A 132,614-nucleotide genomic window follows, 5' to 3' on the forward strand; every position below is an offset into this window, starting at 1 on the left:
ACAGAATTTTCCTAAATTACCAACTCTTTCATGGAAGAATCACCCACATTTGAGGGCTATAATTTAAAATGTGGACTGGCTTCTAAGCCTACCATTGAATAAAGATACTAAGGAATTTCACATAAGTTAAAGAAAATAAGTAGGGTGAAAAGTTAAAGTCTCATCGTTTAAAGTTTTAGAACATGAACTATTTAATGAATGCATTGTCTACTTGATGGAACTATGCTATTGTTTGTCTTTTAATGATTAATATTTGTAGGAATATCCCAAAACAGATAAGTGATATATCAAGTACAACATATCACATGGTGTTTGATAAAAGTTGATGTTGAAAGATTAAAAAATTGAACCAAAATATGTGTGTTATCAAAAAAGTGCGATCAAAAAGTCATTTAGAAAAGTGTAAAATTTAATTCTTAATTTGGAGCTATAATACTAGCAAATCTTAATAAAAAATTAGAGTATTTTTCCCTCTCAACCACACAAGAATAGGTAGAAAATTATACATTCAAGAGAATAGCCTTATTTTTTTTAATACATCCTTTTTTTATTTGTCGCATGATTTTAAATATTTTAACAAGGAGTAAACTTTTTGGGAGATACCACTCCATAAGTTAAATGCACTTTTTTCCCACCTAGTCCCCCTTTAGCTCCATATTAAAGCAGTTTCCACCTGCACACCATGTCTGTACACACATATATGCACATGCACACGTGTGTGCATAGACACACACACACACACACACACACACACACATAGAGAGAGATATACAGTTACACACACATATATATATTCGTGTGTATATCTCTCTCTATGCGCGCGCGCGCGCGTGTGTGTGTGTATCTCTCTATGTGTGTGTACACACACACACACACACACACAGAGGTATGCCTGTATATATCTCTCTCTATGAGTGCACACGTGCATGCATGCGTGTGTGTGTGCACATGCACCTTCATACATGCATGTGTGTGTGTATGTCTATGTGTGTGCATGTGTGTGCGTGTGTGTGTTTGTGTTGATGTTTGTGTGCATGCATGCATGTGTGTGTGTGTGTGTACGTGTGTGTACATGTGTGTGTGTGTGCAAAAATGTAGGTGTGCTAGTGGAAGGTGCTTCAATAGGGAGCTGGAGGGGGATTGGACGGGAAGCAAGTGCATTTAACTTATGGAGTTTTAGTCACTCTAGTATCTTGCCAAAAATTTTACACCTTTTTAAAGTATTCAAAATTGTGCAGCTTGGATAAAAAAAGGATGCACTTAAAAAATATTATCATGCCATACATTTTTACATTTAGATCCAACTCCAAAATACTCTTCAAATTCTACATCTGCATGTTGAGAAAATCTGGTATCCTAGGTGAATGCAAGCCTCAATCATAGCTTCAATTGTACAACCTTTGGGAGATTGTTTCTCCAAGACTCCCCCTTTCTTGGTCCATATTTTAGACATAAAGCTATAAGGTTTTTTTGGAAATAAATAAATATATATAACTATTGTTCCCAAAAAATATTATGATGCCATTCTTTTCTTCCCACTCTTGTGTGGTTGAGAGGGAAAAGTATTCTACTTTTGGATTAAGATTTGCTAGTAATTATAGCTCCAAAATTAAGATTTAAAATTTGCACACTTTAAATGACATTTTGATTATAGTTAATGATAACGTTCACATATTTTAGTTCAAGTTTTTTAATCTTTTATCTTTCAACATCAAACACCATGTGATATATTGTACTTAATACCAATTATCCCTATATATCTCTTTGTGTGTGTGTGACACACACACACATGCGCACGCAGGCGCACACACACACATATATATAATTACATATGTATATATCTGTGTGTGTTGCATCCACACACACACACATAGATATATATGTACACATGTACACCTATAATTACATACATATGTACATATCTAATTACACACATGTGCACACACACACACACACACACACACACAAAGAGAGATCATTGTCTGCATAAATAGAGAGGAGAAAAGCTCCTTGTGTACATATGCTACTTCCAAATATGAAAAGATAGAGAAGATCAAGATGTAAGGATGTCTAAACACATTTATGGAAGGGCCAAAAAAAGCTCAAAGACATGGTGTAGCAGTAGGTTGTATTGTTTTAATTGACATGATGTATAGGTGAAATTTGTATCTATCCTGAACCTCAAAAGGCTTTAATTAAGTCGATGAGAAAGAAAACGTAAATTACTTAGAAGATTCTTTCCAGAAGTCCCTTACGAAGCATGCCTAGTAGCTCTTCCTACATTTGGAGTGGTAACTAGCTAATTGGGAAAAGAATTCCCTTTCTCCATCATACTCATTATTACAAGTATATAAGTAAAGGCCCTTAGAACATAAGATATCTTAATGTGAGAGTGATGCTTCCACCACTTGGAAAGATATGGCAACACACTAGTAGCATTGCTTTTTGGGGAAATAGATATTTATAATATTAACACTTCGAAATCATTACAAAACATAATAGTTCAGAGGGGCCATGGGCCAGGAGGCTATTCTAGATCTTTTACATTGCAATTCAGCAGTTTACATAACATATTCCAAACAAAGGAAGACTGGCTCCAAGATACATGGTACCCGAACTACATGCAGGCTATCATCATTGCTTCAATGGTACATTCTTTAGGGGGCAACTTCTTCGATATATTTGCCTAGCCACACCTTCACCACTAGTCTGGTCCCCAGAGAGTTTTCTATGAAGGCCACAAAGGTCTAGATGGGGTGTTTTTCCTTGAGATAACATATTCTTGTCTTTGCCCCATATTTGGGGAGCCTTGTCTTCACATCATACCCTGAGTATCTTTGCATAGCACTGGAAGTTAGGAGACCTAGTATGTACAAGGAACTGCTCATCAGCAGGTCAAGTGATCCCAATTTGTAGAGAGTAAATACCCTGAAAGATGTTAGCATTACTTAAATTATTAACATAATATATAGACCATCACAAATAAATGCATTCATACACCAACTCAGTCACATCTAGACTAGTGTTCCTCCCTTTCTGAAACACAATCCTATTCCTAGATACCCAAATTTCCCACAAGCAACCAAATAATAGCATATTAGTGACATCTTCAGAATCTACCCCCCTTCCAAGAGCCCAATCCCCCCATAGCCCCCTGAACTCCTATAGATTTAGCTACCCATTTCCCAATTCTAGCCCGAATCCCCCTAATAGCAAGGCATTCCCAGAAAGCATGCTTTCTATGAAATATGCATAAAAATCTAACTTTGCCTCATGGGATGGGGCTCTAATTTTAAGGGCACATGTTTTGGGAGAGAGGGTGGTGGCTTGAAAGGGTAGGAAGGGTGCATTTCTAGTCACCATCATATCCTTATAAGCCAGATTGCAAGTGTCTTTTTTTAAGAGCAGAGCAATTAAGAGTATATGTAATAGGGCTCGAAAAAATGGCATTCTATTGTATTTGTATCGGCCAGAATTAAGAAAAACTGGTTGAGATTAGCCCTTATTTTAAGGAATGGTTTTTCATATATTTAGTTATAAAACCGGCATATTATAGAGATTTTGAAAGAGAAACCAGATAGATTTAAGATTTGTCCTTATTTTGATTGGTTGAAAAATATGTTTTTTTTTTCGAGAACTGTATTATTATGTATACATTATAAGGATGAGTTGCTGAATAATCCTTCGATTTTTTGGGTTTACCTCTGGGCTTTGATCTTGGGTTTATACTTTTGTACAGTTTCCTTTTTTTTTGCAATATATCGATTTCGTTTCAAAAATAATAATCCTTTGATTGCTTTTAAAAGGAGCAAAGTGGGGAAGTGAGGAGGATGGTGTGGCCACACCACCAAGCTATGGGAAGAGGGTTGTTTACTGTGGGTGAGGATTTTTGCAAGTTAAGAGGCAATGCTCACATAACCTGGTTACTGTGGGTGAGGATTTTTGCAAGTTAAGAGGCAATGCTCACATTTGAGGGCTATAATTTAAAATGTGGACTGGCTTCTAAGCCTACCATTGAATAAAGATACTAAGGAATTTCACATAAGTTAAAGAAAATAAGTAGGGTGAAAAGTTAAAGTCTCATCGTTTAAAGTTTTAGAACATGAACTATTTAATGAATGCATTGTCTACTTGATGGAACTATGCTATTGTTTGTCTTTTAATGATTAATATTTGTAGGAATATCCCAAAACAGATAAGTGATATATCAAGTACAACATATCACATGGTGTTTGATAAAAGTTGATGTTGAAAGATTAAAAAATTGAACCAAAATATGTGTGTTATCAAGAAAGTGCGATCAAAAAGTCATTTAGAAAAGTGTAAAATTTAATTCTTAATTTGGAGCTATAATACTAGCAAATCTTAATAAAAAATTAGAGTATTTTTCCCTCTCAACCACACAAGAATAGGTAGAAAATTATACATTCAAGAGAATAGCCTCATTTTTTTTAATACATCCTTTTTTTATTTGTCGCATGATTTTAAATATTTTAACAAGGAGTAAACTTTTTGGGAGATACCACTCCATAAGTTAAATGCACTTTTTTCCCACCTAGTCCCCCTTTAGCTCCATATTAAAGCAGTTTCCACCTGCACACCAACATGTCTGTACACACATATATGCACATGCACACGTGTGTGCATAGACACACACACACACACACATATAGAGAGAGATATATAGTTACACACACACATATATATTCATGTGTATATCTCTCTCTATGCACGTGCGTGTGTGTGTGTGTGTGTATCTCTCTATGTGTGTGTGTACACACACACACACACAGTGAGGTATGCCTGCACACATGCATGCGTGTGTGTGTGTGTGCACATGCACCTTCATACATGCATGTGTGTGTGTGTATGTCTATGTGTGTGCATGTGTGTGCGTGTGTGTGTTTGTGTTGATGTTTGTGTGCATGCATGTGTGTGTGTGTATGTGTGTATGTGTGTGTACATGTGTGTGTGTGTGCAAAAATGTAGGTGTGCTAGTGGAAGGTGCTTCAATAGGGAGCTGGAGGGGGATTGGACGGGAAGCAAGTGCATTTAACTTATGGAGTTTTAGTCACTCTAGTATCTTGCCAAAAATTTTACACCTTTTTAAAGTATTCAAAATTGTGCAGCTTGGATAAAAAAAGGATGCACTTAAAAAATATTATCATGCCATACATCTTTACATTTAGATCCAACTCCAAAATACTCTTCAAATTCTACATCTGCATGTTGAGAAAATCTGGTATCCTAGGTGAATGCAAGCCTCAATCATAGCTTCAGTTGTACAACCTTTGGGAGATTGTTTCTCCAAGACTCCCCCTTTCTTGGTCCATATTTTATACATAAAGCTATAAAGTTTTTTTGGAAATAAATAAATATATATAACTATTGTTCCCAAAAAATATTATGATGCCATTCTTTTCTTCCCACTCTTGTGTGGTTGAGAGGGAAAAGTATTCTACTTTTAGATTAAGATTTGCTAGTAATTATAGCTCCAAAATTAAGATTTAAAATTTGCACACTTTAAATGACATTTTGATTATAGTTAATGATAACATTCACATATTTTAGTTCAAGTTTTTTAATCTTTTATCTTTCAACATCAAACACCATGTGATATATTGTACTTAATACCAATTATCCCTATATATCTCTTTGTGTGTGTGTGACACACACACACATGCGCACGCACGCGCACACACACACATATATATAATTACATACATATGTATATATCTGTGTGTGTTGCATCCACACACACACACATAGATATATATATACACATGTACACCTATAATTACATACATATGTACATATCTAATTACACACATGTGCACACACACACACACACACACACACACACACACACACACACACACACACAAAGAGAGATCATTGTCTGCATAAATAGAGAGGAGCAAAGCTCCTTGTGTACATATGCTACTTCCAAATATGAAAAGATAGAGAAGATCAAGATGTAAGGATGTCTAAACACATTTATGGAAGGGCCAAAAAAAGCTCAAAGACATGGTGTAGCAGTAGGTTGTTTTGTTTTAATTGACATGATGTATAGGTGAAATTTGTATCTATCCTGAACCTCAAAAGGCTTTAATTAAGTCGATGAGAAAGAAAACGCAAAGTACTTAGAAGGCTCTTTCCAGAAGTCCCTTACGAAGCATGCCTAGTAGCTCTTCCTACATTTGGAGTGGTAACTAGCTAATTGGGAAAAGAATTCCCTTTCTCCATCATACTCATTATTACAAGTATATAAGTAAAGGCCCTTAGAACATAAGATATCTTAATGTGAGAGTGATGCTTCCACCACTTGGAAAGATATGGCAACACACTAGTAGCATTGCTTTTTGGGGAAATAGATATTTATAATATTAACACTGCGAAATCATTACAAAACATAATAGTTCAGAGGGGCCATGGGCCAGGAGGCTATTCTAGATCTTTTACATTGCAATTCAACAGTTTACATAACATATTCCAAACAAAGGAAGACTGCCTCCAAGATACATGGTACCCGAACTACATGCAGGCTATCATCATTGCTTCAATGGTACATTCTTTAGGGGGCAACTTCTTCGATATATTTGCCTAGCCACACCTTCACCACTAGTCTGGTCCCTAGAGAGTTTTCTATGAAGGCCACAAAGGTCTAGATGGGGTGTTTTTCCTTGAGATAACATATTCTTGTCTTTGCCCCATATTTGGGGAGCCTTGTCTTCACATCATACCCTGAGTATCTTTGCATAGCACTGGAAGTTAGGAGACCTAGTATGTACAAGGAACTGCTCATCAGCAGGTCAAGTGATCCCAATTTGTAGAGAGTAAATACCCTGAAAGATGTTAGCATTACTTAAATTATTAACATAATATATAGACCATCACAAATAAATGCATTCATACACCAACTCAGTCACATCTAGACTAGTGTTCCTCCCTTTCTGAAACACAATCCTATTCCTAGATACCCAAATTTCCCACAAGCAACCAAATAATAGCATATTAGTGACATCTTCAGAATCTACCCCCCTTCCAAGAGCCCAATCCCCCCATAGCCCCCTGAACTCCTATAGATTTAGCTACCCATTTCCCAATTCTAGCCCGAATCCCCCTAATAGCAAGGCATTCCCAGAAAGCATGCTTTCTATGAAATATGCATAAAAATCTAACTTTGCCTCATGGGATGGGGCTCTAATTTTAAGGGCACGTGTTTTGGGAGAGAGGGTGGTGGCTTGAAAGGGTAGGAAGGGTGCATTTCTAGTCACCATCATATCCTTATAAGCCAGATTGCAAGTGTCTTTTTTTAAGAGCAGAGCAATTAAGAGTATATGTAATAGGGCTCGAAAAAATGGCATTCTATTGTATTTGTATCGGCCAGAATTAAGAAAAACTGGTTGAGATTAGCCCTTATTTTAAGGAATGGTTTTTCATATATTTAGTTATAAAACCGGCATATTATAGAGATTTTGAAAGAGAAACCAGATAGATTTAAGATTTGTCCTTATTTTGATTGGTTGAAAAATATGTTTTTTTTTTCGAGCACTGTATTATTATGTATACATTATAAGGATGAGTTGCTGAATAATCCTTCGATTTTTTGGGTTTACCTCTGGGCTTTGATCTTGGGTTTATACTTTTGTACAGTTTCCTTTTTTTTTGCAATATATCGATTTCGTTTCAAAAATAATAATCCTTTGATTGCTTTTAAAAGGAGCAAAGTGGGGAAGTGAGGAGGATGGTGTGGCCACACCACCAAGCTATGGGAAGAGGGTTGTTTACTGTGGGTGAGGATTTTCGCAAGTTAAGAGGCAATGCTCACATAACCTGGTTTACAGTGTGATTTTAGCGACTGAAATTTAAAAATCCCGGTTGGAATTCGGCATTGTTCGGGAGATGAAATTTACATGTTTTAGTTATAAATCCCGGAAATAGTATGGTGTTTAGAGATTGCCTTGAAAAGAACATATATTTTTTTGGAGAAGTTATTTAAATTTTGACCAGGTATATGGCATTTAGAGATTGCCTTGAAAAGAACATATTTTTTTTAGAGATTGCCTTGAAAAGAACTTTTTTCTTTTGGAGAAGTTATTTAAATTTTTTAGCCAAAAGAGCGGTGGTTCCGGTGTGTGTGTGTGTGTGGGTGGGTTCGTGGGTCCGCAAATAATGATAATAGATTAGAATATAAAAACTATATCCACTATAAAAATAAAAAATTTGACCAGGTATATGGCCCCCCGGTCCCTCAAGGGGATTGTGAGAAAATAAATTTGCCACGTACACGTGTCGGTGGGGGTCGTTGTCATTGACAGGAACATATCGCACTGTGCACAAAGAGCTCGACACGCTCTTCGAAGGGGATCCTGTGTGCATGCGACTAGGTAGTAGCTGCTTCTTCTTCTTCTTCTTCTTCTTCTTCCGATGCAATCGCAACAGCCTTCCTCGTCCTCTTCTATGTGTGCCCCGGCACACACACCCACCCACATCTCGCCCCCCGCCCTCTGTGAAAACCCATCTCCTTCCCCCCCAAAAACCCTCGCAAGAACCCTCAGCCATTGCCTCTCCAGAAGGGCTTCCTGGGGCTCATCCAAGCCCGCCTCCTCAGTCTTTCCCAACACCACTTTCCAAAACCCTCCTCTTCCTTCCTGCAATCCCTCTGCAGAAGCCCACACCATCAACGAAACCATGGCTGCTCCCATCCACCACAAAACCCCCCCTATTAAAGCCGAAGAGGAGCTCTATTCTGCAGCAGATGAACCCTCCTCCACACCCTTCGCTTTTTTTTCTCATGATGGTGCACGAAAACCGACTGGTTTTGAACAGTTTCCGGATGCCAGAGTGGTTTCTATCGGTGGGCTGAGTAACCCTAACATGTGTTTTAAACGTAACTCAATCGCTAACCCCAGCACAGGTTCCTCAGCTTTGTCGGGCCAGTCCGCTGTGGGAGCTGGAAGCGCAAAAGTGGGCAAAAGGAAGCCCAGGGCAAACAACAAACCCCCCATCAAAGTCTTCTCAGCAGACACTGCAAACTTCATGGCTATGGTGCACAAGCTCACTGGCATACCATCAAACACATATCAGCTTTTTGGCTCTCCTCCGACTTCTCTATTAAAGCCCAAGGTACTTTACACTTTCTCAATCTTGAGCAAGTAAAGTTAATTTAGAAAACAGCAGAGATTAGTAACTAATTAGCTTGTAGCTACTCTTTGTTTGTAGGACAGTTTGTTAGAAAACCTCAGCAATTAATGGCTAAACTATCATTTGCACGCCCTCGTTCTATACTATAGCAAACCCTTCACAGATTAGCAAGTAAGTTTATGGGTTATTGATGTGGTCATGTGCATTGAATGTTCTCCTTGCACTCATGTATAGGGCTTGCATACTCTGGACACTTCGGCCTTCTTTATCGGGGACAAGGCTGCTGCAAATCTTTCTATGCCCACATTTTCTCATTTCAGACCATCATTGGGCCAACAGCTACAGTTGGATTCTTCTCATAACTTCAACTTAGCTCCAAAAATGGGTCTGAGTATGGCAGCCGGTCGATCGAGCACAAGCAGCTTCCCACCTTTGGCGCCTAATTCTGATCTCAAGTCTTTGCTTCCACAGCTTTCTAGAAACATGGGCAGTTTTGGCCACTCGTGTGCAGCGGCCTCCTTACCAAGTCTGTGGGACCGTTTAGAGGAGGATAAGATAAAGCAGAAGTCTTCTACAGGCCAATTTAATGTTAATGGGATATCACATGAAGATGTTAGTGGCTGTGGCAATGGAAACACATCCCATCGAAACTTGATAGGGGACCTGGGCCAATCCACAAGCAGAGAAGTTCCAAGCTGGGAGAACTTGCTAATGGGAAATGACGTGTTGCCGTTTGTGGACTCGTCTCCGTCACCATCTAGCAGTGGCACCGTAGCCAGCCATGCTTCCAAGGCTGAGCTTGCTCGAATTGAGAGGGTTGAATAGATTTAACAAGCAGCAAGGGTTATAAGTTTTACAAGCTTCGAGTTTTTAGCATGAGCCATTGCTCCTTCCAATGCAAGATATCATGCACAGGTGTATATATATGTAGCTTATAGGATAGTCAAGTTATAAGCAAGTAGGCTAAAATGGTCACAGTTTACAGTTAGGGTAATTAATTGGAAACCTCATGTATACAGGGGATAATGATGCACCTTTGGCCACAGCTAAAGTGGAGGATTGAGACGCATTGACTTCCTTGACACTTTGATTACCCCTCACTCTTGTACATACACATATGGGGTATGGAACCATCAGTTTTTTTCAGGTAAAGCAGGCAACTGGCCACTCTTTATGCAGACAGAAATGCTACATGTTTTGTTCAACACACCACAAAGGCATCATTAAGGAATTTATCAATTTATTTTATCATTGACTTTGCAAGAGCTGATCTAGAGCTTTCTAGTAATCTATTTCACCTTACCATGTTTTTTCTAATTTTAATGTGAGAGGGGGTACTGAAATTAGATGCCTTGGGTAGATTTCGAACCCAGGTCCGCACTTTAGGAGGCCCAAGCGCCACAGCACCGGCTAGGGTGAAAGTTTCTATGCTCCCCTGAGAATCCTCTCTCAGAGTGGGGATGCTAAGAATATTGTACGTTTGTGACATGTATCCACACACACTTTTTTTTGGAAATATTATCCACACACACACACACACACACAAACACAAACACAAACACACACAACAGACTGTTGGAGCTGGATTGATGCATTGTGCATACAATCACTTATAGGTTTTATTCATGCTAAGGAATTTCATTGCTATGGCCATGAGGTGCCTAGATGGCAAGGTAATGTTGTGCCACTTGCGTAGTAACTTCCAAGCTTTCTAGTTTTGATGCATCCATTTGTTTAAGCTTTTGAATGTGATTCAAACAAGTTTCAAGCCCATCTATAAAACAAATCTCATACAAGGCAAGTGCATTTGAATTAAGAGTGCATACCGTTTGCTCTTGTAATGTTGATGTTGGTACATAACCAGTCAACAAGGGGAGTGTAACACTAATAGGAGATTGGAGAAAGCAGCATCATAGGCTATTAAAGGGATCAATCAGAGTTCAGTTTGTGAAAGTTTGATCTTGTAACCATTATCACCAGTCTAGTAAGGGAAAAAAGCCATTTTTTTAACTTTTGGATGCAAAAAGTCTATTACTATTCATACCATGCAACCATCAAGTAAAAGAAAGCTTACACCCAAATCAATATTTGTCTAAGAGAACATATGTTATCACAAGAATCAAATGGTTGGCCAAGGTCTTAGAGCCTATAAGAAGCATCTTATATAAAGAGAAACTAGGGTATATAGCAAAGGGCCTTCAAAAAACGACAACCAAAGAGCACATGGAGAAGTAAGTTGTTATTCTTAATATAAGGAGTTGGGAATACCATTCCTTCAAAACCTACAATATCCAAATTGAATTTATGCATAGGAAGATGCATAAAAGATTGAATTTTAATTCAAAAGTGCCATTTTCATTTAAAATGAAATTATGCATAGGAAGATGCATAAAAGATTGATTTTTAATTCGAAAGTGTTAGTCTCTTTAAATGGAATTTATGCATAAATAAAAATGTAGAGAAATCTTATATCAAATATAAGAATTCTCTTGTATTCTATAAAAAGATATGAAATGTAATAAGACGTTATAAGAGGTGTATGAGATGTGATAATATGTGATAAGATGCGTATAGAAAGTGATAAGATGTGATAAGAGGTGTATGAGATGTGATAAGATGTGTATGAGATGTGATAGGATATGATAAGATGTATATGGAACAATTGGGCCATTAACCATGTCTTCTATCCATTGCTTATTGCATTGCTACCTAATTTCTTCATTTCATATGAGTTTTCATTATCATGTAAGGGGGTAGATTAGTGTAGTGATTAGGGGTTATCATTAGTGAATCTTGGGAGAAATTAGTGGCTTATTTGGAGAAGTTGGCTAAAGTTTGACGATAAGAAGTGTTCTCTAGCTGTGGCAATACAAAAAACAACTTAAACTGATCAAAATTGTCAAATCCTTGAGGTAAGTTTCATGTTTTATGCCTAAATAAATATATAAATAGGAAATATTAAGCAATTTAGTTATAACTAAGTTAAACCCTTAATATCAAAGGTGCAATAGAGTATAATGAAATATTTGATGCGTTATATCTTGATTATAATGAGTCTAATGACTAATTTACATTTTTACTAATTCTAGTTGCTTGCTAGTTAATAAAGGAAGTATAATTTTTATTAATGATAGTTAAGAACTCATTCAAAATAGAGACAAAAAAGTGTTTAAAAAAGCTTAACCCTAATTTTTAATATTTATTGGAGCATGTTTACTATTTAAAGACGAAATTTGAGAATTTACACTATTTTAAGGAATAATTAAAGAAAGTGGGTTAATGATGGAATTTTAAGTAACATAATTTATAAATGATGAATCTAATGTGGTTTTAGCTATGAAAAAATTAATTAATTATTAATGAGTTTAACTAAATAAAATTAATGATTTATATGGTTTTTAATGGGCTATAATTTCTTTAAATAATGGTTTTTAATGTGCTATAATTTCTTTAAATAATTATTAACAATTACCAAAATTTAAAAGATGATTTTCAAGATATAATACGAGGTCTATGAAAATCTTGAGAATTAATTTATGATTAATACTTTATGAATTTTCTTAACTTTTATGCTAAATTTAAAAAAAATTAATATCTCAAGATAATTAATGAGTTAGGGGATGAATTGAACTAAGACTCATGTTTATTTTTGATGAATTTTTCTATGTAAAAGGAAATTAAGTCTATTTTATACTTGCTTTGTACATAGAGTTAGGGAAAGAATTTAAGGGTATTTTTTGAAGGTCAACTGCTTATTTCTGTGAGTTCTTTGAGTTTTCAAAGCTTGAGTGTAAATACTAATACTCTTTCATGCTCTTCTTAATATTCCACTAAAAACTTGTCGCATTGACACTATCATTCGAGCACTAAGGATAACCCCCATGCCACTCAAATATAATACCACAACCTACTCATATGTAATGGATAATCTTCCTTTTACTAAATCGTGTATATGAAATTTAATTAATTTATAATGCTCATATTTTATACACACCTTTTTTTTGTGAGTAACACCTAGTTTCCTCTTAAAATCTCTTTATTTAGAAGAGATTAGCTATCTAAGGACTACAAATGAGTTACAACCTAACACTTGGTTGGCTAGATACCTTGTAAGAGTACAATTTAGAAGCATATTAGTAAAGGATCAATTTTTGTGCATTTGTCTCTCAGGAGTTCTAGCAATGTTACTAAAAGGATATTAGCATGAGTAATAACCTTGAGTGGGTAGATGAGCTTCCCAAGAACCTAAAGAGACTAGTAGTCATAGAGAAATTAATTGATGATACTTATAGCATCTATTTGACCAAGAAAGAGAAACCAGACACAAAATCCAAGAGTCTTCAATCAAAGAGTTGGTTTCTACTCAAGAAGGAATTAGTACTAAGATGGAAAAGGAGTACAAGTGGGTTATATGGGTGAACGTTCACATTGAGGATCTTGTAAAGAGCCGTCTAGAAATTCAATTAGCCACATATTGGGGATTGGTAGATAGAATCGAGTTGAAGACCATCCATTTCTCCAGTTGCTTAGGATATTGGTGGAGAGGTTCTAGACCCACAAACTGAAATTCCTTACTGGATAAGACTAGAAGACTTTAGAAAATACTATGCCCTATCTAGTGGAATGAAGATACATTTTTGTCCTGAGACAAAAAAGAATTAGAAGATTTAGAGACCATGTGGGATGAGAGAAGCTTAGATTTTTGAAAAGGGAAGTGTGTGTGTGCACCTTTAGGTTGGGTATAAGTTGTGATCATATGGATACTAAAAGTGAACTTAGGAGTGTAATAGGAAGACTAGCAAACTTTAGAGCCTTTATAAAGAATTCCCCCAGCGTAGTACCATAGTGAAGCCTCCACGGCCAAGAAGTGATTAGTTACTTAGATGATGAGCTAGAGTGGATTTGAGAAGGGAATTAGCTTGAGTTAGATGGATGAGTGGTGAGAGTAGTAGGGAAGTAAGGAGAAGAGAGAGTGACAAAGATGGAGAGATAAGAGGCCTAGCAAGTGTATAGCAGAGCGGTTTAAAAAATTGTTACAAAGGACGTATTATAAGGAGTACTCCCTCGAGCATAAGTGAGAACCATCCACATTATTGGGATCAAATAGTTTCAAGTCCAAATCATAATGACGTCCGGCTCTCAACCCGCTGTACACCCAATCAAAGAGGAAGTAGAAAGTAGTGCGAAAAAAAGTGAGGAAGGGAAAGGTAGTGATCCAAATCAAACATTTAGTGGTTTCAAAAACTCCAAAGACTTGGGCCTTCAAAGGATATTTTATATACCTAAAGGGAAAGCCTAAAATTTCTTCAAAGAGGAAGACTTTGGCTTAAGTGCACTTTTCCTTGAAACAATGGCCATCCCAACACCTAGAGCTATATTTTGGTTATAATTGACTTAACCCAATTTGGGGGAGGGATCAAGATCCCAATGCTCACAAACAATGATTTGAGATCACATGCGTGGCTAATGAAATCATAGATGATGATCAAAAAATATATATCTTTCCAGATACTCTAAAGGATGAGGTTGCTTCTAGTTGTTATGGGAATATAGATACCATGTTAAAAGCAACTTACAATGATCACAAGCTTTTCTCACTAAATTTAGAAGGCAAGGTTTCTAAGACCGCTTACAACAATAATTAGATTACTTGTCTCGAGGCATAAATGAGAGCATTGATCATTACATCGAATGAATGGAAATGCTTATGAGCAAGATGGGAGCTTATGATCCAAATAAAGAGATGTAAAAACTTAGATTTATTGATGGCATTCAAAATGTAGAGGCTCAAACATATGTAAGCCTTAAATGCCCCGCACAACGTTAGAAGATGCAAAACAAGAAGTGAGATATTGGGAGCAAGTCCAATTGAGTTAGGATACTAAGAATTGCTTTCAAGATCCTAGACCTCCAAAACCTTTGCAAATAAAGCTACCAGAGCCACTGCAAGCTTATGGGATGTTCCAAATACCTGGAATGGGTGTATAAGGATAAGGCATGATGGGTCCTAACCCATCTGGTTATGTTTCATATAATCGTTATGTGTAGGCACCAGCTTACATGGTTCAAAAGGGTACTCCTCAAGAACTCTTGAGTGAGGCTAAGGTTACTTAAATAGTGGTAAACTCATTTGGGGATATTTAAAGAAGAAATTCTTAGTGCAATACACCCATAAGACAAAGGTGTATATGCTATAGTGCCATAAAGTGCGACAACCACACAAAACCCTCATAGGTCAAACATTTGGTGTGTTGGCACTAGCTTATATGGTTCAAATGGGTACTTCTCAAGTACCATTGAGTCAAGCTAAAGTCACTTAAATAGTGGTAAAATCATTTGGGAAACTTTAAAGAAGAAATTCTAAATGCAATACACCCATAAGATAAAGGTGTATATGCTATAGCACCATAAAGTGCGACGACCACACAACATCCTCCTAGGTCAAACATTTGGTGTGGGAAGTTCCATGGCTATGTCCATTTAGCAACATAGTGTCCAACTACATCTAGAATTTTTCTAGACCAACCATGAACTCTATTTTATTATTGTTTGAGAAACAATCACACAAAGGGCCAATGCTTTATTGAGCACAATCATCAGCACAACAAGCTCAAGGGCTACAAACTAACTATAACTTCATGGATAGATTAAATGTAACTCATGAGATAGGACCATCACCACAACCGTTTATGAAACGAGGTTTACCTATACAAGTTTGACCTCTGACATTGAGAATGAACTATCCTAGGAATAGCAAAAATACGGAGAGGATTTCCTTTTAGAAGAAACTTTGGGAGTCTTGGAAATAGTGAAATGGGGGGGGTTAATCATTTTAGGCCACAAGGCCTTGTTATATGTCATTGCTAGGAAGAAGGACATATCACTACTTATCTACCCTAATGAAATGAAGCATCAGACATTTACTCCTCTATGTGGGAATTGCAGTGGGGAGGGTCATTATTATGAACAAGATTGTCCATCAAAGGATAAATCTTCCATTAATTATAAGGGTAAATAAGTGATAAGTGAAGGGCCTAGTTCTTCAACCAATCTTTTAGAAATAGTAAGTGAGAATCCCAAGCAAACTATTAAATCAAAATTTACACCACGTACAAAATAAACTTTGCAAGAGAGCCGATGATTAACATAATAATTCTATCACAAATGAACCAAGAAGGAGTAGAGAGGGACTCATCTCAGCTAGCCTCAATAAAGTGACACTTGAGCCAAAGAAAATAAGTGTGGGGGAAAATGTAGGCCATGACGTTGAACTAGTAGAATTTGAAACCCAAGGACAATCTTTGGATCATCCTATCTTACTTGTCCCCTTGCAAAACCCACAAATTTAGGTGGGAGTGGCACTATTTTTCCCAAACGACTAGTTCAAGAAGAAAACAAGGAAGACGGAGAAGGAAGTTGGTAGATCCATAGAGAATAGAATGATTCATGGATTGAGCTAGAGAATATTTTTTTGTCCATAAACTTAAGACAACCACTAGTTTTCTCTTATCTGTGTAGGAGACAACTCTACCAAAAATTGGTAAGAAGAAGAGCATGTATAAAGTGAGAGTAGCAGTTGATAGATTAAACCATAAGCCAAGGGAAGAAAAATATGTGCATATAGTGGATCTTTTCTTAGACCCAAGAGCCCCTGTGTGATAGATGTGAACATAGGTAATATGTCGATTCCTGGAGCGCAATTAGATGGTGGAGGAGCTACTATCAATCTAATGATAGAGCAAACTATGGAAGAGTTAGGATTAAAGGATTTAGAGTCTACTAACTTAGTTTTATAGTTGGCTGATCAATGCAGAGTCAAACCCTTAGGGGTGTTGAGAGCTATAAATACCACTATTACAGGACTCAAATTTAGAACTAGCTTCTTAGTGGTACGTCCCAATTCTCATGTCACTTCACATCCTATTTTATTAGGGAAACCATTGCTTTTATAGGGCCGCTGGTGTGAACGAAAGTTAGTAGAAGAGTTCGATCACAATTGGTCCTTGGGATGATTGAGTTAAAATAAGAGCAATGTCTAAGGAGTGGCTTAAGGAGATTATCAGGGGGGATACCACGGATTATGGTGGGAATGTCCCTAAAGAAGAGGTAACGAGTGTAAGTGAGGATGGGATCCATATTCATGGTTGATTAGGGCTCTATGACGTCGTGTATCTCCTTTGGAAGATAAAATGGAAGTTAATATAGTTCATTGGTAAAATTATGCAAAACAAAAGAGATTAGGTGAATATAAATTTCATTACTTGTTATGGAATGATTCGAATAGTGATATCACTAATTGGTTATCCACATCAAAACAATGGACTACTAATTATCTTATGATCAAAAGTGTAGGGGTAAATAGTGAGAATGAAGTGGAAGATTTAGAAATTGTATAAGGGGAGTTAGTTAAAGGGTGTAAGAGAGAAGAAAAGGAAGTATTAGTGTGTACAAGAGATGTTAGCAGTCTGGTTGTGGGGAGGATTGTGAAACTAATATATGTCGTGAGATGAGTGCATAGTGAAGATACACTATAGTAAAAACCGTATAATAGGTTACATATGAGTAGAATCAAAGAGTAGATGTCGTAGAAGAAATAGGGGATGCTACTTAATGAAATGGAAACTAGGAAAATTGAGAGTTATAAACGAGTTGAAGGAGTTGTGTGATGAGCTAGCACAGGAGAAGTTAACAGCCAAATATGCATTAAGAGAAGCAAGAGTAGTAATCTCGTGCCTAGAAATAGATAAAGTGCAAGCTTTGCGAGAGGTACGTGAGATATCAAATACTTACATAAGGAGGACATTGTGTTATTAGACGCGCCATGTTAGAACAGAAAAATATGATTATAGAAGAGCGAAAATTGCTTATAAGCCAACTTAGAGATAAGGAACATGCAGTTACTCGATAGTTTGAGAGAGAAAAACAAGAGGCTATATGGGCAATTAAGAAAGTAATAGCCCTAAATGAGGGCAAGGAAAAAGTTAGGGGCGCAAAATTTAGCCCAAAGGCTAATTTTCAAGGGTCCTCCAAAAGTCTTGGGCTATTTTAGACCTTAAAAAATGGTGACTTTTTTAATATATTAGCCCAAGATAGCAGTTTTTGGTAAATTTTTGAGGAAAATTTGCCAAATTTACACTAAAAGTGAGCATATTTCTTGAAAATTTTCAATCATTCGCCAAAGTTTCCTACAAACTCTACCTTCTATCAAAGATTCACTAACCCATCTCTACTTTCACCATAGGATATGCTCCTTATTTTTTACCCTAAATGAGGGATACGTTTAATCTCATTAAAGAAAGAAGTGGAATTCTACGTATTAGATGAGGATGAGCATAGAAGAAAAGACTAAGAAATAGCACTTATTTGTTTAATGGTTGAATTAGCAGAGATGTAGAAGGAAGAAGTTAATGAGTTTTGTGCTATAGTCCCATTCGCACTAGTAACTATGGTAGTGCTAGAGGATAAGAGAACAATTAAGGAAAATCTGCATGGTCTTCTAGATGAAGTACTGATGCATATCTCTCAGGAGGTTTCTAAAGTATCTACTAAGAAACTTCACTCTTATTATGTAGGTGATTCTAGTACTAAACTGAAAAAATTTGAAGTATCAGTAGGGAAGTCTTTGGTGATTGGGTCTTCATTAGTGGGATCTCATTTGGAGAATCTCCAAAGTGTCTTAGTTCAACACATAGCTATTTTTTTCATGAACATATAAGGACTTACAGAGGATTTAGCCAGAGTTATGCCAACACTATATCGACCTAGAGCCAGATGCACGTCTTATCTGTCAACGATAACATGAGATGAACCTGATTTATGCGGATCTTATTAAGGTGACCCAAGGAAAAGGACACCGAATGGCAAAAGCTAGAGTGTTTGCTTTTGGCAAATGATGCGATAATTGTTCAAGACCATTTTTATACCCACATGAACTCAATGATACAAATGGTGCATCAATAAGGTGGAAGGCATACGAGTATGTCATTGTCAAGGAGACCTAGAGCAATGTCACCAAAGAAGAGAATAAAACTTCTATACAAGGAGATAGCCCTTTTCATTATCATCCAAGCAAGACCCAATGACACATGCTCTTCGGAAAGGCTAATGTAAGCTCTTGACTTGAATATATTTGATGCTGGGTTAGGGAGCATTTTGGTATGACAATGGAGTGAGGATATGAGATGGACAAGCTAGCAAACCCATAGTAGAAAGTTGCACTTACAACCCGAAGGCAAGGCCCAATGACACATGCTTCGGAAAGGCTAATGTAAGCTCTTCTTAAATATATTTGACAATGGTCTGGGAGCTGGCTGCAATTTTCAATCTATTCCAAGCTATTGGGATTACCCAATATTGCTCAATGTTGATTAGGAAGTTACACTCCGAAAAACATACAATTTTAGAGCCATTGGATATGCTTATTTGTTGCTTTGGATATTGATTTGAAGTTCACTTATATTAGGGCATTCTATTTTTATCTATAGGTAGGGCAAAACCCTCATTCATTGGTGGTTTACATGAAACTAGAGCCCAAGAGGCTTAGATTTCATTGCTTCAAGCCAAGGATTAGCTTAGCAATTGTGATTAGGAGTAGAATCTAGTCCAAAAACATGAGCATTGAGCTCCATTAGGTATTAGAGCGGGATTATCAAATTTTTGTTCGCGCATTTGATAATTTGTTTGAATTAGTACATTAGAGGCATGTTAACATCTAAAAATAATTACAATATATTTAATCACTTGTATTATAAACCTTAATTAGTATTAAGATCATTAATCATAGACCATCAATTTTAAAAAATCATAAAAACCACTAAAGCTAGGCCTAGAGTAGGGGATGCCAGTACAACAACCCATAGTCCTACATAAAAAGATGCGAGTCTAGAGATATAAGCCTACAAACATAAACGTGTCAGTGTCTAGTTTTGAGACCCAGCACTTGCATGGTTTTAGACCACCTCTACGGAGGGGACACGACTAATGCAAATGTGCCTGATATGCGATAAGCTAATGCTAATGTGTCCGATATGCGATATGCGATAAGCTAATGCTAATGCACCACCAATTTTCTTAGGCTAAGGGAGTCAGTCATACTAGCACAGAGGTTAGTTCCTGCATCTAACATGGTTCCTGATGTGGCCCTTGATCCTATTTCCAGATAGGAGTTACGTCCAAATAGGAATGAATTAGAATACATATTCCAGTTAGAAGACATATCCAGAAAGGAAAGTACTTAACACACACTAGGAATCAAATAGACTTACACAATATAGAAAATAGAGAATTGCACAGACAAATCACTATATCACTAGAGTGAAGGCTTAGCCCAAAGTACAATGTCGTAGCTTTCCCAATTGTCCCTTGCTACTCTCTTGTCTATCTCGTATCTCTCTTGGTGGATAGTTCCCCTTTCCTGTTTTACATCTGCTTGGGTACTACACCCATTAGCAAGATTAGTTACAAGGTTGTTATAAGAAAGAAGATTTGTGCCCAAGAGTTTGTTGCCCAATGAATATACTGGCGGTGACAAGGCTTGGCGGGGTGATGGCTGGATGGCCACCAACACTTGGCGATCACGGTGGACACTGCGCCAACAGCAAAGCCCACAATGACTTATTTTTGTTGCTTTCCATAACCACTTCATTCTTAAAAAATAAAAAAACCAAAATTTTTACATCCGAAATTTTCTAAGGCCTATTCTAGCCCCCTTCATCCGGTTCTCCCTCTATGGCAAGGCCTCCTAAAATAATTTATGGGCTTTCCCTGGGCATATCTGGGCTCGTAAACTCTCTTCCTACTACTCACTCAGGCATGCCCAACTCCAATCCTCTCATCAGCCCGGTTGGAACTATGCGTCAATGGGCTTGGCATATGGGTACTTTTTCCTAGCCCTTTTCGTTGCATCAATGGCCATGCCCACTACAAAAGCATGTGGCTTTGTCTGCTCTAGGATGATGGCATCATTATTGAACATAGTCTGTTCAAGCTCTCTTGGTCTTTTCCTTTCCCCTTGACTCCACTTCCACTCGTATGGTGGTCTTCCTGTTGGTTCTGATCGAGAGTGTGCCCTTTCTTCTTCTGTGCCAGGTAACTCCGTTGGAGAGGGACATTGTCACTCCTACTCTGTGCATGAGTTGTTGCCTCCTCACGTGGATCCTCGCGTCATAATACCTCTCGCCACTTCCTTGCATTGCTCAAGATCTGGATGAGGGGATCTTTCTTGGTGCTGACCCTTCTACCTGGGAGCTGCTTTGCCCTTGTTTCTCTATCTGCGACATGTCCAACTGGTTCATAAATTCTGTAATGTCATCTGAGTTGGACTGTCTCATAGCTCCTGCCTGCTTAGTAGCATGAATTAGGCTTTGCATGTGGTTGAGGGATGTCTCTCTCCAAACAGTTGTGCTCTTTTGTGCCCTCTCTTCTTGGAGTCTTTGTTGCAGAGCTTCCTTTTCCCTTTTCTCCTTTTTAGCCCACCCTTGGAAATATTCAATCGTCTTTTCTTTACTCTGTATTTCGGCAGCATGAGATTTCCTCATGGTCTCCACTAGATCCTACCTTTTCTTGAGTTCGGCCCTGGATGCCCTCGACTCCTCTGCATGTGTTTTCCTTGTCGCATCCAGTTGGTCATGTCTGTTCTTTAGATTGGCATAAGCTGTCATCAGAACGACATTCAACTCATTGACCATCATTCTTCCTCCTTTCCCTCGTGTTCCTGGCAGGGGTTGTGGATTCTAACTCCTTTTTGAGGGCTTTTATTGTCAACCCATCCTTCCTTTGTTGCTCCTTATATTCCTCCACGAGGTTGTCTAGATCTTCAATTTGAGCCCTAAGAGCCACCTCATTGCCTACCCTTTCTTCCAACTTCTTCGTGGCCGCCCAACTTCTTCGTGGCCGCCCAAGCATGTTCTCACAGCACATCATCAGGATTATATCCATTGATAATCCTTTGTAAGCTCCTTTCCCTTCCCCTTAGGCTGCTCCTGCACCTTCTTCCTATCACCTTTCAGTAGGGTGAATCTTTTCTTCCATGTTTCTAGTTCGATTCTCAGCTAAGCTTGCAACTCCTTTTCTTTGCTGGTGTCTACCCTATTGTGTCCTACCTCCTTATCCCCTTGTATGTGTTTAACGGGTCCTAAAGCTCTTTTAGGATCGGTTCCTATCAGCTTCCCTATGTCCAGATTTTCGGATCCTCCATCCGGATTCTTATCTTACTCCTGGAAGTATGGCTTGTGGGTGGGTGAGATTTATCATCTCCACCACAAAACGCATACGCTTTTGCCTATCCTCATCTAGAGTTCCTGTTATTTTAAATTCTTTGGCCTTACCTTACAAAGGGCCAAACTCCTTGATCAAGTCTTCTTTGTCAGGGCTGGTTTGACCTCTCCTTCCCCTTCAGCCTCAGTAGTTTGAAGACCTCAGCCACATAGAGGGGGTTGAACACCCTCTTCTCACCCAACAGAAGCGTGATTGTGTTGGACTTTTGCAGCAATTGCTCTAGCTGCTCCGCAGCTTTGTAATTTTGTTGTAGTTCCTCTCAAGGTAGCTCAACAAAATCCTTCAACCCCATCCTCTCTAGCCATTCGGAATGCTTATCCACTTCCTTGTATACATTGGAGGATAAAGGCTTGAATTCTAGCACCATGGTTCTTGTTTTGGGTATGCAAGGGTTGAGCATGAGAAGGCAAGGAAAAGAGTAGAGTTCAAACATGCACAGAGAGTTTTTGAAAGGAGATTTGGAAACTAAGCTTTCGATGGAGAAAAATTCGGCCATTGTCTACACCTTCCCCAAGGGTGGCCATAATTGTTTCATATTTTCATGATTACCCCAGATCCTCCTTGCTAAGTGCCATGCACATTATTTACAAGGCTATTAATGGTCGAGAATAGGTGATGGTGATGTGACAAGTTCCTCTTCACGTCCATGCACCCCTTTTTGTGGTGGCAACCTCGACTTTCCTTGTGACCTCTCCAGAAAAATGCCCACCGCTTATACCTTGGCCAGCATAGCCTATTGCTCGTGCTTGGGGACACATTGCCTTAGAATCTGGTCAATGCCCATCTTGTAGAGCTGCCCAACCACCACCATGAATGACTTGCTCCAGAGAGTCAACTTCTTTCTTTGATCTCTAGACATGTACTCCGGAAAGGACAAGTCACACACAAATTGCAGCATTTTATCATTCCAGCTAGATTTCTCTCCTTCACTGAGGAAAAGTTGCGCATTTGGGAAATCGTCTTCCACCCCCTCTCATTCTTCTCTGTTTCCAGTCTTGGACAAGAAGTTTGCCACTGCATGCTTGTTCTCGGGGGTGTGCCTTTTGTTGAACTCAAATTCCTTTAAACAAGAGCATCCATCTGATTAAATTTCCTGCTAGGTTTGGTTTGTTTATTAGGTACATGAGAGCTTTGTGATCTACATGAAATTCAAATGTCTTACCTAGCAAGTAACCTTGGCTTCACAATGTGACTGCAACCTTGGTTGGATCCATAACATGCCCTTTTGCAGACACTATGTGCCCCAAGAGGATCCACTGGTTACAATGTAGGCACACTTAGCTATTCAGGCTGAGTCTGGCCTTCCCGCACTTTTCCAGGCACATTGTGAGGTGTTTTATGTGTTCTTCTTTCTTCCCAAACACACTAAAGTCATCCACAAAGACCCTCATGAAGGTGGTCAGATATTCATAGAACATCCTTTGAAATGTAGTAGGAGCATTTTTCAGCCCAAATGTCATCACATTGGAGGCAAATTCCCCCATTCTATCACAAAAGCTATCTTTCCTTTATCTTCCTTTGCCATTCACACCTAGTTGTACCCACTAAACTCGTCTAGAAAAGAGTATGTTTCATGCCCAGCTACTACAGTATCTATCAAGGAATCAATGAATGGCCATGGGAACGGATTTGATATAGTGGAAGCATTCAGCCTCCTGCGATAGATAATACAGACTCTCAGCTTCCTGTTCTTTTTCAAAACAATGAGTATTGGTGATAGCCATTCCGCCCTATCCACAGGATAAATGAACCCTACCTTTAGAAATTTGTCAATCTCCTTGGGTTCATTCTATATCTGCTTTGCCTGATTGGGGTTTCATCTTCTTTCGGGTTAATTTTATGTTAATTTTATGCTGGTTAAAACTTGGATCAATCCCCTTCATGTCAATATAGTTCCAGGTAAATACATCCTTGTAGGAATTAGGAGTCTCCCTCTGAATTCCTGATTCAACTTGGTACTAATTCTAATTGTCATTGGGTTGTTGATCGTCTCCTAGGTTTATGTCTTTGAGCTTATCTTCTTGAACTCTGATGTTCCTTTTCTTGTGCTCGGCATCCTCCTGCTTTAGAGCCACAATGGTTTTTTCTTGTTTCACCTTCAAGTCTTCCACATTATCTTGAGTGTCCTCTTCCTCTTTATGAGAGCTTTCCTCTTTCAATATCACTTCAGGGATGAGCCACCAGAACCTTTGGGTCATACCTTTGCACAATCCTCTCTATGTCCACTTTAAACAATGATAGCAGATTTAGATTCTCCTTCAAGATCTGCTATCTTCAACCCCTTCTAGATAGTTTAGGTCCTCTGCCTGCATTGGTTAGCTTGCTGGGTTTAGCTTGTCTTTTCCTACACAATTGAAATGCAGACTTTCTTTTTGCCTCTCCTGATTGTGATCTTGCTCATCTCCCAGCTGTGCTTTAGCCTCCCACTCCTAAGCCACAATCTTCCTAGGAGCATGAGATATGCACCTGCTATTTTAACCATCTTGAGAACAATGAACATAGCAGTGAAGGCACATCCTACTACTTCTATTTGCTCTCCTCTGATTATCCCGACACTGTTCTCTGGTCAGCCATGTAAATCTAGAATGGAGCGGGATGCATATCAATAATCCCTAGCTTTTTAGCCAAGCTATCTGATATTATATTTACCCTTGACCCTCCATCTAGAATGACCCTTGTCATCATTGTTTCACCTCTGATCTTGATGGTTACTTCTGGAACAGACGTATCAGAGTCCTAGACTATCTCCACATTTCTATAGGAGGGTGTTCCAATTCCTACAGTGGCATCTATAGTACCAGATTCTCATTTGGCACCATAGCTTGAAGCAGCTTTTATCTATAATTGGGAACTAGATTCAGCATTTGATCTAACATGATGTTCACTTTTATCTTGCTGAGATCCTGCCACAAGTCATATTCCTGGCTACTTTTCTTCTCATCAGAGCTAGCATGCCTTGACTTCTGTACATCCTTCTTTCTTTCTCTTTTGTTTCTCTTTCCTATTCCTGACTTCTTCTTGTCAGCATTCATGTCTGGATTCTTTCCAGATTTCCTTCCTTTTCTTCTCTCAGAATACTTTTGCTACTTTGGGCTATAATTGGCCCTAGTTGGTGATTTAGCATCGGCTTCTTTCCTGTGCCAATCTCTTCTCTCTTCTTGATCAAGTTTTTCTTGTCCCGATTTCCCTCAAGATACTCTCCTAGGGGTGGGCTTTCCTGCATCATCCTCACCATTCCCTGTGTGTTTTGGCACTGTGATATGTTCTTGGACCTTTTGTTGCCCTGCCCACTTTTCTAGTTTCTTTTTCAGTTCTTTACTCGATACTTCTTTCCTGTCTGTGTCTTGTGTGGCAAGTCCTTGAGATCTTGTCACAGCCATAACTTTTGATGGCTACTCTTGTCCTTTCCCTACCTCATGGTCCACTTTTACCATATTGACAGCTACATCATTTCCTGCTGTGGGTTTGCTTCTCTTTGTGGTCTTGCTTCTTGCAGTTCTTGCTAGAATATGGGGCAATCATTTTGTCTGTTCCTTATACCATTGCACAGTAGAAGAAAGCTCCCCTTGGGCCAAATCTTCCACCTCCTCCAAAGCTCCCCTTGGGCTAAATCTTCCACCTCCTCCAAATATTCCACCTCCTCTTCCATAAGGTCTATTGATTTGAGGTCATGTGGCGACTTGTTTGATAGTTGGGGCTTATTGTTGCTAGCTTTCCACCACCCTTGGGTTCCTGTTCTAAATATTATAGTGACACATCTCTGCAGAGTGATTGTCCCTCCCACAAATAGTGCAGTGTCTCTTAACTGGCACTCTCCTCTTTCGTGCACCCTTGATTGTTGCACCTCATGCACCAGACATCTGGCCTGAGTTTGGATCCTGCGTGTCCTCCAATAATCTTGGCTAGGGCAGCCCTTAGATCTTCCTAATCCTTCTCTATTGCCTACTTCTTGCATTTCTTTTTCTGGGACTTCCACTATTTGGCATCCGACTCCTGACTGGATTCTAAGTCTGAGGTATCTTCTTTGGAATCTGATCATGAGGTTTCTTCCTCTTTCTTCTTCTTCTTCTTCTTGGAGTCTTTGTTAGAAAAACTACAAAGGATGACGCAAAAAAAAAGAGGCTAATAGAAGACTATGCAACTGAATTCTGAGTAATGTAGCTGAATTCCAAGCAATATAGAAGACTATGCAGCTAAAGTCTGAGCGATCTTGATGCGCCTAGAATAGCCCAACCGTCCTCATCTAGCCACATTGAGCCTGTGGTTTGTGAGAGGATTGAGAGAGAAGTCCTCTTCTTCGAGGTCCACTACTTGGGCCATGTTTACTATGATGTGTTTGCCCCCAAGTTTTGCTTTCCGCTCTTGTCTTCGTGTTGTGCACATTCTTTCATTTTCTCATGCTGATATTTTTACTTTTTTTTTAGGTGAATGGCTTTTAATGTATTACGAGTGAGTGGGCCATAGTAGCGTTTTAGTTTTCTACCATTGAAATAACCTGCCCCATCTTGACTGTCGAGGGTTTCTATGCGCACTGCGCCTTGTGGGGTTATTTCAGTGTTGACTAGAAAAGGTCCCAATCCTCTGTATTTGAGTTTCTTTTTGTGATTCTTTGTGCTGTAGAGGAGGACCATATCTCCCTCACCCATTTCTTTATCTTTAAGTTAGTTGTCAAACCACGAAGTATTAGAGCTCACCCGAATCTTTCATTTCAAACTTTTTAAACTTCTTCTTAAGAAGCATCTTCACCTATGATGACTCAATTGTCATAGGTGAGCGTACTGATGATGACATTCATGATGTGAAGAGGCTTCTTATGAAGCATCTTCATATGAATATGTCATCACATCACGGTCACCTATATGAACAATCAAGTCATCAACATATATCAGCACATCCCCTTATGAGTCTTTCTCACATAAAGTGAGAATTTATCATTGGATATCTAAAATCCAATAGTGATAAGCTACTTCCCTATTTTGTGTGGCCATGCTCTAGGTGCTTTCTCTTTAATCCATACAAGGCTTCTGTATAACCTAAAATGAAATCTAGGTGTGCATGATCCTTATATCCTAGTGGCTGACCATGTAAACTTCTTCCTATAAATCACTATGTAAACTTCCTCCTATAAATCACTATGTAAAAATGCATTCTTTACATCCATCCGATGTAAAAGTCATCCTTTAGCTTTAACCATAGAGCCATGACTACGCTTACCATCCTAGCAACTAGGTTAAATGTCTCTTCATAGTCAATGCCATATATTTGTGCATATCCCTTGGCAACCAATCTTACCTTATACTTGCGAATAGAATCATTTGAATTAGGATTCACTTTGTAGAGCCACTTATACCTGATTGCCTTCTTTACCTTAGGCAGATCTCATGTCTCATTAGCATCTAATGCATCTGTCTCTTCATCCATGGCATCTTCCCAATGCTTATACCCAAGTGCCTCCTTAAAACATGTTAGCTCTATCTCTTATATACCTTTGACCATATATGCATAATGATAATGGGTTGTATGTATACCCATTATATCTCAATCTATCCACTAGATATCTGACTCTAGTAGACTTGTGTACACATGGATCACTATGAGGTGTTCTCAACTCTAGTTTGGCTCTATTCTAAGCTACTATCTCCATCAATAAAGGAGTTACCTCCTAAAACATCAAGTATTATAAAAGGTCGATTCACCTTTTCTTTTCCCTTGCATGATACATGAGAACTTGCTGAATTTTCAGCACCTATAGTACCACCACATGACAAATAGTCTATCTGAATCTACCTAACCAAGGTCTAATAATAGAACTATAATTTCTAGAGGACTCTATGCTTCAACATTTAAGGCACCCATCTGATTCTTTGCTTCAACCTTTATAAAATCCTTCGCAAGCGTATCATCTTCTCAAACACAATATCCATGCTCACTCACATCTCACGCATAGTGGAGTTATAGTAGATCCATAACCTTTTTTCTTAAAGAAACAACCAATTAATATACATTTTTCTAGCTTGGGATCCAACTTGCTTCTCACGTCATATGGTACATGTACATAAGCAATGCACCCAAACACTTTCAAGTGTGCCAAATTTGATTTTTAACTTATAAACTTTTGTTCAAGTCTCATGCCATGAATTGCTAAAAAGAGTGTCACATTCATGATATAAACTATAGTTTCTACTTCTTTAGTCCAAAGATAATGAGGCATCTCTTTAAATCATTTATCAATGCATTGTTGACTTCTACAATATGCATGTTTTTCCTTTTTGCAACTCCATTTTATTATGAGGTGTGCCTACATATAAACTCCCACTCTTGCAAATAGTCATTGAATTCATTGGAGATATATTCTTCCCCACCATCTAACCTAAGGCATTTTATGTGTATGCCTTTGTCTTTCTCTACCATAGCTTTGAAGCTCTAAAAGTGAGTAAACACTTCAATTTTGTCTTTCATGAAATACACCCCCACTTTCCTAGTTTGGTCATTAATGATGAAAGATATACAATGATGGCATCCTTTGATTGATGCCATCTTTTTTAGTCCCTAAATATTAAAATGCACCACATCCAAAGGTCTTTGACTTACATGCTTATTATGCGTAACTGTATGCTTATTATGCGTAACTGTATGCTTAGCCTTCTTACCCAATTGGCACACTTCATCATATACTATGTGTATTCCATTCACTTTGAACTTTGAAAAACCTGGAACAATACTTTGCGCTACTTTAGGTATGCATATTCTTCGGTCCACCAATATTAACATGTTCAATATGTTTTTATGCCAAATATCAATGTCTACAATCACACATGTACCATGTGCAAATATTGTAGCCTTCACTTCAAGCATGCTTATATCCAATGTAAATATTCTATCAACTATGTTTCCCTTTGCAAACTAAGTGGCATTGGATATTGAAATCTCTCACATCCATGATGGAGTTAAATCTCACTTGGAGACCCTGCTTAGTCACATCCAGGACCAACAAAAACCACGTTCTTTGTTACGTTTGGCACATGAAGCATATTAGTAAGGTACTTCATTTTTTCATCCTTCTCAACACATTTGACCAATAGAAACCAGGTTCTTTGTTATGTTTGGCATATGAAATATATTAGTAAGGTACTTCATTTTTCCATCTTGCATAGATAGAGAAACTCTACCATCATGTGCAATAGGGTGAGTTGTATCATCGCATGCTTCTACATAACCTGGTTTTCCAAATCCCTCAATTATCTAAACTAGTCACCATGCTTGGTCATGTGGTTATATGCACAAGAACGAACATAAAAAATATCACGAGAATTTGATGCATTTGTAAAAAAAAATGAGAGGGAGTTCTAACCACCATCTTCTTCATACTCAACGTTGTGAATGGAACAACAATGGGAATCTCTCTCTCTTTCTTTGTCTCTATTGCATTTTACGTGTACAATTAATCGTGCAATGTATCTCAACACGTTAAAGGCTTGGGCTCCTTTTAACACTCGGCAATGATCCTGTAGCATCGATTCCCAACTTGATGATGATGGTGCTTGAAAATTTATTAATTTGGTGCTTGCTTTTAAGGGGGGGATCTCATCCGACATTTAATTTGGCGTACTGCTTTCTTCATTAACGCCCTCCGATGAAGCCACCTTTGATGCTATCTTCCGCGTTGATGCAGTCCGTCAAGCTGCGTGTCGTCGTCGCAGTTAGTCCTCGTGACGGTCTCTTGGTTGAACGGATCTGCCCATCTGCAGTGGTGTGATGGTCTCTTGGTTGAACGGATCTGCAGCGGTAGTGACGGACGACGTCTGAGGCTTCGTGATTTGCAAAACGACCAAGAATATACTCCTCAGGTGTCTCGTAATCCCCGATCTCAACTTGTCGAGCACGAGCAAGAGCACGAGCACGAACACGAATGTCTGAAATGGTCTGGAGCTGCCGCTATGCTCTCTTTTCAAGGTGAACTGGTTCAGAGTGGCAATAGATCAGCGCCATAGCGCATCTTTGACATAGATCAGCGCCATAGCGCATCTTTGACGGGCTTACAATTAGCCATCCTATACTTGGACAACATGTCTAAAACATACTATCTCTGTGAACATCATCCTCTGGCTAGCTCATTTGAACCGAATTTCCTGATGTTGATTATGTCCGGAATTTTATTCTTCCATAAGTGGTGATGAGGGGCATCACTCAAAGGATTGCCCACATTGTTCTTATTGTGATGTTTTTGGGCACAAATCCAAGCACTACCTGAATCACCAATGTTCTCAATGTGAGAGGTGTGCCCCCATTGGAAGGGGGGTTTATCCATTCTTTTATTGTGAGGGATGCAAGGAGGGGGGTCATGTTGACAAGTCTTGTCCTCTTGCCTTTGAGGAAGGGTTGCATTGTTTGCATGATGTTCTTGATGTCTTCACCTATGATTAGGCTAAGACATCGATGGGTAGACATGAGGAGAGGCTTTCCAAAGCATGTGCATGGAATGAAGCAAATGGGCAACATTGTAAGGAGCATAAGAAGTGCAAGTTTTTCAAAGGGAAGCATGCGAATCATGTTTGCATCATGGGGCATTTTGATTCATTGAAGAAACAACTTGGCGTGCTTTATATTCACACCTAGAAGATAGGAAGAAGATGAAACCGAGTTCAGGAGAACTCGAGTGTAGAAGAGAGTGACCATGATAGCCATAATGATGGTATGGATTTGGTAGGGATTAAGGGTGCATGGAAGGACCAAGATTGCTGGAAGAGCCAGGAGTCCTTGGGTGTCTCTAACCTTGCATCAGATGGATCCCAAGGTTTGGTGCAGATAGTCTAGATAATGGTGTGACGATGATATGCATGGCCATTTATTGTTCACATGTTGGGGAGTGATGGTGCTATATTATCTCTTGATGGGGATAGCATACATGATGATGGTGATATACACATGATGGGGACACACATGGTGATAATACGGTGATGCATGGTGATGTGGTTTCCATTCATGGTGCTAAGGATGATGTAGTGATCCTTGATTCCATTTCTAGTGGTAATGTGGTGGATGATGATCTCATCCAAATTCTTGATGATCTAGAGGAGCTAGTTTTGGCTAGCATTGATGCAGATATGAGGTCTCTCTCTCTCTCTCTCTCTCTCTCTCTCTCTCTCTCTCTCTGGGTCTATGCGGGATATTCTTCTTTCAACTACGAATGACATGGCCATCACATATGTTCATGATGATAGTCTTGCAATAGATGTTCCAGTTTCTCGTGATCTAGATTTGGAGGTTCCATTGATTGTGCCTACTAAACATGATGGCGGTTAATCACTTTGATTTGGTTTCATTTGATGGTTCTCCAGCTTCTCTAGATATTGATCTTCATGTTGATCATGTTGATGATGTTCTTATTGATCATGGATGATGTACTTACTTGTGATGATTCTCTTCATGATGATGATGATGGTGTAGTGATTATGAGATTTTTGCTTTCTCTTGATCATCACAGTGATGATACTTCTATTGATGATGAGCATAGTCATCTTCTATGTACTTCATTGGATGATATGGTTCTAGTTCTTGGTGCTCATGTGCATGATGTACACGAGGAGGATGTTCCAAATGATCTCGATCGAGATCTGGATACATTTGATCCAAATACTCCAGATATGTTTGTGCTTGAGAATGTTCTAGATTTGGGCGATTCACATGTTTTGGATAGTAGTGATGTGTATGACAATGAGGCCATGACCATTCGGGATGGCACTTTTCTTGATCTACATATCTCTATCCTTGTGATCTGAATGATCTCTTTCTTGGATTCTCTCACCACAGATCTTCAAGATGATGCAGATCATGAGGCTTTTGTTAAGCCTATGCATGATATTTTGCATATTTTAGATATTCTAGTTTCTGATGTAGTTCCTATGTTTGCAAATGTTGATGATCATGGTTGCATGGTTTCACGTGGTAGTGACATATCTATTGTTCTAGATATGCAAACTCTTATTAAGTCTACGCATAACGTATAGTAATTAGGATGGTCATCATGTTCCAAATTCTGATCTAGGTGTTCTAGATGTGCCATCTTTTGATCCAAATCCTATATCATTGGTGATTATCTTCATGGTGGTCGTACCATATATGATCCGGATATTCATACGAATGATTCAAAGTTTTTGAATACTCATGTGTTTGATCCAAATGCAATTTATATGGATGATCTCATTCATGTTTGAGATGATGATGCAAATTATACACTTGCTCATGTCAGCGAGATATTTATTCAATTGTTCCACACATCTTAGTCAACAATCTAGATGTTTCATATGCCACTGCTCTTTATGATATGGATTTTGATAGCCATATCTATGCTCAAACTCTTGTTCTTCTAGATGCAATTTCCTTGGTGGGTCATTCCTTTGATGACGATATCTTTTATGATGCTATTCCGAGTTAGAGTGTAATGATGCTCTAAATGATGTTCTAGTGGAGGAGCATACTCTTTACCTATGGTGGAGCATTTCGATATGATGGTGTTCTCTTTGGAGGAGGAGGATCCGACCATCCATGCTTTTAGCATATTTAGCTAATTTCTTTGGTGATTCTATTTCACCATGTGGTTCATTGATTGATCCTGGTGTTATGCCATCTTGGACACATGTCCCGCTGTTGTTGGAGTTTCATCATCGACACATTACTTTGGTATTTCATGTGCTCCAACTGTCGGTGTTTTTTCATCAACATATTTATTTTGTGATAGGCTATTTTCAACCTATGAAATGTAGATGCTGGTGCTTCATGCATATTCTTATGTTTCCCTCCATACTCATGGAGTGTGGATCTCATTATTGATTCATGGTTCCATATATTCATATTGTATGATATTTGATGGCATTACATGTACCTCATGGGATTTCATTTCTAGCATGCCTTAGTATTTATGTGGGTTTGTACTTTTGATTGCATCCGACTCACCAGGTGTGCCAAGTGTTAGTTGGTATTTTAGACATTAGGCATCTCATGGTTTTATACCTTAGCTATTAGAAAATATGTGATGTAGCATCCATTCTTAGTGTGATTTCCTTAGTGATGCCTTAGAGTATCTTGTTCTAAGGTTAGAAGGCTCATTTACTAGAGTAACTGGGTGTAGGTCTAGTAGATACCTTCCTATGATTGAGGCATCACCTTTTAGGTGAGTTTGGTGAGAAATCTAAGGGAGGTGGAGAGATTCAAGGGCCTTAGGCACCTTATTCTCTTGAGCCTATATAATCAGGGTTTACTACTCACATAATTGAGAGCTATAAGAGAGCTAAGTGGAGAGTATAATGCCCATACTTTTTGTACTTGCTTAGTGATCAATATACTAAGTGGTCCTTTGTAGAAATAGTCTCCTCTTTTCACTTTCATTAGCATATGTCTATGTGATACTTTGTGGTAATCTATTGCTCATTGGTTACATCTCATTATTATCTAAGTGGTGGCATGTGTTGCTTTAGTGGTGTGAGCTTGTCTATGTGATGATCTTGTCCATTGTTTGATTCATCCAATAACTAAGCTCACACCATGTCTTTTAACATGGTATCAGAGCTAGTGTAATCCTTCATGTGTTGGTAGGATACATCTTTGTGATTGTGGGTGTATGTGTGATCTTCATTAAGTTGATAGGTATATTCTCTATTCTCATTGAGTAGTATTCTTTGTGAGAAACTTATTATTGCATTTGTTGCATTTGGAGGCTGATTCTTGCTTCTTAGAGTGGCACTTTGAAGCATCAAGAAGGCCAACAACTAACTTCTTAGTGAAGCATTGCTTTGTGACATTGCATTTCCTTCATGCTTGTGTAAGTGGCATACGTAGGAGTGAGGGAGGGAAAGCATTATTTTACATCCTTGAGTAGCAAAGAGTAAAGAATTCCTTAAGTAAGCTCCTATTAGTGTTCATTGCTTTGTGTAAGCCTAATCCCATCACTATCTAGCTTAACAAAGTGGCATTGTTAAGGTTGAGAAAGAGGGGGATTTATCACCTAGGGCCACACCATTGTGGGTGTGAACAAACTCTTGAGAGAGAGAGGGAGAGAGAGTTACTCATTTGAGAGAAGAGTGCAAGGTGGAGTTTCAAAGGATCTTCTCAAGCATTGGAAAGAGAAGAATTACTTCATCAAACTCATCTTCAAACCTAAATTGAACATCAACATTGCAAGGTATTATGTGCTGTTTTTCTTCTAAGTGAAAACAGTGCAAATTCAGTCTTTTTGGAGCTCTACATTGCCCTTGTGTGGGGATCTTTTCCATAGCTTCTCTTAAGGCTTTTGTAGCCCAGCTTAGGGTGACGAGGACACAACATAGCCCTTGCCCAAATAGCAGTCTATTAATAGACCCATTGCTAGAGGACTCTCTCGGTCCACTCAATGAGACTATGATTATTGACGTATTCTGTGTAACCACTTGCTCCTGTGGATCAATCCCAATAAAGTATTTTACATCAGCATACCAACTGCTCATCTCATCAAAGAGGACATCCCTTCTCACCCTCATCTCAGATATGATGGGATTAAAACATTTGTATCTCTTTTGCTTAAGGGAGTAATCAATGAGCACACATTTTGCTCAAGGACGTAATACGAATGAACACACATTTTTCAGCCTCCTTTGGATCCAACTTATAGTATACTTCTCCTTAAGAGTCACACCATGTATTGCTGCTTTGTGGTGGTCCTCTTCATAATGTAAAAGGTAGTGTGCTTCAGCCTAATAATGGTGAGGCATGCTCTTCTCAGCCACCATCAATGCATGAGAAACCCCTATAATGTGTATATTCTTCCTCTTAGCAACATCATTTTATTGCAAAGTGTACCTTCATGTGAATCGCCTCTAAATTCCATGCTTTCTCAACTACTCTCACTAAACTCCGTATTGAAGAAGTACTCTCCCCCTCCATCTAAACTTAGGCACTTAACTTGCAAACCTGCTTGCTTTTTAGCCAACATTCTGAAATTTTGAAAGTGAGTAAGCACTTCACTTTTCTCTTTCATGAATAGACCCACACATTCCTTGTGTCGTCATCATCAAATGAAAAATACATAGTAATGACATCATCCCATTGATCCTATCTTTTTTGGCCCCCATACATCTGAGTGCACCACATCGAGTTCTCTCTTACTTACAGTCCTATCATGTGGAAATACATTCTTTGTTACTTTTCAAACTGACATGCTTCACATACTTTATGCATTTCATCCACCTTAAACTTTGGCAAACCTATAGCAACTTCTAAATTCTTCATAGACTTTAATCAGTGCTCATTCACATGACCACTATGTTTGTTCCAGATATCTGCTTCTTGGAATCTTCTACTTTGCAAAGTAACCCGGTTTGTCACAATAAAAGAAATCTTTTAAACATGATCCTAATTTCTATCTTTGCTAATTACTTTGGCCTCTCTAGGTCTCCTTACCTTGAGACTAGCCTCTTCCACCTATGTGAGTTGTGAATCATTGAGCTATTGATGTCCATAATTCTGATTTCCAAAACGGCCACCACTTTGGCTTTAACCGGTGACCTCTACCTCTAACTCTACTTGAATTTGAGTAGAAGATTTGTTCCTAAAGTTTTCTTACTTTGGGGAGAAAGATTATTCACCCAAAGACTTCTCTTCTATGATTAACATAGACACTAAATCCCAAATGTTGGAAACATTCTCTCTTACACAATAGCAGTCTTAAATGGCTTATATTCTTAGCCAAGCCCATTCAAACTGACACTGTCACCAAGTCATTGTCTTCCACTAAGAAATTAATAAATCGAAGAGACTCAACAATATCCTTGAAATTCAATGCAGTGATTGATAGATGTGTTCTTCTTCTCCACTATATGTATGCAGCTCTTATTTTAGTTGTCAACTTCCTTGCCTTTGAGTTTGTTTGAACATCTTCACTAGGTTTTGCCATGCAACTGTTGGAGTATTGGCCTTGTGTATATGACCTATCATAGTATCTATCACACTGACTGAAATCTAATACATGACTTTCCTTACACCTTGGTTCCAGTCTTTGAATGCCTTTATCTATGCCATAGAGTAGAGGCTCCTCATTTGTCTCCTTCAACATAGTCCCAAAAACCTTTTCCCATCAAGAAATTAATCATTCTAAACTCTCGCGCATGGAAGTGTTCTTCTCAAGCTTCTCACACTAACAATTTGGTTGATGTTGTCAGACATCTTTGCTTGCAACAACAACCAAAAATTAGCAAACAGATAATTTTTGTATATAATCTACAACATAGCAGTATCTATTATAACTCCTACAACAATACTTCTTCATGATATGTATGTCATAGCACGTGACTAGAGCACTTGTAAATACACCCACAATCAATAATACATGTGCAATCATTTTCTGTACACCCAAAATGCACTGTTGCACTACAATAACTAGTGTTTAGATAGAAACAGTTCCAAACTAGGACTTCCTATAATTGCCCAAAAACACCTTCTATTGGCCAAACAGAGCTGAAATGTGCCTAAAACATAAATTTGACGGCAAAATTTATGTACAAAGTACTGCACACCACACAGGTACCTCCACGTTGCTTGTTACAAAGATTGCTCCTCAATCAAAGATGTGTAGCTCCCAGAGCTACCCAAGGGCTGTCGTACCTAAATAAGAAGGGGAAGAGATGATAATGCTCTTACCCGTGTACCGCTTCCTTTGCCTTCACAGATTCCTTTGTAAAACCATGAAAGTGTGTACATACTATTAGCCAAAATACTACAAAAATTTAAAAGTACTAATATCCTATGTGAAAATATTACTTTAAGAATTTTCTTTCAGAAAACATTATATCCAATGTAGCCAAACCTAAAAAGTACTCTAGTTTGACATGCAAAAATAAAAGCACTCCACAAGTACAAAATTAGTACCAAATTTTCCTTGATCAAAAGGAGTACTTTTTTAGACACCTTTTTATGCTTTCACCGTATTGCTCAGCTCCTTACCTTACACCAGGCTCTGATACTATGAAAAGATTGAGAAAGGAGAGAGAGCTTAAGCTCTGCAAGCACACACACACACTCACACATCAATGGATAAGACACACACAAATATGGAAGGCTGCAATCTTCTTCTTCTTATTGCTCTAAAAAGAGTCTACAAAAAAAGATAAGTGAAAACCAACTATTCTTGGGCTATTGCAAGGTGGTTGGATGTGAGGTTTACAAATACTTCACCCCCTTAATATAAGTGGTAGATGGATTGAAATTTGGACTTAGACATGGGACATCTCCCCCTTGGGTGCTTGATTAGTGACTCTCAAGTGGTTAGGAGTGTTTACATTTGCATCACTTCCCCTAAGTGCCCTCTGGCTACTTTTAGGTGGTAAAGCATGCTTATGAACACATAGACTTGCCTACTTATTTTGTGGCTTACAATATATGAATTGATTTGGTTAGGGTAGTGGGTAGTAGCTCCTTTTTGTTGCTAGTGATGTTGTTTTCTTGAGATCTCCTTGTTTTTCCTTAATGAATATCCCTTGTTACTTCCTTGGCTGTCCTGGTCTTTTGCTCTTTTCTTTTACTCTGGCTTTTGATCGCTACTTGTCCTTGATTAGGTTAGGGTGGTGGCTACTAGCTCCTTTGTTGCTTAGTGATGCTATTTTCTTAAGATCTCCTTATTTTTCCTTGATGAATATCCCTTGTTACTTCCTTGGCTCTTGGTCTTTTGCTTTTTTCTTTGACTCTGGATTTTTAATGCTTGTCCTTTCTTGTTTTCCTATTCACCTTTTGGTGTTATTTTCTTCATTGTGCCTTTGGTGTAGACTTTATCTTTTCTACTCACGCTCGATGTTTTTGCTTGGTGTTATCTTCTTCATTGTTCCTTTGGTGTGGACTTTATCTTTGCCACATGTGCTTTTACTTGGTGCTTTGAAACTTCTTCCTTAAGTGCCATTTGTGCTTCATTATATGCTTTCATGTGTGTGGATACCATACATGTGGTCACCTCATGCGTGTATGTTTTTGGCATGCTTAGGAGAGTGATTGATGCATCTATAATTTGCTTATGATGTGTATGCACGTGTGTGTACCCATTTGTTCTAACCCTTCCTTAAATAGCTTCCCGAGGTGCTTCATTTTTGTCATGTGAGAAAGGTCTTAGCTATTGACCTCTTTTGAGTGTATCAGTGCCAGTGTCTAGTTCTCTTACTACATGGTGGTGGTGCAATGATTTATGTGATGCTTACAAGGATTGAAGGAGGATTTAATGTAAAATATTTTATCTTCAATGATGCTTAATGAACTAAAAGAATATGAAAAACATGTAATGCAAACAGTGAGAGTGATTTTGGATACAAATGAATGTTTCCCAAGATGAATTAGCATCCCAATTAGAGATTTGTAAGATCAATTGTGCCTAATTTTTTATTAATTAAGGCTTAATTATATTGATTTAAAATTAATGATAATTATTAGCAGGCTACAAATTTGGAGGCTTTAATTGAGCTCAAGGTGAGGATTTTAATGGGGCTTTTTGCATAGAGGTGTTGTCCTTGATGAAAAGAAAAGCCTCAAGCTAAAAAAACCAACTCAATACACCTCAAAATCAGTGCAAATTTGAAGTTACATGAGTGTGTTTGGTTTTTTACTCTGTGTGGCTCGCTTATTACACAAGTAAACCCTTAAAGATATAGAATTCTTGGATGATATGCTAATCTCCCCTAAGAGGGTTTGCCCTAATGTGATACAACGAGAGAGTGGCACTTTTCTACGGTCCAAAAAATGATGAATTCATGAATTTACAACCAAATTAGGTAAAATCCTCTTGTGAATCAAATAGAGCTAAGGAATCTTCCCTTAAAGGGATTTTGGCAGCAATGGTTAAGGGAACTAGGAATGCCAAGCTCCACAAATTTGAGCCACTAGTGGAGTGAATGGATAAGATGAGATTAGTGAAGCTAACAATGGTGATTGACTAATGCAAGCAAGGGGTGACGTAAGGAGGCTATAGGGAGAGAGGATCCTATTATACCATGTTGAGAAACATGGGTATCCCGAACATTTGCATGCCAAGATTCAAAAATTTGAGCCATTAGTAGAGTGAATGGATAAGATGAGATTAGTGAAGCTTAATAACGGTGTGATTGACTGATGCAAGCAAGGGGTGATGTGAGGAGGCTATGGGGAGAGGGGTGGGTCTAATACCATGTTGAGAAACATGGGTATCCCAACATGTCCATGGCTATGGTGAGGGTGAACTAAGCTAAGGTGGATGATACTTAAGTGCAATCATAATGATGAATAAACTAAACTAAGATTAGCACTAATTATAATGTAATTAGTGCTAAGCTAAGGTGGATGATAGCTAAGTGCAATTATAATGATGAATAAACTAAACTAATTAAGCTTTAGACTCAAGCACAATTAGGTTACAGGATGAAACTTGTACTTATAAAGAGGCTTAAGAGTCTGCTTCTTGTATAACATGACAGCTATGACTTGGAAGTGCCAGTTGCGGACCACCATCCGTTTCTATTGATCTCTAGAAGTATTTTCCTCAATCAAAAATGTGGCAACAAATGTTAGCATTGCATCATACCAAGTCCAAGGAGTTGGGATGACTGTTGCAGCTATGAACAGCTTGACATCTGATAGGTCATCCGCTACACTGCTTGGGGCTTCCCCGGACTCTAGCCAGGATAGAGAATCTACCCCACTGTATGGTTTTCACCTAGGTTGTGCACTATTGTGAACTCGAACTCTTAAAGTATTATGTTGGATGCAAAGGCTCCCCATTCCGTGATAAAAGCTGTTTTCTACCAATCTTCTGGGGCCATTTGAGCTTTGATTGTATCCACTGAACCCATCCATGAAGGAGTACATCTCATGGCTAGCCACAACATCAAGCAAGGAATCTATGAACGATAAAGGAAAGCGATCGGGGTTGCGGCATTCAATTTCCTGTAATCCACACATACCCGCAACTTCTGGTTTTTCTTTGGAACAATCACAATCAGGGACAACCAGGTCACCCAATCAATCGGATATATGAATTTGACTTGAATCAACTTGTTCAGTTCCTCTTTCACCCTTTTGGCATAGTTTGGATTCATCCAGTACCTCTGTTACCAGATAGGGATGGCATCCTCCATATTGATCCGATGTTGGTAGAACCTTGGATCAATCCCTTTCATCTTGGTGTAGCTCCATGTAAACACATCCTTGAAGGACATGGTAGAACCTTGGATCAATCCCTTTCATCTTGGTGTAGCTCCATGTAAACACATCCTTGAAGGACATGAGTAACACCTAGACTTCCTCCCAGAACTCAACATCCAACCTCGCACTGACCCGGACCATCTTTGGGTCATTAGTTCCTAAATTGATCTCCATCAACTCATCTTCCTTTGACGCGCTTGGAGTGCTCGAGGTCTTTATCAAAATCCTTTTTCGCTACAATGATCTATTGTAGGCTCGAGGTACTACCATCATCAGTTTCATCCGGACTTTATCATTTTTGCAGATCAGACTGATCCTTGGTGACTTCATCCTTGTGTGGAGGGCTTGGTTGATATCTGTCCACATTATCCAGACTACGTCAACCTCGAATAGGCTGATCAGGTTTGCATTTTGCTGGAGATACTCTTCCTCTTCATAGAGGTCTAACCTTTCCAGCATGTTGACTCCCTTAGCTACTTTCGGGCCCATCCGTCTACTAGCAAGACAGAGATCCTTACTTTCTTCTTTCGATGCTAGATAGTGATCGTATCCACATCCCAATCTTGCTTGATCCATGCTTACCAGAGCAGGGTCTGCCAAGCAGCATTGGGTAAGCACCTTTGATATCCTCCATCTGGAGCACCACTACTGCAATCTGGATACTTCAAGTGTGAACTCGAAGTGTGAACTCGTGGATCAATCCAAGTGGCTGCACCTCGCCCTGCTGATCCACCATTTTGACAGCGAACGGAGTGGGCTCCCATCTGCTCAACCCGAGCATTCGGCATGTTGCATCTGATAGGATAATGAATCTGGAAGTGCCATTTAGCAGAACTTCTACTATATCCACTCCGACCAACTTGACCTGGATCATTTTGGGATAGCTTCATCATAGACAGGGACTTCCCTTGGTGGGGTGTCGACCTTCTCGATATTCAGGGCTTCCAGGGTGGCGTCTTCTCTTCCTAAGGTTTCAAGCGACCCATCAGCTGCTACTCCCTGAAACTTGGCACCGATGTGAGGAGCTGTTCCACTGACATGTGAATCGACTACCGCTTCACATCTTTCCATAGATCATACGGCTAGTGTTCGGCTTCTGTGAGTCTACTCGAGTAATCCACCCACTATGCGTCCGCATACCATGGTGTCTCCACACCTTGCATTGGCCTTTACATCTCCATCGGCGAGGACACTTTGCCTTTCTTCTCTAAGTTTATCTCCGGGAAACTAAGTTGTGATTCTGGCCACCGACAGATCGGCCTAACCTTTTCTAGCTCCTTTTTTCGTGCAGTGCCTCTCTAGCCTGATGCTTTTCCACCCAATCGGCCACTTCCGTTTGGATTTTGTGATGTTCCTGCCAAGTGACCACGTTCTACTTCCCCTTCTTATCCGAGGTCGATTCCTTCGTCGCTTTGGAGTGTTGGGTTGCATGGATCTTGTCACATGATGGCTGATGATTCGACTGCCTATGTGGTCAATCGGACTATTGCTTGCTCATCCAGGGCTTGGATTTCTACTCCATTTACTGTTGGTGGACCAAATGCTGAAGCCTGGGCTCCCTTTGCTTCTGCCCTATGCTTCCTCCAGATTTCACACTCCGACTTCAAATGGCCTTGTCCATGGCAATAAAAGCATGTGAAGACGGTCCTTTAAGCACCGGCCACGTCCCTTGGAGGAAAGTTCCCACACGTAGGTGGAATCGGGGTCTTCAGTACCGCCCAACGGAGCCATTGGCTAGGCGGGTTGGACGGCGGCCACAAACGGGAGCTTGGATCACCGGTTGCCACCAGGCCGGGTACATTCACACGCCAAGTACTATCGAACAGGAGGATGTGAGCATCCACATCCTCTGAGGATTTCCCAAAGAACTTCAGATACTTCACGGTGACATCTGCTCACTGCTGCAGCATGTTGTAGTTGAGGGGACGGGGGTGTGGGGGTGGTGGTGGTGGTGGAGGTGGTATGAACAATGGTGGGGGTGGGGTAGTAGGGGTGATTGGTTCTTCTTCTGATTGGGATTGAGGTTGTTAAGGTTTAGATTTGGCGAGTTATTCTTCGGGCCTGGCGAAAAGGAATTCTCGAGCTTGGTCACACGCCAAGTAGCGCCTTTCACGTGCTGACATGAAGGACGGGTTTGAAAACAAGAGAAATAAATCCAAAAACAACAACAATCAGGCAGCAAGCAAAATGGCACCAACAAGAAGTGGCAAACAACATCATGGTCATCACCAAAGTCTCCGAGGGGATTGATCGCTTATCCCCGAGCAACCTGCTGAGAGTCTAGGTATGCAAGCAGCATACACCAGACGAATACGAATCCAACACAATACACACATGGTTCATAGGCTACGGAAAACTACTTGCCCAATCGCCTAATGAAAGGTACAACGACACCGATTGCTTAACAAATAACCCTTCTAAACATAATACATGAACGAAAATGAATATATAGAGACACAATCCGGAAGACGTGTATACAACAAGAGAACAGAAGAACAATCTTGCTTTACTCCAGAAAAGAGAGAATATGATACAATCGGCAATTCAGGATCCATCCTTTTATACTGCTTACTTGCAGTATCCGTTGGTATTGTGATTTCCCTGGTGTGATAAGGTGTGCTAACTGGGTGTTAAGTGCCATTCTTGTAATAAAGTGCTCTGGCTAACATTCGACTGGCCCTGATAATTAGCAGTGCTGACATGTGGCTCTATGGCAGGGCGGCTACCCGGTTGCGGCTTTGGCCTGCAGCACAGGCTGGACTACGACCGACAAACTTCTTCAAAACACCAAGGAAGATCTTTGAAGATGGTGGAGACGTAAATGCTCTGTAGCGAATCATCATAGAAGGTTGCAAGAGAGAACAACTACCACCCAATGGCTCCAATACATGGGTGTAGTAGACGATTGGGGAGACGAGTTACAAAAGGTCAAGTATTTTAAGCCACCCCCGATAAATATAACTAAGGTGAAAGTCTCTGATGAACCAAATTCAAGTCACTTAGCCAGGAGGAAACAAAATCGTAAACTCGCATAAAAGAAACGAAAGGCTAAGGCTGCAACTAAAGCAGTTGACGAAGGAAAGGAAAATGAGCCTGATTTACACCTAGCACTTGAGAATTACAAGTCATACACCATAGGAGAATGCAAGTTAGTGTTTGATAATGCCAAACGTAACCCTATAAGTGAGAGTGGAGTTGTCTTTGATGGGCTTGTAGAGATCAAGAAAGTAGACTTGGCTAAACCAGGAGAAGATCCTAAGCAAGTAAGACATGCACTTGAAGAGCTTGTAGAGTAGGGGAGGAGGGCAAGAGCTTATGCACTTACACCGTCATTCTATGAAATAATGTTACGGACTCCTTGTCCCTTCTGGAGCATGGTAGATCATTTCCTAGACAACTTAGCTAGCAGTAGCTACTTGGCTCACTTACCTACCATGCCATATCATAGTGAGGATGCAGTCAGTTACCTCATACACCAGAGGAGACATATATTAGAAGCAAACCGTGAGGATAATGAGCTTAGTGACACTGAGTCTGACATGGTGTATGAGTTACAACTCTCTGATGATGATCTGTTACGCTAATTTTTTAAGATTTTTTAAGGTTCAGAAGAAGCACAAGGGAAGTTCTCAACATTACAAGTACAATTCACAAGACCAACTTCCCAACCATACAACTAACCAGGTGTATTTTAAACCCATCTTCAACTAATACTATTATTTTGAATTTCAATATTTTTTATAACTCTCAATTTAATGTTCATTTGTGTGCTTGCTTGCATTGTTCTGTGATTAGTCTATCACTTTTCTAGTTATTACTTGGATAACCATTCAGGATTTGACCCTTTCTGAGATCGATTTTAAAGTATGCTAAGTACTCCACCTTCCTTAGTGTGACTTCTTTAGTTAGAATAGAGCTTTCTAGGTGAATTATGAAAGTGAAACTAGTTTAAACAAAAAACAAACCATAAACCAAAAATACAAAAAAAAACTCGAGAAGATAACCATTCACCATGTGCGATCTAGGTAGGACTTTTGGCTCTTAGTGATGGAGCCTTGGGACTGTAGCCTTGATCTCCATGGGATGGGACATTGTGGCTGAAAACTTACCAATAAAGGGCTTTAAAAAAACCATCGCTGTAGACGTACTTAGCAGTTCTTAGATACTCTTTTATGATGTCTTTGGGCCATTGCTTGGGTCTCTGCAGGGTGGTGGCCTACTTTTACATTCTTATCTTCTTATTAATGTTTAAATTTTTTTTAAGGTAAAAGCTAAAATAATCACTCAGTAGTTTCATTTATGAGGCTAGATAATAGCTAGAGATGGTTTGATAGTGTGTAGAGACTAGGGTCATAACCCAAGGCATGCTCTTTGCTCCATCTTAGTATAGATCGAATTTGAAACAACCTTAACATTACCGTTGTCTTAACTAGAAAAATTTGACTGGCATAAAAATATTTCCTCACTACTTGATTAGGTGTTTGCATTTGGCTTTGATTTTAATTATTTTCCACAAGAACACCTTACTGGTACCATGTTGCCTTACACACCTTGCAAGACTTATGACATTTCCAATGCCACCGTGTATCCATCATACAACCTCGACACATCTTCGTCGACATACTCTGAGGACGGAATCTACATCAGGAAGGGGGCATGTTAACCCTCATTGAACACCTCTCTAGTATCGATGCCATCCACCATTGGCCACCATTGCTTCATTTGCAGTTGGCATTAGAAATGCTAATATGTTATATTTTACATGTGTGATCACCACTTGTATATGAAAGGTGTACCATGGGATTAAGTATGGAGATTGCATGCTTAGATTAAGTGTTTGCATAAGCCTAGGCGGCCTTGGATAGCCATGGACCTATATTTTAAGTATGGATAGCCAAGGTGTAAAGGTTGGGGGTCAAGATAAGGGTCAATTTGTATTCTCACCATTCATTCTCACCATTCATTCTCTTAATGCATAATCAATAGAGCGCTTTTCTTCTCTACTCTCTTACTCTCTTGTGTCTTACAATTTGTATTCTCACCATTCATTCTCTTAATGCATAATCAATAGAGCGCTTTTCTTCTCTACTCTCTTACTCTCTTGTGTCTTACTTGCCTATTTCGATTTGAGCTCTTGTGTGCTCATCGTATATGTGTGAGAAAGATTAAGTGAGAGGAGGATCGAGCTGTGTTTGGAGTGCGGAGGTAGTGACACAGTGGAGCTCTCGAGTGCTCCTACGAGATGGCACAACCTACAAGAATCCCAAGCACAAGTATTCACAAGGTGAGTGACACACCCTGCCCCTACATTTGTGAGCTACGTCATGGAACATTGGCTTCTCGGTTGAGTTGTTTTATGCTCCTGAGTGTGGTTGGGCAAAATCCTATGACAAGTGGTTATTTCATGTGTCTTTTCCATAGCGCAAGGGCCTTCTAAACCCCATCTTCTTGCACCAACATGCGTTGAATTTTTTGTGTTCAAGCACCCATTTTGTGTATATCTTGTAAAAAAGGCATTGTTTTTAGTGCCCAAATGCATGGAATTGTTGTTCAAAGAATTACAGGGTTAGGCAAAATTGTTTTATGAGCCAATTATCTTCTCATAGTGCATGGTCTGGGAGAATGTACTTATCATTCATGGGCTTATATGTTCTCTCATCTCTATTTTTTAATTCTCTTAATTTATGTTTTATATTTCAACATCTTTAGGCAACTGAGATATCAAGAATGATCAACCTCATTGATAAAAAGCATTGAAAATGAGATAGCGAGAATGATCAAAGTGTCTAATAAAAAGCATTGAAAATGACAAGTTTGAGCCTACAACAATGTAAGTACAATGTTTCATGCTATGCAATGCTGTAAAAAGAAAACATTCTCTATGCTTTTAACGTTGAGATTGCTTTTCTAAAGGGGTGAAGGGCTTTTAACGTTGAGATTGCTTTTCTAAAGGGGTGAAGGGCACGATCCTTCATGTTATAAATTTAAGGAGATAAATGTGCCACCTCTCTGCCATATGGTCTTTTTCTCCTTCTTTTCCCCCCCTTATATACACATGCACAGAAGAAGCATTGTTGCTATCAAAATGATTAACTTAATCAAAGAGTGATGTTGTGTAAGGTTTTTTGTGAGATGCTTATATATTTTCAACATTTGGAGCATCATCCTTGTTTTTTGATAATGAAATTAATAGTAGTCTTGTTTTCGTATTATTGATGAGTTATCAAAATCAGTTTTTCTTAGTGTAGTCTTATGTCGTTCCATAAAATTCTATGTGTTTTTACACAATAACATTGAGAACGAATCATCAACCTATTAGTGCCTTGTGACTTTGGATTGATTAACAAAGACTTGTGTTATTTCCAAACATAATACATGTGATTTCATTGACTTGGCTATCTAGGATGTACATTTTAAATGCACACAAGAGACCACAGTAATTGCCCAAGGATCCTAGAGGGTAGGATAGTATGCTCTTGTGTCGCTCTGAGTAGCTTGTTCTCAACACCACTGACAACTATTGCCTAATGATGACAAAACTACAATGATAAAAAAGGTAGTGTATGGGCACCATGATGCCAATGCAAATATGCACACTGTGAGATAGAGGGCATCACCAAGAAGATGTTGGCAAGCTATAATTGATACTTTTATCCTCTTTGCTTGCACTGTTTTAGAAGGGGTGTTAGTATCAATGCCTGCCTCTCAACATGTATCTGACATTGATGTATGGTGCACATTTGTACGGCCCCCATTATGAGGAGAAGCCATTGGTGTACATATCTTTAGTGGGAACCCCCAACTTAGATGCTGGAAGGGGTCGTAGTTGTGACCATTGATGGTTAGGAGATAATGAGGGGGGTACAAGCGTTAGCTGAGGTCCGGGGCGTAGCCTTGGCTCGAAAAGGTATATGGAATATTCCCTCGGATACTAATTTCATCATTAGTGGGGAGTGGTCGGTTGGGACACGTTATGAATACGCGGGTGGTGAGCCATGTCAATGTAGCGTAGCCACCCACATCTTGGACGCACCTACCGCACTACCTGCTGCTGCAGCACTATAAATGGACATAGTTGGCACAAGCTAAGGCATCCAATGCTTGTTAGCATATATTCCCTATACACTCAGTACGCCCTCCATCTAGAGTCTGTCTAGATCGCCATCTAACTCTACACTAGAGCGCACGGGTGGACAACACCAACATATTGTACCTATCTTTTGTTTGGTATAATTAGAATTTTAAAAGTCTATCCATTCTCTCTATTGCATTGTCTACTATACTTTCTCTTGATGTATCTTTTTTGCGATGTGCCATATTCTTATAAGGGGGTGATATCTGATGTTAATGCATGCGTAGCTAAAAGGTTGGAGTGTCAGTTTACTCCCTTCTTTTAGGGTAGGTTACAGACCAGAATGCCATGGGTTGCAAAATGCACTATGGTCAAAGAAGTGGTTCAAAAAAAGAAAGCACAATGGTGGAAAAAAGGTGTGGTAATCCGTATAAGGTGTGGGCAACATAGAAGGTTGAGGAGAGTGTTGCAATGGAGGGGATGGGCATAGTTAAGAGGTAATGGCTTTCTTAGAGTTATTAGCTCAAAAAATTGAGTTTCATTAGCACTAAGCAAGAAACTTCCTTTAGTTGGTGATGTAGACGTGGGTTTGACATTTACCAAAATATGGACACATTTAGGGCCCTTGGAAACTTAAATCACTTTTTGTTAAGCAAGCGAGGATGTCCGCCCGTGCTTGGTTAGTCCTGCTTGCAGTCTCTGGAGTCACAGGGAGCCGCTTTCTAGGGTTTCAGCCTGCACTCTGCTGTGGAGTAGATAAATTCAAATACTTTTTGTTTCAGAGTGCCTCTTTCGTCAAGTTGACTGTCGCGCACAGATGAGAGCTCCTGCATCAATCTAGGGTTTCTTGGCTTGGCCAGGCTCCGCAGTCTATCTGCTATCATGTTGGGTGGCTTGTATGGAGATTTGCCCCCTCCTTCCTCGTCCAGCCTGGGCGAGGACGATGCGAAAGGGGCTTCTACGTCGACCAATGGCGCGGGACCGGGGGGAGCTTCCGTGTGGTCCAGCAGCGCCGCCAAGATGGCCCCTTCCACGCTGCGAAAGCCTTCTCTGTTCGCGGCCCCTCCTTCTGTCATGAAGAACCAGTCCTCTACTGTAAAACCTAAAATTACAGCGGCGAGTACAGGCAAGATCGGAGGTTTTGGACTTTCTGCTTATGGCTTTGCAGACATGGCAGACATGGCCATGGTCATAGCCCCGCCCTCTCCCCCCCGCCAGCTGGTTGGTGCCACTGCGGCCCTTACAGATGAGTATGACCCCGCCCGGCCGAATGACTATGAAGAGTTCTGCAGAGAGAGAAGAAAGCGCAAGGTTGAAGAGGAGATGCGGCGTGAAATGGAAAGACGGCGGCAGGAGGAGGAAGATAGGGAGCGTGACAGAGAAAGGGAGATCATCAGACTGCGTGAGCTCGAAGCAGAGAGAGAAAGAGAGTCTGCAGAATCAAGGTCAGGAGCCCTTCACATCAGTGGAGAGGAAGCATGGAAAAGAAGGGCTATGCTAAGCACAAACAAAGGGGTTGCCCCCGTAGAAGCTAGCCCTGTTGCAACAAAGCAAAGGTCACCTTCCCCAGAAGAAGGAGAAGGTTTCTCCATTAGCAAGTCTGCCACTGCTGGCCTAGGGTTAGGTGCAGGTGGGCAGATGACGGCTGCCCAGCGGATGATGGCCAGAATGGGCTGGAAAGAAGGTCAGGGATTGGGCAAGCAGGAACAGGGCATTACCACCCCCCTCATGGCCCGGAAGACTGATAGACGTGCTGGGGTCATCGTAAATGCAAGTGCGGAGAAGAAGGCCAAGACAGGGGTTTCTATCTCAGGCCCACCGACGCGAGTAGTTCTCCTCCGAAATATGGTGTGTATGCACATATGTTTGTATGTATCATTTCAGCAGCTTTTTATGAATTGTTGATGTGGTTGTATGCATTTATGTAAATGGAAACTTCCAAGCATGCATCCCGGTTCTCAATTGTAATGTTGCGGAGTAACCGATAAGATGTAGTGCATATTGTGAAGGGCCAGCCTGTAGAGGTGACCAGCCCTTGTTGCTCAAGGCTAGGCCAACTGGAATATGACCGTGCCAGTGGTGGGGCACAGCTTATGGGCCTAAGGTTTTCTGCCCTCCTTAAAGATGTATTTCAAGCTCCTCCCCCCCGCCCCCCCTCCTTCTCCATGCTCTGTTGACAGTGCAGCATTGGCTGGTTGATTTGCAGTTTTGTGGACGGGTTACTCAGAAAGTATGTAGTCTAGTTCTTTGCAGGGTTATGCGAGATTAGAGCACCATATTAGAACTAGAAAACTGGACTAGAGTGCTGAGGAAGGTTGTTTAGGGTTCAACTTGAATCTCAGTAGAGCAAACGATACAGAAATTGGAAGCTGAGAAGGAGATGACATTATGCTGATGCAGCATGGTAAAAGCCCCATGGTAGCCTGAATGCATTTGCACATTTCAAACTTTCATATCAAGCCAATGCAAATGACATCTTTTCAAGGTGCTAGCCAGAAATTTCTTGAAGGGTCTTTGGCATGAGGAATGATTTGGCGCCCCTCTTCTCTTCTTAAAAAAAGGCTGGCCATTGTGCCTTTTTTTCAGCAAATGGCTGCTTGTTCCTTGGGGTCGATTCTCTCTCCGACTGCTCCACCTAAATATTGGATCAAATCTAAATGCTGGTCATAGTTGCACCATTGAGACGGAAATCAAGTAAATGCCATGGTTTCCTATCTATCAAATCAATCGAGCACCGAACCAAAACAAATCCATGAACCAAGGTTGATTCCAGAAATATCCTCTGCCATAGATTGCATCCCATGTACATGGTGAGAGTGTACAAATCCCCACGGGTCCTGCCCAAGATCTCTACGCGCTCCGCCAGAGATCCAACAAAGCTATGTTCTAGAACCTCTTTATGGGCTCCGCCAAGAGTCCAGACACGTCATGTAATATGCGGAAGCTTCGGAGAAGGATCGGTACTTCAAAACTCAGAAATCAGCACTCTTTTCGTGACGGAATTAACGCACAAACTGAAAGACGATGTGCAGAAAATAGAGAGAGAAGGGGGAGATGGAGAGGACACAGTATTGGGTCCCAATTACCCTCTGTAGGGCCCCCACCACCACGGATGGTGTATTTGCTTTATTAGAATGATGTAAATCTGAAAACAAATACACAAAACTTGACCTTTTCTTGGCTGGAAAACCTGCCCTTGACCTTCAGTCCTTCACCCCTTTGCGTTAGCAACCTCTTGGCTGTCCTGGCCCTTGTTTGCTTGGAGCACTTGGTGAATTATGAGATGGCTTCAATGATTCTAGGCTGGAGTATTTATACTCCTCCTTTCATCCAGTCGGCCAGCTTTATAAAGCTCCACGACTAGGTCCTTTTCAATAAAATGCTTTCACACTATATTATATGCTGGCCATTCTGCGCATGCCTTCTGGGACAGCACCAGGCTGCTGGGCGCTTTGCGCATAGGTGTGGGACTGCCCCCTACACCTGGCCGACCTGCTGGGTAGGGTTTCTAACCCTGTCGGCTGCCTGTCCAGCAGCATTAAAGCTGGCCGATAGCCCTTCCAGCCCATGCCATGGCTGGTGGGCACAGCTTGGGCCCTCCTGGCCCCTTGGGGGTGGTTCTACACCTCCCCCATGCCCACACTACAAGTGCAAACCTACGCACTGGGGTAGCCCTATGGGCTGGCCCCATCTCTACATGCAAACCTACATGCCTACAGAGGTCTGGCATCCAGTTGCAAACCAGATACACAGAACATCTGACATCATTCCAGAGGGAGACTCACAGCGCGGACTGGCACTGCTTCATGTGCAGGACAGTGCACACCTGACCTTGGACTCATGTGCAGGACAATGCACACCTGACCTTGGATGACTGAGATGGATCCCTGGCTGACTCGTCCCGGACTGGGCTCACATGGGACCAGTTCACCATCCCAGGTCTTGCACCTTCTGTACAGAAATGTCTACGTGGCATCCAAGTGCGGGATGCACGTGACATCTCCTTCTGCTTAACTTGACGGAAGCTGCATAGCCTCCAAATAATCCGTCAATAATGCCGGATAGTCTTCGAAAAATTCTTTGTCGAGCCATACCGCTTCATGAGTTCCTCGGTCCTGAAACTTCGTGAGAAACTGTCGTAGTCTTCGGCCTGAGCCATGCTTGAAACGGTGGATGCATTGAGTGCTTGCATATGCTCATGTTGTACCATCAGTCGTGGGTCCTGCGGGATGCCCATGGGCGTAAGGCTTGCGAGCAGCCCTTAGACTGTTACTTTAGAGTAGGTAGAGCAACTTGAGGAGCATATTGTTTGGGAATGCATATGTGTGTCATGCATATGTTTGTCATATGTAGAATGATGCATGGTTTTGTTTTTGGCTAACACAGTTAAGGTGTTTCCATTTGGTTTTAGACTTTTGCTGTAGGTTCTGCAGGAACAAGCAAGAGGTGTTTGTCACTTTGGTGTGACGGTGTGGCTTATTGTGCAGGATGATTGTTTTATCACCCAGATGCATTGGAGGGCCATTGTTTTTGTCATATGGGGAGTCTTTGCATCATAAGATGCTTTATTGTGCCATTGAGTGCAATCGAGGACGCTTGCCATTTTTCAAGAGGGGGGTATGTTACGACCCTGTGTTTTTCTCTGGACAGTATGCAGGTGTGCACGGGGACATGGTGGACAGTGTGAATGGCATCAGATTGGAGTTAAAAAGGAAGCCCATGTGTGGACAACCCCAAGTGTGAAGGGGGCAAAAAGATTTTAACTTAAAAGGTTTCAAAAACCTTTAAAAATCATTATAATGCCCTTCATGAAAGAAAACGTGGCCCTTATGCTATTTTGGGGCCACGTGTGTGCTTTTCTGAAGAAGAGGGGCTGGCGGGCAGAAAAGAGGCGCCTATCTCTTGATGAAGGTGTGCTTTCCGCAGGAGGAGGACTACTCTTACACGCCGGTTTCCTCCTTTGCACAGAGGCGGCTGCTGGACAGAGGAGTACTTGTGGGATGGTTCTCCTTTGCAAGGACAGCAAGCTCTACAGGCTTCTGCAGAAGGGAAGGCGTTAGTGGCTGTGGGACTGGCTGCAGGCGGACTGAACAGCCGCGTTGCAGGTACAGGTGTCAGTATGCCACGCTCTCTCTCTCTCTCTTGGCAAACGGGTGGCTGCAGGCAGCGCTGGACAGAGCAGCGCATGTTTTTCTCCACGCAGAAGGGGCTGAACTGTAGGCGGAGGACTTTTCTTTATATCCCTTTCTCCCACCCATAGAAGGCGGCCAGGACTGCAGGCCGTTTCAGGAGGGGAGGTGTTGGGCTGAACACAGGTAGGCTGAGCAGGTCTCTCTCTATTTTTCTCTCTCTTGGAAGGAGCGGGTTGAAGGAGGAGCTGAGCCAGGACTGTTTTGAGACTGTGTACATGGGTTATTGGCTGCAAGTACAAGGTCACCTAGATATGTTTCTTGGCGTGGGAGTGATGCAAGCTCGCATGGCTGCGTGCTCATGGAGCAGATTGTTTTCTTCCTGCTAGAAAGGAACAGAGGGACCTATAGTTATGGGCATCTCTATGTTGCCAGATGTTTCATGAGAGAACAGGTAAATAGATGTATGTTGTTGTTGGCACTGTTGTTGAATGGTGCCATGAATCGTTCTGTATGGAAACAGGGCAGACGTTTCAAAAGGGAAACAGGCCTAAGGGTTTCATGTGGAAACAGGTCGTAGGTTTCTCGAGGAAACATGTATTTGGGTTTCTCCAAGAGATAGGTCACATGCAGGCATAAGGTACAGGAATGGACACATGTATGGTACAGCCTTGCTATTGATTGGACAGGGGTCAGGGAATCCATGACAGAGATGGATAGTACCCTTGGAAGGTAGAGAGGGTTGGTACAGGTGTGTCGACTGTATGGTATGCTGTGCTGTGATACGAGTTCTCTTTTGAGAGACCAGTGTTGTGATGCAGAAGCAGTGGATGTGTCAGGGTGTGATGCTGTTCATAGTGTGAGAGGCTATGGATGGTTGTGGCAGCCTTGATCATGGGAGAAAGCTTCTGTATGCAGACTCAATGTGAGAGAGTCTTTCGATGTGAACAATGGCTGGATTTGTTTGTGGATGCCGAGTGGACAAGAAGCCATGATGCAGGTTCTTTGCATGCTTCAAGAGTTCTACTATGACGGCTGAGTTCCCAGCCTTATTGTAATCAAAGCTCTTATAATCAATTAAAGAAATACCGCAAGGGGCGCCACTGCGTTTTGGGGTCAATCGGTGTCCGTGTACTGTTTGCATGAGCACTCTAGCTCCCCTTGTTTGTTTTCTTTTTCTAGGTCCTCAATGGCGTTGAAGTGTTTTATGTGCGAGTGTTTGTTTCACCGCCCGTCATGCCGGTTTCACTAGCCTGTGGTCTGGGTATGATGGGTGGATCGGCCCTCGGAGTGCTGGTATGGAAGAAGTCAGTGAGAGCTCTCTGAGCTAGTCCTCGAGCAAGTACGACTGATCTGGATCTCACTAAGGACTCCCTGTGTCTACGGAGCTCTAGAAGAAAAAGTCCCAAGCATCTTTGATCCGGGAAGTCCATGATCCTATTGAGTATATTACAATGTACAAAAAAGAAGTACAAGTCTTGTAGCCCTTGGCTTCCGTGAAAAGGTAGAAAGTACCTAATGCTACATCCTATATTATGACCCAGTCCATGGTTGGACTGAATGAATCAAAACGATGAGCAACTTTGCCTTGGGAAATACTAGTGGACTGGTTAACTGCTGGTCGGCCAGGTCTTGGACAAAATTCATTGAATTGCTGAAGCTGATTGGTCCTAAATCTTGTATGCCCTGGCCAATTGCTCTCCCTTGTCCAGCACCGGTCTTCCCCTGTCAATACCAACACGAATCTGGTTCTAACCTACCTTTATCTTGTTGCCCTTCAGGATTAGTCCCAGGATCAACCCTGCACATGTCTTGCACACGACAGAAGGAGAGCTTGAGTTTCTTGCAAGCAAACATACACACACGAGAGAGCAAGACACAAGAGAGATGGATGGTTGAACTTTCTTGTACTTCTTCTCTTCTCTACATCAACAAACGAAAGAGAGAAGAGTACATACTATAAGGGAAAATACTCTTCTACTATAACATACCATGGGTGGTCCATAGTATGAACTTGACTATATGAGTTGGCACTATAGCTATGCCATACCCTAGTAATCCAAATATGGCTGTTACATAGCCTATCGTTTGTTGGCGGCATATCAACCATAATCTCACCAACCGTGCGAGTGGCATAAGTGTGGAATCTATCACCCAAGTGGGTCATCAATGTCCGTAGCACTAGTTGAGCTCGTTATCTCAACACTCTCTCTCAAGCTCAATTCCACACATTGCACTCCAAGTAAGCTCCTAAACTTGTGGAGCTTCTATGGATTCAATGCTTTCGTGAAGATGTTAGCCACTCGATCCTTTGTGTTGACATATACCAAGTCAACATGACCTGTTGGAACCTTCTCCCTCACAAAGTAATAATGCACTTCAATGTGCTTCGTCCTAGCACGATAGATTGGGTTACTTGCCAATTGTGCGCTGATTGAATGCTGCTCATATTGTCACAATAAATGACGACCCTATCCACGGGCTCACCTATTTCACCAAGCGGCTTATGAAACCAAACTACCATAGTAGTGTTCGTCTACTTTGTCTCTGTACTCGAGAAGGCAACTGTCAATTGTTTCTTGTTCCTCCAACTCAAAGGAGCACTCCCAAAAGAAAACATAAAGCCGCTAGTAGATCTTTTGTTTGCGACACTACGAGCCTAACAGTATCTGTGTACCCATTTAGTTGTATCTTTGTGCCAATCTCATAGAAAAGTCCATAATCAATTGTCGACTTTATGTACTCGAGAATCACAAGTCCAACAACATAGCTCAAATCTGGCCTAGTAAGGTCATGTAGATTAATCTACCCACTATGCACATGGACATGGTGGGATCCTCCAAAAGCTCATCTGTATTTGTGGAAAGTGTTGTGTTATGCTCATAGTCACATAGAAATGCGTTTCTGGGTTGAGAAACTCCGAAATTCTGAAACAGATGAAACGTCAAAACTGCGTTTCAGAAACAGGGATTTTTTTTTGTTTCTAAAAAAAAAACAAATTGTCTTTTTTTAAAATTTTGTCCAAGTGTTTTTTTTAATGTTGGGCTCTCTCTCTCTCTCTCTCTCTCTCTCTCTCAGACTCTCTCTCTCTTGTGTAGATAGATATTATACACTTTTGTTGTACCTCAGTGGGAGTATTTTTTTTTTCTTCCCTTTCATAGCTGTTTAGGACTTTTTAGTCCTTTTTGTCTTACTTTTGATGGGACACCATTAGTTGTGTACTATGTTTTGGTCTCATAGGCCACTTTGGCCTTTCGCAGATGTTAATATATCTTTCTTTCTTTCTTGCTTTCTTGCACGCGATCTATAGTCATCTCTCCTCCTCCTCCTCCTCCTCCTTCTGTCTTTCCCACTTTCTCACAAATTCCCCAATATTTCCAATTTCCTAAATTCTCAATTTTTCAATTTCTCATAAATTTCCAATTTCTCACAATTGCCCAATTTCTCTCGAGTCACAATTCCACAACTCCCTAATTGCCCAATTGTGACCACAATTGCCTAAGCTTTTACCATATATTAAGTGCCTAGCTAGCACTAGGTTTCTGGTTGCATTTTGTTCTACAAAAGAAAGTTGAGGAGTTGCGGCTCCATTTTCTGCTCCAGCATCAGTTGGTGGTGAATTTCTTGCATGTGGTGTTGCCAGACAAGTGGCTCTACATCATCTTCCTCCACGAGTTCTTGCCCTTCTGGTAGGAGGTTCTCGGTGGTTCTAGGACTGTTTTGCTCCTGGCCAGCTGTCACCATTTGGCCACCCGAATGGTTCACTCTTGCTTTCACACTATGTACATATTGGATTGGTGTCCATGGCTTATGGAATGTGCCTATGCATGTGATTGACACGTGTCATGGTGTATAGTTGGATATGATATTCCGCTGGGACTTGACGTTATCATGCCCGGAATATCCGGAGGACTTGCCTTTCCGCTTGGACTTGTGCCTTTGTGTACATGCCCGGAAACGCTTGGAGGATTGGCTTTCCACTTGGACTGGTATCGCATATACTTGCCTGGAAACGCATTGTCTTATATGGTTTCATGAACGGAAATTGCTCATGCCAATGCTGCATTGCATAACATCTTTATGTGCTTGCCTGCAAATGAAATTGCATGCTGTTTTCATGCCTGCATGACCTATGTGTAGTTCCGGGCTAGGGGACGCCCGCTCGTGAACCGTGCGTGTGAAACTGTCTGCTAACATGGTTGTGTGGCATATGAACAGGTGGTAAGTATTACCCAATCTAGGCTCAAATAGCCTTTAGGACTTAGCCAATATTTATAAGTGAGTGCGTTCCCACTTCATTAAAGTTTGGGCGCCCAAAAGTCACTTATAAATTATGACCGCTTCCAAGTTCACACTCACTGAAGTCCCGAGGCGGACAAGACTCAATGTCCAGGACCTGATCCTCCCTTTTTACTCGTAAATGGGCATCTCTCTATGTCCCCTCACCTGATTGGACCCCAATTCACTTACTTATTAAGAGAAAATTCGTGTTTTCTCTTCATGAGGATTTTTGGAGGCTGAAAACTCTGTTTTTTCACCATTTCTCTCCATTTCCAAGCTCTCCATAGCCATACCCAACTTGCTAGGGTGTTTTCCAAGCTTCCAAGAGTGTTTTCAAGTGCTAATTACTCTCCTACTCATTCCCAATGACTGAAATTCAGCAAAACAGCTCTCATTTTTGCTGTAATTTCTGGTCTTTTTGCTGAAAACCCTAATTTCAGCCTTCCTTTCTCAAGTTGAACCATAGGGGAAGCTTTCCCAGGGTTCCCTTCATCCTCTTGAAGACTTTTGTCGCGAAGGATATCAACACTTCTAAAGCTTCCAACGCGAAGGCTTCCGCTTGCAACAACTTCTATGAAGACTAGTAAGCTAATTGGACAATGTGTTGTCATTACTTATTCAGTAGAAGGGCAGGACTCCTTGTTTAGCCGCCCTGTGTAGTATTTCTCTTGTCCTATGTGCTCTTGAAGATGTTGTTACCTTGCTTGGTAGAACATAGAGCCAATGGTAGAGAATATGGGCACTGAAGTCGGGCCGGGCATCAAGGCAGCTCCTTGGTGATCTACATCGACATACCATTGTTTTCTAAATGCTGAATTTCATATGCATTGGCATGGAGGATTTGGCAATGGATGCCCGTGAAGCTATGTATTGAATTTCTCCAATAATAATACAATTTACTCAAGGGAGTGGTCGGCCGTTCCGGCTCATTGTGTCTCTTGTCAATTCAGCAATTTACTTCTTGTATATGAGCAATTGTCCTTCAAATCTTAGTGTATTTAAGTGTATTGATTAGCATTGTGTTCAACCAAGTTACATTGGTATCAGAGCATACGGTTCTCTTTCACTTCTATCGTGAGAGACGATCACCGCCATGAACACTAGCTATCTCTACACTTAAAACATTATGGACAGCCATACAATGAATGTTGGAGATGCTAATACAAGAGGCAGGGACAATGAAATGCATGCCTCCAATGCTTTACAGGATGAGCAAACTCATGTGGTGCACAATAGGGAACATGAATATGTGGGACAACCGTCCTGTGGCAAAGAGAAGATGCAAGAAGAAGAGTCTATAGTCTTGAGGGCTGAACTTACTCGTATGCAGGCTCTTCTCCATGCACAACAAGAAGAATTGAATCTCTATCACCGCGAGGATCCATTGGTACATGATCGTTTGAAGGCCAAGAAAGCTAAATCTTATATGGATCATGCAATGGCAATGATTGCTCAAGAGTTGCACATGCAACCGAGGGATTCAGCACGTGCATACTTGGCTCGTACCGAGGATGCCTATGCAGAAAAGGCAACCATCCCACATGTCTTGGAATCCCCACTGGTGCCCGAACAAGAACTTATGTCTAAGAGGATAAATCTCTATGCTACGGGAGAGGAACAATCAGTGACTTCACGCTATGCAGGAATACCTTATGTAGCCCGTGAAGGACACAATGTTTATGGCAGTGGTCAAAATGTATGTCAAATGCCATTGCCGGCTGAAAATGTACATGCACAACACATGCAACATGGGCTGCAATTTTCTGTTGGTGCAGGTATTCCGCGTATCTCTCATGCCACTCATGCCTTCGAGTGTGCTCGTGAAGGAGAAGTTATGGTTGAAAATGTATCAATGCATGTTGAGGGGCCAGCCATGCCTCATGCTTACAGGGCACATGTATCTATGCCTTATGCATCACCTTTTGGTCCAAAAATGATGCCAGTCACAGGGACTGTCCCAATGGACAAACATGGGGGAAAACATGTTGAGATGCACACACATGCATCAAAGTCTCGTGACTTCAAAGCCGGAGACAAATCTGTGAAGTTTGACACATATCATGGGGAATATGATGCATCAAAGGCACTTGCTTTTATTGCCCAGTTTGATATTGCTTTCAGTGATGAGGATTTCACTCAGAAATCCATGATCCGGCATGTAAGCATGTTCATGAAAGACACTGCTGTCCATTGGTGGCTCACGGAGAAACTCTCACCGAATCCTATTAGATCATGGGAAGAGTTCGAGGAGAGGTTCTATGCTCAATTCTTGCCTCCCAATGCATTGAATGAGATAACAATGAAGTGGGATTGGGTAAAGCAAAATGAAGGGGAATCGGTAAACGCATATGTACAAAAGTTTTGGAAAGTGCTCTTGGAGGTGTCTCCATTTATGCATGTCACCGAGGCGGAAAGGAACAGAAGGTTTCAATCGGGATTGCAACCCGTGTACAAAGCGGGATTACAAATGTATCCTGGTCATACCTTACACCAATTAATCGCAGCCGCCACCGCCACCGAGCAATTGGAACTCAAATCCAATAAGGCTAAACCCTCATTTCAAGGCAAAGAGAGGGTTTTCCAAAACCTGTAAAATGATGGACAGTCACCTAAAAGGGACCAAAACCAAGCTAAATTAGGTCCAAAAGCTGAAAATAAGTTTGCTAAAAAGCGCCCTTATAAGCCGGCAAACTTTAGTCTTAGTGCTGAGAAGAAGGAGCAATATATGCGTGAAGGCAAATGCTTTACTTGCGGCAGCACTAAGCACATGGCAAGAGCATGCCCAAATAAGAAGAACAAAGCTGAAAATGCTAATGTATCGAAGCCTAATGTGCATATGGTTCCGGATGTGCAGGGCAACACTTCACATGATAGCAAAGATAGGGTTGTATGTAAAGCTTGGGGACAGTTCAAAGATCAGTCCGCTTTGTTCATGTTTGATGATTGTGCATCTGAAAATTTCATATCTCATTAATGTACATGTAAACACTCTTTGTAATGATAGGTTGAAATTTTTGCAAGAGCACAATGATTGTTTTGCTGATGAGTTACCAAATGAGTTACCACCTGAACGACTGGAAGATCATCGCATTGATCTTGTGCTGGGTAGCTCACCACTTAATAGGCCAGCCTATCGTGTAAGTGCATCCCAAAAAGAGGAGATCATGAAGCAAGTAAATGAGCTTCTTGAGAAGGGTTTGGTTCAGCCAAGCTCTTCCCCATATTGTTCACCCGTCCTCTTAGTTCAAAAGAAGGATGGATCCTTTCGTATGTGTGTGGATTATAGAGCTTTGAATAAGCTTACCGTCAAGAATCGGTTTCCCATAGACGACATCCTTGACAAGTTGGATGGATCGGCATGCTTTAGCCGAATTGATCTCAAGAGTGGATATCATCAAGTGCGTGTAGTGTCTCAGGATGTACACAAAACTGCTTTCAGGACAGCATTTGGGCTTTATGAGTATCTTGTTATGCCTTTTGGTCTTACAAATGCCCCGGCTACATTCAATAGAATGACGGATCGCATATTCCGTGGGTACAGGAAATTTACAGGTGTCTTCTTTGATGACATCCTAAAACCGGTCTATGGACACATAAAGCGGTAGTTCATTCACAAATAACCTGGACTTACTCAGACACACAATCACAGAATCCTCGCTCCCTCGCTCAACAACACATTGGCCCCGAAGTCCGGCGCCCCTTGCGGTATTTCTTTATTGTTAAAAGGTTGGAAATTACAAAGCACAAGTGCAACAAAGCACTCTACTTGCATCAGCTGAGTTTTACAAATTCTGGGAGAAATTTGCCAGCATAACTGCACTAAAACTGTTCCATAACATCTCAGAATGAGTCCCAACTGACAGGCTCACTTTCATAGGCATCAGGCTACCCAATGGAGTCCAAAACATCACAATTCAGCTTGCTGTAATTTTCTGCACAGACCTGTTTTCAGCTCTGTTTTCAGCCCAAAATAACCCTTGTACTGTCCTGGAGGACTTTAGCAAAGTCCTACTGCATTTTGGCATCAACCGGGCAACATAACAGCCCAAAAACAGCACCTAAACAGTGCTGAAACAGCATTGTATTGAAGAGGTTATTACCCTCTTCTGTCCCTGCTTTGGTGTAGGAACCAACTACACCTGTTCCTGTTCAAGGAGGCAACTAACCTTTGCATATAAGCATGAAATTCACACAACTGTACCTGATTTTATCTGATGAGAGCATTTCCATAGTTTGCAAGAGAGAGAAAGAGAGAGAGAGCTTGTGGGGAGCAAGCTTAACCCTCAATTCATGAGTTGTAGGGCAAGGGAGTGCAATGAGGAAAATGCACCAAAATTTGACACTTGGCACATTTTTAAGCCTTTTCCACATGCAATCTTCCAGGCTAAAAATCTCCTGACTGGTTCACATTCTCACAACAGTCCTTTGTCAGCTTTTGGTCCCCTTGACATTCCGCACAAACTGACGCGAACACTTTTCAATTCCGACACTGCCAAAAATAGCAGTTCCCTAGATTTTAGGGATGATGTCATCTGCATTCCTTCTGGTCTCCTGACCATCTTTGACCACTATGGTCACTTCAGAATTTGCTCAAAATTCAAGATACATTCACATTTCGGTGGCGGCCACTTACTAGTGTAAACCGGCCTATGCCCTCATTCAGTGGCCATGTCCTGGACACTGTCATTCATCTTTCAGTGCCCATGTCCTGGACACTGTCATTCATCTTTCAGTGCAGTTCTCAGGCTTAGCCAACCACTGGTCCAAAGTCCCACTGGTTGACCCATTCTGACATTGCAATGGCCCAAGCCCTTCCCAAGAGATCCCGGGGGAAAACAACAGCAACCAAAGAGAAAGAAAAGAAAAATATATATTTATAAAGAAATGTAAATAAAGAAAACAACTGCAAAAAGTTTCACCTCCTGGTGACATACCCCCCTCTTGAAAGAAGCAAGCGACCTCGATTGCAAGTCCACATGCAAACGGATGACACAGGACGATCACAAGACTCCGCAGGTGATTAGTGTCATCGCATGTATCTCTTGCCACCAACGGATGACACGGGGCGATGATAGGGATTCCCCACTACCATTTGTGCCATCGCAGGTTCAAGCCTTTCAAATACATGTTTCCGGATGCAACACAGGGTGATAGCATATATCTTGTACTATTAGTGTCACAACATGTAAATCATTCATTTGAAGCGTAACAGATACAACTTCAAAGCATTGAAAGTTCATTCATTGATTAAGTCATTGACAACAAACGTCAAAACTGTACATTGCCAAACATATAATACAAATGTACAGGTCATTCAAAATTCAGGTTCAAAAAGCAGAAATAACTGGGACAGACTCTCCTTTTAGCTTCACATCCAGAACATGAGTCTTGTCCCTATGTACAATTGTGATTTTCCTGTTGAAAGCATCCAACACTGCATGTTTCCTATGACACCATGGAATTCCCAATAGGACATCACATGCTTCCAATGGCATGATAAGAAACTCCTCTGTGTCGACATAACTCTGTATATGCATGCGAAGTTTGCCAAGTAGAGGAGTGACAGGAACTGAATGCCCAGGGCATGCCAAATCAGCTTGTCCAACTGGTCCCATCTCTTCAGCACGAATTCCCAACTTGGTTGCCAATGCTGGTGAAATAAAGTTGGCTCGAGCACCAGGGTCAAAGAAAATCAGCACTGTAGCATCTCTGATTTTACCCCATGCTCTGCACAATTCTGTCGCATCATCACATGGCTGGTCACCAACCATGTCAGGTATCAATCCTGCACTCGGCATTGTCTTCTTCTTGGGTGGCCCTTGTTTATCCTCCGCATCTTTTGCTGGCTGTTGTGGACATTTTGCAGCCATATGCCCTTTCTGTTCACAGATGAAACATTTCCCAGCTTGCATCAATGCCTTTCTCTCTTCAAATGACTTGCCATATAGTGGCTTCTTCTGTCCTTTGTCTTGAGGTTCCTTCTTCACTGTGCTCTTAAAGCCACGTGAACCTCCCTGTAGCAATGCATTAGCCATGTTTGCATTCTCAATGAGCTGAGTCATATTAGAAACATTGGTCTTAATGCAATAATCCCTAATTTCTTTGGGCAAACCACAACAATACTTTTCTATTTGTTCTGACAATGGCACTGTTCTGCAGGAAGTTACTGGCAAGAGTGCATCCCAAAACTTCTTATTATACTCTTTCAAATTTACACAGTTGGCTGCATCAAGTTTGTGCCATGCTGTCATAACATCCACTTCAAAAGTATTTATAAGCCAGGCAAAAGAGAATTGCTGCTTAAACTGAACCCATGTAGCAGGTGCTAGTCCTTGCATCAACAGTGAGGTCCACCACTGTAATGCATTACCTTTCAAGAAAGTAGCAGCCTTCCGCACCTTAGAAGACTCTGTAAAGTTACCCCCAGTGTATGCTGCATCAAACTGCTGAATAAAAGTTAGCGCTTTCAATTTGTCCTGCATCCCACTGAAAGTCTCAAACTTTACTGCTTGACCTCCTTCTTTGTAATCCTTTTGCACCTTTTCTGCATCAGTCCTTACTGCTCTTTGTCCACTAGGTTGAGAAAATTCAACCACACTGACAGGTGCTGCGGGCCCCAAAATTGGACTAATATAAATTTGAAATCCGGGCTGCACACCTATATTGGCATAAAGAGGGTTCACAGCTTCCATAGGCATCATTCCTGGTGACCCTCTTGACATCAATCCTGGCAAAACTGTGGGCGGCCTAGCCATGGCCTGGAAAACAGACCCACCACCAAAATAGCCGGGCTGGAAAGCAACGAATGGAGGAATGGTCGGCATGACCCTTTGCACATTACTTTCCTGGCCATTAAATGCATGTACCTGTGCCTGTGTAACATGCTGCACTGGATCAGCTGCCACTGCTGGTGTCTGCTCTACATGCTGTGGCATCCTTGGCATTTGTTCTTGTGCCCTCTCAACTGCATGCTGAGATGATTCAGCCTGGGAATCCCCTGTCCTTGACTGCAAATACCTCTTCATCCTGGGATTCTTCACCAACTGTTCAAAGGTACCAACCATGCTCAGGAGCTGCGCATGAAATAAATCCTCTTGTTCATGTTCTTCCTCTAACAAGGCTGGCTGTACTACTGGCTCCATCCGAGCAGAGGCTGACACCTGGGCACCTGTCACCTCTATATGCTGTCTGCGAGTAGAAGAGGAACTCTCTTCGGCAGGGAGCTTGCCTTTCCCTTTGTCTGTCATACTGTCAACTGAAAGTTTAAGGGAACCTGTATCCAAAGAAAGAGACCGTACTCTTTCTCACCTGTAATCAGTTGTACCTCACTATGTGTGTCTCTTGGTCACCCAATCCAATCCGTGTCCGGGCTCTTGCAGAAAAGAGGACCCTATCCCGGCATTGGAACCATAAAACCGGTCTATGGACACATAAAGCGGTAGTTCATTCACAAATAACCTGGACTTACTCAGACACACAATCACAGAATCCTCGCTCCCTCGCTCAACAACACATTGGCCCCGAAGTCCGGCGCCCCTTGCGGTATTTCTTTATTGTTAAAAGGTTGGAAATTACAAAGCACAAGTGCAACAAAGCACTCTACTTGCATCAGCTGAGTTTTACAAATTCTGGGAGAAATTTGCCAGCATAACTTCACTAAAACTGTTCCATAACATCTCAGAATGAGTCCCAACTGACAGGCTCACTTCCATAGGCATCAGGCTACCCAATGGAGTCCAAAACATCACAATTCAGCTTGCTGTAATTTTCTGCACAGACCTGTTTTCAGCTCTGTTTTCAGCCCAAAATAACCCTTGTACTGTCCTGGAGGACTTTAGCAAAGTCCGACTGCATTTTGGCATCAACCGGGCAACATAACAGCCCAAAAACAGCACCTAAACAGTGCTGAAACAGCATTGTATTGAAGAGGTTATTACCCTCTTCTGTCCCTGCTTTGGTGTAGGAACCAACTACACCTGTTCCTGTTCAAGGAGGCAACTAACCTTTGCATATAAGCATGAAATTCACACAACTGTACCTGATTTTATCTGATGAGAGCATTTCCATAGTTTGCAAGAGAGAGAAAGAGAGAGAGAGGTTGTGGGGAGCAAGCTCAACCCTCAATTCATGAGTTGTAGGGCAAGGGAGTGCACCACCATAGCTGTTTTTCCTGCAACAAGACTACACGATGGCTGCAAATGAGCCTCCTCTTCCCAAATTCCCACGCTTCCCTCTTCTCAATGAGGAAAATGCACCAAAATTTGACACTTGGCACATTTTTAAGCCTTTTCCACATGCAATCTTCCAGGCTAAAAATCTCCTGACTGGTTCACATTCTCACAACAGTCCTTTGTCAGCTTTTGGTCCCCTTGACATTCCGCACAAACTGACGCGAACACTTTTCAATTCCGACACTGCCAAAAATAGCAGTTCCCTAGATTTTAGGGATGATGTCATCTGCATTCCTTCTGGTCTCCTGACCATCTTTGACCACTATGGTCACTTCAGAATTTGCTCAGAATTCAAGATACATTCACATTTCGGTGGCGGCCACTTACTAGTGTAAACCGGCCTATGCCCTCATTCAGTGGCCATGTCCTGGACACTGTCATTCATCTTTCAGTGCCCATGTCCTGGACACTGTCATTCATCTTTCAGTGCAGTTCTCAGGCTTAGCCAACCACTGGTCCAAAGTCCCACTGGTTGACCCATTCTGACATTGCAATGGCCCAAGCCCTTCCAAGAGATCCCGGGGGAAAACAACAGCAACCAAAGAGAAAGAAAAGAAAAAATATATATTTATAAAGAAATGTAAATAAAGAAAACAACTGCAAAAAGTTTCACCTCCTGGTGACACAGAAGAAGGTTCATTCGGCACTTTGCATGGATTGCTTCTCCTTTGCATGATTTGACAAAGAAGAAGGCCGTGTTCAAATGGACCAATGTAGAGAGAGATGCATTCCTCAAATTGAAAGATGCAACTACTCATGGTCCAGTGTTGAACGTTCCGGATTTGCAAAAGCCTTTTTGTGTGGAATGTGATGCATCTGGAAATTGCATAGGGGCTGTTCTTAATCAAGAGGGACATGCCGTGGCTTATGAGAGTCGTAGATTGCATGATGCAGAGCTATCTCTTGGCATTTATGAGAAAGAGCTCTTGGCTGTAATTCATGCACTTACTATATGGAAACATTACCTTCTTGGGGCTGATTTCACTGTGAAGACAGATCACCAGAGTTCAAGGTATTTTCTTACTCAAACTAAGTTATCAGAGAAGCATATGAGGATGGCCAATTTGCTCTCTATGTTTCATTTTCAGATCTTGCACACCCCGGGAAAGAAGAATGTAGTGGCCGATGCATTGTCACGAAAGCCGTATATAGCAGCTATCTCGGTTGCCTCTCATGGGGACTTGTCTACCATGCGTGATTTGTATCATACAGATGTTGATTTTGCCACTATTTGGGCTGATTTGATGGCTGGTCATGCACATGCCTCATATGTGATCAAAGAGGGTTATCTCATGAAAGATAATTGCCTATGTGTGGTGTCTGACATGAGGCAAAAGGTTTTGGATGAGTGCCATGCTCCTCCATATGCTGGTCACAGAGGCATAATGCCTACTACGCACATGATTGAGCGGTATTTCTTTTGGCCAGGTATGCGGAAGGACATAGAGGCACATGTACGTGTATGTATCACTTGTCAAAAGGTCAACTTTGATAGGCAAAAGGCACCAGGTTTGCTTCAGTCATTGCCTATTCCCACGCAGCCATGGGAAAGTATTACAATGGATTTCATTATGGACTTGCCACGTACCCAACAGGGTAATGATGCAATTTGGAAATTGTGGATAGATTTAGCAAGCAAGCTCATTTCTTGCCGGTCAAAAAGACCATCAAAGCTGAACATATGGTTAAAATATATCCTGCACAAGTGTTCAAACATCATGGAATGCCGAAGTCCATTGTGGGGGATAGAGATCCCAGGACTACAAGTCTCTTTTGGTGGGCCTTATTTGATAATATGGGCACCAAATTGGACTTCTCATCAGCTTATCACCCTCAAACGGATGGGCAAAGTGAGGCTGCAAATTCAACCGTGTTGGATCTCTTGAAATGTTATGTGGCGGATCAGAAGTCTTCTTGGGAGAAGTACTTGCCGCTTGTGGAATTTGCATACAACAACACAGTGCATGCATCTATGGGAAAGGTCCCGTTTGAGATTGTTTATGGTAAGGTGGTTTTGCCACCCATCCTTCGCACAAAGGATGAGATATTCGCAGCTGATGAGTATGTAAGAGACTTGGATATTGCTTTTGCTCAGGTGCGGACAGCCATTGCAAGGTCACAAGACAAGCATAAAAAGGCTGTCGACAAGCATAGAAGGCAATTGGATGTTAAAGAGAATGATTGGGTATTGCTAAAATTTGAGAAAGCAAGACTTGCAAAGAGGCCTGGCAAAGAGGGTGCATATCCTAAGCTTGCAACGAGGTACTATGGGCCTTTTCGAGTGATCGAGAAGATCAATGAAGTGGCTTTCAGATTGGCATTACCTAGTCATTCGCACATACACAATGCTTTTCATGTGAGTCTCCTTCGCAAGTATGTAGGGCCGGAGCCCAGTGAAATGGTCATTGAGGATCCACCAGAAGTGGATGAGCTTGAGGAGATCTTGCAACCAGAGCAGATTGTGTATCACAAGGAACGCAAGCTTGCTGCAGGCAAAGTTGTGAGGCGTTACCTTGTGAAGTTTAAGAACTATCTTCCCATTGATGCTAAATGGGTAGATGAAGAGTTCTTCAAAGATTGCCCGCATGTGCTTCAGACATATTTGGATGCATTTCAGTTGTTGCGGACAACTATTTAGAAGCGGGGAGGAATGTCACCATTTGGCCACCCGAATGGTTCACTCTTGCTTTCACACTATGTACATATTGGATTGGTGTCCATGGCTTATGGAACGTGCCTATGCATGTGATTGACAGGTGTCATGGTGTATAGTTGGATATGATATTCCGCTGGGACTTGACATTATCATGCTCGGAATATCCGGAGGACTTGGCTTTCCGCTGGGACTCGTGCCTTTGTGTACATGCCCGGAAACGCCTGGAGGATTGGCTTTCCACTGGGACTGGTATCGCATATACTTGCCTGGAAACGCGTGGTCTTATATGGTTTCATGAACGGAAATTGCTCATGCCAATGCTGCATTGCATAGCATCTTTATGTGCTTGCCTGCAAATGAAATTGCATGCTGTTTTCATGCTTGCATGACCTATGTGTAGTTCCGGGCTAGGGGACGCCCGCCCGTGAACCGTGCGTGTGAAACTGTCTGCTGACATGGTTGTGTGGCATGTGAACAGGTGGTAAGTATTACCCAATCTAGGCTCAAATAGCCTTTAGAACTTAGCCAATATTTATAAGTGAGTGCGTTCCCACTTCATGAAAGTTTGGACGCCCAAAAGTCACTTATAAATTATGACCGCTTCCAAGTTCACACTCACTGAAGTCCCGAGGCGGACAAGACTCAATGTCCAGGACCTGATCCTCCCTTTTTACTCGTAAATGGGCATCTCCCTATGTCCCCTCATCTGATTGGACCCCAATTCACTTATTTATTAAGAGAAAATTCGTGTTTTCTCTTCATGAGGATTTTTGGAGGCTGAAAACTCTGTTTTTCCACCATTTCTCTCCATTTCCAAGCTCTCCATAGCCATACCCAACTTGCTAGGGTGTTTTCCAAGCTTCCAAGAGTGTTTCCAAGTGCTAATTACTCTCCTACTCATTCCCAATGACTGAAATTCAGCAAAACAGCTCCATTTTTGCTGTAATTTCTGGTCTTTTTGCTGAAAACCCTAATTTCAGCCTTCCTTTCTCAAGTTGAACCATAGGGGAAGCTTTCCCAGGGTTCCCTTCATCCTCTTGAAGACTTTTTGTCGCTAATTGGACAATGTGTTGTCATTACTTATTTAGTAGAAGGACAGGACTCCTTGTTTAGCCGCCCTGTGTAGTATTTCTCTTGTCCTATGTGCTCTTGAAGATGTTGCTACCTTGCTTGGTAGAACATAGAGCCAATGGTAGAGAATATGGGCACTGAAGTCGGGCCGGGCATCAAGGCAGCTCCTTGGTGATCTACATCGACATACCATTGTTTTCTAAATGCTGAATTTCATATGCATTGGCATGGAGGATTTGGCAATGGATGCTCGTGAAGCTATGTATTGAATTTCTCCAATAGTAATACAATTTACTCAAGGGAGGGGTCGGCCGTTCCGGCTCATTGTGTGTCTCTTGTCAATTCAGCAATTTACTTCTTGTATATGAGCAAGTGTCGTTCAAATCTTAGTGTATTTAAGTGTATTGATTAGCATTGTGTTCAACCAAGCTACACCAGCCTCTTTCTCTCTCAGATCAGAGAGGGGGCTGATTTGTTATGGAGCTTCGCTTCATTGGAAAGCACTTGAGAGGAGTTTTGGAGTGTTGAGATTTGTGTTCTTTGTTGCTATGGATATGGCTCTCCCTTCACAAACAAGGATGACAAGTTGAACGGACCCAACTATGCTCATTGGAAGCTACAAATGGGGACCTTGTTCATCCACAAGGGTTTGTGGGATATTGTTTAGGGCAATGAGAAGAAGCTCGAGTGTCCTCAAGATTGGGAGAATCGCGATTCGAAGGCGCATTCAGTGCTTGTGCGGACCATCACACAAGAGGTGTCTCACTGGTCGTGCAAACTCTTATCAGTGCTCATCAGGTCTAAAATGGAGGTTCTCTTTGCCCGAGATTTTTCGATGAGGACAGTTAATTTGCAAGGGCAACTCAACGGTTTGTTATTTCCTGCAGGCAATTCCATGCAATTGTTTCTCATGAAGGCCAAGGTTATCCATGACCAGTTACTCGCGATGGGTGTTGCTTTGTTCTCTGCTCAGTTGGCTGCACTTTTCTTCACCAAGCTTCCCTTGGAGTATGATGTGGTTTCTCGAGCTTTGAGGTGCCAGGTCAACCACTTAGTTGGATCTTGATGATCTTAGCTCCCTACTCTTAGAGGAAGAGCTCGTCCTTTCTCAGGGTAAGATAAAGGTGTCTCTTAACAGTTTTGATCAGGGGACGCGATATGTTTTTTGTTCACTATTGGGGATTATGGGCGTGGTGTGTCCAAGAGCTCATCATCTATTCTTGGAGTTCACCACACACTTGTGTGGGAATTCGAAGCCAAGCAAAGTTCCTCGTTGTTTGTGGTGACATTTTGTTTCGAACTTATAGGTTGGCGTGTGCTCTCTCCGAGGTGATTCCAGTATTTGCGGTGTTGGAGGGTCCATGGTTGCATTTTCATCAACTTAGCTTCTTCAGACTCTTGCACACTATGAGTTGCAGAGGGGTTGTTAGAATTAGTGTATCTTAGTGTATTTGGGCTGTGCCAATTTATTGGGCATTTATATATTTTCTCCTTGTTTTATGAGTCGTGAGTAGGTTGGCATGTAAGGGGTAGCCAAACCCTTGCCATACACCTAGGGCAGTCGGCCAGCCCTTTGGTGGGCTTAGGTGAGAGTCGGCCAGGCTTGACCACAAGTTGGCCAAGCCAGACCAGCCTAGCTAGGCCAGATAACCACTCGGCCAGTAGCCCGACCAGCCAACAGCCCAACATAGAGCAACAACAGCCGATGGATGTGAATCAGCCGATTGGGCATTTATTGCTAGTCGTGGGAAAATTCCAGCATACCGACAGCCTACTAGCACACTGAGGCCATATAAATACATGTGCCTCAGTCCCACACAAAACACTCAGGTAATTCAGCAAAAGTGCAGAAGCATACATCATCTAGTCGACTCCAGGCAACAAGGAAGCTCCGTCACATTCAGCCAGCATATGTGCAGTCCTGCAGCTATTTGGACTTGCGTTAGTGGCTAGAAGAGTCTTCAGCAGAGCCTCGGATTAGGTGGATACTCAGCCGACGTAGGGTCTTCCCCGTCCTTGCGTTGGACATTCATATCGCTTGTTTACTCAAGCATTGTACAACATTCTCCAAAGAATAATATGAGCAAATACTCTTGCCTGCAGGGGGGACCTTCAGTGGGTATTTGGGGCCCAGTTCTGTCTCGTCTTCTACATTCTCATTCTCATTCTCTCTCTCTCTACTCTCTGAATTAGATGCTAACGATTCTCACCACGTAAAGGTATAAAGAAGGCCCTGTTGTGCGTTATTATAATTTCCACAAAAATTGGAAAAATGAATAAATAGATAATCTGTGAGAAGAAATGCTACCGTTTAGTATTCACTAAGACGGTAATGAGAAAATTCAATTAAACTATCGAAGTCGGAGATCGAGATAAATGATTATTTTATTCCTCCTAAGAAATTCATGTTTTAGAAATCTGTAAGCAAATATTCGTCGAACGAAATTTAGAAAAAGAGAAATTGAAATAGTACCTTTCGAGAAAGATAGTTTAGGAAGAACCTTTCCTCCAGACCCAAACTCTGATTCAGACTATTGATCAAGACCTAATTCCTTCGTCAATTTCAATCAATGACGATGTGCCCAGTTCTGGAAAAATGTACTCAAATCCCCCACCGAATCTGAAACTAAGTTAAGACTTTTGATTTTGATCTGAGGATCAAGTTAACAGAATTCTGTTTGGAATTCAGACCTGGATCTAGAGCTCAGTGCATGTAACATTGGTATCAGAGCATTAGGCTGGTGATCCAACTCGGCTACCTGAAGAAGTGAGAGCATCAGGTGGATGGTAAAACTGTGGTCTGAAAAAAAAACACCTAGGCCTCTACCATGTCGGGAGAGAAATCACATCAAGAAGAAAGCCAACAAGAAGTGATGGAGGCACAAAGCTTCCAAACAGAGAACGGTTTTGCTAGGCACAAAAGAGTTCATGAGAATCATGATGGAGCGAATAAATTCTTTGAAGATGCAACTTGCCGCCAAAAAAGAGAAGCTGAAAGAAGGCATCGTAGATCTGGCACAGGTTCTTCTCACTTAGGAGAAATAAAGAAGAAAAGACAAAGATTGATGTGAAGAACAAAGAAGAAATGACGAAGAAGCAAAAAGAAAAGCAGAAGAAGAGAAAGAACTGAGACGTGGAGAGGGACAAAGGAATAAGGAAGCCACACGCAAATATGAGGAAGACCAGCGCCGTTGAGAAAAAGCCGACCTTGAGTTCTAGCAAAGACTCGACTGGGAGGCTGTGCAAATCCAGCATCAGCAACAAACGATGGGTCAGATTCTTGCGGCCCTCCCTCAGCAGGCTTCAAATTCCTCGTCCTCCCTCAGCAGGCTTCAAATTCCTCGTCCTCCACTACTCCTACCACCACCGTCATACGAACCTCTCCAAATTTTAGTAAGTATGATGGTAAGAGTGATCATGCTGCTGTTACTCAATTTATTCATCAATTTGTAGCACATTTTCCTTTAGCTAAAATTACATATCCACAAGACAAAGTCTATGTAGCAGCACCCCAACTCACTGGGGAAGCTGTTACTTGGTGGCAGCATTGGTCACAACTTCACACATACCCTATCACATGTCAATTCCGTTTTCATTGGACCACCTTCGTGGCTGACCTCAAAGCCCGTTTTCTTCCACCACAGTACTTGACCAATCTTGGGGACGAGTTTTACAAACTCACTCAGGGTGGTTCCCCTGTTTTGACCTATTCCAACAAGGTCATTACAATGGCCTAGCAGTTGGGCATATTGGAAGAAGATAAGCTCAAGCAGTTCATTCGAGGTTTAGACACTACCATTAGGTACCTAGTGAGAAATTTTGTGCCTCAGACTTATGCATCGGCACTGTCCCTCGCCCAAAATCAGGAGTTGATGTTGAACGAAGGTAAGCCCAACAGGTACAGTCTTTCCCAAAGTCCCGACAAACAGCAATCATCTACCCAAGGTAAGGGGGCTCAAAACAACAAAGACCAAAAGGACCAAAAGAAAAATTCTCAGAGTCAATCGGGCAATAGAAAAGATTCTACACTCAAGAAGTCTCCTGAGGAAAAAGCTAAGGAGGGCATCATTGGAGGTTATCTCCAGCCGGATGAATAGACACGGGTTTCTTTTATCACACTATGGGACGCGGGAAGAAAGATTGCACTAATTTCCAGGCGGAAAAGTCTGCTAAGGCATCCACTTCCATAGTAGCAACCGTAGCAGCATCATCCACACCTCCGCCATCAATCTCGAATGCCGTTCAGCTTTTACCCTCTTTGAATTCAGTGCCACCAGTGGTATTTGATGATAAGCAGGAGGGTGAGGTTGAGGGAAAGACAAAGGCTCTCATCCGTGCTTATGGCACTGCAAAGGGACATCAGTTCATTGTCTTGTTTGACATGGGTAGTTCTGAGGATGCCATCTCTCTGCAGTTGGCCACCAAGACGAGCTGTACCTTGGTTCCTTATCATCTAGATGTGGACGGGTTTACCCCTGGTCTACGTACACACATTACTTATAAAGCTCAACAATTTGAGTTTGAGGTTAAGAGGGCCACATTCTAGCAGGATTTTATTATCTCCCCTCTTTTAAGGTTCGACATGATCCTCGGGATCTAGTGGTTTAGATAGTGTGCATCCATTCTTGATTGGAGACAGCGCACTTTCACTATCGTTGAAGGTTTTCTGGAGTCTCATGATTCGCAGGGATCGCAGCATTCTTGAAATTCCACTCATTTCCCACATTCAGGCCCAACGAGCCATCCGAAAAGGAGCAAAGTGTGCGTTACTATATGTCCGCTCTCAGTCTAATGCAGTTTAAATAGCACCCGCAGGGGAGTAGGCGATGGCTGGTCTTTTGTCTCAATGCAGCAACATCATGTTGCAAGACGACATCCCACCCAATCTCCCACCCAGTAGACCTGAGGGCCGTCGCATAGAGTTGGTTCCTGGTTCAGAACCTCCAAGCAAGTTTCCCTACTGTCTTTCTAAGGCATTGGAGAGCGAGTTGGAGCAGTAATTAGCCTAGCTACTCCGGTCCAGATTTATCCAACCGTCTTTCTCACCTTTTGCCACTCCCATTCTGTTTGTCCAAAAGAAGGATAAGTCCACACGCTTATGTGTGGATTACAGGGCGCTCAATAAGCTAACAGTTAAGAATGCCCATAATAGAGTACATCCTAGAACGGTACAAATTTTTTTCTCTAAGATGGATCTTAAGAGTGGCTACCATCAGGTTTGGATCTTCGAGGCCGACATTTCAAAAGCCGCCTTTAGGACCGAGCATGGCCACTACGAATTTGTGGTGATCCCTTTGGCCTCACCAATGCACCAACGATGTTCAACAAAATGATGTCTCGGGTTTTTCAGGATCTCATTGGCAAATGCGTCTTCATTTGCAGGAGGGAGATGTGGCATAGGTTTTGCAATTCTTGCAGGACAATGAGTTGTTTATCAATGCAAAGAAGAGTGAGTTTGGAGTACAGGAAATCCATTACTTGGGATACATCATCAGTTTATCAGGTATTAGCCTCGACCCTGAAAACGTATAGGCCATTCTCAGTTGGGATGTTCCCACTACAGTTGTCACGACCCTATGTTTTTCTCTGGACAGTATGCAGGTGTGCACGGGGACATGGTGGATAGTGTGAATGGCATGAGTTTGGACTAAAAAAAAAAAGAAACCCATGTGTGGACAACCCCAAGTGTGAAGGGGACAAAGATTTTAATTCAAAAGGTTTTATAACCTTAGGCTATATATGGAGGTTACTCTACTTTTGGAGATTGGGGGCTAGCATGCCTCTCTCTTTCTATCTCATGCTTTTTGGGAAAAAACACATGGCTGCAGGCGCCTCTTTTATGGGTGGAAAAGCACATGGTTGCAAGCGCCTCTTTTAGGGTGAAAAAGCAGAGCGCCTCTTTATGACTGGACTGCACTTATAGCGCTGGACAGCACTTACAGGTGGACAGCACTTACAGGTGGGCAGCGCTAATCTTGGGCCTGGAAAAACAGCTACATGGAGTCTGCGCTGCTGGTCATATCATGCGGGCTATGCTACAGAAGCTACAGGCGCTACAGGCGCAGCTGAATAGCTCCTTAGGCATGCTTTTTGGAGATTAAAGGGCTGGCTGCTGTGCTGTGCTACAGAACAGAGACACAAGCCTCCTTTCTCTCTCTCTCTTTAGCTCTTGGAGGACAAGTTGGCTGCCGTGTGGCTGAATATTCAGGCACCTACAGGATCTTCTTCTTCTCTCTCCTTTGCTTTTGGAAACCAAGAACCTGATTGTCAGCTGAACTGTTGTTCATACAAACAGTGCTGGACATAGAAGCGTGGACTGTAGGAGGGAGTACAAGGCTGGGCAGCAAATTCAACGATGTGCTTGGGTTTCCGGCTACAAGTACAGGTCACTTAATGTGTTCCTTGGCATGGGAGTGGTGCAAGCTCGCATGGTTGCATGCTCATGGAGCAGATTGTTTTCTTCCTACTGGAAAGGACTAGATGTAGGCCGATGTTGGCATTGTTGTTGAATGGTGCTATGTGTTAGCACATTCATCCCCAATTTTTGCCCATTTCTGGTGTCCTTTTGGTCCCATTTGTATGGCCCTTGATTGTGGGCTGGCCACCCCTATTTTACATATTTTTCTCGGATTTTTCCTAGCCCTTTTGGTATTTTACCAGTCGGCCAGCTCATATGCTCCAGTCGACCAGCATATTTAGCTCCAGTCGGCCAGCCCTCCTCACCTATAAATAGGTGGGACTGGCCTCTCATTTCTCATTCAGTCTTTTACATATTTGCTCCCTCACTTATGAGACTAACACTGTCTCTTGCTTGGGACTGTTTTGGTTCAGTATATTCAGCATAGTTTGCTCCATATCTCTCTCTCTCTTGCACTCTCTGTTCAGCACATTCTTGCCACTCTGCTTCCGCTCTGTGCACTCTTTCATGGTGTCATCGCTCCCGGTTTAGCAACCTTTCTGCTGCCCCAGATTCAGCCCTGTTTTTAGCACCTTCTCCTCTGCGTTTTCTTCCAGATCCATAGCTTTTTGCTGCTGCGTTTTCTGGACAGCACTCTGCTGGTCGTTTTTTCTTCAGATTGGCTTCACCGATTCAGCCGTCTGGCTCTTGTTGATCAGCGTTTCATTGCCCACTTGGAGATTGGACTGCAGGCGGCCTGTTTTCTACAGGACAACACTTGCTCACTGCTGCGTTTTCCTCTCCAATGGTCCTTTCCCTTTGCAGAGGAGGCTTGTGGTGTTGCAGGCTTTGGTGGCACTCTTGGTACCTGTGGAGGACACCTTTTCATCAGAGATTGTGCGTTTTCTTGAGGAGAGCCCAAGCTACTGTCTTTGTTGTTGCCTTTCCCTCTTGCACCCTCTCACAGCATATTCCCTGGCCCTGTGTGGCTACCTTTTCTCTCTATATCAAATCCACATTTTTTTGCTTCCCTCTTGTAGTGACCTCAAGGTTGGAGGTATAGTCGACAGAAGCTTCTGCGTTTTTTGCTACAAGAGGATTCTCGGGTGTTGTCCAGCCTCTTAGGGTTGCGTTTTGGTGGGAGGAAAGACCCTATATTAGCGTTTTCTGATTTGGACAGTTTTATCTTATGAGGGTTGGTTCTCTTGATTGGATCAATGATGACAACTTCAGATTTGGCTCCCGTACCACTCTCTTGTTATTTCCTTGATGAGGCAGACAAGTTGATGTGGTAACTTTCAATCATGGAAGTTGCAGGTTACTTCTATTCTCAGGGAGTATGGTTTGATGGAGTTTCTCTCGTACAAGAATCGGTGCTTGCCAGACCCCTGATGATGCTTCTTTCTACCTTCTATGTGTGGCAGTTGCTTTGTGACCTCTATGGTGATGCCAGTGATCGGCAGATGCTTTCTGCTTCTGGGTGCTGTGCAGCCAGTGATTTTGTGGATACTTCTTTTGGAGATGTTCCTGCAACGAAGGATATTGGGCCAGTTTTGCTCATTGCATCTGAGGAGTTTGTTTCTCCTGTTGCCCTGTCTTCAGTTTTTGTGCATACTTCTCCTTGCTAGGATGATATCTCTGGTAACGTTTTTGAGGAAGACAGTGGGCTATCTTTGCTCACAGCTTTTCGGGGGGGTTTTTCTCCCATTGCTTTGCCTCCGATTCTTTCTTCATCTACCAGTGACCAGGATGTGTTGCTGGTCCCTTTGCCTTCTATGGAGGAGCCTGCTTCTATGCTGTGTGATGCTATTGAGGAGGCTACTACTACTTCAGTTACCACTACAGTGTTGGGGTAAAGGCGTTATGCCCACCCTTATAGTGTGTACAAGCCCATAAGTTATAGTACATAGTACACTTAGTACTTTTAATGTACTAAGTGCACTATGTGTACTAGTGCAATATACATGTGTGATAGGGGAGTCACACACTCTCACTTGGTGAGTTGACTTATCCCCACCTCTCTCTCTCTCTCTCTCTCTCCCTTGTGCTTCTTTGTGTATGTCTCCCACACAAGTGAAACCCTAACTGTTTTCTCTCTATCAACTGGTATCAGAGCTAAGAGGTAAGCTCCTGAGTCCTGCCAAACTGCCTCTCTATTCCTGTGCTGGACAAGCAATTGGGGGCCAACCCATCACCAAAAAGCGTAGCTCTTCTCTCTCCCACACAACTGTCTGCAACTCATGTAGGCTTGCAGCGAGGTGCCTGGCCACATAAAGCGTTCAAACGCTACTAAGCGAAGCAGGCACACGCGAGCGAAGCGCAGTCAACAGCAGCTTGCATCAGGGTCGCTAATCGTAATCACTGGCGCTGGCGTGAGCAAAGGCGTAATACAACAGCCGAATAGAGGCAAGGCGACGTCAACAAGTGAGTCGGCGGCAGCTAGGCGATTCGGCTGGCGAAAACGCGTATGAGCGCTGGATCCGACGGAGCGAAAAAGTGTAAGGCTGCAAGCACTGACGCGTGGCTGTGAAGAGTGCGTCAAGGGGCTTTTGTTGAAGGTTCGCCCCCTTCCTGGTGCGCCACCCGAGCCGTCGACTGCAAGCAAGTAGCGGTGAGGCGTGCAAAAAAAAAAAAAAAAGCTGGCCACCTAGACGAACTGGCGCTAGGCGAAGGCGATTTCAACTATCGCATTCAACTGGTCGAGAGGTGGGCGAAGAGCAGTGGAGAGCGCCGTATTGTGAAGCTGCCTTAAGAAGCTCACCCTTTTGCAGCAGCAACAGAATCAGAGCACCTGCAATCAACATCACAATTGCAGCAGCAACTGCATAAGCATCAACCCCTCTTCTCTTGCAACAACAAAAACCCGCCTGCAAATCAGAGAAAAAATAAAAAAATTACAAGGTATTTGCCTCGATTTTTTTTTGGGATTTGCAATTGAGCAAGTACAATCAACAATTGAGCAGGTACAGGTGCCCAATTGCTCAATTCTTGAGCAAAATTGGGTGACATTGGTCACAATCAGGATCAATTTGCAGGACATTGGTCACAATCAGGATCAATTTGCAGGAAATTGGATGTCGAAATTTGGGGTTTTTGATGTAATTGTGCAATTAAGCACTCATACATGCTGTATGATGTGAAAAATCGCACATTTGGGCAAAATTGCAGCAAATTGCAGTGCAAATCAAGGGGCTTTTGTGCCGATTTGGTTGATTTGCATGCAGGCAATCGCATTTGATGCTGTGGATAATGTGTTGATGCCTTACAAGCACTCAATGTGCCTGTAAATCAAGGGGCGTTCATGTATTTGATGTATATGTGGCCAGGGGGAAGCATCGTGAACACTCTGGATGCCTTCATGGCGTCAATGTACCATGTATGATCAGAAATTGATCTTAAATCAAGGGGCTTTTCAAGTTCGTATGCTTGTTGAGCTTGGCAAAGCAGCAGGCAAGACATTTATGCCTTGAGTCCTCAAAAATCAGCTTGCAGTCAAGGGGCTTTTGCCCAATTTCTGTTCGGGACTGTTGTATGCAGTGTTCGGGACTGTAAAAGTCTGATTTTCACTCATTTGGACAGCCAGGAGAGCATTTATTGCTATTGTACCTGCTGGTACAGATTTGGCACAGCTTTGTGCATGTTTTGGCATGGCTGTACACTGTTTTGAGTGACCAAAAGGTTCAATTTCAGCTGCTGAACTTGCCGGTACAGGTTTGGTACATCATTGGTGAGCACTTGGTACTGCTGTACAGTACTTTGGAAGGGCAAAAGAGCACATTTAAGGTGCTGTCCAAAATCTGCAGCAACCAGATTTTGGTGTTTTCATCACATACAGTGGGAGAAAAGTTGCATTCTTGCTTCCGCAGTGGGAGATAAAGCTTGGGAGAACAACTGTGAGCACTTTGTGTGCTTTTGGTGCAGTGTTTGCACATTTTGCAGGGAGTCAGGCATTGACAGGTTGCATATTGCTATGGCAACCACAGGTGAGAGCTCTTCATTGCTTCACATCAAGAAGCTTGAAGGCTCGCATAATTATGATATTTGGCAAACCCAGTGCTACAATGTGTTGCTCCAGAAAAAGCAGCACAAGCCTATCAAAGAAAGGGGTGTGATGCCCGCTTCTCTTACTGCTGAAGAGTGGGAAGATATGGATGAGCTGGCAAGATCTACTATCATGTTGTCTGTGTCAGACTCTTTACTTTTCAGCATTCGTGAAGAGAAGACAGCTTGGGGAATGTGGCAGAGATTGTAGGACTTGTATGCCCAACAAAGTGCCTCAAGCAAAGTGTATTGGTTGAAGAAACTCATAGGCCTTCAGATGAAGGAAGGGGCGTCTATGACAGCCCATCTAAATGAGTTTAATGGTATTGTCAGCCAGGTCATTAATCAAAAGTTGGCGATGGACGATGAGTTCAAAGCCACTTTTCTGTTATGCACTTTGCCAGAGAGTTGGGACACATTCAGGACAGCCACTAGCAATTCGCATGCTATGCTGTCATATGCAGATGTTGAGGGTGCTCTTCTTCAAGAAGAGATGAACAGGAAAAACAACTCTGTTGGAAAGTCCAATGCAATGAATGCACGTGGGAGATCCCAGCAAAGGGGAAAAAGCCAAGAACGGGGAAGGAGCAAGTCTCGCTCCAAAAAGGATTTGGAATGCCATTATTGTGGCAAAAAGGGACACATTAAAAAGCAATGCTACAAATGGAAAAATGATCAAAAGGAAAAGGGAAAAGGCAAAGACAAAGAGAAAGATGAAGCCAAAGATGTAAAGCCAAAGGGCAAAAGTGGAGTCAAGATTGAAGAAATCAATGTGTCACATGCAGGTGGCAGTGAGGATGAGGTCCTATTTTTTTTTTCCGAGAAAAGATCCTTTCATTAGTTATGTAAAAAACGCCCGTAGGGCTACAAAAGAGATCTCTCCTGCTCCTAACAGAGAGAAGAGCAGTGAATACATCATGGCAGCCCGGGAGACTCTCCCTAGGTGTTGCAAAATACAAGCATCAGTCTAAAGGACTGAGCGGCTAAATCATACAATGGGGGGGGGGGAAGAGCCAAACAGGTGGCCTGTAGTGCCAACGGGGGGATCCCGTGTGTAGGGTGTAGAACGGGCCGCAGCGCCAAGTGGTATGAAAGGCCTGGCGCCGTAAGATCGCCTCATCCGAGTCTCCCCGGATGCGGTCGTACTGTCCTCGCAGGGTGTGGATCAACTCCTGCCAAATCCCCCGAACAGTCTCTGCTGGTGGCTCCAATCTCCCCTCAAAGGCCGTGAAGCACCGGGCCCTCCAAGTGAACCAGATGGTGAGGCTGCTGAGGAGCTCCCATCGTAAATCCCTCTCCTGTGTCCAGCTGGCGGACGAGAAATCCGGTGCCGGAACCAGGCGAGGCTGGCCCCTAATAAATCTGATGGCCTGACTGCCCTGCTCCATCTCATAGCCCATAGCAGGCCCTGACGAAGTCGACCAAGCAGCGGCACCCCACGTAAACATACCCTCTGGAGAGAGGGGGCCAGAATACGCAGCATCCGCAGCCAAATCTGCTGTGCCTGAGGGTAGTCCCAAAGGCAATGTCTCTGTGTCTCCATAGGGTGGCCGCATCGGACGCAGGCCGCCGGAAGACCGCTGTAAACAAGCCAAGTGCCAACTGCTGAGCCCCTGTGGGCGACCAGCCACTGAAAAGCCGAGATCCTGCGGGCCTGTCGACTAGCCGAGAGCCGAGCCCAGAAATCCTCCAGGAACTCCTGTGATAGTCCCTGCAATCGCCAATGCCCCGCTACCGCTGGAGAAACCGTCCTCCTCGCCGTCAAGATATGCCGTCCCAGCCTAACAGTATACTGGAAAAATGTGATCTCTGTGGCCTCAAGGGATGCATAAGGATCATGCCACTCGTACTCTCCGGGGTCCCACTGCAGCCGGGCCAAGGGGCGCGCTGCATATGCCCATATGCGCCAATCCGGGAGCACGTCAGCAGGGTCGGGGTCAATATGCCACTTCCGAGAAGCGGCAGCCACTACCCGAATCCTCTGAAAGGTGCACTCTGCAACCAAAGGCGACTCCACCTCCACTCTCTGGAGTCTGCCCTCATCCTGAATCTCATAATAGAGGCATCTGCCATCCTCAGTGCTAGCTCTGACAGCAATCAGGATCTCCAACTGTGTAAAGGCTCCCATCCACCGTGGGGCCACTGGCTCGAGAGGTGTGAACCACTCCTCTGAAAGTGCCTCCTGAATATCATCCCTCATAATCAATCCCCCTCTGAAGTGACTCAGCCTCTCCACCTGGGTCTCCTCTGTAGACTGCAGAAAGCCTGCCAGTCTCCAAAACTACGAGCTGGGCCTGCCGCTAAAGGTCCCCAGGCTAGACGAGGCCGAGAACCCAGCATATGACCCTGCTCTGTACGAACCGCTGGGCTCCAGATGAGCGGCTGCCTGCCCCGCTCCTCAACACAAGAAGGAGGCCGCTGAGAGAGCCCCGGTCTCAGCAGCTCCCAAGCTCTCAGGATACTCAAAGCAAATCTGTCCTCCCATCCTCTACTGAGGCCTGTCCTCCTCATCTCTATGAAGATCCAGCGAATCTCTGGTGCCCAAGTACCCCCTGCAGGAGGCGCCCGGGCCTGCAGTCGCTGCAAGAGGAGCTCTTTCCAAGGCTCAGCGCGTGGAAGCAACCCCCGAACAATAAGCTTCCCCAATAAGGCTCTACTCTGATCGACTGGATCTATAATGCCCAAACCGCCCTGAGCCAGCGGAAGTGTAATAACTGCCCATGCAACCTTTGCCCGAGCTGGCTGACCGTCCCGCCCAGACCACAGAAAGTTCCTGATCAGCCTCTGTACCTGGCTGATGCAAGAGCTCGAGAAAATCCAGCAAGACGTAATGTACCACATAGTCGCTAACAGCACCTGATTTGCCACCACCACCCTCCCAGCCAAGGATAGTCGAGCTGTACTCCAATACAATAGCTTCTTCCGAATGCTCAGAAGAAGCGGGGCAATCTGCTGCTCAGGTGACAAATCGAGGCCAATCTGGCATCCCAAATACCGCACTGCTGTGCCGGGAGGAATCCATCTAAAACCGGGGTCCGGACTCCATGCCGGAGTGGGAGCACTACTGATCCAAAAGGCCACTGTCTTGCGCCAATTGATCAATGCTCCCGAAGCTGCACTAAAAACCTGGAGCGACTGCTCTGCCCGAATAAGATTGGCCTCTTGGCCATGCAAAAATAAGCCCGTGTCGTCTGCAAACTCAGCATCAAGCAAATCCTCCCCCCGGACTGGGAGCTGAAGTCCTCTCAAACCAACCTCCTCTGCCGACAAATACATACTCATAGCCTCCGCAAAGAAGAGAAAAAGGAAAGGGGCGAGAGGACACCCCTGACGGACTGATCTGGTCAGCTCAAAACTCGGCCCCCGACCTCCTGCAATCAACACCTGGCTGCGAGCTGTGGAATACAAAGCTGCCACCCCTCTGATCCATCCTGGCTCAAAGCCCAGGCGTAGCATAGTGCCCTCTAAGAATCCCCAATCAACTCTATCGTATGTCTTCTCAAAATCGAGAAGCATCACGACCAAGTCCTCGCCAAGAAACCTAGCTCGGGCCGTCGCCTCCCAGAAAGTAAAGATGTTGTCAAGGATACTGCGCTCCTTGACAAATCCTGTCTGAGTAGCATGAATCAACTCCCCCAGGAAGGGCTGGATCCTCAAACTCAAGGCCTTTGCCAAGACCTTGTAGACAGTATTGAGGATCGTAATAGGCCTCCAATGCCGAATATCATCTGATACTCCCTCCCCTTTGGGGATAAGATAGATCAAGCCCTCTGAAAAGCTCTGCGGCATCACCCCAGTGTCCAAAACATGCTGAAAGCCCCTGCGGAGGCCTGGCCCCAAAAGGTCCCAATAGCGCATAAAAAAGGCCGGCGTCAGTCCGTCCTCCCCTGGGCAACTATGCCGCGGCAGGACCCTCAAGGCCTCGGCAAGCTCAGTCTCTGACAAAGGCGCACCTAAAACTGTGCGCATATGGTCTGTGACCCTCCTCTGCACATGGGCCCACACAGTCTGTCTGCATACATCTCGATCCTCGGTGGTTGGCTCCGCTGAAAGCAAGTCACTATAAAAAGCAGTGGCAATGTCTCTGATCTCCCCGAGCTCAGTAGCTATCGATCCATCCGGTCTACCAAGCTGGCGAACCCCTGCTCGCGCATGACGGGGTCCAGTGATCTCAAAAAACTCCCCAGTCACTCTATCACCAAGCTGCGTCCACTGAGAGGCCTGACGACGATAGTAAAACTCATGTCTCTGCTCCTCTGCCTCTCTAACCTCCTGGCGGGCCTGGCTCAGCTGGGACGCCACCCACTCACATGCTGGCTGCTGCTCCTGAAGGCGCTGTAGCGAAGCAAGGCTGCGTCTCAGCCGTTGCTCCCGCTCTCGAATCTCTCCCAGTCGTGTCAAAGCTGCAGCGTGCAGAAAAGAGCTAAGATCAATGAGTCCCTGGGCACACTGGCCCGCTGCATCCTGGTCAGAGCACTGACTATCATGCCAGATCCTCTCAATGTCCTCAGCGAGACTGGGGTCTGCAAGTAACCGCTCTGGGATCCTCAACTGCAAGCTGGGCTCCCGTGTCCCCTCCTCCAAAGTCAATATAACTGGCGCATGATCTGAAAATGAGGTGCCAGCAAGAATGCCGACGGAGCCCCCTCGCTCCCCCAACCAATCGCCCACATAAAAGCGATCAATCCGAGATAGATTAGTCCCTCCCTGCCGGCGATCCGACCGAGAGAAACTAAGACTGTCCTGAGACCGGGAGAAAGCCCCATGCTGCCATGCATCAGTGATCCTCAGTGACATGCAAAACCGGTCCCAAGCTGCAAGCTCCGTGTCGTGCACTGTAACATGACTGCCTCCCACCCTATCTGCCGGGTCCTCAAGCATGTTGAAGTCTCCCCCAACACACCAATGTGCGGCCTCTGGCAATGCATCTGTAACCTGAGTCCAGAACTCTGCTCTGGCACTAGCATGATTGGGCGCATAGATGTTGAGCACACCCAATAGCTCATCATGCATCCTCAGAATGACATACTGTGCTCTACCAGGCACAATGATCCCTCGATCCACAATGGCCTGCCGCCATGCATCTGCAATAACCATGCATACTCCTCCCTGTCCACCCAAAGGACCAAACCCTGCGGACCAGAAAGTGTCCCATCTACCAGGCATCACCGAACCATATCTCCGGATCCTGCTCTCACCCAAGTGGTGCTCCTGCATCATCAGAATGTCAATGCTGCCACCAACCAGGCATCTCTGTAGCTCCTGCCTCAAGCAGCCTCGATAGCGTATAAAGTGTGCTCCGCCAAGGCCCTGTACATTCCATGAGATGATCCTCATGGATGTCCTACTGAGGTGGATGCTGTCTCAGCCGTGCGGCGAGCCTTCGCAAGCGGCTTGGATGGAGAGTAGTCCCCATCCGAACGGCTGCGAGTCTGCCCACCCGGTGTACTGCAAGAATCCCGGATCAGGCGCCAGTGGCTGTGACCCATGGCGACTGCCTCCTGCTCTGACATAGTAACCTCGTGTATACTCACATATCCTGGGTCGCGTGCCAAATCTGCAACTATGCGCACGACCAAATGCCGAATCCCGGATGTATCCACACTCCCGGGATCCAAGAAAAAATGAGCCAACTCTCAAAGTCGGCCTATCACATCTGTAACCTCCAAATCGCTCATGTGATGAGAAAACTCAACTGCCTGAGTCTTCAACGTGCTGAGAGCGAGCTCTAGAGTCCACTCCCGGTCACAAGGTCCACATAAAGGGAACGAGAAGGCCACCGCTGAGTCTAGTGCCTCCTCCCCGCGGGCCGGAGGTATCACTACATGCACTCGGATGGGTGCTGGCTCATGGGGGCCCTCGGCTCCAAAAAGCCGTGTAAAGGTATAATCAAACGCCTCCGAGCGCTGACGAATGCCGAGGCGACTCAGCCGACTGCGGATAGATGAAATCCGTGAGGCCCTAATCGGCATAGGTCTCCTCTGTGATGCTCGAGCGAGGTCAGTGCTCAGCGCCCTCCGGACTGCAGGTGAGCGCCAGGGAACTGCCAGGACCTCCCGGGAAGGCGAGGCGGGCGGAGGGGGAGGAGGGGGAGGCGAGGGAGGAGGAGAGGGAGCCGCTGCCGAGACCGGAGCGGGGGCGGGAGGAGGCGATGGTGGACGCGAGGCGGTGGGAGGGGGTGGGTGTGGGGGAGGTGAAGGAGGGGGAGCTGGCATCTCCTGGTCCTCGGTCGCTGCAGGGGTCTCCTCCTGAAGGGGAGCAAATCTGTTCCTCACGGGAACCCAGTGAGGCTGAGACTGTGGCTGCTGCTGCAGCGGTATCTGGGCGTGCTGCTGTGGCTGTCTCCCTCGACGGCGCCCCTGTCCAGGCTGCCACTCCGAGGTCTCTGAGGCCTGAGCAGGTGTCCCTGAGGCTGCCTGCCGAGCCGAATCTGTGGGCGGGCCATCCGTGGCCTGCTGCTGTGGTGAGGGCCGAGGTCTCCTGCGAGGGCAGGCCTTGGCCAAATGACCGACCTGCCTGCAAATGAAGCACTGGTTCGGGAGCCCCGAGAACTCCACTCTCTGATCTATCCACCCCCCCCTATCCTAGGTAGCTGAATGACCTTAGGAAGGGAGGAGATGTCAGATACCAACACTCTGACCGAAGGTAGCCCAGCTGCTCTGGCCACCACTGAAGCTGCTGAGGGGCCCGTCTCAAGAACCGAGCCCACCAATGCTCCGAGCCTGGAGAGGAGCGGAAGATACTCCCGGCGGAGACCAGGGAAACAAACTGTAATATGGAAGAGGCGCTCTCCCTGCTCCGCCGCTGCTGGGTCAAATCCATGCTGCCAAGGCCTGAAGAAAGCCCGAGCACCCCTGATATCCAGAGGACTCATGGCAAGGACCTTGGCAACGCTCTGGGCGGCCTCGAACTCGATCTGATAATGTCCCCGGCCCAAGAGCTGTACATCCAGGATCTTGCCCACATCTGCAAGAAGGCGGGCCTGAAGAAGATCCCTGATCTCCCCTCTGCTGGGGCGAGTGCCGACTATACGGTAGATGGTGGAGTGAGCCTGAAGGCGCTCCACCTCTGCGGTGAGGCTCGCTTCCTCTTCCGGCGAAAGAGAAAGCCTGATGGGGATGACCTCGGGGGCGGGCGAGGGGGCTGCAGAAGAGTCCCTCTGAGGCGAGGCGGGAGGAGTCTCCATCAGAGTCTGAAGCTCAAGCGAAGGCGAGGCGAAAGCGGAAAACCTGCAAGAAGCGGGCTGCACACCAAGAGGCGGAAGGACGGATGACGATGAGGAAAAAAAACAAAAACCCCTAAGGGGAGAAAAGCAGCACGACAGAGGAGGGAGGGGGGGGGCGAAAATCGGAGGAGAGGCCCAGAGGGGGGGGGGCGGCGACAACGCGAGAAGGAAGGGGGCGGGGCGCTGCTGAAGGGCGGCGGGCGTGAAGAAGCGAAGAGGCGGGAGGGGGGCAAACTGGCGGCAGCGGGGAGGGAGGGCGAACAGGCGGCAGCGGGGAGGGAGGGCGAAAAGGCGAAGAGGGGAGGGGGGCGAACTGGCGAAGAGGGGGGGAGGCGCAGCAGCGAGGAAGGAGGGAGGGGGCGCAGCGGCGAGCAGAGGGGACAAGCGGGGGGCGGAAGGAGAGAAGGGACGCGAGGAGGGGGGGGGGAGCGAAGGCGCGCAGAGCAGGGGGAGTCGGGAGCTTCAGCGAGCAGCGGATACTAGATCGCATCAAAATTATAAATACGCCCCAAAAGGATGAGGTCCTATTTACATCTTCACTTGATGCCCATTCACTTCTTACAGGTGGTCATGGTATGCACTCATGGATCATTGATTCAGGTGCCTCCTTTCATGTCACAGGTTGCAGAAACTTGTTTGTCAGGTATACTGCTGGCAATGAAGGAGTGGTTTATTTGGGTGATAACCATGCATGTAAGATTCTTGGCAGAGGTGATGTGAGGCTTGTGTTTTCAGATGGCTCACAGCTTATGCTCCATGATGTCAGGCATGTGCCTGAGATCAAGAAGAACCTGCTTTCTACTGGACAGCTTGATGATGCTGATTATGTTACCACATTTGGTAGTGGAAAGTGGAAAATTAGTAAGGGCTCACTGGTTGTTGCCAGAGGCTCTAAGGTGGACACTCTTTACTTTATGCATGCAGGTGTTTGTCACCATGCTAATGTAAATGCAACCGAGCTGCCGGAAATTTCTATGTGGCATAGCCGGTTGGGACACATGAGTGTCAAGGGAATGGAGCAATTGTCTCGTTTGGGTTACTTGCCTTCTCTAAAGTTTTCAAGTTTTCAGTTTTGTGAGCATTGTATATATGGTAGGCAACTACAGTGCCCCCACAAGAAAGCTCTTGGACAGAAAGATGCTCAGTTAGAGCTTGTGCATACAGATGTATGTGAGATGCCTCAGCTTTCTTTGGGAGGGGCAAAATATTTTGTGTCTTTTATAGATGATGCCACACGCAAGGTGTGGGTTTATCCTCTTCGTTTGAAGAGTGATACATTCTCAGTGTTTCAGAAGTTTGTTGCTCATGTTGAGAATCAAACTAGCAAAACACTGAAGGCTTTGCGTTCCGACAATGGTGGAGAGTACATGTCCAAACAGTTTCAGGACTTTTGTGATGCTAAAGGCATCAAGAGGGAGCTCTCTACTCCTTATGATCCTCCACAAAACGGGACAGCAGAGAGGATGAACAGGACCATACAGGAGAAGGTCCGTTCTATGTTGTCACATGCTGCATTACCTCATGGTTTTTGGGCTGAAGCTGTTATGACAGCCGTTCACCTTATAAATAGGTCACCTAACACGAGGCTTGGTGGGAAAGTGCCAGAGGAAGTATGGACAGGGAAGCCTCCGTTATACAAGCACTTGAGAGTGTTTGGTTGCGTTGCGTACGTGCACATACGCAGGGAAATGCGCACCAAACTTGATCCTAAGTCTCACAAATGCATATTCCTAGGATATGGTGACAGAGGTGAAATGGGGTATAGACTTTGGGATCCCATGAGTAGAAAGATCATACGCAGCAATGATGTCATTTTTGATGAAACATGCATGTATAAGGAGCCTGCAAGGCAACAGGAGCCTGGCAGAGTCATCTTTGAAGATGATGGACATCATGGACAACAACAAAGGGCTGTAAATCAGCCATTACAGCAGGAAAACCAGCCCTTAAATGGTGCTGAAAATGGTCCAAATGGACAGCCAGAGATGGCAGAAGATATCCCTATGGATATACCACAGTTAGAGGATATACCGGGCATGATTTTTCAGCCTTATGGCATGGAACAGGAGCCACCAATGGGTGATATGCAGGCTGGACAGCAACCTGCAAATGATGGTCATTGGGTACGGAGGTCCACAAGACCCTCCAGAGCCCCTGATAGGTTTGTTCCAGGGCTGTAAATCAGCCATTACAGCAGGAAAACCAGCCCTTAAATGGTGCTGAAAATGGTCCAAATGGACAGCCAGAGATGGCAGAAGATATCCCTATGGATATACCACAGTTAGAGGATATACCGGGCATGATTTTTCAGCCTTATGGCATGGAACAGGAGCCACCAATGGGTGATATGCAGGCTGGATAGCAACCTGCAAATGATGGTCATTGGGTACGGAGGTCCACAAGACCCTCCAGAGCCCCTGACAGGTTTGTTCCAGGGGTTGACTACTTGATGCTCACTGACTGTGGGGAGCCCTCATGTTATAAGGAGGCTTTACAGAGGGCAGACAAGGCTCTATGGGAGCGTGCCATGAAGTCAGAGATGGATTCTCTGCATAAAAATGAAACATGGAAGTTGGTGCATTTGCCTGCAGGCAAGAAAGTTTTGCCATGCAAGTGGGTATACAGGCTCAAAGTTGCACCAGATGCAAAGCCAAGATACAAAGCCAGGTTAGTGGCTAAGGGCTTCAAGCAGGAATATGGTGTGGACTTTGATGAGATCTTCTCTCCAGTGGTCAAAATGACCACACTTAGAGTTGTGTTGGCTTTGGTTGCGCATGATGATCTGGACTTGATTCAGATGGATGTGAAGACTGCTTTTCTTCACGGTGATCTCCATGAGGAGATATATATGCAGCAGCCAGAGGGTTATGCAGTGAGTGGAAAGGAGAAGCTTGTATGCAAGCTGAAAAAGAGTCTTTATGGGCTCAAACAGGCACCAAGGGAATGGTATCATAAATTTGATACATTCATGAAATCTCAGAAATTCAGGAGAAGTGACATAGATCACTGCTTGTACACCAAAAAAGCTTTGGATGGCAGTCTATTGATCCTCATCTTGTATGTTGATGATATGTTGATTGCCGGGAAATCTCGTAAAGAGATGGATGCATTGAAAAAGAGGCTGCATGAAACCTTTGATATGAAGGATTTGGGTGATGCAAATCACATCTTGGGTATGCGGATACTTCGGGACAGGAATCAGCATGTGTTGTATTTGTCTCAGAAGGAATACATTGGCAAAGTCTTGCAGAGGTTCAATATGGACGGGGGGAAGAAAGCTAGTACTCCTTTGCCTCCATATGTGAAACTCAGTGCTATGGACAGCCCACAGTCAGATAGAGACAGGGCTGATATGGCCAAGATTCCGTATGCTTCAACTTGTGGCAGTCTCATGTATGCCATGGTTGCTACTAGGCCGGACATTGCATTTGCAGTGGGAGTGGTTTCTAGATACATGGCCAACCTTGGCAAGAAGCATTGGGAAGCAGTGAAAGGTGTCATGAGATACCTGAAGGGCACACAGGATATGTGCATTTGTTTTGGCAAACAGGATGCATTAGTGCATGGTTACACGGATTCGGATTATGCCGGTCATCCAGATAACCGGAAGTCTACTACCGGTTATGTATTTACATTCACAGGAGGTGCTGTGTCATGGATATCCAGGATGCAGAAGTGCACTGCCTTATCTACTACAGAGGCCGAGTATATTGCAGCCACAGAGGCTTGCAAGGAGGCATTATGGCTATCTCGGTTAGTGGTTGATTTGGGCTATACAGGGGATATTCCATTGTTGCATTGTGACAGTCAGAGTGCCATCCAGTTGGCAAAGAACCCTGTCTTTCATGCAAAGACGAAGCATGTGGATGTGAAGTATCACTTCATCAGAGAGGTGATAGAGAACAAGCAAATTCAGCTTGTTAAGATTCATACGGATGACAACCCGGCTGATCTGTTGACAAAGAGTTTGCCTCCGGAGCGGTTTGCTCATTGCAGACACTTGATGGGCATTGGATGAGGCCATTTTCAGCCTTGATATGGCCTTGTATATTATCATGTACATGCTGATTTTTTCTTTTCCTTTACTTAAGGGCACTTTGCCTTTAAGTGGGAGGTTGTTGGGGTAAAGGCGTTATGCCCACCCTTATAGTGTGTACAAGCCCATAAGTTATAGTACATAGTACACTTAGTACTTTTAATGTACTAAGTGCACTATGTGTACTAGTGCAATATACATGTGTGATAGGGGAGTCACACACTCTCACTTGGTGAGTTGACTTATCCCCACAACTCTCTCTCTCTCTCTCTCCCTTGTGCTTCTCTGTGTATGTCTCCCACACAAGTGAAACCCTAACTGTTTTCTCCCTATCATACAGTGAATGTTCCTCTTCCTCTTACTCTGTGTGAGGATTCAGGATTGTGGTCAGGTGTGTCCGTGACCGTGCCTGAGGCACAGTGGTACTTCCAGGGATTGAAGGATTGGGATTTGGATTTGGTTGGGCCTGTGGAGTCCCGACATCAGTTTTCAGAGGGGGCAGTTGAGTTCTTACATCTGGCGATGCCGACCTTCGAGGAGGGTGCTATTATACAGTATTTGGCTACTCTTGGTATAGAGTTGGAGCAGATGGACTCTATTTCTTTTGAGGGTATTATCTTCTTGGAGCTACAGGCTTCTAGGGATTCCTGTGACACTGTGTTTATATTTGGGTTTGGCACCGATATTTGGAGTAGCACGATGCAACCTTCATGGTTGATTTCTTGTAGAAGAACACTGTACCTCGCAGCTTGTTCTGTTACTTTTGTAGTTGAGTTGCTGTGGAGATTGCTTGTGGAGCTTTCTTGGTACCTATTGTTGTTGCTTTCTTTTGTCTTTGATAATCTGGAAGGTCATGATGGAGTCGGTGCTGGAGTCATATGACCTTGCTGATTTTATCATCGTTGGGGTTCCACGGCCGGAACCTGAGGAAGGGGAGTTACTGTCGACGAGGAAGGACCGAGAGGCACAGGCACACATGTGGGATCGTGTCAACGCCAGGGTCCGGTCGTTTATTTTCCTCAATTGCACACCACAAGTGATCTGAAGCACATGACGCTGGCGAGAGGCATATGTGAGCACTTGGCTTCTTTGTATAACAGGGTATCTTCCATGAAACGGATCTCCTTGGAAGTGCAAATGCGGGTTATGAACCCTGCAAAGTCTTCGACGATGCGGGAACACATTAACAAGCTGCAGGCCCTTCAGTAGGAAGTCCTACAAGCCGGGAAAGAGATATCATCTGAAGACATGGCCATCACTTTGTTTTCCCACTTGCCGGCTCAGTATTCTGCTTTCTATTCCTCGTTGATTACGAGTGGCAGGCTCAGCACCATAACCTGGGAGGAGCTTGTGCCAATGGTCTTGGACCAGGAGGAACGTTTCACGAATCCTCTTCACAGCGGAGGTTCAGAGGCCTTAACTGGCCAACGGTCGAAAGGCCGGAATAACAACAAGGGCAAAGGGAAGGCTTCACCAGAGAAGTCTTCTGAGAAGAAGCCTGATTCAGAATGAGAGAAAATGAAGGCCGAAAGATCTTGTAATGATTGTGACGAGAAAGGCCACTACTGGAGGAAGTGCCCTAAGCGGACAGGGAAGAGTGCTGATTCCTCCCCTCAGTTGCAAAGACCCCGGCATTTGTGCACTTAGAGATGGTGGACTCCGATGCTTCATCATCTTCGAGCGAGGAGGCAGTTGGCTTCACCGCGAAGGATACCCGGGAATGGATTCTCGACAGTGGTGCTTCCAGGCACTGACTCCATCCCGTGACTTCTTTCTGGATCTGAAACGGCAATTAGGTCGCATCTTTATTGGAGATAACTCCACTATTCCGATACATAGTGAGGGCCGGATGGAGATTATTCCCGACGGCAAGGGGGGCAAGCATGCTTCCCGTGTTCTTTATGTCCGTGCTCTGGGTTTTCATCTTCTGTCAGTGCATGAGGTATGCAAGACTGGCTTTCGGGTGGAATTTGAGGAGCATTCAGTTGCTCTAAGGGACCGTGAGACTGGCCAAGTTGTTTGGGAAGGCGGTGTGGAGAATGGCATCTACAAGCTCTCTGCACTCTCCTCATTGACAGGTTCTCAGGTCGAAGATTTGTGGCACTTTCGTTTTGGCCACTTAAATGTGGATGCTTTGAGGCGCGCCTTCCGGGATCAGATGGTGGTTGGCTTGTCAGATGTTGGTAGTAGGCAAGGACGTTGCAGTTCTTGCATACGTGGTAAGCAGCACAGGGAATCCTTTTTGAAGCAGGCTTCCAGGCAGGCTTCGAAACCATTGGAGTTGATTCACACTGACCTGTGTGGACCTCAACAGATACCATCTTTGGGAGGATCTCTCTATTTTATGTTGCTTGTTGATGATTATACCAGATTCACGTGGGTCTACTTTCTTTCCCAGAAGGACCAGGCTCTTGCTCGGTTCAAGGATTGGCACGTGATGGTGGAGAAAGAGTCTGGATATCAGGTTAAGACTCTCAGGGCTGATAAAGAAGGTGAATTCTCCTCGACTGTATTTTTTAGATTTTGTGCAGATCATGGCATCAAAAGGGAACTGGCCAATACTGGATCACCTTCGGAGAATGGAGTTGTTGAACACAAGAACAGGACTGTGGTGGAGATGGCGAGGGAGGACCATGCTGTTGCATCGTGATCTTCCTCGTCCACTTTGGGGTGAGGCTGTGGCAACAGCTGTCCATACCATCAACCGCTCTCCGACGACTTCAGTACCCCATATGACTCCATTTGAGGCATACTTTGGCAGGAAACCCGATGTCTCGCACTTCGGTGTCTTTGGGAGTGATGCGTATGTACATATTCCGAAGAAGCAGAGGGGGAAGCTTGACTCCAAGTCCCGCAAGCTGGTATTTGTGGGGTATAACTCTCTTTCCAAGGGATACAGGTTGTATGATCCAAAGAGGAACGAGATTGTTGTCAGCCGGGATGTGGTCTTTGACGAGCATGTTCCAGCATCCACTGTCGAGGAGCCGCCACTTCTTGGAGATCCAGAGGAGTCTGATGATGATTCCCAGACTATCATTCCAGTTGATCCACCTCAGTCATCACAGGAGGTTGAGCCCGCAGTTGGAGTAGAGCCCCCGCGACCACAGGAGGCTCCACGATCTGTTGGAGTACCCAGGTGGTTGTTAGACACCCTTCTGGAGTCAGGTGTCACGGAGCTACCCTCCGAGTGGACCACAGAGGACGGCCCTCGAAGATCACATAGAGTCCGAGATAAAAGCAACACGGCGGAGCTTCTTCAGGTGAACTATGCTTTGATGTCTCGTATCATGCGGGATAAAGAGCCTACTTCCGTAAAGGAAGCCCTTTCACAGGATACTTGGAGGAAAGCCATGCAGGTGGAACTTGATGCCATCGAGAAGAACCACACTTGGGAGTTGGTACCGAGGCCGTCGAAGCGGTCAGTCATTGGTGTCAAATGGGTCTTTAAGACCAAATATGTGTCTGATGGGTCGGTGGACAAACACAAAGCCAGGCTTGTGGCTAAAGGTTATGCTCAGCGGCCAGGCATCGACTACGAGGATACCTTTGCACCGACATCGCGGATGTCCACGATTCGGACCGTTCTTGCCCTTGCTTCTTCTCAGAGGTGGCCCGTGTATCAAATGGATGTAAAATCTGCGTTCCTTAATGGTGACCTGCAAGAGGAGGTGTACGTTGAGCAGCCTCCAGGCTTTATTGTTCCAAGATCGGAAGGTATGGTTTACAGGTTACGTAAGGCCTTGTATGGTCTTAAGCAGGCTCCCAGGGCTTGGAATCAGAAGATCGATTCCTTCTTTATTCGGACTGGATTTCGGAGATCGGTTGCAGATCGAAGCACATTGGAGTGACGAAGGCTGCCTTATCAAAGGAGTTTGAGATGACCGACTTAGGCTTACTCCACTTCTTTTTGGGATTGCAGACCCAGAGGGGGTTTTTCGTCTCTCAGCAGCGGTATGTTCATGAGTTGCTTGACGCCTTTGGGATGGAGAACTGCAAGCCTATTACTTCCCCAATGGACCTGAACACAAAGTTAACCGTTACAGATCCTTGTGAGCCAATTGATGCCTCGCAGTACCGGAAGTTGGTTGGTTTATTGATCTGTTTGCTGAACACCAGATTGGACTTGAGCTTCTCCGTGGGGCTGTTGAGCTCTTTTATGCAGACGCCATTGAAGTCTCATTGGGACGCAGGATTGCGGATCTTGCGGTATCTGCAGAGTACGAAGGATCTGGGACTCTTTTACACAGGAGGGAATGGAGTCAAGCTCCAAGGTTGGAGTGACTCAGATTGGGGAGGAGATCCACACACGAGGAGATCTACTTCAGGATACAGTTTTACCCTCGGCTCAGGAGCAGTTTCTTGGAGCAGCAAGGGGCAGCCAACTATTGCCCTTTCTTCGACAGAGGCAGAGTATCGGGCTGCTTGTGGTGCTGCTTGTGAGGTTGTATGGCTGTGGAGGCTGCTAGGCGAGAGGGAGCCCACAGTCATCCAGTGCGATAACCAGAGTTGTATAGCTATTGCTCGGAACCCGGTTTTCCATGCCCGGACCAAGCATATAGAGATACAGTATCACTGTGTATGTGAGAAGATCTTGGCTGGTGACATCTTGCTACTTTATTGTTCAACGGAGGACAATGCGGCGGACCTCTTCACGAAGTCTCTACCTCGGCTACGCTCAAGCGGCACTCCAGCTCCCTTGGATTGGTTTCACAGCCAGGAGCTGAGAGGGGGTGTTAGAAGTCATCTCCTGTCTATATTTATACACCAGGGCCTCTGTTGTGGGTGTGCCCACCCTGTATAAGGTGTTTTATCATTTTTCCACACTCCCCGTATTTTTCCCTATTTTTTCTCATTTTTTCTAGTGGTGGAGAGGGTTGCCAGAGGGTGGCAGGAGCACTCCAGAGCTGGCCGACTGTCCCAACAGCAGTCCTGTGGCTGGCCGATTGCACACAGGTGATGCGTGGGCTTCAGGGCTGCTGGCCGACTGCACACAGATGAGTCGTGGGCATTTTTCTGCTGGCCAATTGCATTTATGCAGTCGTGGGCACTTTTTATGCTGGCCGACTGCTCTCCCAGGGGCATATATATAGGCCCCTGGGCCTATATATATGCCCCTGGGAGAGCAGTCGGCCAGCATAAAAAGTGCCCACGACTGCAGGGGCCTATATATATGCCCCTGGGAGAGCAGTCGGCCAGCATAAAAAGTGCCCACGACTGCATAAATGCAGTTGGCCAGCAGAAAAATGCCCACGACTCATCTGTGTGCAGTCGGCCAGCAGCCCTGAAGCCCACGCATCACGTGTGTGCAGTCGGCCAGCCACAGGACTGCTGTTGGGACAGTCGGCCAGCTCTGGAGTGCTCCTGCCACCCTCTGGCAACCCTCCCCACCACTAGAAAAAATGGGAAAAAATAGGGAAAAATACGGGGAGTGTGGAAAAATGATAAAACACCTTATACAGAGCGGGCACACCCACAACAGAGGCCCTGGTGTATAAATATAGACAGGAGATGACTTCTAACAGAGGAGTGACACTAGACAGAGCCACCAAGCTTTGCAGAGGTTGACGACCTCAACCCAAATGCCCCCACCCATACTTGCGCCACCATAGGAGGATCATGGCCATCATCTTGCACCATCGCAAGACTTCCTCACGCTGGCTCAGCTTTACCAATCTGAGGGATATCTTAGGATGATACGTGAGCCTTATGCTCTTTGTACATGGATCAGCTCTAGCATCTCAGCTTTATCATTTTAACTATGTCATTTTCTTTCATTTTAGTCCCACGATGATGTATTCTATGGACATTATGTAATCTTTTTGGTCTCAAAGGTCATTTTGGCCTATTGTAGACTTTAATATGACTCTCTCTCTCTCTCTACACACGATGGATGGCTTCCATCCACCTTAGCTTAGTTTGTCTGTACATACACCATCCAAATTAACAATTGTAGGGAATTTATACATGCCTGTACATGCTTTATGATTGTCAGGATCTCTTATGGTGATAAAAAGTTATGAGTACATCACATGAAACTTAAGAAACCACTATGATGTGCAGGTTGGTCCTGGAGAAGTTGACGATGAGTTGGAGGATGAAGTTGCATCAGAATGTGCCAAATATGGTATCGTAACACGGGTGCTTATTTTTGAGATCACAGAACCAGACTTCCCTGCTACTGAAGCTGTACGCATCTTTGTCCAGTTTGAGCGTGCTGAACAAGCAACGAAAGCTTTGGTGGATTTGGATGGGCGTTTTTTTGGCGGAAGGGTTGTCCATGCCGGTTTCTATGATGAAGAGAGGTTCAATGTTAATGAGCTAGCTCCTCTTCCAGGAGAGATACCGGCATTGCAAACCTCTTGATTCAAGGTACTTTGGTGTGCTTACTTGGTCAACAGTTATGTTGGTGAGAATCGTATAGAGATGTGAAATGGGTAAATATCAAGCTCATAGGTAGCAGCAATAGTTAGTTTGCTGTTCCCTTGTTATTTGTTGAACTGTTGTATGCCTTTGCCCATACTCATACACATGCGTATGCACATTATCTGGTTTTCACTGCAAGTGTTCAACAGGGAAGCTTGGACTATTCTTTCTCCATGTTTGATTACAACATGCTTCTGTACAAAGTTGCATGTATGTGTGTATTTAGGGCATGAATGTATGATGTATGGTATACAAGGGGGTTTTCACATAACATGCCACAGGTTATTCTTAGTCAATGATGCGACCGGTCATTTGCAATGGATGGCATAGCTTCCAAATGGTGAGTTGCACATTGACGTTGAGCTTCATTTCATCTCTATGCAGGCTAGGCTACCATGTGACAACATTAGGATCTTGTATTTATCATAGGGTACATGGTGGTAGTGTTTTTTGGCAGTCAGCAATAGTTCAGACTCACCTCTTCTATGTGCATTATGTTGGGAGGTCATGTGAGGCCAGTTGAGACTTAGTGGAGGATGGTGCATAAGGTGAAAGTGAAGTTGCAAGGAATGATTTAGGGACCCAAGATAGTTATTCTGTAGAAGGCATACTTCACCTACGAGGGATTCAAAAAATGTTTTTGAATAATTTCTCATGGGGTAATTTCTCCAGGCATACAGTGGACGCATCTCAAGTCAATATTAGAAAAAAATGTTTTCATTCTTTTGTAGCCATGGGCAAGATGAATGCTTTGATAATGATGATGAGAAATTGTACATACTAGACAAGGTGGCGATACTCAAGCCCCTTTTGAAGTTGAGCAACTTTATGGAAAGGCTTAAACAGAGTAAAAACGTTGATGACAGCATGTCTGAAGGTTGTTTATGTCCATCTAAAAATTGCATCTTTGCTTCATGCAAGGTCGGAATGAAGACACTGTTTTAACATAGGTTATCTATAACAATCTAGGAACATTGATGGCATTTATACCATTATAAGGTTTATGCAAGTAGCACGCTTATGGATATCTACAACGATCTAGGAACATTGATGGCATTTGTACCATTATAAGGTTTATGCACGTAGCACGCTTATGGATATCTACAACGATCTAGGAACATTGATGGCATTTGTACCATTATAAGGTTTATGCATGCTTATAAAGGTCATGAATGTATACTCTTAGGTCCGGTAGTCACTCCATCGAGGTTGTATATCATAGGAGATGCTGTGGATAGAAACACAACTTGCTACTTCAGTAGCTGAAATGAGTGAAAAGAAGTGCCAAGTAATTTATGCCAAGTAATTTATTTTTGTACATTCACTCTGATACCTTTGGTAGGGAATAGCATGGATGACTAGCAAGGTTATTTGAGGAAGCATTATATCAACCCATTCTTCATTACTGGATCTAAATCATAAAACGAGGGTGCTTGTAGGCATGCATTCGTGAAGTAAACATGTGACTACATTTGTTGTCTATTATTGTGATAGAGGGCATCTTTTGCAAGCTATTGGATACATACAATAATTCTAAGCTTGCAAAACCTATTGGAGATGCAAGGATTCTAAATGTGAACTATTGGAGATATCAATATTTTTAGAGAAGCTATATCAAGTTAATAAAAAGTATTCAAAAGATGGCTGAAAATGCAAGGTGGTTTTTGGTGTATATACTCTAAACTAGATCCGTGTCTTCAAACTTGTACTCACATAGTTTCCTAGTTTTTACCCCTTTTTTTTTCAATGTGTTGATCTGAGCCACACACGGGTGTTTCGTCTCTACACTATTTCTTGCCTTGGCCACAACAATCACCCACATGTCACTCTTTTGGCCATCTCATTTTACCACGTGTAAGAAGGGAGAGTTAAAGAGTGAAGGACAAGTTTTATTCCTATTTCATATTCAAATTTTAGTGTAAAGAGGGGATAGTGTTGTTGGGAGGCAACTTCTGTGATGAAAATCTCTCTCTCTATCATTGTTTAAAAATAGAACGTTCCATCATTATATGTAAGGTGCATCTATTTGAGGGTGAGCACATCTCACCACACACCACCATCATCGATGAAAAAAAAGTAAAAGCAATAATCATTTCTATTTTTGAAAAATATTTCTTAACAAAATTCTACATATACACACACACATGTATCTACACACGAACACACAAATGCACTCTTGTGCGCATACGCACGTTCTCTTGCACGCTCATACACAGATGCCCATAGATATGCGCAAGCATACACACATAGGTGTACGCAAGCATAAATATTTTTTCTTAACAAAAATTCTACATGCACATACACACGTGTATCCACACGCACACATACTCTCGCATACGTTGCACACACGCACGTACTCTTGCACACACATACACATATACCCATAGATACATGCAAGCATACATATGTTTTCTTAACAAAAATTCTACATGCACACACATGTATCCACGCACGCACACACACACACATGCACATACTCTCCTGTGTGCACACACTCGCATACTCATGTACACTCAATACACATATGTAGACACATGCAAGCATACACACACATAGTCGTACACGTGCATATACACGCACACACAACTGTACATGCACACAATCACACACTCACATGCGTGTACATAGAATTGACACACACCCAATCACATGCACATATACCCACACGTGCACATGATGCACATACACTCTATGTGCGCACGTGCATGCAAGTATGTGTGCCTTTGTGTTAATAGGGTGTGCATGCACACGTCTGTGAGTACAACCTCATCTATTACAGCCTTAAATAAGGCGACTGACATTACCCTCACGCTAAGACTATGTGTGTCGACTCTGTGTGTGCATGCATATGATTGTGTATGTCCACAATCACATGTGCATGTGCACCGTGTGTGTGCTTGTGTGTGTGTGCACCTATGTATATGCACGTGTATGTGCATGTGTGCACATACACAAGAGTGTGTGCATATGATTGTGTATGTCGACAATCACATGTACATGTGCAATGTGTGTGTTCTCAAGGAGTTGTAGAGCTTGGAGACCTCAAGGGTTACAAGCTCGGCCATTGGAAAGATCCTCACGAGACAGTTGCGGTTCACCAAGTAATCTCTTTTTGGATGTGTTTCAAAGAGAGTTAGGGTGAGCCATAACAGTATGACTTTGTGTACATGCAGTCCTGTGTGTGCATATGCATATGTAAGTGTACGACTATATGTGTGTATGCTTCCGTGTGTCTTCGTGTATATGCGTGTGAGTCATGCACATGCAGTTTTGTTGGCACACATAATCATACACGTGTACAGAGTCCATACACATCGTCTCAGTGTGAGGGTAACGTGAGAGTCGCCTTCATTAAGGCTTTAATATATAAAGGTGCCGTCACACAAATATGTATGTGCACACACTATCAACACATAAGGCACACACACTCGCACATATACATGCACACACAGACTCAATGCACACATGCACATATATAAACACATACACTTCCACGTTTGTGCACACACAAACACACACACACTTGCATGTGCACATAGAATTGACACATACATGCATATGCACACACACACACACACACACACACACATGTGCACACATACACATGATGTGTATATCCATAAATGCACACACACACACTCGCACACTTTTTTTTTAGTAAAATACACACACACACACACACAAAAGAAGAATCTTTCTATGTGAAACATTTTGGTTACCACATTTTAGTATAGTCCATTATATATGAGATTTTTTGGTGACATTATATAGTTAGGGACTTTTGTATGTAAAGCATTTCGAGTACCACATTTTCGTGCAGTTTTCAAATGTAATATTTTTTGTGTATAATGTTCATTTAGGTTTCTAATTATCACTCTGGTCATTGAGAGAGAGAGAGAGAGAGAGAGAGAGAGAGAGAGAGAGATGACAAAATTTCATTGGATTACCTCTTGAGTTTGAGTGGTTTTTTGCTTATGTCTAACCCATCGTCTTGGGATGAACCCAACAAGTTAGTAATTTCCCTATACTAGAGTGAACATGTTGAATAATGATGCATAATTTGTTTGAGACTTGGTGTTGTAAGTCAAGTTGCAATCATTGATGATACCATCATTTGTGTCCCAAAGTGTAAGCTTTGGCGGGACATTGGGATTGGATGATAAGGTAGTTGTAAGATTGATGAGAAGAAGGGTAAGGATCAATATAAAAAGGGCCATGGAGATGTGGGTAAAATCCACATTCCAATTTGTGGAGCTGTGTTTAAGTGGAATTGTGCTTAGTAAGGGTGAGGCTACTTGCAATGCAAATTACAAGACCTAATTAAGGCGTCAATACTACGTTCTGTGAAGAAGCTCAAGTTCGCCACACAACTTGAGGGAGCTGGACTCTGGGTGTGGACTCTGGGTGGGCTGTGGCACCCACTGATCAAGAGCTTAAGCCAAGCGACTCCACACGTGACACATCCCATTATCCATATCCACATGACTAGGTTAGCACCTTCAACCCACGCAAGCCAAGTCCCAGAAGCGACCCAAATTCACTCCAATCGCCATTCCACTAATGCAGCCAAACAATCCAGACAACTCGTTTGAGGCGAAGTCAGCAGGACCTTTTGATAGGATATATAGGGAATAAATAATAAATAGAGGCCTACCACTAATTAATTGATTTCCTTCTTTTATTCATTATTGTAGCCTGCATGCCCCTATTAGTTAAGAAATTACACTTTTTTTTTAGAAAAGATACTTTAATATTAATAAAAGATGAAACTGTCGCCTTTGTAAAACAGGCTAAGATCTCTGGAGTTGCATCTTGGCGCTCAGAGATGAAAGGACCAGTTAAAACCTTTGACTCTGCGAGACAAAGGCTTCCACGTTCGATTCAGGGCGTTGCATATGTAGCCATTGACAGAACACTAGCTGATTCCTGGCCATCCAAAGTTATTGCAACAGAGTAGCGGATCCACTTCTTATATATAGAGAATGAGCTTCTTACTTAGGAAATTTTGATTCCCTATGTAGAGAATGTAATGTGTGTGTTTTGGACAATAGGAAATTACAAACTTCAATATATAGGAATATAGCTTCCCTCTATATAACTTTTCAGTATTGCTTGTTTTATCATTGAAAGAAATACACAAACCTCCTTTACAACTTACAAACAAGTAATATTATAACATGAAACATTTAAATCCTCTCTCCCCCCCTCTCTCTCTCTCTCTCTCTCTCTCTCACACACACACACACACACACACACACACACACACACACACACACACATGCACACACACTTGTATATATAAATGCATTCATGGATGTAAATGTGTGTGCACTCATGCGTGCACGCGTGCGCATGCACACACACACACACAAACATTTATGCATGCATGTGTATGTACTTCTAACATTATGAAATAATTTTGACAGTTACATCAATTTTTTTTGAAGAGATGGGTACAAAATTTATGTTATTTAAACACGTATAGGTGCACCACCTAATACACGTACTATTTTTATAACTTATTGAAACCCTTGCTATCATTTTTTTTGAGTGAATTGTTTCTTATTAATATAAGAAGGTATGATTTATTTAGTGCCAATATGTGCTCTTATGTGACATAATTGCACTTAACTCTTTGAGCTAATTGGAGCTCTTATTATCTAAGAAGGACCATTTTAGGATCCTACAAGCTTAAAATTGCACTTAACTCTTTGACATAATTGCACTTAACTCTTTGAGCTAATTGGAGCTCTTATTATCTAAGAAGGACCATTTTAGGATCCTACAAGCTTAAAATAAAATCTCCTCTCCATCTTGGATAAATGACCATGATGGGGCCTTGTTAATAAGGCATAGAGTTGTCCATGTTGAGCCTCAATTACCTCAACTGGTAAATCAGTGGATCAATGTAATTCAAAATGCACACATACATCCCCACACACACATGCATGCATATGCATACAAGCACACATATAGCATGCATGCACATAGACACGCACACACATGCACATACTTGTGATGGTGCCTAGCATATGCATCAACCGTATGCATGCATGCACACAAAATGGGCACATGCATGTACATATGTGTATATATACATGTGTACACACACACACACACACACACACACACACACACACACACACACACATGTGTGTGTGTGTGTGTGTGTGTGTGTGTGTGTGTTCATGGGCATACACATGCACATGACACACTTAAACATGCATTTGCTAACTCTTTGTCTTTGTGCCTCTCTCATTTATAAGATTTGTCATGATCTGAATAGTCATATTCCAACAAACTTTGATCTAATTATAGTCATATGACTATGATCTGATTATATTCATATTCTAACAAACTTTGGTAGGAAGCTGCTATCTAAGTCGCTATAGCTAAGTTGATTTAATACACTTTATAAGTACGTTTATTATTCAATTTTTTTTTGTTAGTGTGAATTTAGTTATAAAATCTTTAGTTCTTATTTTATTATAGCCTTCTCTGCAAGCCATACCATTTTTCTTTATAGAATAAGATGTTGACACTAGATTTGGAGACATGCATATCATACATGATATTTATTTGGCAACTTGTATACATATAAATCTTTGAAATAGAAAAATATCTAGTTGAAACATGATGTAATAGAATGTACTAATACACCTTTTTTTTGCTCCTTAATAAACTTTGGAATTTTGAATATGTTTGAAGAATTATTGGATCTTTTAAAATCATTTTGCAAAGTTTAGTTGGTAAATCAAAATGTCACATGCCAAGCCTTTCATCTTGGATTAACTATCAATAATGATGATAGCATTTGAGGAGGATTTTCTTTACATTGTGAAAGAATACATCGTAAAGAACCTTACATTCCTAGATGTATCATTGACCATTTATGGAGCATAAGGTTTTACCCACATGTACATGTCTTACAAAGATATTGCTACCATCATATAGTACCATTGTGCACATGAATGTTTAATGAAGGAATATATCATTTAAATAACCTCACATCCTTATCAACCATTTAGAAAGCATAAAGTTTTACCACGTTAGAGCATAAGTTTTTACCCAAGGTTTTACCTACATGTACACACATCTTACAAAGGTCTTACTGCCCCATTGTGTACACAAAAGGTATAACTAGAGTGTAAACTACCCATTGTGCACAAGAAACTACATTTAAAAACACTGTATTTCTAAAATATCATGTCCTTTTTGTTAGGGTCTAAAGAATCAAATTGTATGCATGTTATTAGCCAATAGAATGGAATTATGTCTTTTTTGTTAGTGGTATAAAGAATGGAATTGTATGCATGTTGAACTCTCTATGCTCAATGCAATGACTTTGAAAATAATAGCAAGGTCACTTGCGTAGGGGCTTCTTTTCCATTTGTGGTGGAGAACTTGTATGTGGATAGATCTATGTGTGGGAAGATACTCTAGTGATGTATGTTAGTGAGGTTGGAAGCGTAGCACAAGAAGCAACTATTAAAATCAATGGCATCAACTTAGTGACAACATTAAGTATCCAGTCCTACCCAAGTGGTATATGTAGTTACAATATGTGATAGTCGAGGCTTCAATATTCTAAGTGTCATTAATGTTTCTTAACTTTAGTAAAGGCTATAACAGTTCCATATCTAAGTGTTACATTAATGTTTTATAGAGCATATAAGAAGGTAATTATATTATAAAATTTAGTAAATGCTATCACACCTCCAGATCTAAGTGTTATTTTAAAGTTGTTACATTAATGTTTTATGAAGTATATAAGGTAATTATATCATAAAATTTAGTTCCAATCTTGTGAGAAGCCTTTGTAATATTTGAAAATGCATGTCCTAGAAGTGAAAGCGAAAATAAAATGTGGGAGGAGGAGATTTGTTTTTGTGCATCTTGGTGGCATGGATGAAGATAACCACATTCGTGTGTAGTGCTTCATGTGTGAGAGAGGGATGTGTATCTTCCATCGTTATGTTTTGTAGCCCATCTACATGAACCTTTTTTGAGTGTATTATTGGCTACAAATTCTCAAATGAGGCTTTTGGGCAAAAATTAACTTGTTTTTTCCTAGACTTTTTGACAATAAGCATCTCCCTCCCTTCACATTCATGTTTGCCTTACCCTACTCTAACAACTACTAAGACATCAAGAATCTCATTAATACCTTCTACACAACAGTGAGTGCTTTCCAAATTATCAAAAAATGTATTGTTCGGCAAAATATGCAATGGAGGAGTTTGCTCTCGCCTACTACTATTTATCAATTTTGCTATGTTCCCATGTGCATAAGGGTGACCGTCTATTATGTAAGTGTGCTCTCCACATGAAGGCCTACTACCTACTCTCTCTCTCTCAGTAAAATGAATGCTACATTGGAGCGCATCCTGTACGTGGCCATGTTGATCACATGAGTAAGCTGCTGCCATACTCCCCCTAAGAATAAAAAGGACCACAAAATCTCATTAATAGTGTCTTGTGGGTACATGTAAGTCCTGAGCAATGTTGTATAGACCATGGCTTGCACCCCGAATCATGGATGGCATTAAAATAAAGTGATATTCCCAATGATTGAACTCCTCCCAATTCGATAGAAGATTTATGCTATCCAACCACCTGCTATTGCTCTATGGTCATAAGAAGCCTGGACTAAATGGTATGGTTAGCTGGAAATCATCGTTTGGCTCTGCAATAAGACCCACTTGAAAATCCATGTCCCTCCTCTTCGTAGACGATCTCATATAGCCTAGATCGCAGAGTCGAGCGATGTGTAACATGCCCGGTGTCTTGACATCTCATCATCATGGGATGAGTCTGAGGTATTGTGACTAGGGCCCACTGGCGCTCGACTATGTGATCCAACCTACATATATATTTAACCATGATGAGTAAAATAAAACCTTAACTTTTTAATCAACATGAGATGAAATCGGCTCCACCCACTTGAGTGGGCCCCGGGTGTGTACGAAAAAAAAAAAGAGAGTAAACAAGTATACAAAGTCATCCCGAGGTCAAAGGTGTGCTAGAGCATCAGCACATAAACCTCTCTTAAACTTGTACTCAGTATATAGACATGGCCCCCATGTGCTAAATAAGACCCTACAATCCACACAATAGCAGATCCTCCTCTGCTCAAATCTCTGCTAATCATCATCGAAGTTGGATGAAGACAAAGACTGCCAAGAGCTGGTGTGCGATATAATGGTACACGTTAGCGCTGGATCACATGGGGTGTGTACATAGATGCATCAGAGTCACTATCAACTTGTATATTCAAAGAGGAGAACAATCATACAATGTATTGACTTGTATATTCAAAGAGAAGAACAATCATACAATGTATCGACTTGTATATTCAAAGAGGAGAACAATCATTACAATGTATTTATAATCTCTCTGTAACACAAACAAAAAATAAATTCATGGTGGGTCAAGGGAGCTATGGATGGTTCTCACATACCCATCTTAGCCCCTGAGAAGGAACTGTGACAATCGGAAAGGCTTCCACTCAATCTTGTTGCAACTGACAATCATGGAAAATTGTTGACATGCATGGGATTATGATGTTTAGTGGGATGGCTCTCTACATAATTATGTTTTGTTTACATGCATAGAGATGTGAAAGAAACAGTCTTGGAAGGTGTTTCTATTTTACATTGGCATAGAGATGTCAAAGCAACATGTGCATGGTGTCTATGCCTTTGATATGGAGTCAATGTAAGAGAATATAAATGGATCTTTTAGTGAGGCTGAGACATGCGTAGTCGCAAACAAGCAGCTTATTAAATGCTTGCACGATATTGACACAAAGACGCTAGTAGAGCAAAGTGGAGAAGGTGGCATCAGGGTAGATTCCCAGAGTATGAAAGATGCTATTATTGTTGATGCTCGTGGCTTAGGGGCTGAACGTGCTAGGAAACCCACTCTATGGCTGATTTGGGATGCCTAAGATACCATTGTATAGAAGATGTTATTCTTACATCTCCTGGCTTAGGGGTTAAATGTGTTAGGAAGTAGAAATCACTATAATATCTTGCTAATTTTTTCCCAAGTTCCCTCAATAACCGATAGAAATAGCTTTAATTTTTTGAAACTCATATAACATGTAGTGTGTATGAAAGAAACTAAGAAATCTTTAGTAACTTTAAGATGTAGAAAATTACCAAATTGTAACTCAAAATTTGAAATATGCTACCAATGGTAATGTTATGAAGATGTCAAATTTATAGTATGCTGGCATAGCGAGGCTCCAATAATAAGGCTCACATGATCACAGACAGCGGACATGGGGACAAACACAACTGTTGCGTGTGTGGGCCACATGGCATGCGATCTACCTGACACACATCAACGGTTGTGAATCACTCTCGACAAAGGCACACGATCTACGTGACACACATCAACGGTTGTGAATAATCACACGGGCTGACTGCCTGTACGTACCCCCTGGGGAGCCGTGCCTGATCAGGCAACTCACTGCTAGCCACATGCACTATTTGTATATATAAATATAAATAAATAAATAAATAACTAAATAAATAAATATATATATCTAGTGCCTCTTCACAAAAACAAAAGAAAAAGAAAAAAAGCGGGCTCTCAACAACGACGTTCTTTTCACAATCACATTGAGAGAGAAACTCTCTCAACTTACTTGTTGTCCTTCTAGTATGGGGGCCTAAAATAGACCGGTGTCTTACAATTTCAATTGACACGTGCCTTTTTATCACTCCTTTTCATACACAATTTCAATTGACATGTGTCTTTTATCACTCCTTTTCATACACGTAAAATTTTTAAATGAACTAGTTGGGAACCCGTGCTTCACACGTCTTTTGACTGCCCAAACATCCTCCTCCTCTTCCCCGAACCTCCAAATTCTTGCCACGTTTGGCAGCTTTGTGAAACTCTTGCTTAAGATAATATACAGAAGCCTTCAAATGACAAGCATTATTTTAAAATGAAAGGATTTTTTTCCCAATAAAACTGCCATAATATATTAGCAATATTCAAAGCCGCAGACTTCTTTTCCACAACAAAATTATCACATTGATTAAAACAAAGTCCAAGTATTATCTTAAATTTTCACACATATGGGAAAAAATTTGAATAGCAAAGTAGATAGGATTCAAGCCTACCTTTGATAGGAGAGATGATGTTACATGTGCAAGTCGCCTCGAATAAGAACATCTCCAAGATCGCAATCTCCAACCTTGTTGTCGATAGTGAGGACCCGTACGGCAATTTACCACATAAAGAGAGAGTAGGGGAGTTGAACCCCTTCACCAACATGGAGTGGCTACACCAAGCTCTCTTCGGGAGGAGAAGGGGAGTTGGTTCTCTTCACCATAACCATGGAAGAGAACCGACTCCCCCCTCCCACACTAGAAAGTTAGTACAAAGTAGATAAAAAATCATACAAAATATAAATATTTGAATTTTGTGATTTAAGATAAAACTTACCAAGCACCTTGAAACTCGTGTTACTAAACTAGTCACGATACACACGAATGAGTGAGCTTAGAAAAAAGTACCAACAACACAAGCACCACAAGTACATGTTTTAAAGCACTTCCCTTCACAAGCACCACATGTATATACTTCCCTTCATAGATATGCTCGAATAAAATACATGTTAAAGATACTTTTGATACACCTACAATGCTGTAATATACTTTGCTTCATCACCATAAGATAGCAAATACATATGTTAAACATCATGCAATGTTGCAATATACTTTGCTTCATTACCAAAGGATTACCAATGCAGCCATATGCATGTGCTACGCATACTAGTGGCTGAAATGGCCCCAAAACTAGTATGTGTAGAGTCCTCAACTACCTATCCAACAAATGCATATGTTATGCATGTTCATTTTCTGAAATATGACAAAATACTTGCTGCCCAACCATCAACTTTTCCCAAAACTAGTAACAATCAACTACTTCCCAAATGAATCTTTTTCCAAAATGCAACCTACAACCCTGTATAGTCCAACCACCCATGACTTTTCCCAAAATGAAACCTTTGAACCTGCACGCTATACAGTTCAACAATGGCAAAAAAGTATACATCACTGTAATGGCATTGCCCGGCTATCTTTGCTTTCCAACCAAGTACTAAAGACATCATTCCAATGAATTTGAGACGCTTCACTTGCATTAAGTGATAACAACATCAAGGCATCAAGGGTTTCCAAGCACAAACCACATCTCAAGTTATTTTTAATAGCATTTTGACGAGAGAAGCCCCATTCACACGTTGCTGTGCTGGCCGGAACAACAATGCTTGCTTGCCACAAGTGCATCAACCCTGGATATGTATCCCACCATGTTTTTATATTGCTGCAAATTTTCCAAGAATCATACATACCCCTGTTTCTAGCCACTCTATATAGCATACCCACAAAATCCTCTCATTCACCAAGACACCTTTTGATGTCAATGATTGGACTATCAACATTCAGCTTATTGATAAGCCTTTCCAACCATTCTGTGGTCCTTTTCCCCCTATCAATTGGATCTGGAGGATATGTGGAAGGATTAAATAGCTTAATTGAGTTGAAGACTCCAAGGTCAAGATACATATTATTTAAAGCATCCAACACATTTTGTACATATGCTTTTCCAATAGAGATGGATTCAGCAGCAAGAGAACCTACTTCTCTTTCAACATCCTTGGGCAACACATTCAAATTAAGCGTTGTCTCCTCATCTTCGCTACCACTTGATGCTCGATTTCTTTTCTTTTTCCTAGCTTGTTTTGGGTTTGGGATAAACTTCAATGCATGTGTATGAGTATGCCCATTACAATCAGCATATTTTAGACTCCCTTCCTTTGACATGTCTAGAAGCCACACCAAAATTAGCATCAGAAGTTATATATCTCATTGTTGTTAACTTCTCAAATGTCAAATCCAAATATACACCAATCATTGTGACATCAATGTTCTCTCTTTGAAACTCCACATTCAACTTATTCAGCTCAATAAGAACATTAACTAGCAAATGGATTACAAATTGCACTTGAAAGATTGTAGCATAGACATACCACTTCTTCTCATACATTCTACATTGCTCCAAAATAGCAGGCATTGAAGAAACCAACCTCTCCATAACTTGCCCTCTAGACAGCCATCGAACGGTATGAATCTGCAACACTTTCAAATCCATAACGTGAAAATCATGCATCAATTTTTGCAGCTCAGCAAGCCTATTTGTTGACTTCCCCAACCATGCATACACCTTGTTTGCTACCTTCTCAACAAAGGCAAACATATAAGGATTTGACACAAAACCATCTGCGAGTGCCTGCCTATGTGCAATACAATACACACCCATGATTCGTGGAGTTGATGCTTGGAATCGTGCCACCACGCCAGTCCAATGCCCCGTGCATCCTGGAAGAACCATCCGTTTGCAAATGCAACAAGTTTATTCATGTCTAAATTGGTCTCTATCATAAATGCTTGGAGAGCATTGTAAATTGCATCACCAGACCCATTGTCTATGGGAAGTAGACCCATAAACTTGCAAGTAGGTTGTCCTTTGCCACCACCATTCAAATACATTGCATAGATGATCAAATGCTTCTCCATGGTTCAATCCCTACTTTCATCAATCAAGATTGAAAAAAAGGACACAAATTTCAGCACGCAATCCCTTTCTAATGTAATCCCTCATGGCTATCAAGAATTCCCTTCTAGAAATAGGATTAGTATAAGTACCATAATCATCGAGCGAATGTCGGCATATTGGGAGTACCAAGATCCCTTTGGAGCTTACATTGAACCGGATATTTTTCCAATGCAATATCATTGCATGCACAAAATGGACCAATTTCATGCAAGTTACAATCCTTAACTGTTCATAATGTACTATAGTTTCAATACCCTCATCTATTGGTCATTTTTTACCAATCTTTATCTTCACACGATGAGCACTTGCTACCATTTTATGATCAGTTGATTTTGCATGCTCATTCAATGTTGAAAGCTGAATGCTTTGGGACCCTCCCTCTATAAACGTATTTACTTTACCTATATCTTGACACCATGTACATTTGATCCTATCCTCATTACATGGGGACTTGCACAAGTATGCCCAAGGATGAAGAAGATTCCATTGATTTCTCCACCTCCTTTTGGGCTTGCTTGATGAAGACTCCGAAGCAACCGGAGCATCATTTGGAGAGCTCTCACTCTCATGTCTTGCATTGACATTGACTACTTTGGACATGAATGAGGCTATGGAGGGCTGAGATTTAATCTTTTTACCTCCCCCCTATGAGGCATTACCATAGACCGACCCTCCATATCTAAATTGGCTGCCAAATACATTAGCATGAAGAAAGACTTAATATCAAATCAAGCTCAATACTTTTACGATGCATCCCCATACTCCCAAGCAAATGAATTTAAGCTAAGGCTTTAATTATGTTAGGTAGGGATAGATGTGTAACAACAATAACAAAGTTACCAAGCTAAATCACCTACAAATTACAATATTACAAGAATGCATTATGCAGTTATTTTTAGTTTGCTAAGATTCACTTTCTGCCCACACTCAATCATCATCAAGTTAGTCAAATGTATCACCACCATGGAGTAGAGAAAACTACACAAATTCAAGTTAACCCAATATAATACCTAACTAGCCATCAAGTTCAATCAAAATTTGAGACATCTATTGGTACAGGTATATATTTTATCATATTTTTGATGAAGTACTAATCATAGAAAAGTATGCTTAATTTAATTTGTGCAAGATTCAGCTTAATGGAATATGCAAATGTGCACAAGATTATTATATGTGCAAATATGCACAAAGTTAATTTATGTAACGAGGCCCATTAACAATTATATTTGGGCAAAGGTTTTTATATGTACAAACCTTAGGAGACTTGATATGGTTAATGATATGTAAAGCAATACCCAAAAGTGAGAAAAGCAAGCCCAATTTGTATGCACATCTATTCTTAGCTCCTTAGGCTATTTTTATGAATAAAATTCTCTAAATACTCATGTCGTGGGAGTGGAGCTACACGACATGGGGGGGGGGGGGGGGGAAGATTGCACCCAATCTTGTCTTGACGGTGATGTTATTCTATTTCCCTTGCCTTATGTTATGCTATGCTATTTGATTTCAATTTAATTCAAGTCTTTGTTTCTATTTTTGATGTATTTTATGAGTTTTAAATTATTTCTTCAAGAAGTACAAAAAGGGTCCCGTGAGACAAATGGCTAGATTATTGTGTAGACATAGAAAGCACAATTCCATAGGCATGTACTACCATATCATGTACCATCATGTCATTCATCACGGTCTCTCCTACAAAAACCATGTGACTGAATCTCCATCTATATTATACACCTCTTACAAAAGCATGTAGAAAAAATCATGTGATTGAATCTCCATCCATAACACCCATATCAAACACCATTAATACATCCTCCAATTTTTCTATAGCTTCAAAAGAGATGTTTTAGGTATGGCCATTGCCCCCATGATTCATTAGCAATTTGAGAAGAAAAAAATAGGTTCAGTAGAAGAAAAAAAAAAGGGAAAAAAAGATTACGTGATGGCCACAACTTTGACAAATAAAAGAGCACCACAGTGCCACTGCATGCAGGTCCTTCACGCATGCAGGCGCGGGCTGCGGCAACACATGCAAAGATGTGACTTGTGAGATGAGTATTGAGAAGAGTAAAGACAAGGATAGCAGTGAGCACGGTTAGGGTGAGGCAACTTCCTGTTGAGGAAGATGAACATTGAAGAGAGACGATTCACGAATATGTGATTCAAATTTCAGACTCCATAGTGCCTCATACTACATAAAAGAAGCAAAAAATATCAACTTTCAAGATTCCACTCCTACAGTCTATCGTCTAAACAAATATCAAGATAGAAATTTTAAACAAATGTCAATATTAAATTTTAAACCCCTACCGTCGAAGAAGACAGAGCTGCGAGCAATGAGCATAAACCTATTTGGGACTCGGGAGAGCACATCGAATTCGGTTTCCGCCCTTGAGTGCAAGATGAAGGGCTCCAACCTCCGAAGCGCTCAACACAGAGACTGAAGAAAGAAGCACTCAACACAGTGAGGATCGATGCACAGATGGAGATGAGTCGTAAGCAAGAAGGCAACCACAGGCCATGGAGGTTTACAGAGGTGAGAAACGGGATCATTTGCCAGCCTTACCTAGCTTGGCCAATGCCCAACAACAGTGCTAGATAAAAGCAGGGGAGGGGGCTCAACGGCTATCAACCAAACCAGGTATTAGTTAATAGGTATTAGTATTAGGTAATAGCCTAATTAGTAAAAGGTATCCAAAGCTGAAAGAAGCATGCAAAATTGAAGATAGGGTAGGTGAAAGTTTAAACTCATGAGGTGGTATGCCAGTCTCCAACAATTAAACTAATTAAAATATTTAAACTTACATGCTTTGAGTTAATAGCATTACTTAATGCAATTAAAAGCTAGGTTGCCAGCCTCCAGCTTCCAAGGCATCTAAAATTTTAATTTTTAAATTCTAATTTTCAATTTCTCTCCCACATTGAAAGGGGGCTTTAGGGATATATTATTCTAAATCTTGATATAATATTATTTATAAGGCTATATATATATATATGTATGTATATGTATATATATATATATATATATATATATATATATATATATATGTATATGTATATATATATATATATATATATGTATATGTATATATATATGTATATGTATATGTATATATATATATGTGTATATATATATATATATATATATATATATATATATATATATATATATATAAGGTTAGAAAAATGAAAAGCAAATTTTTTAGACCAGCATGTCAAATGACATGCATTTTTAAATAAAACATTTCACAATGACATGCAATTTTTGAGTTATTGCAAGTTTTTTGACGTGAAAAAAAGTTTTAAACCTTCTTTGACAGGTAAAAAGGCCCTTGACAGGCAAAACATGTCAATTTTAGGCCTTGCATGGTATAGATAGTGAGAAATTTGATAATAAAATTTACCCATTAGATCCTTTAACCATGTAGCGTTGTTTATAGACTATTTAGTGATAGGACTTGTGACTACATAATCAGAACTTTATATGAAATATTTATTGGAGTTCAAGAATAGAAGGACGGTCGGACAGTTTGAGGGGTTTTCTACACGTCCACTGCACTTGTCCAAACCTCATCCACACATATTTCAAATGGTAGTTCACTTACATATTCTTTTGCATACAATGGACGGGGTCGATGAGCTTAATAAGTACAACACAACTGAGGTCAGTTGCAAACCTAAGCAAGGGGGATCTATGTCCAAATCTTGGATAAGGAAATATCAATTCACAACAAACATGTCTACAACCATAGCTTGAATAATTGACATGAGAAACTTAAACAACCCAAGACAAAGCATGAATAAAAGCACAAGACAAAAGCATTGAGTGTGATCCCCCCCTCCCTACCCTGACATGAGAGAATCACTTTTCTCATGTGAGTATTTAAAATTATATTACCAAAAGTTAGCCCAGGGAACCAATACATAGCCATCATTAATGTAGCACCATAATCGGTACATCATGGCATTGCTCACATCACCTACCTCACAAACATCAACCATGCCAATTATAATAATTGATTGGAATCCACACAATCAAATTAGACATGAAAATCTAGAAATCTGCACAAACAATATTCATTTACCAATAATACACTAGCTTAGTATTTAACACGAAAATTACCCACAATACTAATAACACTAGCATAGCCCCAAATATATATATCAATAACACTGAGTCATCAGTATTAAGTGGTATCACCCATGATACCAACATGGTACAATAGTCACTCGGGCATCCCATCATAACCATAGGGATGAGCTCTTACATTCTCCTTTGCTTGAGTTAGAAATTGAGCTCAATTGCATGGAGAACATAATTATAAACTCATAATGACCAAACTGGGTCTTGATGATAGGACCTAGACTTAAGGTCTATCTTGTTAAAAATACCTTAGCCCCTCTCAATTTATCTAATAAGTCATCAACTTTGGGAATACCGTATCTATTGTTTACTATAATCTTGTTTAAGACTCTATAGTCACAATACACATAGATGTGATTATATGAGATGGCAATGCGTACAAAAATGGAGGGGGGGGAGGGAAAAAAAAGGTATAGGGTTGATGTCGATGAAGCCTAAAAGAAAGATGTATTATGCCAAAGATGTGTCGATGTAGAGCATGATCCAAGCCCAAGGATCCATAAGATGTGTCAATGAAGAGGATCCTTTATGCACCAAAATGAAGAGGATCCTTTAGGCACCAAAATGTAAAATGAGGGAAACTCCCCCACCTTAAGGGTGTAGACTTTGGTGGACAAATTGAGGGGGGTTACCCCACCACAAAAGTCGATCCCATATGCTGGGATCCAAATAAAAACTGGAAACTCAAGGGGCTCCCAAAGGTGTATGCTCGAATCCCATATGTATGAGGATAGAGTTGGTATTATAGAGAAAATGTCAAGGAATGGTATGTCGATGGAGATGGTGCCTCAATGAAGCCCATGGAAAGTTGATGTAGCCTAATCTAGGATCTCATACAAAGCAGCTCAAGGCGGGTGCCCAAGCAAAGGCCAATTTTGAATAAGAACCATACAAAGTGGGGCCCATGGAGATGAAGAGTCTCCCCCTTGAAAGATGTGACATGGGTGGAGGTGGGAACCATGCAAAGTGGGGCCTATAGAGATGAAGAGTCCCCCCCTTGAAATACATGACAAGGATGGAGGTGATAACCCACTCAAAAGTCAATGGTGGCGAGGTAAAAGTGTCCACACATGATGAGGATCCGAGATCCCAAATGTAAGTGCTAAGAGCTGGTGCTCCCGTAAATATAAGTAAGAAGTGATGGCGATAAATGAAGATGGAAGTGGTGCGTGTGCCTTAAATATGACAGCAGGTAATCACATGAATGCAAGGGTGTCCCCAAAAAAGACGTGTTAGTGGTAGGGGAAAGATCATCCACGAAGAGAGAGTGCTTGGATATACAATGCTTGATGGGATGAGGATATGAGCTATGGGGGGCTCGTCCAAAGGCTCAAGATGTGGCGATACAAAGCTTGATGGTGAGGCCATAGGGGGCATGTGGAGCTCCTGGTGATACACCATGATGTGGTCCAAGTGATGCTGGTGTGTAACATTGATAAAACATGTGTGACCTCAGGTAATGGGATAATGCAATGGGGTAATGCAAGGGTCAAAATAAAGTATGTCTAGATGAAGATGTGCGTGGAAAAAATCCACGTGATCCTGGAGCAATAAAAAAATATACAAAAGGCAGTGACATGCCATAAAACACAAGGAATGTTGGTACATCACCTCATAATCTCATTACCATGGCCCACATGACGTTGACTAAATCCTTCCAAGCATCCTTAAGGAACGAAAAAACACCCCACCATGGCCCACATGACGTTGACTAAATCCTTCCAAGCATCCTTAAGGAACGAAAAAACACCCCACCAATCCTAGTACCACCTAAGGATGTGCATGAAGCTCATGTGTGCGAATGCTCATAGATGTGCCATGATGTGAAAAAAGATGTGCCATGATTTGTAAATCAAGGCACAAATACATGTAAAAATGGGGTGTGTGCATCAAATGAAATTTCCCTTTGTGGCTTTTTTGGAATTTAAAATCTTTTTTTTTGAAAAATAAAATAAAAAGATGTGGGGGGTTAAAAAAAGGAGAATATACACTAGAAGGGTTAGTAAAACACAAAAAAAGAGACAAGTTAGTTACAAAAGCTTTAGAGTGGAAAGGGGGAAGGGAGGTTAGAAAAATAAAAACGGTTAGCCTCTTTTTTTAGAGTGGAAAGGGGGAAGGGAGGTTAGAAAAATAAAAACGGTTAGCCTCTTTTTTTAAATATAGTTTTTTGAAAAAATAAAAGAGATGTAAGGGGGAGGAATAGTTTAATATATATTTTTGATATTTTGTTTTTGTGAAAGCTAAAAAGGAAGAGGGTAAAAGTAATGTTTTTGGTAAATTTGGAGTGGTAAATTTGGAGAAAGTTAATGAGCTTGTAAGGGGGGATAAGGGGTGGATTAAATGGGAGGGGGGATGGGTGTGGAGTAAGAGGATTGTTGGCCGGGGGGGGGGGGATAGGGGTAGATTAAATGAGTGTAAGAGGAGGTGATGGGTGTGGAGTAAGAGCATTATTGGGGGAAAGGGGGACATGGTTTAATAAAGGTGTAAGGGGGGAAATAGGTGGGTTTAATGTGGGTGTAAGAGGGAAAAGGGGTGTTTGATATGGGTGTAAGAGGGGGCGGGGTGCTAGTGGAAAATAAAGAGGGGCAAGTTTTCTTTTGAGAAAGAATAAATTTATTATTAATATCATTTAATAACAAAAAAAGAGGTGGGTTGTTGCTTTTGTGAACAACAGGCTAGGGAGACTGATGAGCAGCTGCTTAGTAGAGTCCAGTAGCTCAGAACTAAAAGGACCAGTGAGTACTTTTAGTTCTGCTATACAAACGCTTCTTCCTTCCATTCAGGGTGTTGCATATGAGGGCAACATTGAAAGATGAGTTGATTTCGGGCCAATTAGATCTGTTGGTGTATATCTGACCCAAGGCTAGATGCTTGCTAATGCTGCTGGGTTTAGAAAAGTGACGCCCCCTAGCAAAGCGTGCTTCCATATGTAAACTAATGCTGTGTGCCCCTGTTGTTCAGCCACTTCCTTTTTCCTCTCCATAGAGCTTGGGCTGCTGGACATGCCCAAAAGATTTGGAACAGATCCTCCCTATGGGTGTTGCACTGTAGTGCTGCATCATGATGGTCAGCTCGACCTCCTCTTGTGTAAAAATTTTTGTAACGATAGGAGCCAGTTGCCTTCTACCTAGTTCCACCACCTCCACCTTAGTTGATCCGCCTTCATGGCTAGCACCACCACCTGTCTGCATCTTGTCTCCCCTCCATGCTCCTTTGCCACAATGGCCTCCTTATCTCGCAGGCTTCTCCTGTTGAGAAACCACATAGTGGTCTCGTTTGTTTTGGTCATCTACAGCCGCCAACTCTTTTAATGCTTTGCTATACACTATGCAAGAATGCACGTGATCATTTTGGCATAGCCAAGAGAATGTTCACTTGAGTCCTAACTTTTAATATGATCTTGACTACCCTAGTGGAGGGGTTGTATATAAAGACATACACCTGAATTTATCCCTAACATCATGGAGACAATTTCATGTGACCGAGCTCAATCTAAGTCAAAGAATTGACTCCTATTTTTTTGGAAGATATGTAAGAACTTTAGTGTGTGGTGGACCACCATTTAAGATCTCCCTTCTTCCCTTGTGGGACAAGGTCTTCATATGCATGAATTGAGCTCATCCATCAACTCATTTTCTTAGAAGGAAGCCTTTCGTGGGTGTTCTTGGCTATGGTTAGTGGCTTAGGACTCTTCTATCATCCCCTTCACACTGGTGCCTTTTCGGCCTTCTTTTTTCCCATTGCTATAGTGCCTTGACCATGGTGCTGCTTCTTCTTCCTTGCTTCCTTGCACTCCATCAAGTGATTATAACAATGCCATCATGGAAGTGCAAAAAAAACACAACTTACACAAGAATCTCGGCCTAAAATTATTTTTCCCATGTTGGCATAGCCACGGCATTTGTTGTTGAGGACCCATTTAATGAAGATGCCACCTCGTAAACTTGTCTAGGCAATGGACCATTATTAAGCCAACGGTGGTGGTGAGGTGCTCTCTAATCTGGGCATTTGTGGGTCGATGGAATACCATTGGGATACCATTTGCAGGTTGATGGAATACCATTGGGAGATGCACGGCTCAAGAGCTCATTTTCTCACCGAAGTCCTCAAGTAAAGAATAATGAATAAAATAAAAATAATGATAACTGGGAGTTTGTTTCTCACCCAAGCCCTCAAGTAAAGAATAATGAATAAAATAATGATAAATGGTAGCTTTTTTCTCACCCAAGCCCTCAAATAAAGATTAATGAATAAAATAATGATAAATGTGTTGATCTCTGTTTGTAGTCTAGTTGAATAAATAATGAATCAGGTAATCTAAGGGAAATGAGAAGAGAGAGGAAGAGGGTAACACGAGGGAATGAACCTAACTAAAAGGAAAAAGAAAGAAATACACATGTATATTTTTTAAAAGTTCGACATGCTAGATGGATCAATTTAGTTTGTTCCATTTGACTAGATTTTAAGTATCAACATGTCTATATTTTGATGCGTTTTGAGCAAGCTATGCCCATTTTAACTTTTGGTGTGTGTACCTCAAACTTTTGCATGTTTTTTTTAAAACTTGTACAAAAACCTTTTTAAAAGAAAGGTTTTGTATGAAAAAAGTATTATGGCTATTGTGGGTTTAACCCATTGTTGCAGTCTCGAAATAGTTAAAGTCGCACAACTATGGATTCAATTTGGCTCTAACAACGACGAGGTTGTGACGTATTCTAAAGGTTCCATGCCAACGGTCATTGTTCTTTGAAAAGCAAGAAAAACACTTTATATGAGATCTTTATCTCTTTTTAAAAAAAGGGTGACATCAGTAACACACATGTTCAAATTGCTATTGCACTTGGACACTCATGAAGTCACATTTCAACCATTTGGTCTATGAAATTCCAAAAAGGTCGTTGTTCTAAAAATCAAGACAAGCACTTTGTAGGGAGTACTTTAATTTTTTAAGGGTAACGTCGGTGTGAAGCTCTTGGAGGTATGCCACATGTGATTAAATTAACATTGCACATTGGACACTCATAAAGTGGGACATATAACCTTCACCTTTTTTCTCTACAAAAAGCAAGAAACACACTTTATAGGGGATGCTTTATAAGTGATACACCACTATAAAGACCTTGGAGGTTTGATACACATCATCAAATTGGTCTCACACATTGGATAATTGTAAGCCAACATAATATTGCTTTCTTAATTTCCTCACACTTCCATAGCGGCATACTTGACATGAGCATGGTCTCCAAGTACACCTTAATATTTGACTGGGTGGGATGTGTCTATACAGAGGAAAATTCACCTCAACTAACCTTACTTTCCCTTTTTGAAAATAAAAGCATTAATGTGTGACATGCATTTCATACAAATTTTTAAATCATTTTTACACATGTACATGTTTTGTTGCATTACGTAAACTATAAGTGTTCTCAAACAAGATTTTAGAAATATACATAATTGAGCATTGTGTCGGGTAAAAGCAGACAAAATCGAGCACTCTATCTTGGGTATATAATTTAGGAACCTAGTTTGACCAATCTTTCCCACCACTTGTAACTTTACAACATTATCAACATGATTACAGAAAAGAATATCTTACAACAGAATAAAAACTCTCAAGTCCTCTTGTTAAAAAAATTTATACAATGTTTCAAATCTTGTATACAAAGGAAATTTTAAGCTTTTTAAGGTTTTTTCCCTCCTCAAAAACATATAGAGAAAACAAGAACAGACTAATGTCCTCTAGTCTATCTTATTTAATATTTTTTACAAAGGGAAGGGTTTCTATATATACCCAACAAATCTAGTACCACAAAAAACCTTATCTAACATTAGTTGCCATAAAAATAAACTTCAAGGAGGCCCCTTTTGCGAAAAGCATCAATTCATGGCATACATTTCAACCATTGTACATATATTTTGCTACATTAGAAGTGTTGATATATACTTTATTGAGTGGATTTGGCTAACTCCATATTTTGATATACAACCTATACTAAAAGTTTTGATATTTTACTACAATTATAAGTGTTGATATACACTTTATTTGATGGATTTGGCTAACTCCATATTTGAATTTGTGCGAATTCATTCGTTGAATATCTATGGGGATTTGGCTTACCCCATATTTGAATTTGTGCAAGGTTATTTGTTAAATATCTACGGGGATGGACCACATGTATCTTAGGGCTCCTCAAGCCAAATTTTAAAAACTAGACATAATTGAGCATTCTATCTTGGGTATACAATTGAATAATCCTAGTTCAAGAAAATTTTCCCACATGTGACTCTAAGCCATATCAACATGGTTATGAAAATCCATATCATACAACATAATAATCTCTTCAGTCCTTGTTTGTGCACATTTTGATAGCCCAAATAATCACCATTACATTACAAATACACTCCACTAATCGGTAAAGTGTGGTTGTAAATCAATTAATATAATCCCTAATCATGCCAATGAAAACCCTAATACTAAGATAATCAACATGCTAGGCAAGCTTTATACCACTAATCCATATAATAAATTATAATAATCACCTGAATATCCCTCCTTTGGACTTAATTACCATGCCCAGCCTCTCTCTCTCTCTCTCTCTCTCTCTCTCTCTCTCTCTCTCTGGATAGGAAAGGATCTACATGGCTTTAAAACCTACCTGACCCTTCAAAAATGCTCTATAGCAATTGTGATTATCCTCCTAACTCTCTCTCTCTCTCTCTCTCTCTCTCTCTCACACACACACACACACACACACACACACACACATCCATTGTTATACAATTGGTGCTCAAGGGCACCAATTGTACATCACATACGCTCTATAGCAATCGTGATTATCCACCTAACTTGAAAAGTTCCTTCTTCTTATTCTTCTTCGTCCTCTTCCTCTTCCTCCTCCTCCTCCCCCTCCCAGCCTCTCTTTTTTGTTTTCTTATAATAGAAGATATATTACCAAAATTACTTTACAAATGGCCACATGGCCGCCATGTACTAGCTTTCCCTCATTTACTTTGAAACACAAGTGTAGCTTGGAGTAGCCTCATCCAATAGATAGCCTCTCTCTCTCTCTCTCTCTCTCTCTCTCTCTCTCTCTCTCTCACACACACACACACACACACACACACACACACACACACACACACACACCCATAGTTACAATTGGTGTGCTCAAGGGAAATTTGAAGTTTTTTCAAAATGTTAGGTTGTTGCCAACATGTTAAGTAAAGTTCCTACTACTAGAAGAAGGGCAACTTAGAGTAAGCACAACTAGGGCTTCATCATCTACTTGTAAACAAAAGTGGCAAAAGAACACCCACCTATGGAATGCATAGGGGTTTGTCTCCAATTCATTGCCAAACTTAGAGCTACAAATTTGAGCGAGCTCACTCTCGAGAAAAAATGGTATAGACATCTATAGCAAAACTTAAGACACCATAGATTTAGGCATGGCCCATGCTGTTACCATATTATAGTAGTGATGTGTGTGAACACACTTAGGACCGCCGGGGCACTTTTTCCCTCACTAGGAGGTTTTTTCCCCCGTGCATTGTATATACGCCTATTATCTTCTAGGGCTTGTAATCTTTCATTTTTGGCACTCATAATACACTACTGTGTTGTGCTCAAGCTTCCTCATCTTCTTGAAGTTGTGTGTGCATTCCTGCAACCCTAATTCCAACAATTGGTATCAGAGCAGGCTTCCTCCTCACGGGCAGCATCACCGGCACCTGCCGCTTCATCTCCTCCGATTGCAACGAGGTTTCACGAGCGCCTGCAGGTTAGTATATGGTCGTTTCAGAATTTTGATCTGAAGTCATTTCGCCCTCCGTTTTTGCATTCCAAGTACTGCGCAGGCAAAATCGTCCTACTGTGCAGATTTTCTGTCAAGATTAAAATCTGCAGGACAGGTGCCCATTCGTCTGTTTTGGGCTGTGCTATATAGCACAGGTTGATTTTATACAGGTTTACCTCTTGCAGACAGCATTTACATCTAGTAGTACAGTCATTGGCCATGGCTGACAACAATGATGTATTCCGCATGTTGGCTGCTGAGGATAAGTTGGATGGCACCAACTATCCATTGTGGGCATATATGATGCGACATGTATTGGTAGCAAAGGGGTTATGGAATATTGTGCAGGGTATTGATGCACGTCCTATTGTGGCTGGAAATGCTGCAAACACATCAGAAACAGGTACTGTTGATGATGGTGCAGGCACAAGTGCTGTAGCAGCTGTTCGAGAACCACCACTTTCAGCAGAGCAGATTCGTTGGGATGGTAGAGATGCGCAGGCTCATGCCTTGATTGCGCTGTCTGTCAAACGTACCATTATCCCACATATTCGCTCCTGCAGGACTTCTAAGGATGCTTGGGATGTACTTGCCACATTGTATCAGGCAAGAAATGAGGCTCGTGTTGCTTATCTCCGAAAACAGTTGGAGAATGAGCATATGAACGAAGGTGATTCTATGGATAGCTTTTTGACAAAGATCAAGGATTTCAAAGAGCAGCTCATTTCTGCAGATGAAATCCTGTCAGACAGTTCACTTGTGCAGACTGTTTTGAATGGTCTACCAGATTCTTATCAGGGTTTTGCTTCCACTCTTCGCTTGATGATGAAAGGCAATCCCAATGCCTTATCATTTGAGGAGTTAGTTTCTGTTTTGCTGCAAGAAGATCAGTCAAGGCAAAACAGGAATATTATGCGTGTCGCAGATCAAGCTTTCGGTGCTAGTCAGAGAAGCGGGAAAGGTAAAGCTGGCTTTTCTTCTAGTAAGCAGAAATCTGCAAATGCTGCGCAACCAAAGAAGGAAGACAAAGATGAGAAGAAGGGTGACAAACAGAAGACATTTTGCAAGTACTGTAAGGGAAATGATCATGTCATCAAAGCGTGTCCTAAGCTGGCTGCGAAAGAGGCTAAGAAGAAAGAGGCTGGTATGGCTGTTGCAGATGCCTCTCCTTCTAACAATGAATCTGCTAATGTTGTGCTAGATACAGAATGGGCATTCAATGCGCAGTGCAGTTATGACCCATCTTTGCATGACACATGTATGTCTGCAGTAGATTCAGATGTATGGTACTTTGACAGTGGTGCCACTAAGCATATCACCTCGCAGCGCAGTTTATTCACTTTCCTTGAGTCTGCTCCCACAGGGAATACTGTCACTTGTGCCAATAACTCCTCTTATCCCGTTAAAGGAGTTGGACAGATTGTGCTGAATGTTGCAAATGGCAACACCTTTACACTTTTTGATGCATTGTATGTGCCAGGGATCAAAAAGAATCTGCTGTCAGTCTCCGCATTTGCCAAAACAGGTTTGGTTGTAAAATTTGTGGATGACAGATGTACTGTTCATGATCTCTCTTGTGGTGACATCATTGTAGCATCTGGTTCACTATGTCGAGGGCTGTATAAGCTCAATATGGATGGCAAATGTGTAGAGGATTCAGCATGTGCTATTATGGATACGCAGGCTATTTCAAATGCAAAACTGTGGCATGCACGTTTTGGTCATCTGAATTTTGCAAGTTTGCTGCGCCTGCAGAAATCTGAAATGGTGTCTTCTTTGCCTAAGCTTGAGGCACCTGTTAAGCATGTTTGTGAGGGCTGCATATTGGGTAAAATGCAGCGTGCTTCCTTTCCCAAAGATGGATCAGTGAGAGCTGAACGCAGATTGCAGCTTGTTCACAGTGATGTTTGTGGTCCCATGCAAACTCCATCATTTGGAAACTACCTTTACTTCGTGACTTTCATTGATGATTTTACCAGGCATGCATGGGTATATCCTTTGAAGGCAAAGTCCGAAGTGTTTTTGTGCTTCAAACAGTTTTTGGTTATGGCTGAAAATGTGTCAGAAAGTAAGATGGGCACCCTCCGTTCAGATCGAGGGGGGGAGTATATGTCTTCAGAATTTAATGCATTTCTGGCTGAGCGTGGGATAAAACACCAATGTACAGTGCCGTATACACCACAGCAAAATGGTGTGGCTGAGAGAAAAAACAGGTCTCTCATGGAAATGGCAAGATGTATGGTTAAGAGTCAAAGTCTACCACATGGTTTTTGGCTTGAGGCTGTCATGTGTGCCACTTATGTACTAAACAGGTGTCCCACCAAAGCATTACAGGTTGTCACTCCATATGAGGCATGGCATGGCCGCAAGCCATCTGTTGGCCATTTACGTGTTTTTGGTTGCCTGGCATATGCATTAGTGCCTGTGCAACATCGCAGAAAATTGGATGACAAAGCTGTCAAATGTATTTTTGTTGGATATAGTGCTGAGAGAAAAGGCTATCGTTTGTATCATCCACAGACAAAGCGCATTCTGGTTAGCCGTGATGTTGTATTTGTGGAAGATGCAGTTCAGCCCTTGGTTTCATGTACTAAGGAGACAGATATCAGCTCACGTGATGTCTATGATACATTGTTGCCTCTTTTCAGTGGTGCACAGTCAAGTGCAATACCTCATGAGGCAGTTTTTCAGCCTATGCAGGTTTTAAATGATGGCACAGATCAGCCTATATCTGATGCAGATGTGCATGATGCACTTGAGGATGAGAGACAAGAGATTGAGGGCTCTAGGAATATGCCTAGATGGCTGGTGCAGACTTTGCGTGACAGCAAGTTGGATGCCCCTTTGTCTGGTCGCACTCGTTCTGGCTCTCATGGTGCCTCTTATGCGTCAGATTGTTATGCATTGGCTGTTTCTAGTATGTGCGATGAAAGTGAGCCTGTTTCATTTGATGAGGCACAAAGTTCAGAAAATTGGATGGCTGCTATGCAAGCAGAATACGATGCTATTATGAAGAATGGTACATGGTCTTTATGTGACTTGCCCCCTGGCAAGAAGGCCATTGGCACTAAGTGGGTATACAAATTGAAGCGTAAGCCTGATGGCACAGTGGATCGCCATAAGGCTAGGCTTGTTGCAAAAGGTTATGCTCAAGAGAAGGGCATTGATTTTGATGAGACTTTTGCTCCCACATGTCGTATGACCACTGTTCGTAGCATCTGTGCATTAGCAGCTCATAATGGTTGGAATGTACATCAGCTGGACATAAAGACTGCGTTCTTAAATGGAGATTTGCATGAGGAGGTGTATGTATCGCAGCCTCGTGGTTTTGTTCAAAGAGGGCAGGAAAACAAAGTGTGCAGGTTAAAAAAGGCTTTATATGGTTTAAAGCAAGCTCCACGAGCTTGGTATGAAAAAATACATGCATATTTGACTGCACATGGGTTTCAGAATAGTCCAACAGAAAGCACTTTGTATGTTAAACGTGTGGATGGTGTACATCTAATCATTGCTCTCTATGTCGATGACATGCTGCTCACAGGACCAAATGAGAGTCATATTGCTGATTTTAAGGCTGATTTGAATGCCTCTTTTGAGATGTCAGATTTGGGGCATTTGCATCATTATTTGGGGATACAATTTAAGCAGTGTGATGGAGGTATTGCTTTGTGTCAGACAAAGTATATTGAAACATTGTTGCGGAGATTTGGCCTTGAAGACTGCAAGCCTATTGCTACTCCAATGGAGACAGGTTTGAAGTTGAGTCTTCATGATGCTGGAGATCACTTTGATGTCACACTCTATCAGACAGCTGTTGGTTGCCTCATTTATGTATGCATTACGAGGCCAGACATTCAGTTTGCAGTCTCACAGGTGAGCAGATTTATGCATAGCCCAGGCATTAAGCATTGGCAGGCAGTGAAGCGTATCTTTCGCTATTTGAGTGGTACTCGGCATCTTGGGTTGTTTTATCCCAAGGGGGGATCATTGCCGCCAGATTTACATGCTTTTTCAGATTCTGACTGGGCTGGTTGTTATGACACACGCGTGTCCACGAGTGGTTTTTGCTTCATGCTTGGAAGCTCATGCATATCATGGTTGAGCAAGAAGCAGCCTACTGTGGCCACTTCTAGTTGTGAAGCTGAGTACAGGGCAGCTTTCACAGCTACGGTTGAGTGTGTGTGGCTCAGACGCCTTATGGCTGATTTGGGTGTTGGGCAGCCATCTGCCACCACCATCTTCACTGACAGTCAGAGCGCATTGGCAGTTGCGCGGAACCCAGTGTTCCATGCTCGTACGAAGCACATTGAGGTGCACTACCATTATGTCAGGGAGAGACTCTCTGCAGGAGAGATCAGTTTGGCTTATGTGCCAACACAGGATAACCTTGCAGACCTTTTCACAAAGGCTCTGCCTCGTGAGAAGTTCGAAGCTTTTCGCAAAGCTTTGGGCTTACTCCCTTTTGTGGATTCGTCCACATAGCTAGACACTTCCCTATACATGAGTGCTAGCTCTTGTTCACCGCATCACTCCAGGGGGGATTTGTTACCATATTATAGTAGTGATGTGTGTGAACACACTTAGGACCGCCGGGGCACTTTTTCCCTCACTAGGAGGTTTTTTCCCCCGTGCATTGTATATACGCCTATTATCTTCTAGGGCTTGTAATCTTTCATTTTTGGCACTCATAATACACTACTGTGTTGTGCTCAAGCTTCCTCATCTTCTTGAAGTTGTGTGTGCATTCCTGCAACCCTAATTCCAACACATGCTGCATGGAACTCCCTTAAGAAGGGCTTCGCTCACATAAGCATAATCGTAATTAGACAAGTATGGACTCATAATCCTCAATATTAGATAGAGTCAATGAGGCTGATAGAGCTATGTTCTTTATATAGGCAAGCCTAGGCTTTTTTTTCCCTACCACAAACTAAAGCATCTTTTATCTTTCTAGAAACTAGATTAATCGATGGTTAATCCATACTAATATTTTCAAAACAATGAACAAAGAGAGAAAATCTCAAAATTATTATCAACAAAAATATATAGTAGTAGTTAAAATTATACTTTCTCAATACCTACACATAAATTGACCAGAGGGTGATCATACCAGACACTACATTCTACAAAAAAAAAAAATCATAATATGTTGGGAACGTTTGCCCACCAAAGTGAGTGGTGAGCAATTATGCAACTTAGAGTAGAACCCTATACCCCATGAAAAGACTTGCACACATCTTCCTCAAACTAGAACTTCCTCCTTAGCAACCCCTCACCCTCTCCTACCCCTTCCTTTTATCAAGAATACTAACACAACTAAAGAACTAAAGGACGATGATTTTATCTTATATTCTCTTTAACTTTTTGAGGAGGAGGAAAAAACTTAGAAGCATTCACCTACACTTCTACACAAAATTTCAAAAACATTATCATTAACTTTTAGAGGAGGATTGTCGAGCCACAATTTTGTCTCCCAAGGTGCAAGGCAAACAAACATGGTCAATAAAGACACATAGCTTTCGTGTGGGTACAAGAAGGTGGACAATGGAAATCACTAGTGTGAAAGCCACCCAACATGATCAACCCCATCATCACCAACCAATGGTTTAATTAGTGTGGGTGTCATTTTAGTAGTTACACTAGGTGCTATTTTGGGAGATTATTCATTGAAATGCTACTAAGGTTTTGGAAACCTTTGTAGAAATGGCATTGAACCAATGTAAATGGGGCCCATGTAAAGTGTGAAAAGGCAAAGTGTGGAAACATGAAAGAGGAGTCTCCTTCATTTAAAACATCACCCGAAAATGAGGCTCGAGGAGAGGACAACCGTTGACTTCGAATTTTTTAAGATAGCTCTTTGGGAGGAGGTTTAGGGGAGGGGCATGGTATTGTAGTTATATAACCGCCGCTGATGGCATTAATTTTGTATAGCTTCGAGAAAGAAAACACCACAATCCTAAGTGGGCACGAGGAAAAGCAAACATGGGGGAAAATGTGAAATATCTTGTGAGTTTATCATTGCTTTTACAAAGTGATTAGCTATAACTTTTTTCCTTCTTTGAGGATATATAATGAGTGATGTGGTACAAAATGTTTCTTTTTGTACCACTTGTAAACTTTGTTGTACAAAATGTTTCTTTTTGTACCACTTGTAAAATTTGTTGTTTTCTCTAAGTGTTCACACCAACTCGCTTGAAGTTACAATACGAGCAGCCGATACCTCTATCTCTATCTATACAAAATAAAGGAGGAGTGCCTGCCCCTTCACGTGGAGAAAGGAGAGGGAGAATTTTTGAAAAGGAGAAAGGAGAACATATGACAAGTGTTTGGGGGTTTCTTTCCCACACACCTAGATGCATTGGGGCTCACAATTAGTTGTCACCATCAAACCATTTACTCATTGAATGAGTTTCTTATATATATATATATATATATATATATATATATATATATACATACATACATATACATACATAATACATTAGAAAGCAAATTGCCCACCCCTCCCCCCTCCTCCTCACACACACACACACACACACACACACACACATATCTTCTAATATTATATTATGTGCACATGTAAGAGAGAGAATATACATACACACACATATATATATATTATGTGTATGTATAAGAGAGAGAATATACATACACACACACACGTATATATATTATGTATGTATGTGTATCTATAGTTATGTAAGCATGTATATATAAATAGATTTATATGTATGTCGACGCACACACATGTATGTTCATGCACACACAACACAACACACACATGTATGTTCATGCACACACACACACACACACACACACACACACACACACACAACACACACACACACAAGCACATGATACGTGCACACACGCATACAAATGCACATGTATATATAGGTATACATCTCTAAATATAATAAAACATAATATTATAGATAATATATATTTACATGTGGGAGGGTGTGTGTGTGTGTGATACATACACACACACATATATATATTATGTGTATGTATAAGAGAGAGAATATACATACACACACACACGTATATATATTATGTATGTATGTGTATCTATAGGTATGTAAGAATGTATATATAAATAGATTTATATGTATGTCGACGCACACACATGTATGTTCATGCACACACAACACAACACACACATGTATGTTCATGCACACACACACACACACACACACAACACACACACACACAAGCACATGATACGTGCACACACGCATACAAATGCACATGTATATATAGGTATACATCTCTAAATATAATAAAACATAATATTATAGATAATATATATTTACATGTGGGAGGGTGTGTGTGTGTGTGTGTGTGTGCACGTGTGCATGAGAAAGAAGTGTGTTTGTGTGGGGTCATGTGCATGTGTGTGTGTGTGTGAGAGAGAGAGAGAGAGAGAGAGAGAGAGAGAGATGGTTGTAGAGAGGGAATAGTTCTTTTTTTGGAACCTTGGTCGGTCGTAGCAATGCGCGGGTGCAATACTAGTCTATACAAGATAAAGGGGGACTACCCCTCCCTCCACGTGGGCAAAGGAGGAGGCGTTTATTCAAATTCTTTCGAATCTAGATAAAGCAAGGGTGCCTACCCCTTTTACGTGGAGAAAGGATACATCCCCCCCTCCTTCACATACACACACACATCTATACAAGATAAAAGGACAACTGCCCCTCCCTCCACGTGGGCAAAGGAGGAGGCGTTTATTCAAATTCTCTCAAATCTAGATAAAGCAAGGGTGCCTACCCCTTTTACGTGGAGAAAGGATACATTAGAAAGCAATCCCCCCCTCCTTCACATACACACACACATCTATACAAGATAAAAGGACGACTGCCCCTCCCTCCACGTGGCAAAAGGAGTAGGCGTTTATTCAAATTCTTTCAAATCTAGATAAAGCAAGGGTGCCTACCCCTTTTACGTGGAGAAAGGATACATTAGAAAGCAATCCCCCCCTCCTTCACATACACACACACACATATATCTTCTAATATTATATTATGTGCATGTGTAAGTGAGAGAATATACATACCTATACATATATAGATAAATATATACACACACACACACACACACACACATACACACACACACATATATTATATGTATGTATCTATAGGTATGTAAGCATGTATATATAAATAGATCTATACACACACACGCACACCACATAAACACATGCACGTGATATATATATATAATACATTAGAAAGCAAATTGCCCACCCTTTCACATACACACACATATATATCTTCTAATATTATATTATGTACATGTGTAAGAGAGAGAATATAAAAAACCAATGCATACATAGATAAATACACACATAAACACACTCACATACATTATGTATGTATGTATATATCTATAGGTATGTAAGCATCTATATATAAAAAACCAATGCATACATAGATAAATACACATACACACACACTCACATACACATTATGTATGTATGTATATATCTATAGGTATGTAAGCATCTATATATAAAAAACCAATGCATACATAGATAAATACACATACACATACATTATGTATGTGTATATATATAAAAAACCAATGCATACATAGATAAATACACATACACATACACATACATTACATACATTATGTATGTATGTATATATCTATAGGTATGTAAGCATCTATATATAAATATATATCATACATTAGAAAGCAATCTCCTCCTCCTTCACATACACACACACATATATCTTCTAATATTATATTATGTGCATATGTAAGTGAGAGAATATACATACCTATACATACATAGATAAATATACACACACACACACACACACATATATAAATACACACACACACACACACACACACACACACACATATGTATCTATAGGTATGTAAGCATGTATATATAAATAGATCTATACACACACACGCACACACACACACACACACATGTATCTATAGGTATGTAAGCATGTATATATAAATAGATCTATACACACACACGCACGCCACACAAACACACACATACACACACTCGCATGCATGTACACACGTGCATACATAGAGATATGTACACACACACACACACACACACACACACACACAAGCTTACACATACACATACATGTGTATATATGCACACAAGAACATACATATGCTCACATACACAAGTACATGCATGCACACATGTATACATAGATGGAAACACATACACATTCGCGCATGCTACATGCACACACTCACACACACACGTGCACGTGCACACACATAGACCCAAAGATGTACATACGGACATATTCACATGTTCACACACATGTATATACACACACACTCGCACATAGATACACACAAACATAAACATACACACCACGTACACATACATGTATATACACACACACTCGCACATAGATACACACAAACATAAACATACACACCACGTACACATACATAAACTAGCCATACGCATAATCAAGACACTTGCACGATGCATGAAGTCAAGATTACACAATCACACACGTATATATGTGCACACATAATCACATGCATATGCGTGCAAGTGTGTGTGTGTGTGTGGAGAGAGAGAGAGAGAGAGAGAGAGAGAGAGAGAATGTGTGTGTGTGTTTCTATGCGTGTGTGAGGGGGTGTGAAGAGAGAGTGCATGTGCATGTGTGTGCATAAGAGAGGGGTGTGTATGTGTGTGTGAGAGAGACAGAGGTATATTGCACGTGTATATGCGTGCATGTGCGAAGATAGGATGTTTGTGTGTACGTGCGTTGGAGATTGTGTCTCTGAGAGAGAGAGAGAGAGAGAGAGAGAGAGAGAGAGAGAGAGAGAGAGAGAGACACACATATACATGCACACATATGAACGTA

General features: G+C 42.2%; 2 protein-coding genes across 4 annotated transcripts; both read left to right on the forward strand.

The window, feature by feature from the left end:
• Window positions 1-8,393: 8,393 nt before the first annotated feature.
• Window positions 8,394-10,505, forward strand: LOC147634295 (uncharacterized). Its single transcript, XM_086804573.1, has 2 exons — window positions 8,394-9,129; window positions 9,382-10,505. The coding sequence occupies exons 1-2, from the start codon at window positions 8,431-8,433 to the stop codon at window positions 9,970-9,972; spliced, it is 1,290 nt and encodes a 429-aa protein (XP_086660699.1). The 5' UTR covers window positions 8,394-8,430; the 3' UTR covers window positions 9,973-10,505.
• A 37,827-nt stretch (window positions 10,506-48,332) lies between these two features.
• DRT111 (D111/G-patch domain-containing protein) lies at window positions 48,333-98,002 on the forward strand. Of its 3 annotated transcripts, none has more exons than XM_086805438.1 (3): window positions 48,333-49,525; window positions 96,805-97,113; window positions 97,449-98,002. In XM_086805438.1, the coding sequence occupies exons 1-2, from the start codon at window positions 48,560-48,562 to the stop codon at window positions 97,105-97,107; spliced, it is 1,269 nt and encodes a 422-aa protein (XP_086661564.1). In that variant the 5' UTR covers window positions 48,333-48,559; the 3' UTR covers window positions 97,108-97,113; window positions 97,449-98,002. The 3 variants fall into 3 exon arrangements, with proteins under 3 accessions (XP_086661564.1, XP_086661565.1, XP_086661563.1); XM_086805439.1 differs by having other exon boundaries at window positions 97,552-98,002; XM_086805437.1 differs by lacking the exon at window positions 97,449-98,002 and having other exon boundaries at window positions 96,805-97,330.
• Window positions 98,003-132,614: the final 34,612 nt, after the last annotated feature.

Source organism: Cibotium barometz, chromosome 11 (genome assembly GCF_041138505.1).
Source record: "Cibotium barometz isolate CiBa-2024 chromosome 11, ASM4113850v1, whole genome shotgun sequence".
NCBI classification, from domain to species: Eukaryota; Viridiplantae; Streptophyta; class Polypodiopsida; order Cyatheales; family Cibotiaceae; genus Cibotium; species Cibotium barometz.

What these genes read in the sequence shown, in the direction of transcription:
- LOC147634295 (XM_086804573.1), top strand. Translation starts at nt 8,431, where the DNA reads ATGCAATCGCAACAGCCTTCCTCGTCCTCTTCTATGTGTGCCCCGGCA. An exon ending in CTTCTCTATTAAAGCCCAAG is followed by an intron (nt 9,130 to 9,381) that starts GTACTTTACACT and finishes ACTCATGTATAG; the next exon opens with GGCTTGCATACTCTGGACAC.
- DRT111 (XM_086805438.1), top strand. Translation starts at nt 48,560, where the DNA reads ATGTTGGGTGGCTTGTATGGAGATTTGCCCCCTCCTTCCTCGTCCAGC. An exon ending in TAGTTCTCCTCCGAAATATG is followed by an intron (nt 49,526 to 96,804) that starts GTGTGTATGCAC and finishes TATGATGTGCAG; the next exon opens with GTTGGTCCTGGAGAAGTTGA.